General features: G+C 42.7%; 4 protein-coding genes and 1 long non-coding RNA gene across 9 annotated transcripts; 2 read left to right on the top strand and 3 right to left on the bottom strand.

Annotated features, from left to right (window-relative positions):
* Positions 1–2,101: 2,101 nt before the first annotated feature.
* Positions 2,102–35,936, top strand: LOC309327083 (butyrophilin subfamily 1 member A1-like). 4 transcript variants are annotated; one of them, XM_081836148.1, is made up of 12 exons: positions 2,102–2,223; positions 21,413–21,517; positions 23,179–23,235; positions 25,161–25,262; positions 26,329–26,376; positions 27,874–27,942; positions 29,355–29,408; positions 30,419–30,463; positions 31,388–31,408; positions 31,638–31,658; positions 32,799–32,825; positions 34,770–35,936. In XM_081836148.1, exons 2-12 carry the CDS (start codon positions 21,415–21,417, stop codon positions 35,363–35,365), a joined length of 1,143 nt encoding a protein of 380 aa, XP_081692274.1. In that variant the 5' UTR covers positions 2,102–2,223; positions 21,413–21,414; the 3' UTR covers positions 35,366–35,936. The 4 variants fall into 4 exon arrangements, with proteins under 4 accessions (XP_081692274.1, XP_081692273.1, XP_081692275.1 ...); XM_081836147.1 differs by lacking the exon at positions 2,102–2,223 and adding an exon at positions 20,558–20,658; XM_081836149.1 differs by lacking the exons at positions 2,102–2,223; positions 29,355–29,408 and adding an exon at positions 20,558–20,658.
* On the bottom strand, positions 35,507–36,270 carry LOC309327086. Its single transcript, XR_014150404.1, has 2 exons — positions 36,054–36,270; positions 35,507–35,937 (listed from the first exon to the last, which is right to left on the bottom strand). It is a non-coding gene; the product is annotated as an uncharacterized lncRNA (long non-coding RNA).
* Positions 36,271–54,059: 17,789 nt separating this feature from the next.
* Positions 54,060–61,849, bottom strand: LOC309326931 (vomeronasal type-2 receptor 26-like; the record flags this gene model as incomplete). The annotated part of the gene is made up of 6 exons (XM_081835960.1): positions 54,060–54,970; positions 56,732–56,858; positions 57,892–58,119; positions 58,475–59,338; positions 60,902–61,079; positions 61,704–61,849. The coding sequence occupies 6 exons, from the start codon at positions 61,847–61,849 to the stop codon at positions 54,060–54,062; spliced, it is 2,454 nt and encodes an 817-aa protein (XP_081692086.1).
* Positions 61,850–71,614: 9,765 nt separating this feature from the next.
* LOC309326932 (vomeronasal type-2 receptor 26-like) lies at positions 71,615–76,035 on the bottom strand (the record flags this gene model as incomplete). Its single annotated transcript, XM_081835961.1, has 2 exons — positions 71,615–72,519; positions 75,447–76,035. The coding sequence occupies 2 exons, from the start codon at positions 76,033–76,035 to the stop codon at positions 71,615–71,617; spliced, it is 1,494 nt and encodes a 497-aa protein (XP_081692087.1).
* Positions 76,036–92,209: 16,174 nt separating this feature from the next.
* SSC5D (scavenger receptor cysteine rich family member with 5 domains) lies at positions 92,210–118,733 on the top strand. Of its 2 annotated transcripts, none has more exons than XM_081836708.1 (13): positions 92,210–92,417; positions 102,426–102,776; positions 103,999–104,304; positions 105,646–105,960; positions 106,252–106,557; positions 108,509–108,823; positions 110,583–110,888; positions 112,338–112,652; positions 113,597–113,911; positions 115,317–115,646; positions 116,782–117,105; positions 117,197–117,328; positions 117,810–118,733. In XM_081836708.1, exons 1-13 carry the CDS (start codon positions 92,324–92,326, stop codon positions 117,971–117,973), a joined length of 3,573 nt encoding a protein of 1,190 aa, XP_081692834.1. In that variant the 5' UTR covers positions 92,210–92,323; the 3' UTR covers positions 117,974–118,733. The 2 variants fall into 2 exon arrangements, with proteins under 2 accessions (XP_081692834.1, XP_081692835.1); XM_081836709.1 differs by lacking the exon at positions 92,210–92,417 and adding an exon at positions 100,371–100,389.
* The last annotated feature ends 3,979 nt before the right edge of the window (positions 118,734–122,712 follow it).

The following is a 122,712-nucleotide window of genomic DNA, read 5'->3' on the forward strand; positions in this document are numbered from 1 at the left end:
GCAGAGGCTCCACTAAGGCTTCAATGAGGGAATCATGACATAAGTGCCCTGTCCAGATAGGTGGCAGGGGTGTAATCAATTCATTGGGTCTAAACATTGTATTTGGCCAATATTATATTTCATCCTGGTGGTTGTGGTTCATTGATTCAAGTTAATTTTTCTGTACATTGATATTTTTGCTTGATTGTCTAGGTCTACCTGGGTGTTCAATAGGCATAGTAAATCCATTGTGAATGTGTTTCCTACCTCATTGTTTCAAAGTCCTTCTATAGAAGGCATTGGTAGAGTGTGGGAGCTTTCTCTGGGGACTAGGTATCTTATCTCTGCTCAGCAAATATGCCACGTGCTAATCAGCCTGAGCCCGTATCCCCACGGCGTACAAGGAAGGGCACATCCCACATGCCACTAACAGCAGCAGCACATGGGCAGGCAGCAGGGACCAGCCGACAGGGGCCTACTGCAGGCAGTGAGTATGCAGGTGGTGCCAACAATAGGAATAACAGCCGCAGTCGAGCCCAAGCAACTGCTGGTCTGGTTGCACCCCCGAACGTGAATGCAAGAAATCAATGAAACTCTACTCTCAGGAGACCTAATATGGGCTATAATTAAGGACTTGCAGACGCTGCACAGCATGTACCCCACCATATGCCTTGTATGGTAAGATATGCTTGAGAGAGGACAATGGCGCAAGTGGGAATCAACCATGCTTGGAAAGAGACTAACTGTGCAGTTAGGTGCCACATATTGCAATGGGGTGGCTGTGTGATTCAGCACTCCAACATTACATTCTTGGAAGAGACTCTGTTCAGGTCTGATGGCACGCACTTTTCCAGGAAATGATATTTGGTTGGCAGACATTGTATGAGGTTTCAGGTTTTGGACGCAGATGTGAGTAGTTTGGTGGTGAGTGTTTTGCTTGATTGGCAGTTGGGGCATTGGAACAATCCTTTGTCTTGGGTGGAGGGGAGGTGGCAGTCTCCTCCTGCCCCTCTAAACACTGGGGTATCCCATTAAGGGATCTGGGGGGAGTGATAATTTCTGCGTGCCCAGGCAGAGCCAGGACCGATGGCACTCCCCTAGATGGCGGTCCCTTTGGGGGGGTCACCTTGTTTGATGTAAGTCTTAGAAACCCCCGTCTGGATTAATCTACATGTCACTTCTGGTGGGCAGGCCAGAAGTATTTTGATTGTGAAAGTATTGTGGAACGCCCTCCCATCAGATGTCAAAGAGATAAACAACTACCTGACATTCAGAAGACATCTGAAGGCAGCCCTGTTCAGGGAAGTTTTTAATATTTAATGCTGTATTGTTTTTAATACTTGATTGGGAGCCGCCCAGAGTGGCTGGGGAAACTCAGCCAGATGGGCGGGATATAAATAAATTATGATTATGATTATGATTATGATTATGATTATGATTATGATTATGATTATGATTATGATTGCCCCATGCCCAAGCCAAACCTTGTTCATACCACTCCCCACAGGATGAGATAAAAGGTCTTCAAGAGGTTATTAAGCAACTCACTCAAGAAGGTGACGCTACACCAAATTCAGTCACTCCTCGGCCAACTGAACTTTGCATGCAGAGTAACTGCCATGAGCAGAGCTTTCTGTGCACACCTGGTGCAGCTAACAGAGAACTTTCAGTCTCCACATCACAGGGTTCGCCTGGGTAATGCAGTAAAAGCTGATCTGCTCATATGGCTTAAATTCCTTGATAATGGCATATCTCATTGGCAGGACATTCTGGCCACTCAGCGTGATTTCCAGATACCCTCTGACGCTGCATGTTCCCTAGGTTTTGGGGGTTATTTTACAAGTAGGTGGCCACCCCACTAGAAGGGTTCTCCTATCACCTGTGATCTTACATTCCTTGAATTCTTTCCTATTGTGGTTGCCATTCACCTGTGGGTTGATGTTTTTAAAAATCAGATTATTATTTTTAACACAATACCTGGCTGAAAAAGCCTGTCAAGTTTCATTTTGAATCCATTTTCTCTTATCATCGATATGGAATTTGTCCTCTCACTACAAATAAACCGACAGATGACTTTCCCTGGGTGGTTAGTATGTGGCATTCCCCACCCGCCTCCAGTCAAAGTTCATACTCTTGTGTGATTTGTTGTTACTTGCAAAACCGCAAATCTCACTTGAAATCATTCTTTGCCCTTCAGTCAGGGAGTGATTATTTTCAACACCATTGTGGTTGCTTCAGGAAAAGGTATGTATAAAGAGTATTTTTCTGCCATAAAAGTGGGGTAAACATTTCATAATTCTGAATCATATTGCCAGTTCAGTAGACAATCTTTAATACAAACTGTAGACCTTTCACTTTTATTTTGGTGATTTGACCTTTGTTATTATTTTAACTTGTTGATTTTTCTGGTTTTGGTTGTGAGACACCTTTTGTGGGCTTTGCCTAAAATGTAATAAAAATGGTGTAAATAAATAAATAAATGCATTGAGGTAAAATTCACTATTACTGGTAATTTTTTTCATATTATTGGTCAAATTTCACATCTCTCTGTAGTTTCTATAAATCCCTGGGGCATGCCATTAGCATGATATACATAGAGTAGCTGCTTACATAAAGTGGATTAGAGTGGCCTGCCAAGGATTCTGCTTCACAAAATGCACTCAATATTTTTCTTAGTGTGCATTTTTGAACCATGTAAAGGGAGACCTCAGCCAAAATTAACTACATTGTTTACAATGGAAGTGTTGAGTAAATGCTTAAAGTTCTCCCTTTGAAATTATTTGTAGCTAAAATGCTTGAAATTACACCCTGAAGTATGAATTACCTACATTCAAATTGGTTAATAACCTTTCAGGGTATTTAAATTTTTAAATGTGAAAACAATTTGTGACAAGTTAGTAGACCCATTTACAAGCAAGTTGTGTTGCAGAAAAACCAAACAAAAACCATGGAGATTTAGCTCAGACGTATCTCATTCTTTTTAATTTCTGCCTTTCAGGCATGAAATTGTTATACGTTCTGTCAGGGAACTGCCATCGGAGAAAGAGGTGGTGGATAAGTTCCATGAGAATAGGAGAGAATCTGCGGCAGAAGGAACCAGCAGGGGGAGTGCAGGAGTCACAGCGGAGGGGAGGCTCTGGGATACTTCCAGTGACGACAGCGAAGAGGTAACAAGACCCCCGTTAGGAACTCCCACCCTGCGCCGGAAACTGTCACGCAGAGAGTCACGAAAGCGCATGTCTGTCAAACAGCTTTTATGTTGGCGTAGGTTCCGTAGACGCCCACTGTCAGATTCTACCAGCGACTAACGGAGTCATGCTTTGGGGAGCTCCGTTAGTGCCTAGGTTGGGATGACCAGCCAAACCCCAGAGGGATCAAGCTTTACGCACAAGCAGCTCATTATCCCATCACAGCAATCTGACAGTCTCTGAAAGCAGCTTGTGCAAGCAGAGGGCATCATGAGCGAACCAGCTGGAACCGGAGGTGCAGGAGCTGGGGCTGGAGGAGGTCCAAGCCTGGAAGACAGGTACAGGGCGTTGGAGGTCCAGCTCGCGCTGCAAACGGCGAGGCTCGAGGAGAGGAGGGCTCAAGATGCGGATAAAGGGAAACCCACCCCACTTGCCAGAAAGGTGCCTGGATTGGTGCAGAAATTTGGGGGGGATCCCAGGAACTATCAAGCCTTTAGGACAGAGATGCAATATGCTCTTAACCTACTGTTTGATGACTTCCCTGATGAGAACTCTAGAGTGGCGTACGTGATCGGCCATCTAGAGGGAGGGGCGAGGGACTGGGTGCGGCCCCTGATGGCAGCCAATAATGAAATCTTAAAGGACACTATGAAGTTTTTTCGCGCCATGGACTTGATGTTTTCCAGTGAGATTGAGCAAGGGGTGGTGCGGAGGCAGTTAATGGCGTGTAAACAGGGGAGCCGATCTGTACGTGAGTACTGGACTGAGTTCAGCATGCTGATTCATAGACTGGGGTGGGACCTTGCGAGTGAACCTATTCAAATGCTGTTTGAAGAAGGGCTCTCTCCGGCAGTGAAAGATGAACTTTCCCGGGCGCCCAGGGCGGAGTCTATGGATCATCTGACTAAATCAGCGCTGTCCATAGGAGCGCGCCAGGAGGCAAGGGCTTTGGAAAAGCGGGAAGGAAAAGGGGAACGTTGGAAGGATTTCCGCATTCCAGAGATTCCGGAGCAGCCTTTCCCGCCAGCAGAGCCGATGGAAATTGGAACAGCGCGCGCGCGCGCAGTTTCAAACACCAGTGAAGGGCGGAAGAAGGAGGGGAAGGGCGCCAAGAGATGTTATCTCTGCCAACAGCCAGGTCATTTTGCCAGAGTCTGTCCGCAAAGGAAGGAATGGCAAGGAATGGCGGGAACTGTTGGGGGGAAGGAGGAAGGAGAAACAAGCAGCGAGCAAGTAAAAGCCAACGCCTGGCTGCCAGCATCAGGGCACCGCAGTCAGGCAGAGGAGAAGTGAATGTGCCCACGCCGGAACCTCCAAGACCAGCGCTTGTGATAGAGGTGTTGCTGGAACTGTCCAATGGACACCCACTAAAGATAAAAGCGCTATTGGATTCAGGCAGCTCCTGTAATTTCATGAGTAAGGAGTTTGCAGCTGAACACCAGATACAGACTATCCCATTAAGTAAGCCTTTGCAGGTTACCACGATTGATGGGAGGGAACTGTTGGGAGGAGAAGTGAGCCAGCAGACTGTTCCAATGGTAATGAGGGTGGCAAGACACACAGAACTGATAGCGTTTAACGTAGCCACTTTGGGAGGAGCTCCCATTATTTTGGGAATGAGCTGGCTAGCACTACACGATCCTCTAGTAGGCTGGCATCAGAGAGTGGTTTCCTTTGGATCAGCACATTGCCTAGAACACTGCAAAGAGGGAGAGGTTCAGGCAGGGGCCAGGGCCACTCTAGCAGGGGTGGAAGTGATGGGCAAGGGCAAGGTGCCACCACAATATGCTGACTTGATTGACGTCTTTAGCGAAAAGGAAGCAGATAGACTGCCCCCGCACAGACCCTTTGACTGTCAAATTAACTTACTCCCAGGAGCACAATTGCCAGTGGGCAAGCTGTATGCAATGTCAGACAGTGAAATGCAGGAGTTAAGGGAGTTCATTGACAAGAATCTCAAGCGAGGTTTCATCAGAGAGTCACGAGCGGTGGGGGGCAGCCCAGTGTTCTTTGTGGACAAAAAACACACGGGCAAACCGAGGCTTGTATGTGACTTCAGAAGCCTAAATGCAGTGTCAGAACCAGTGACTTTCCCTATGCCTAGAATTGATGACATTCTGACACAGGTGAGAAAAGGGAAAATTTTTACCAAGCTGGACCTTAGGGGGGCATATAACTTGATACGTGTGAGAAAGGGGGATGAGTGGAAGACCACTATGTTCACCCCCTTGGGGGCTTTTGAGTATTTAGTTATGCCTTTCGGATTACAAGCGGGCTCCGCCTGCTTTCAATCATTCATGAATCACGTCCTGGGGCCACTGCTCTACAAGAACTGCGTAGCGTTCTTAGATGACGTCCTGGTGTACTCAGCGAATGAGGAGCAGCATGTGCGAGATGTAAGAGAGGTACTGAGCAAGTTGCGAGAAAATCGGCTGTGGGTGAAACTGGAGAAGTGTCAGTTTCATACCAGGGAGGTGGAATTCCTGGGGTACCGGTTGTCTGACAAGGGGTTGGCCATGGATCCCAGCAAGGTTCAAGCGGTACTGGAATGGAAAACACCAAAGACCAAGAAGGACGTGCAAAGGTTCCTGGGCTTCGGAAACTTCTATAGGAAGTTCATCAAGAACTTTGCCCATTTGACAGCGCCTATCACGGATTGTCTTAGTAGCAAAAAGAAATTTGTTTGGACGGAAGAAGCGCAGCGGGCGTTCGAACGCTTAAAGCAGGCGTTTGCGTCGGAAGAGCAACTGTTGCATGTGGATCTACAACAACCAATGAGAGTGGAGACTGACGCGTCAGACCGAGCGGTGGGGGCCGTTCTTCTCCAGCCGGGAAAAGATACGTCTGAATGGAGACCGTGTGCATTCTTCTCGCGGAAGTTGAACAAATCCGAGAGGAACTACACAGTATACGACCGAGAACTGCTCGCCATTCATGAAGCCTTCCGGAAATGGCGGCACTTGCTGATTGGGGCGCAGCACAAGGTTCAAGTCCGAACTGACCACAAAAATCTGGAATATTGGAGAACAGCCCGAGTGCTGAACCAGAGACAAGTACGATGGGCCCAGGAGTTCTCCAAATTCCACTTTGAGATTCGTTACGTGCCCGGATCCGAGAACGTGAGGGCGGACGCTCTTTCCAGGAAACCTGAGTACTTAGAGGGGGAGGGAGCGCCCGAGGCAAGGCATGTAATCCCTGAAGACCGCTGGGTGTGTGGGGCGGCATTGGTGGGGCAGAGGGAACTGATGGAGGGTACTGAGAACGATGAATACGCCCAAGGGAAACTCAGAGAGCTCCGGAGGGCAGAGGAGAACACAGGGGGGTTTGAAGAAAAGAACGGGGCGTTGTATTACAAAGGGGCACTGTACATACCCGACGGGGAACTGAGGGGCAGAGTACTCAAGCAGTTGCATGACAGCCCCACCGCGGGACATTTTGGACAGCACAAAACCATGTGGTTGGTTACCAGGGAGTTTTGGTGGCCCAAGGTGAGGGAGGACGTACGGGAATATGTCAGGGGTTGCGTCAGGTGCCAGCGAGCAAAAGGAGAGAGGGTGGCGCCAGCGGGGCTATTACAACCCTTACCCACGCCTGAAAGGCCATGGGAGGCAGTATCCATAGATTTTATGACGGACCTGCCAAAATCCAGAGGCAAAACAGCTGTCATGGTGGTGGTAGATCTATTAACCAAGATGTGTCATTTTATAGCTTGTTCACATGCAGTCACAGCGGAGGAAACCGCCAAGTTGTTTGTAGAACATATTTTTAGGTTGCATGGCGCCCCCTTGAGGGTTTTGAGCGACAGAGGGAAACAATTTACTTCCAGGTTCTGGAGGAAACTGATGAGCTTATTACACGTAGAACTCAATTTCTCAACTGCTCGGCACCCAGAAACCAATGGGCAAGCGGAAAGGGCAAATGGGATTTTACAACAATACCTGAGGTGTTATGTAAAAGACAGAGAAAATGATTGGGTGGATAAGTTACCTCTAGCAGAATTTGCCTACAACAACGCGGAGAACGTGTCCACAGGGATGAGTCCCTTTCTGGCAAATTATGGGTGTCACCCCCGGGCATTCCCAGGAGAGGGAGGGGAGAGGTGGAGCGTGCCGGCGGCGGAATATTTTTTTGAAGAGATGGAAGCGATCCACCGTCAGCTTCAACTTAACTTAGAGAAAGCCAAGGAAGAATATAAGAAGCAAGCAGACAAAAATAGGAGGGAAGGTGAAACCATAAGGGTGGGGGACCGGGTGTGGTTATCCACCCAAGGACTACCGTTCAAAGGAGGGTGTAAGAAATTGAGACCCAAAAGATTGGGACCCTTTGAGGTCATACAGCAGGTCAACCCAGTAGCATTCAAACTCAGGCTGCCCAGTCACATGAAGTTACACCCAGTATTTCACAGGTCATTACTGTCGCCGTACCGAGAGGGACGTGAGTGGGGGGAGCATGAGAGAGAGGCCACCCAAACGCCCGTGATAGAAGAGAGAGAGCGCGACATGAACGTGGCAGGAATCATTGATTCCAGGTGGAAGGGGAATCAGGTGGAATATCTGGTAGAATGGGAGGGGGAAGTAGAGTCGGAAAACACTTGGGTACCAGCAGAGGTAGTCAATGACGAGGTTTTAATAGAAACATTTCATCAGCGTTTCCCAAGAAAACCGCAACCCGTGGCACGATTTAGAAGGGAACACTTTGGTACCACCGATGAGGAAGGAGAGTTTGAAGGGTTCCCTGAGTCAGGGGTGGGTGAGGAAGCCGACTCAGACGAAGAAGAGGAAGACGGGGAGAGAGACGGTACGCCGTGGCTAGAAGTGTTTGAATCCTCGGACGACGAGGAGAGTTCCTTCAGGGGCTTTCCGTCCTCACCGCCAGTGGGAGAGGAGGCGGGAGGGGGTGAAGGGGGCCCTGGGGGGGAGGTGGATGTCAGGGAACTGCCATCGGAGAAAGAGGTGGTGGATAAGTTCCATGAGAATAGGAGAGAATCTGCGGCAGAAGGAACCAGCAGGGGGAGTGCAGGAGTCACAGCGGAGGGGAGGCTCTGGGATACTTCCAGTGACGACAGCGAAGAGGTAACAAGACCCCCGTTAGGAACTCCCACCCTGCGCCGGAAACTGTCACGCAGAGAGTCACGAAAGCGCATGTCTGTCAAACAGCTTTTATGTTGGCGTAGGTTCCGTAGACGCCCACTGTCAGATTCTACCAGCGACTAACGGAGTCATGCTTTGGGGAGCTCCGTTAGTGCCTAGGTTGGGATGACCAGCCAAACCCCAGAGGGATCAAGCTTTACGCACAAGCAGCTCATTATCCCATCACACGTTCTTTTCTGGATTGCTGATATTGTGAAGCTGATGGTGGGAAAATGGCTACCCCTTGGAAGTGTGATGCAGTCTTTAAAATCTAAAGGTAACTTAGATTAAAATCAAGTCAAACTTTCTCAGAAAACTTTTTCTTTTTCTTTTTTTAAAAATATTTTTTATTAGTTTTCTTTCCTCATAACAAATGTCCATAATCATTACTAAACATTCATTTTCCAATTTCCCCCCTCCCTGTTGACTTCCCTCAACTTCCATTTCTTGTTTGTTACATCAAATGATACATTCTGCTGTTTGTATGTAATACTATGTTATCACATTGCTGTACTTCTTCTCTGTAAATAAAGTTGTAAATGTTTATTTAAATCCTGCCAAAGAGTCCATGCATAGTTCATCAACTTTTCTTGCCATTGTTCTTTTGCTGGTACAGTGGTACCTCGAGTTACAGACACTTCGGGTTACAGACGCTTCAGGTTACAGACTCTGCTAACCCAGAAATAGTACCTCGGGTTAAGAACTTTACTTCAGGATGAGAACCGAAATTGCGTGCCAGCGGTGCAGCGGCAGAGGGAAGCCCCATTAGCTAAAGTGGTACCTCAAGTTAAGAACAGTTTGAGGTTAAGAATGGACCTCCAGAACGAATTAAGTTCTTAACGCAAGGTACCACTGTACTTCTCTGGTCTTCCAATTTTGTGTTATTAAAATTCTTGCTGCTGTTGTAGCATACATAAATAATGTCCATTTTTCTTTCGGCAACTCTTGTCCTAAAATAACTAACCATCCTTGTCTGGTTCCTTTTTGTATTTTAAATTGATTTGTTATCACCTGATTAATAATTAATTTTGCATTCTGTTCTGAATATATGGCTTGGATTCCCGTCTTAATTTTTTCTCCAAATTCCATTTCTTCAAGAATATTTTTCATAAAGTCCCAAGAAACATTATCAAATGCTTTTTCTGCATCTATAAACATAAATGCAGCTTGCTTTTCATTTTGAACTTCCAGGTATTCTGTTATGTTTAAAACATTCCTAATATTATCTTTCTTTTGTCTACTTGGGAGAAATCCTGCTTGATCCTGATGTATATATTCTTCCAAAAAAATTTCATTCTGTTGGCTAAAATATATGCAAACAGTTTGTAATCATTATTTAATAATGAAATGGGCCTATAATTTTTAACTAACGTTATGTCTGAATCTTGTTTTGGGATTAATGTTATATATGCCTCTTTCCATGTTTCTGGGACTTCTCCTGTTTTTAAAATCTCATTCATCGTGTCTCAGAAAACTTTTTCGAGTGAGCAGGGAGATCTTTCTTTCTCACATTTCTAGAATAAAAACAACTTTGGAGAGTTTTCTACAAATGCGGTAGAACAACTGCTGCTGTAATAGAGTTCCCTGTGAGAATCAGTGGTGGAAAATGATATTTTCAGGTCCCCTATATCTATATCAATGTGTGCCCTCCAGATCTTGTTGGAATACAACTCTCAACACTCCCAGCCAGCAGTCCTCACTTATAGTCATAATACCAATAACTTTTAAGTCCAATTCACCCATAAGCAATATTTGAGTAGCTATATTCTCACAGAAAAGCATAGGAAAAAAATGTTTATGGGTAAGTTAATGTAGTACAAACCATGGAGAGGAACACTGAATAATGATTTGGTTTTGGAGTGGCTTTAATCATTTAATGTAGTTATAGAGTCCATCTAACCCTGAAGCTTGCATTAAACATTTTTCTTCCTATCACAGAGAAGCAGGAAGATTCCCAGCCGAAATGCCCTGAAAAAAGGGAAGGAATGAATCTAGGTAAATATTACTTCCCATACTGAGGGACGACAAGGTAATATGAATAATTATTTTGCCTCTGGAAATGCTTTAATAATTTGAATTATGGGTTATTAAACTGTTGGGTCAATGGTTTAGCCCACCTTTTGAATTTGTTACACTGAAATCTTAATGAAAATATAGTTAAAATAAAATACTTTTGAATAACGTGTCTGAAAATTACAATGTTTTTATTTATCTTGTTTTTGACAATTATGGTGAACTTCATAAATGTATGAAAATACTTGTTGCAGATGTAGCTTCCACATTCAAGATCGTTCCTGTCTTTGACCCACAAATGAACTGTGAAAATTTCCCTTGCTAATAAGGCTGCTCAGTGTCAATTTAGCTTCCTTGCACCCCCTGAGAAAACAAAATATCTCCTAGATAAACCCAACCTTACTTTGGAGAGTCTTGGCTTATCCCAGATTTATTCCAGAGGTCAAAGATTTCACTATGGTCAGTCATCAAGCAAATCAATCTGCCTTCTAGCTCCATAGCATTTCCTCTTCCCAGTAAACAAATCTTGTAATGATCCATAGTTTGTCCGCCTTTGGTCTCCAGCCTCCACCTGTGGTTCAGCCTCCACCTGTGGCTCATTGAAGCTGTCAGCATGAGACAGTGGTCACACCACAGGAATGGATTCAACTGGCTGGCTTAACCAGGTGGGGGTAGCTGATGGGTTTCAAATCCTGAGTGAGTTAGGGACTTAACTTCCACACAAAGACATGCTTCAGCAGATTGCGTGGATCAATAGTGGTTCCAACAGTCAATAAGGCAGTTTCTGCACGTGCTGTAGAGGGAAATGAGGGGCAGATAGGGCTCATCAACCTGGGAGAGTGGTCCATCTAGGAGAATGAAAACTCTGATCCCAAACCTCTGCTGCCTTATGGGACATCTTCATGAGAAGAAAAGGCTACACAAATCTGGAGAGGAGCTTGTAAGATGGTTGGATGGCATCTGGTACACCTGCTTTCAGCAACTCCTGCAGCTAACCTGGTGCCAAATGTATTGCTGTGCTTTCCTTTAGACCACATAAGTGAGGTTGAGAGTTTGGTCTTGTCACTTGGGCAGCCCAGGACGTCCATATACACTGCCCAGGCTTGTGCCTCAGAGAGGTCACTTCAGTGCTGTTAACACAGCAAAAAACAATGCAGTTTGACTTCATCCCTGGAGGCACACTCCATTGTCTCTTGCGAGAGATGGATGCCAAGAACTGCTGATAACACAGACTCCCAGCTTTCCATCTCCTCTGTCTCCCCCTGCTTGACTCTTCCTCATTGTTTATAAAGTACCTGCTGTGGCTTTGACATTTCATAGAATCATAGAGTTGGAAGAGACGACAAGGGCCATCTAGTCCAACCGCCTGCCAAGCAGGAAACACCATCAGAGCACTCCTGACATATGGTTGTCAAGCCTCTGCTTAAAGACCTCCAAAGAAGGAGACTCCACCACACTCCTTGGCAGCAAATTCCACTGTCGAACAGCTCTTACTGTCAGGAAGTTCTTCTTAATGTTTAGGTGGAATCTTCTTTCTTGTAGTTTGGAACCATTGCTCTTGTTCCTGACATCTCCCCAACATCCTTTAAATGTAGGTATGCATGTATATGACAAATCCTTCTATATATTAATTGTTCCCCCTGATAAGAGCTGGAAGGATTTTATTGTCATGTTCTGATTCATTATCAAAGCAATTACAAGTGATATAGGAAATAGCAGAATGCTCTGATTGGAGTTAATTGCACAGGTACTTCCCATAAATGTCCCCATTTTTAGCCAGCAGGATGGAACTGCAATATCTTTGGTTACATCCTATTTTTAATGCAATACTGTCTATCCATGAATACTTCACCCCGTCTTTAACCGGTTTTATATTCATTTGTGGGTTTTGTTTTGTTTTTGTTTTTCAGATATCATTCTGGCCTATATTTTTCAGTTTCCTGACTTCATAAAAGCAAAAGCAAAAAATCTTCAAGAATATGCACACAACCTGTGGCCTGTCAAATCTATAGGTACTTTAAATATATACGTAACTCACACAGTAAAAGTATAGGCAACCCATTAACTATGAAATGCATGTTTATGCATAACATTTTTTCCCATCAGTTTAAAGAATTGATGATTTTGGTCCTGGCTCTAAACATATAATACCTAACCTGAGGCAGAAAGGGAGAAAGCATTCTAGAGGGAAGAACTGGACTTAGAGGACATATACCTTCTGTTTTGCCAAATAAATAAAAACACATTATTTTAGATTCAGCGGCAATAACACTTGTGGGGGAAAATTCATTGCTTGAATACAGAATAATATGCACATCAAAACGGTCTTTAAAGAGAATAACATGGCATAAACAAGATAAAATAATTACCCATTCAGTTATCAGCAGCTTCATGAAACAATAACAAAAAAGGATGCAGCTAAGCAGTACACTGAACCCTTCTGAGCAGGGCCTACATATATCAAAGCTCCAATGTCAGACCCCATCAGGGAGATTTATGCACCTTAGGCCCTTAGTGGTTACATGCTGGCTGGCCTGATATTCAGATGCCTCACACCTGTTCCAGAAGCTATTATTGGGATGATGCAAGGGATGTTATATCACCTGCCAGGTGAGGTAGGCAAATAGGCAGGGCCCAGCATAGTTATTAATCCTGCAGCTCTACTGCTTCTGGCAGTCACTCAACCTTCAACTGGCCCACAAGAGCACCCTTGCACTTCTTGCTGGCACTTATCCCTGAAGCACAAACAGAAATCAAGACAATAAAGTCAACCAAAAACCCTTGGGAGTCCTAAAGGGCTTGATCCTTTAGGATGTGCCAAACAGCAAGGAGGAATAATAATTGTACAAACCAGTTGACCTACCTCTTTGAAATAAAAAACAAAAATCATCCACAATAGGTTTTCTACACCCTCTCTTATATTTAGGCTCCAGGTTGTACATGTGTTGCACCTCCACTTTGTCAACTGGAAGACTGACAAGTGCCATCTCCCGGTCCTAGAGTCATAATTACAATGCTGATTTTAAAGCTGATTTCATCCACATGTATGTCTTAAATGTTACTCTTGTTCTGTGACAGAATGTTTCCTGAGAAAATGCTATGAAAAGGTGCAAAATACATTTAAAGGTAGGTTACCTTAAGTAATTCCAACTATTGTATTGCAGAAGAATAAGAAATTATGTATAGATCTATAACTGCAATTGACTGAAAGCAGAAGCTTCCAAGCTCCTTCTCCTAGATGAATTGGAGAAGGCAAGGCAAGTGTGCAGCATATGAGACCAGGAGGAGGCTAGGAAAAGCAGAAGGAACAAAGCTGGAAGGAATTCCAAACCTTTTGCTTCCACTTTCAGTCAGCTGTAATTTGTCATGACACCAGGACATACTAACTGCCTCTACAGTTTTTCAAGCACCATTCCCTTCTTTATTTGTGCACCGGTCCCTGACTTGAGGTCATAGGCAGAAAGCTGAGATTTTGAAAACACAAGGTGACCTTTCAAATTTATAGGTACTTTAAGTATAAGGTTGACATTTTTAAAGACCAGCTAACACATATAGTAAATATAAGGAAATATCTGTGTCATTCACACTTTTCTACAGACATTTTAGTCCTATTTGGAAAAAGAATATCAGTGACTGCAGATACCTGCATCCTATAGAGAGGAATAGGGCTTAGAAGACATGTGTTCTTTCCCATATTTAGGCTTCTAGGTTGTCTATATGTGGCACACCAATTTTGCTAACAGTTGACATGATCATTGCCACTACCCAGTCATGTAGCCATAGAATTGTAGAGTTGGGAGGGACCTTGAGGGTCATTTAGTTCAACCCCCCTGCAATGCAGGAATCCATCCAAGGTACGATAGCTTCACTAATTCCAAATATTGCATTACTGAAGAATCAGAAGCGCTGTGTAATTGATTGAGCAATTCTTGAATATGAAAGGGAATGCTTCAACTACACATGCACCTTCTAATAGCTCTCCTGTAATGTGTTTGACATTTGTTAAAAATCTCTCTAGCCTTAGTCCCATCACCTTCCTTTTAAAAACAGTCAAGACTTGTCTTCCTCATAAAACAAAAATAAACAGTGCTTATGTATCATTGATAAAACATTTGCTACTGTTTTCTTACATTAATTCCTCCCAAATGATCTTCACTACTGGCATTATTTTCCCAAATGAATTTATTCCCCAAATGAATTTTGCAGTCACTCCTGCTCTGAGATGGTGGAAGCACTACCATAGATTAGAGGAGAGCTTTCAACCTATTCTTGTTTAGATAAAGAGATTTTCATCACCAAGGACTTGGGTGATGTTTCTTGTTTGCCACCTCCTGTTTCATTATCAAAACAATATCCAGCAGAGCAAAAAAGTCACAAGGGAACAGCAATCACATCGGAAAATACACAAACTCGCCCTATGGCTTCAGGATAACATAATTGGGGGGGGGGGGGTTTGATTATGTAACAAGTGAAAGCCTCCTAAAGAGCAAGACTGATTTAAAAACCCCATAGGGGTCTAGCTCAGCAGAGGCAGAGCTAACTGCTCCGGCACAACCTGCAACAATGTCACACACACACACACACACACACACACACACACACGCCTCTGTAGCTCAGGCCTTATTTACCTTTCCCCTTTTTGTTTTTCAGGCATTTCCTTCTATATTCATGAATTTGTGAGATTGATAACAGAATGTCTACAGCTTTTGAAATCCAAAGGTACTTTAAGTATACGACTGACATGTTAAAAGTACAGATCATCTATTGCAGGAGTGCAGTGGCCCTAGCCTGGGGGCTGAATGCAGCTCTCCAGGCCTTTCTAACCATCCTTCAGGGTTCTTCCCAAGTTATGCCCCCTCTTCAGGACTCAGTCCTCACCAGCTTTGCTCTGCACCCTCCTTGAGTGTTTTTGTCTGGCTGGAATGTATGCTTGAACTATGATAAAGGCTCATGCTTGCCAAAACTAAGAGCTACAGGTGTGAGTGTACTAGAAACCCCTGGTTTTTGTATAAATGGAATGAAACTTGCATTTTTACAATATGAGTAATGTCTCTTGCAGTTCTTACTACCATCTCTGGCCTGGGCCACCACTGGCACAAAAACCCCCAGGTTGTGCACAAGCATGGCCCATCTATGAAGCAGAGGGAAGCAATTTGCCTTGGGTGGCAGATCCAGTCCCCTAACTGACCGCAGTGCTGCACTGACAGCAGCCCTGCTGTGGCTTTGCCCAGGCCACTGCTGCCACAGTGCCCTTGTCTCCACTGCTGTGCCCTCGCTGCTGCCCCACTGCATCATGGTTGGCAGTGCACGCATGACCACAAGTAGGGGTGCAGTTGTGGCAGGACCAATGGCAGCACAGATGCAACAGTGGGGGGAAGGAAGGGGAGATGAGGGTGTCTGAATCTGTGGGGGAGGGCATTTTGCCTACAGTGGCCATATGTCCAAGGCTACCCCCGGCTGCCCAAGAATATATCCCTTAGTTGGAAAAGGGCTCCACAACCGTTATCTGTTAGGTGGAAAAACTGAGCATCCATTCTATTCTATCCTCACTTTGAACAAAATGATTAACTGTTGTGGTAGGGGAATAGAAACCAACTGGGTGGGGAATTAAATGGACTGTGTTGGAATATAGCATGACTGGGTAGTTGGAACTCTGAACAGGACTATCCCACCATGCAACATTCCCTTGCAGGTCCCTTCCTAGTCTCATCATTTCTACAACCTTACCTGGCTGGACAATCAGATTCTGAGCAACACTGAGGGCAGATGTCTTCTCTTGGTTCTTTGCATCCTTTTGCTGGTAGCCACAGGCCAGCATTCTTCGACGATGCATAGACTAGGTATCGAACATATTGAGATGTTGCTTTCTTGAATGAAACAGGAGCCCCATCTTTACAGAGAAAGAATCTGGTCACCACAACCTCTAATGGAGCCGTACAGAGTACTGCGATAATTTCCCCTTCAGGAACCAAAGTTGAATTCAAGAATAAACCAGGAGCAGGAAGTTCACCTAGAGAACGAACAGATGAAATAAATGAAGAGCATAAGTGAATGCAGAGAGTAAGTGAAAACGTTTTTGCAATGGACCGAATTAGATTGCTTTATCAACATTATTTTTGTCTTACTGTATTGCTTTTTAGCACTGTCCCCCCCTCCAGTAATTACTTGTTGTATATTGCCTTTAATTATTTCTTTTTGTGGAAAGTGGCATGCAAGTGTCCTACTCTGTTTTATTTATTTAAAGTTGTAAACTCTTAATTTAATTTTGAAAATTTAAATAATAATAATAATACCTTTATTGTCATTGTACAACCTGTGTACAATGAATTTAAACGAGCCTCCCCCCCTCAACACTCAATCTCTTATCGAACAACACACCACCTCGCAAGTCAATTTCTATGTTATTTTCCGTTCAACAGCCTAACAGCCCACGGATAGCAGCTATTTTTTAGCCTGTTGGTATGGCTGATTATACTTCTATATCTCCTGGCTGAGGGTAGAAGATTAAAGAGGTGATAGCCAGGGTGTGAGTCATCCCTGAGAATTTTTCTTGCTCTCCTAAGGCAACGATCCCTTACAATGATCGTATGAAATATATAGAAGTTAGGTGAGCAAAAATATCTTACGAGGCAATCCTATGTCAAGCTTCCAATAGGATGAGTATTTTAGGATGCCGCAACTCTGAATATTGGCCAGAATTCTTTGACAATGCATAGACTATGTATCAGCATTTTGGGATTTGCTTTCTGGGATGATATAAGAGATCCATCTTCACAGAAAATAAATTTGGTCAGCACAACCTCTAATGGACAAACACATAGTATGAAGATAATTTTCACTTCAGGAAGAAAAATTGCATTCAATAAGAAAAGAGGACCAGGAGGTTCACCTAGAAAATGAAGAAAGAAAGAAAGAAAGAAAGAAAGAAAGAAAGAAAGAAAGAAAGAAAGAAAGGCATAAGTGAATTCAGAGAGCAAGCGAAAACTTAATTGCAATGGAAAATGAATATTCAAGCAGTCCTGTGAAAGTTCGTAGATTGATTTATGAGTATTATTTTCTTTCCTAGCATTCCTTTTTGTGCTCTTTTATATTGAATCTTAACATGTTCATTAGTTATACATTGATTTTAGGAATGTGGCAGTACACACACACACACACACACACACAGTCCTGCAGTTCTTTACATACTTACTGGTGTGCACAGGCTTCACAGGCTCAAACTCACCTGTTGAAGTACAAAGCTCTGAATCTTTGTCACCCAAACACCAGTGATTTGCAAACAGAGCACCTGCAATGACATTCATGCAATATGTTAACACTATGTTTTAACAGGAAATAACAAGGGCAGAGCAATGATTTAAGAATTCTCCTAACCTACTATTTTTACTTCAGCTTTTTTGGACTTGCTTAAGCATTTTCTATCAGTCCCTGGTAGTTTCTAATAACCATATTTGTGAATTCACTACCCAGTTTCCCAAACTTACAGAGAATCCAGAAGAGATTCATCAGGGCGGAGAAGGAGTTGGCTTGTCAATCTCACGTTGCCACTCTTCTGACTCTCAGGTCCTTCTAATTCTCTCACAGACGAGATGAAAATGATCAGGCCTTTGCAGCATGCATGTTTCTGTCCCTTCCCCCAGGGGACACCCTCAGATGTGGCTGCAGCTACAAGTCAAGGATGTATAATTTTTACACCATTCCTTCTGATTCAATGTATCTCTGACCCTCAGGCACGTTTACTTAAAGATAATATTTGATGGTCAGAAAGGCAGCTTTTCATCCGTTATCCCATTTAATCCTCATTCAGAAACCACTCTGAAAATTAGTAGCTTAGTTCACATGAAAGGGAGAAGATTCAGAGATTAACTGTAGTGGAAAATTCCTTCTTAGGATATTAATAGGAAACATTTTTCAGGATAAAATGAGTGGGGCTGCACCCCAGCAGCTAATGCCCAAGATGGAGCTAAAGCATGTACACTCCTATGCACACAAACCACCCCCATGTAGCATGACCACCCCCATGGCCTATCAAGACTGCATTGAGAGACCTCGTGGGCCAGGTGTATGCCACAGGGCCTCAATCCCTATTCTAGCAGTTTCCACTGAGAAACTGGGTAGAGCATGTCTGCTCACCCTTTTGGTGTGGCGGCATTGCGGGACAGCAGAGGCTCCACTAAGGCTTCAATGAGGGAATCATGACATAAGTGCCCTGTCCAGATAGGTAGCAGGGGTGTAATCAATTCATTGGGTCTAAACATTGTATTTGGCCAATATTATATTTCATCCTGGTGGTTGTGGTTCATTGATTCAAGTTAATTTTTCTGTACATTGATATTTTTGCTTGATTGTCTAGGTCTACCTGGGTGTTCAGTAGGCATAGTAAATCCATTGTGAATGTATTTCCTACCTCATTATTTCAAAGTCCTTCTATAGAAGGCATTGGTAGAGTGTGGGAGCTTTCTTTGGGGACTAGGTATCTTATCTCTGCTCAGCAAATATGCCACGTGCTAATCAGCCTGAGCCCGTATCCCCACGGCGTACAAGGAAGGGCACATCCCACATGCCACTAACAGCAGCAGCACATGGGCAGGCAGCAGGGACCAGCCGACAGGGGCCTACTGCAGGCAGTGAGTATGCAGGTGGTGCCAACAATAGGAATAACAGCCGCAGTCGAGCCCAAGCAACTGCTGGTCTGGTTGCACCCCCGAACGTGAATGCAAGAAATCAATGAAACTCTACTCTCAGGAGACCTAATATGGGCGATAATTAAGGACTTGCAGACGCTGCACAGCATGTACCCCACCATATGCCTTGTATGGTAAGATATGCTTGAGAGAGGACAATGGCGCAAGTGGGAATCAACCATGCTTGGAAAGAGGCTAACTGTGCAGTTAGGTGCCACATATTGCAATGGGGTGGCTGTGTGATTCAGCACCCCAACATTACATTCTTGGAAGAGACTCTGTTCAGGTCTGATGGCACGCACTTTTCCAGGAAATGATATTTGGTTGGCAGACATTGTATGAGGTTTCAGGTTTTGGACGCAGATGTGAGTAGTTTGGTGGTGAGTGTTTTGCTTGATTGGCAGTTGGGGCATTGGAACAATCCTTTGTCTTGGGTGGAGGGGAGGTGGCAGTCTCCTCCTGCCCCTCTAAACACTGGGGTATCCCATTAAGGGATCTGGGGGGAGTGATAATTTCTGCGTGCCCAGGCAGAGCCAGGACCGATGGCACTCCCCTAGATGGCGGTCCCTTTGGGGGGGGTCACCTTGTTTGATGTAAGTCTTAGAAACCCCCGTCTGGATTAATCTACATGTCACTTCTGGTGGGCAGGCCAGAAGTATTTTGATTGTGAAAGTATTGTGGAACGCCCTCCCATCAGATGTCAAAGAGATAAACAACTACCTGACATTCAGAAGACATCTGAAGGCAGCCCTGTTCAGGGAAGTTTTTAATATTTAACGCTGTATTGTTTTTAATACTTGATTGGGAGCCGCCCAGAGTGGCTGGGGAAACTCAGCCAGATGGGCGGGGTATAAATAAATTATGATGATGATGATGATTATGATTGCCCCATGCCCAAGCCAAACCTTGTTCATACCACTCCCCACAGGATGAGATAAAAGGTCTTCAAGAGGTTATTAAGCAACTCACTCAAGAAGGTGACGCTACACCAAATTCAGTCACTCCTCGGCCAACTGAACTTTGCATGCAGAGTAACTGCCATGAGCAGAGCTTTCTGTGCACACCTGGTGCAGCTAACAGAGAACTTTCAGTCTCCACATCACAGGGTTCGCCTGGGTAATGCAGTAAAAGCTGATCTGCTCATATGGCTTAAATTCCTTGATAATGGCATATCTCATTGGCAGGACATTCTGGCCACTCAGCGTGATTTCCAGATACCCTCTGACGCTGCATGTTCCCTAGGTTTTGGGGGTTATTTTACAAGTAGGTGGCCACCCCACTAGAAGGGTTCTCCTATCACCTGTGATCTTACATTCCTTGAATTCTTTCCTATTGTGGTTGCCATTCACCTGTGGGTTGATGTTTTTAAAAATCAGATTATTATTTTTAACACAATACCTGGCTGAAAAATCCTGTCAAGTTTCATTTTGAATCCATTTTCTCTTGTCATCGATATGGAATTTGTCCTCTCACTACAAATAAACCGACAGATGACTTTCCCTGGGTGGTTAGTATGTGGCATTCCCCACCCGCCTCCAGTCAAAGTTCATACTCTTGTGTGATTTGTTGTTACTTGCAAAACCGCAAATCTCACTTGAAATCATTCTTTGCCCTTCAGTCAGGGAGTGATTATCTTCAACACCATTGTGGTTGCTTCAGGAAAAGGTATGTATAAAGAGTATTTTTCTGCCATAAAAGTGGGGTAAACATTTCATAATTCTGAATCATGTTGCCAGTTCAGTAGACAATCTTTAATACAAACTGTAGACCTTTCACTTTTATTTTGGTGATTTGACCTTTGTTATTATTTTAACTTGTTGATTTTTCTGGTTTTGGTTGTGAGACACCTTTTGTGGGCTTTGCCTAAAATGTAATAAAAATGGTGTAAATAAATAAATAAATGCATTGAGGTAAAATTCACTATTACTGGTAATTTTTTTCATATTATTGGTCAAATTTCACATCTCTCTGTAGTTTCTATAAATCCCTGGGGCATGCCATTAGCATGATATACATAGAGTAGCTGCTTACATAAAGTGGATTAGAGTGGCCTGCCAAGGATTCTGCTTCACAAAATGCACTCAATATTTTTCTTAGTGTGCATTTTTGAACCATTTAAAGGGAGACCTCAGCCAAAATTAACTACATTGTTTACAATGGAAGTGTTGAGTAAATGCTTAAAGTTCTCCCTTTGAAATTATTTGTAGCTAAAATGCTTGAAATTACACCCTGAAGTATGAATTACCTACATTCAAATTGGTTAATAACCTTTCAGGGTTTTTAAATTTTTAAATGTGAAAACAATTTGTGACAAGTTAGTAGACCCATTTAAAAGCAAGTTGTGTTGCAGAAAAACCAAACAAAAACCATGGAGATTTAGCTCAGACGTATCTCATTCTTTTTAATTTCTGCCTTTCACGCATGAAATTGTTATACGTTCTTTTCTGGATTGCTGATATTGTGAAGCTGATGGTGGGAAAATGGCTACCCCTTGGAAGTGTGATGCAGTCTTTAAAATCTAAAGGTAACTTAGATTAAAATCAAGTCAAACTTTCTCAGAAAACTTTTTCTTTTTCTTTTTTTAAAATAATTTTTATTAGTTTTCTTTCCTCATAACAAATATCCATTATCATTACTAAACATTCATTTTCCAATTTCCCCCCTCCCTGTTGACTTCCCTCAACTTCCATTTCTTGTTTGTTACATCAAATGATACATTCTGCTGTTTGTATGTAATACTATGTTATCACATTGCTGTACTTCTTCTCTGTAAATAAAGTTGTAAATGTTTATTTAAATCCTGCCAAAGAGTCCATGCATAGTTCATCAACTTTTCTTGCCATTGTTCTTTTGCTGGTACAGTGGTACCTCGGGTTACAGACACTTCGGGTTACAGACGCTTCAGGTTACAGACTCTGCTAACCCAGAAATAGTACCTCGGGTTAAGAACTTTACTTCAGGATGAGAACCGAAATTGCGTGCCAGCGGTGCAGCGGCAGAGGGAAGCCCCATTAGCTAAAGTGGTACCTCAAGTTAAGAACAGTTTGAGGTTAAGAATGGACCTCCAGAACAAATTAAGTTCTTAACGCAAGGTACCACTGTACTTCTCTGGTCTTCCAATTTTGTGTTATTAAAATTCTTGCTGCTGTTGTAGCATACATAAATAATGTCCATTTTTCTTTCGGCAACTCTTGTCCTAAAATAACTAACCATCCTTGTCTGGTTCCTTTTTGTATTTTAAATTGATTTGTTATCACCTGATTAATAATTAATTTTGCATTCTGTTCTGAATATATGGCTTGGATTCCCGTCTTAATTTTTTCTCCAAATTCCATTTCTTCAAGAATATTTTTCATAAAGTCCCAAGAAACATTATCAAATGCTTTTTCTGCATCTATAAACATAAATGCAGCTTGCTTTTCATTTTGAACTTCCAGGTATTCTGTTATGTTTAAAACATTCCTAATATTATCTTTCTTTTGTCTACTTGGGAGAAATCCTGCTTGATCCTGAGGTATATATTCTTCCAAAAAAAATTTCATTCTGTTGGCTACAATATATGCAAACAGTTTGTAATCATTATTTAATAATGAAATGGGCCTATAATTTTTAACTAACGTTATGTCTGAATCTTGTTTTGGGATTAATGTTATATATGCCTCTTTCCATGTTTCTGGGACTTCTCCTGTTTTTAAAATCTCATTCATCGTGTCTCAGAAAACTTTTTCGAGTGAGCAGGGAGATCTTTCTTTCTCACATTTCTAGAATAAAAACAACTTTGGAGAGTTTTCTACAAATGCGGTAGAACAACTGCTGCTGTAATAGAGTTCCCTGTGAGAATCAGTGGTGGAAAATGATATTTTCTGGTCCCCTATATCTATATCAATGTGTGCCCTCCAGATCTTGTTGGAATACAACTCTCAACACTCCCAGCCAGCAGTCCTCACTTATAGTCATAATACCAATAACTTTTAAGTCCAATTCACCCATAAGCAATATTTGAGTAGCTATATCCTCACAGAAAAGCATAGGAAAAAAATGTTTATGGGTAAGTTAATGTAGTACAAACCATGGAGAGGAATACTGAATAATGATTTGGTTTTGGAGTGGCTTTAATCATTTAATGTAGTTATAGAGTCCATCTAACCCTGAAGCTTGCATTAAACATTTTTCTTCCTATCACAGAGAAGCAGGAAGATTCCCAGCCGAAATGCCCTGAAAAAAGGGAAGGAATGAATCTAGGTAAATATTACTTCCCATACTGAGGGACGACAAGGTAGTATGAATAATTTTTTTGCCTCTGGAAATGCTTTAATAATTTGAATTATGGGTTATTAAACTGTTGGGTCAATGGTTTAGCCCACCTTTTGAATTTGTTACACTGAAATCTTAATGAAAATATAGTTAAAATAAAATACTTTTGAATGTGTCTGAAAATTACAATGTTTTTATTTATCTTGTTTTTGACAATTATGGTGAACGTCATAAATGTATGAAAATACTTGTTGCAGATGTAGCTTCCACATTCAAGATCGTTCCTGTCTTTGACCCACAAATGAACTGTGAAAATTTCCCTTGCTAATAAGGCTGCTCAGTGTCAATTTAGCTTCCTTGCACCCCCTGAGAAAACAAAATATCTCCTAGATAAACCCAACCTTACTTTGGAGAGTCTTGGCTTATCCCAGATTTATTCCAGAGGTCAAAGATTTCACTATGGTCAGTCATCAAGCAAATCAATCTGCCTTCTAGCTCCATAGCATTTCCTCTTCCCAGTAAACAAATCTTGTAATGATCCATAGTTTGTCCGCCTTTGGTCTCCAGCCTCCACCTGCGGTTCAGCCTCCACCTGTGGCTCATTGAAGCTGTCAGCATGAGACAGTGGTCACACCACAGGAATGGATTCAACTGGCTGGCTTAACCAGGTGGGGGTAGCTGATGGGTTTCAAATCCTGAGTGAGTTAGGGACTTAACTTCCACACAAAGACATGCTTCAGCAGATTGCGTGGACCAATAGTGGTTCCAACAGTCAATAAGGCAGTTTCTGCACGTGCTGTAGAGGGAAATGAAGGGCAGATAGGGCTCATCAACCTGGGAGAGTGGTCCGTCTAGGAGAATGAAAACTCTGATCCCAAACCTCTGCTGCCTTATGGGACATCTTCATGAGAAGAAAAGGCTACACAAATCTGGAGAGGAGCTTGTAAGATGGTTGGATGGCATCTGGTACACCTGCTTTCAGCAACTCCTACAGCTAACCTGGTGCCAAATGTATCACTGTGCTTTCCTTTAGACCACATAAGTGAGGTTGAGAGTTTGGTCTTGTCACTTGGGCAGCCCAGGACGTCCATATACACTGCCCAGGCTTGTGCCTCAGAGAGGTCACTTCAGTGCTGTTAACACAGCAAAAAACAATGCAGTTTGACTTCATCCCTGGAGGCACACTCCATTGTCTCTTGCGAGAGATGGATGCCAAGAACTGCTGATAACACAGACTCCCAGCTTTCCATCTCCTCTGTCTCCCCCTGCTTGACTCTTCCTCATTGTTTATAAAGTACCTGCTGTGGCTTTGACATTTCATAGAATCATAGAGTTGGAAAAGACCACAAGGGCCATCTAGTCCAACCCCCTGCCAAGCAGGAAACACCATCAGAGCACTCCTGACATATGGTTGTCAAGCCTCTGCTTAAAGACCTCCAAAGAAGGAGACTCCACCACACTCCTTGGCAGCAAATTCCACTGTCGAACAGCTCTTACTGTCAGGAAGTTCTTCCTAATGTTTAGGTGGAATCTTCTTTCTTGTAGTTTGGAACCATTGCTCTTGTTCCTGACATCTCCCCAACATCCTTTACATGTAGGTATGCATGTATATGACAAATCCTTCTATATATTAATTGTTCCCCCTGATAAGAGCTGGAAGGATTTTATTGTCATGTTCTGATTCATTATCAAAGCAATTACAAGTGATATAGGAAATAGCAGAATGCTCTGATTGGAGTTAATTGCACAGGTACTTCCCATAAATGTCCCCATTTTTAGCCAGCAGGATGGAACTGCAATATCTTTGGTTACATCCTATTTTTAATGCAATACTGTCTATCCATGAATACTTCACCCCGTCTTTAACCGGTTTTATATTCATTTGTGGGTTTTGTTTTGTTTTTGTTTTTCAGATATCATTCTGGCCTATATTTTTCAGTTTCCTGACTTCATAAAAGCAAAAGCAAAAAATCTTCAAGAATATGCACACAACCTGTGGCCTGTCAAATCTATAGGTACTTTAAATATATACGTAACTCACACAGTAAAAGTATAGGCAACCCATTAACTATGAAATTCATGTTTATGCATAACATTTTTTCCCATCAGTTTAAAGAATTGATGATTTTGGTCCTGGCTCTAAACATATAATACCTAACCTGAGGCAGAAAGGGAGAAAGCATTCTAGAGGGAAGAACTGGACTTAGAGGACATATACCTTCTGTTTTGCCAAATAAATAAAAACACATTATTTTAGATTCAGCGGCAATAACACTTGTGGGGGAAAATTCATTGCTTGAATACAGAATAATATGCACATCAAAACGGTCTTTAAAGAGAATAACATGGCATAAACAAGATAAAATAATTACCCATTCAGTTATCAGCAGCTTCATGAAACAATAACAAAAAAGGATGCAGCTAAGCAGTACACTGAACCCTTCTGAGCAGGGCCTACATATATCAAAGCTCCAATGTCAGACCCCATCAGGGAGATTTATGCACCTTAGGCCCTTAGTGGTTACATGCTGGCTGGCCTGATATTCAGATGCCTCACACCTGTTCCAGAAGCTATTATTGGGATGATGCAAGGGATGTTATATCACCTGCCAGGTGAGGTAGGCAAATAGGCAGGGCCCAGCATAGTTATTAATCCTGCAGCTCTACTGCTTCTGGCAGTCACTCAGCCTTCAACTGGCCCACAAGAGCACCCTTGCACTTCTTGCTGGCACTTATCCCTGAAGCACAAACAGAAATCAAGACAATAAAGTCAACCAAAAACCCTTGGGAGTCCTAAAGGGCTTGATCCTTTAGGATGTGCCAAACAGCAAGGAGGAATAATAATTGTACAAACCAGTTGACCTACCTCTTTGAAATAAAAAACAAAAATCATCCACAATAGGTTTTCTACACCCTCTCTTATATTTAGGCTCCAGGTTGTACATGTGTTGCACCTCCACTTTGTCAACTGGAAGACTGACAAGTGCCATCTCCCGGTCCTAGAGTCATAATTACAATGCTGATTTTAAAGCTGATTTCATCCACATGTATGTCTTAAATGTTACTCTTGTTCTGTGACAGAATGTTTCCTGAGAAAATGCTATGAAAAGGTGCAAAATACATTTAAAGGTAGGTTACCTTAAGTAATTCCAACTATTGTATTGCAGAAGAATAAGAAATTATGTATAGATCTATAACTGCAATTAACTGAAAGCAGAAGCTTCCAAGCTCCTTCTCCTAGATGAATTGGAGAAGGCAAGGCAAGTGTGCAGCATATGAGACCAGGAGGAGGCTAGGAAAAGCAGAAGGAACAAAGCTGGAAGGAATTCCAAACCTTTTGCTTCCACTTTCAGTCAGCTGTAATTTGTCATGACACCAGGACATACTAACTGCCTCTGCACTTTTTCAAGCACCATTCCCTTCTTTATTTGTGCACCGGTCCCTGACTTGAGGTCATAGGCAGAAAGCTGAGATTTTGAAAACAAAATCTTTCAAATTTATAGGTACTTTAAGTATAAGGTTGACATTTTTAAAGACCAGCTAACACATATAGTAAATATAAGGACATATCTTTGTCATTCACACTTTTCTACAGACATTTTAGTCCTATTTGGAAAAAAAAATATCAGTGATTGCAGATACCTGCATCCTATAGAATAGGGCTTAGAAGATATGTGTTCTTTCCCATATTTAGGCTTCTAGGTTGTCTATATTTGGCACACCAATTTTGCTAACAGTTGACATGATCATTGCCACTACCCAGTCATGTAGCCATAGAATTGTAGAGTTGGGAGGGACCCTGAGGATCATCTAGTTCAACCCCCCTGCAGTGCAGGAATCCATCCAAGGTACGATAGCTTCACTAATTCCAAATATTGCATTACTGAAGAATCAGAAGCGCTGTGTAATTGATTGGGCAATTCTTGAATGTGAAAGTGAATGCTTCAACTACACATGCACCTTCTAATAGCTCTCCTGTAATGCGTTTGACATTTGTTAAAAATCTCTCTAGCCTTAGTCCCATCACCTTCCTTTTAAAAACAGTCAAGACTTGTCTTCCTCATAAAACAAAGATAAACAGTGCTTATGTATCATTGATAAAACATTTGCTACTGTTTTCTTACAATAATTCCTCCCAAATGATCTTCACTACTGGCATTATTTTCCCAAATGAATTTATTCCCCAAATGAATTTTGCAGTCACTCCTGCTCTGAGATGGTGGAAGCACTACCATAGATTAGAGGAGAGCTTTCAACCTATTCTTGTTTAGATAAAGAGATTTTCATCACCAAGGACTTGGGTGATGTTTCTTGTTTGCCACCTCCTGTTTCATTATCAAAACAATATCCAGCAGAGCAAGAAAGTCACAAGGGAACAGCAATCACATCGGAAAATACACAAACTCGCACTATGGCTTCAGGATAACATAAATGGGGGGGGTTGATTATGTAACAAGTAAAAGCCTCCTAAAGAGCAAGAGTGATTAAAAAACCCCATAGGGGTCTAGCTCAGCAGAGGCAGAGCTAGCTGCTCCGGCACAACCTGCAACAATGTCACACACACACACAAACACACCCGCCTCTGTAGCTCAGGCCTTATTTACCTTTCCCCTTTTTGTTTTTCAGGCATTTCCTTCTATATTCATGAATTTGTGAGATTGATAACAGAATGTCTACAGCTTTTGAAATCCAAAGGTACTTTAAGTATACGACTGACATGTTAAAAGTACAGATCATCTATTGCAGGAGTGCAGTGGCCCTAGCCTGGGGGCTGAATGCAGCTCTCCAAGCCTTTCTAACCATCCTTCAGGGTTCTTCCCAAGTTATGCCCCCTCTTCAGGACTCAGTCCTCACCAGCTTTGCTCTGCACCCTCCTTGAGTGTTTTTGTCTGGCTGGAATGTATGCTTGAACTATGATAAAGGCTCATGCTTGCCAAAACTAAGAGCTACGGGTGTGAGTGTACTAGAAACCCCTGGTTTTTGTATAAATGGAATGAAACTTGCATGTTTACAATATGAGTAATATCTCTTGCAGTTCTTACTACCATCTCTGGCCTGGGCCACCACTGGCACAAAACCCCCCAGGTTGTGCACAAGCATGGCCCGTCTATGAAGCAGAGGGAAGCAATTTGCCTTGGGTGGCAGATCCAGCCCCCTACCTGACCGCACTGCTGCACTGACAGCAGCCCTGCTACGGCTTTGCCCAGGCCACTGCCACTGCTGCCACAGTGCCCTTGTCTCCACTGCTGTGCCCTCGCTGCTGCCCCACTGCATCATGGTTGGCAGTGCACGCACGACCACAAGTAGGGGTGCAGTTGTGGCAGGACCAATGGCAGGACAGATGCAACAGTGGGGGGAAGGAAGGGGAGATGAGGGTGTCTGAATCTGTGGGGGAGGGCATTTTGCCTACAGTGGCCATATGTCCAAGGCTACCCCTGGCTGCCCAAGAATATATCCCTTAGTTGGAAAAGGGCTCCACAACCGTTATCTGTTAGGTGGAAAAACTGAGCATCCATTCTATTCTATCCTCACTTTGAAAAAATTGTGATATTGGTCTGGACATCTAAAACAAATCAGTGATTCCATACCCTCCAACATTTCTCCAATAAAAATAGGGACATCCCATTCCATAATAATAATTTTACTATTTTTGCCCTACACATCTTACCGGGTTGCCCCAGCCACTCTGGGCAGCTTCCAACATATGTAAAAACATAATAAAACATTAAACATTAGAAAAAAAATACTTCCCTATGCAGAATTGCCTTTAGATGGCTCAGGGGTTGGATAACTCCATACCCTCTAGCATTTCTCCAATGAAAATAGGGGCATTCTAAGGAAAAGTAGGACATTCTGGGATCAAATCAGAAACTGGGACGGCTTCTCTAAATCAGCGACACCCCTGGAAAATAGGGACACTTGGAGGGTCTGTGATTCTAGACAGAGGGTGTTGTCTTCAAAGCTACACCAACTCCTCCCATAGCTTCAGGACAACTGCATGGGGGTGGGAAGTGATTGCCTGAGATGTGAAAGCCTCCTAAAAAATGGGGGGAGGGACTGTGGAAGTTTAGCTCAGGCCTTTCTCACCCCCCCTTTCTGTTTTTCAGGCATTTTTTCATGCATTCGTGACTCTGTGAAATGGACAGTGAAAAGACTCGTGGGTACTTTAAATATATGATTGTGTAGCATTTTCATCTAACTCTCCTTGAGTGTTTTTGTCTGGCTGCAATGTATGCTTGAAGTGCAGAAAAGGCTCTTGCTTGCCTGGGCAAAGAGATATGGGTGTTGGGCATACTTGGAGTGTCAAACTTGAATAAAATATGGGGGGCACAGGTAAGCCCCGACCCACATAATCAATCACATGGCATGCCACGCACACACCATTTGAATGACAATGCCCATCAACACTCTCAAATATTTTATTGGGGCCCTCAGCCTCTAGGAGTTGGCTCCTGTGGGTGTACTAGAAACCTCTGATTTTTGTGTAGATGGGATGTAGCTTGGTGCACAAATGTAAGATTGAAATCTCTTGCTGTGCCTATTATCACCTCTGGCCCTGGCCACCAGTGGCCAAGGATTCACTTGCCAGGGATTGCAGCTCTTGGGTTCAAAAAGGTTCCCCAAACCTGATCTGTTAGGTAGAAAAAACCGGAAATATATGCACACCATCAATTCTTAGTGTTGTCATATCTTGAAGAACAGATAAGAGGACAGCCCAAGTCACCTGAGCCCAAATACCCCAGACATTTCCTTTAAAATGTAAAAATCTGCCCAGACGGGCATGTTGACCCCCCAAAAGAGGAGATGTCCAGGTTTTCCTGGACGTATGGGGACTCTTCCTTCTCTTTGAAAAAATGATGATATTGGGATGGAATTCTTCACATTAAAGGGCCTACTGAAGTAAGTAGTGAAATAGCAGGGCAAGTTAATACACAATATTTATTGCATAAAATGGGATTGCTGGTTTCCCTCAAGCTGTATTTCAAAAGAAGCTGCAGCGATCTTCTCTGATGCTATATTGCACACAAATAGACCCCTGTCAGCAGACTACTTGTGAGCAGAGTGATTTGTGTCACTTGTAATCGGAGCCTGGTGAGATTCACAGTAGGAATCATCCTTGCTTTCATTTTCATGCTGTTTACTGTTTTAATCTGAAACTTTTCATTTGCAGGTATAATCTATTTTTCATTGTTTCCTGATTTAAAGTCAGAAAATGGTATGTGTTGGAAAAGACTCTGAATTAAAAGCAGAGGCACTGTATGTACTTTTCTTTGTTTCTTTGTTATGCAAGAAAATCTTGAATAAAAACTAATTTTTAGAAAGCTGAAAGATTTAAAACAATACATCCAATAAAAAATATTAATTCCCTTATTCTAAGTTGGTACTGTAGTAAAATACTTCACCACTTAAACAGCTACTTGATCCCAACTTTCTGATAGAAAATATATCACAAACTTTTAGTTTTCTTGTGGTTATATTTATTATATTATTACATTTACACTGGGAAGTGTTGTTGAGCGTATGTTTATTTCCTTGAATAAAAAGTTAGCTTCACTGACAATTGGCCCTCCTTCTTCATGCTGACCTGCATCTGTTCCTATATGCATGCTGGGGTTAAAAGTGGGTCCTGGGTCTGTAAAGGTTGATGATACCCCAGTTGAGAATATTAAGTTCAGCTGAAGTATGTTGCACATATATAGGTATATATATAGGTATTTGCTAATAAAATACCTGCTTAAAATTACAACACTGAATCTAGAACTTCATGTTGAAAACACCACATAGTACCAGGAATGAAATACATTGTGTGGCATTATTATATTTGAGGGCTCTGCATCCTTCATGTCTTTCACAGAAGACAGGTAAGAAAAGGGAGAGGGAGGAGTTTGAGTACAGCAGGAATGGAAGAACAGCGGATGGCAGAACTTTGAGTAGAGGAAGCAGGGATGGAGGAACACTGACAGAAAAATGGTTATTCTTAACAACAGCATAGGTCTGAGTAGAGCAAGCAGGATGAAACAGTGAGAGGGCAGTAGTGATTTTAAATAATGTCAGAGTAGGAATTTGAGCCACACACTGATTCTAGTTTTATTTTGAAATGTTTACTACATGTAAAATCCATATATTTTTTCCTTTGCAGATGAATTAAAGAGAGAAATAGGTCAGTATTCTAACATCACCCAGCTTAAACTATCAGTTGATTCTATATTGCAACACTTCTTATCCTCTGAGTCCATTGTGTCCAGTAGGTTTTTGTGCTAACAGAAAGCACTTCCTTTACACAAGGAAGTTTTTCAGTGTTCCACCACCAAATTTCTGATTTTGGAAGGGGAGGTGAATAATACTTCATTTTAAAGTGTCATCTTTATATTATATCTTTTCTTTTTCAGAACAACTGAAGGCAAAAATAGGTAATTCATATGTAACATTTCACACTAACGGGGGGAAATGCATGTTCTTGAAAAAATAGTATATGACAGGTTATCAAACAGAAAATGGAAGAGAAGAGGATAGAGAGGTAGTTATAGCAGAGCACAAACTTCCTTAGGTGAAGGAATGATTCTTTATCAAGATCTACTAGGATGAGTAGGGTTAGGATCCAGTGGATCTCTGGCTGACCTGATAGGTTCCTGGCACAACTGGGCTATACTGGCATAACTCCCCATTCTTGGCTCAGCTGGATATATGCTGGCATCCCCCCCCCCTCCATCCCAACTCAGCCAGGACCCAGCTGGCTGTCAAGTAACATGAGTGAAATGTGATATACTATGGTAAAGTGTGCATAGAATATGCATATTTGTATGGAAATAACATATAAGATTGCTTGTGGAAATGTGTACATCAGGAAAAATTGCATTGATGTGTGTGTCAGGAGAAATGCACTAACAATGCTAATGAATTTTCACGAGGACTTTTCATTTGGGGATGTGGAGAACTGAACCTTAAGATTGGGAAAATAAGAAATCAAAGTAGACAGATTAGCCGATCCCTGTCTGTTGCTATCTTTCCTTCTGGCAGTTGCCCCTAGGTGTTGATATTCAAATTATGATCGTATCTTGGCAATTAGCTATTTTCCCTTACTGCCAGGAAATCCAACATATTCCTTGTTGAAAACAAAATCATGCCTGGAACACAGGTCTGAATTGGATGTAATCTTATTCATGCCTTTGGGTCTTTTGTTAAGGGAGAGAACCAGTTTGGGAGCAGGGTATAGGGATCCTTTCTCATGAAGAATTCTGGATACATGTGACTTCAGTGGCGGGGAGTGAATGTGAGGACTCCTTCTATTGAATATTACCTTGCTTTGTTCCCTTACGATACTGGTGCCAGAATGAGAATGGATCCATTCATGTTTCCACAATTGTGGAAGCAGCCTCTCATTAGAGAACTCCTAACTTGCTCTGCATTGCCCATGTGCACAGTGCACAGAACTGACACGGCTTGAATATTTGTGTGGACTTCTTGTGCCGGCATTCCCGATGGTTGTGTGACTAGAGCTGCCTGTATCATTATTGCCCATGAAACTTCTTTGTCCATTCCTTTGTTCACAGAATTTGCAGATGTGCATCTCTACAGAGGTGAGAATAACAAATGCTTGGAAATACTAATTAGCAAAATAATAAGCAAAATGATAAATCAATCCTGGGGTTTGCAGTGAGAGTGGAGCAACCACTTCAATATAATTAAAACCCCAGTTGTTTCATAGGGCTTATGTAGACCATCCTGCAAACCACACCCCACATCTCTCTCTCTCTCTCTCTCTCTCTCTCTCTCATTCATCCTAGATTTTATTGAAACTTTTCAACATACACTGCAGTAAAAAAACAACAACACACTCTGTGTAGCAAGCAGACTGTGCTTGATACTCTGTTTCCCAGAAACAACTGATACAATGGAACCCCAATATCATAAAGGGTTTTGTGCTGGTCTGGGTGAATTAAAGTGGCACTTACAGTGTCAGAATGTGTGTTTTGTATATAGAACGTTTCAAGTTCAATCCCTATCATTCATCAAAAGGATTTTTAGACCCTTCTAGATTAATTTATTTTTGCCAAGATATGGGATTGTCAGTTTCTCTACTTTCTGATTCAGCTCCAGATGCAGCTTTTAGCTGTATAAAAATGCTATGTGTGATTTGCATCTGACCTTGCATCACTCAGGGATGTCCCTGGTCCCAGCTAGCACAGTCAGTGGTCAGGGATAAATGGAAGTGTCCAAAGAGATGCTTCTTCCAAACTTTGCCTTGAATGAAACAAAGCTGCCTTTGATCAAAGGCAGCTCCCTTGCCAAATCCCCTCAAACTAGATAGCAATGAAAGGTAAGAAACCCTTCACCTTTAGAGTGTTCATATTTGTCTGTCCTTCTATCCCTCCTGACCTTTTCTCAGCTTTTCACATTCATGTTTAAGAGGAGTGCACCATTACTTGTTTACAGATTAGCATAATTTATTTAAAAATCAACACAAAGCCTGCTGCCCCAAGTGCAAAGAATGTGCCAATCATCCTGAAAGAAAGAGGTCCACCTGTGCTGTGAATAATGCACAATAAATGACAACCCATTGAACATGCTGGAACTTTGGTTGTCAAACACTTCAGAAGTTGAACGTTTGTCAGGGAGTTATGTTTCTCTCTTCACAGTAATTGCCACTTCACACCATTGACCTTTTTATGGTCTTTATTTACAAGTATTTACAGAAGTCATCATGAGCTAATCACCATTAGTCTGACTCTGTTGAATCAGATACTACCAGTGACCTCTTCCTCCATTTCCAGCATCTAAAGTGTGGGAACTTTATGACTCTCCTTTGACCCTGTCTTTTGTCCTGTATCTGGCTCCAGCTATTATAAATCTACCTCCTCCTTCCGATTCAGAGCTTAACCCTTGTGGTGCCTGTGAGGCTGCCTGCTCCCTTTCCACCTCTTCCTGATTCCCTGGGTCTACAGGAGCTGACGTTTCCCTGCTGGGCTCTCCTACCCTCTCCTCTTCTGCCTCCTCCATTCCTAACCAAATGCTCTCTTCCATGTCAGAGGATTCTGAGCATAATGATTCTGCCCTGACGTTTCGGCTTTCAAACACTGACATCCCAGAAGTGAATGCTTCCGTTTTCAAACATGGCTCAGAAGTTGAATGCCTTCTGAGGCGTGTTTCTCGGTTTTTTCCAATGGATTTTTCCGACTGGCAATTGTGCCTCGGTTGCTGAAAGTTTCAGAAGTCAAACAGTCTTCCGGAATGGATTATAATTGACAACCGAGGTTCCACTGTACTATGGACTGAAATAGAATTGCACGGGGGTGGGCATGGGTTTGATACTCTTTGAAGCACACTCCATTACTTCTTTTACTTAGAAATTCAGAGTGCCCATCATTATATATATATATATAGAGAGAGAGGGGGGGGGTGCCATTTGTAGTTATCTATTTTCAGGCCTGAGTGTGATCTACAAGGGGGTGTCACTGTCCTTAAAGAGTAACACATAGCTCAAGTCTGTGCCTTTGTGTTAAGTCCTTTTTCCTTCTTTGCAGCTCATGTGGTTTTGGACCCCAAGACAGCTCACCCAAGACTGAACATTTCAGATGGAAAATGTTTTTGGGACACAGGAATCATATCTAAGGTTCCTAACTGTGAGGAGAGGTTTGACTCCCATACATTTGTTCTGGCAAAAGAATGTTTTTCCAAAGGAAGACATTACTGGGAAGTGGAAGTTGGCGAGAAAAGAAAGTGGGATTTAGGGGTTGCCTCTGAATTTGCTCATAGAAAAGGGGAGATCACTCTGTCTCCTCAGAATGGCTACTGGGTTATAGGACTCGAAGGTAGAAAAAATTATTGGGCTCGGACAGAACAATGGACCTATCTTAAAGTGAGTGGGAAGCCAACGAAAATAGGGATATTCCTAAACATGCCAGCTGGAAGCCTATGTTTTTATGATGTCCACAATAATAGGAAGTTATACACATTTTCTATTTGTTGTTCTGGGAAGCTGTATCCCTTCTTCTCTACAGGCTCTGTAGCTTCAGAGCTAGACAGCCAGCCACTGAAGATTTCCCCATGGCTTAAAGAAGATGATATTGTCGAGGAAGATGGGAAGAAACCAAACATCTCAGAGATGGCTCAGGATTAGTGTAAATCTTTCGTTTAATGAAAACAGCAGGAGAGAAGTAGAAGCGGTTTTAAAAAACCTAGACTAAAAGCATCCTTGTTTAAAGGGTTATATTATCACAACTACAGGGAAAAATTCTAACCAAAAGGATGCAACTTTTAAAACATAAAATTTAGAATTTTTTGGTGGGAAAATTCATTATGTAATTACAGAAACAGAATGGATTTTCTGTGTACTTTTCTTGTGACCAATGTAAACATCTGTCAACCTCTTTACATAATAGTTTGTGTTGTAGCAAATATGAATTGAACATAATTGAACTTAGCACTCAACTATTTGTGCATTAACTGGCTTGAACTTCCCTACAAAAAGAATAAAGGAGTATGCAAAAGCTAGTTTTAATGCTTTTTGTTTTGTTTTAAAAGATGTGACCAGTGTAACACTTTTGCAACCTGAAGAATGTGTTTGTAACTTAGATAAGTGTTTTCTCTAAAAATATATTTTTAAGCCCATCTGAGGCAATATACATAAAAAAAAAAAAAAATTACAGGCAAACCAGGCAGACACTGAGGGTAATCTATAATTTACATTATCTTGTAATCTATAATTTACATTATCTGGTAATCTATAATTTACATTTTCTGGTAATCTATAATTTACATTATCTGGTCTCTAAAGCAAAATGTGAATCTAACTGTTTTACAAAAACCAAAAACAAAACCCTGTTCTAGTATTGAACGTAAGTTATGTTGCAAGGACAAAAAGATTGGTTTTCTGCTGAATAATAAGTTCCTAAATAAAATGACTAAGAAATGATAGTTTGTAATATGTTTAGCGTGCAGAGAATGAGAGGTATGTATCAAGAAAATTTTGGTGAGGATTGTAACAGAATCCCATTGGCACAGGAACTGGATGAATTACTCTTTTGAAAACCTCTAATGGGTTTCCAAAAATATTTGCAGCAGTTTTTGAAACAAGCTTAGTTTAATCCCTTTAGATAGAAATTTGTATGGTTCATCATACACTACACTAGCATGTAACTACAAATGTGTGGGTGATCCACAAGGGGGCAATGGTGTCCTAAAAAGTAACACAAAGCTACCCTCAAGAGTGTGCGTTTTGAATTAAGCCCTTTTTGTTGCTTTGCAGTGGATGTGATCTTGGCTCCCAAGACAGCTCACCCCAAACTGAAAGTGACTAAAGATGGGGAAAGTGTTCAGAACACAGGATTTTTTTCTAATGTTGCTGACTGGGAAAAGAGGTTTGACTCCCGCACATTCATTCTGGCAAAACATGGATTTTTATAAGGGAAACATTACTGGGAGGTAGAGATTGGTCAGAAAAAAACTTGGGAGTTGCCTCTGTAAACATTTTGAGAAAAGGGAGGATCACCCTGTCTCCTGAGAATGGCTACTGGGTCATAGGATGCGATGATGGGGAAAATCACTGGGCTCCAACAGAGCCATGGACCCGCCTGAAAGTGAAAGGAAAGCTTACAAAATTAGGAATATTCCTAGATATGCATGATCAAGTCTTGTCCTTTTATGATGTTTCCAGTGAAAGGAAATTGAACGTTTACAAAGGACTTGGTGATGGGAAGCTTTATCCCTCCTCTACAGGCTCTATAACTACAAAGCAAGATGAACAGCCACTGAAAATTGCAGTACAGTTGTACCTTGGATCCCCAACACCTTGCGAGTTGAACGTTTTGACTCCTGAATGCCGCAAATTGAGTGTTCTGGTTTGCAAACATTCTTTGGAATTTGAACATCCAATGTGGCTTCTGTGCAGGAGCTTCCTGCAGCCAGTCGGAAGCCGCACCTTGGTTTCTGAATGTTTCGGAAGTCTAGCGGACTTCTGTAATGGATTCCGTTTGACTTCTGAGGTGCAACTGTATTTGAAACAAAAGGAGATACTGGTGGGGAAATGAAAAACAAAACAAAACAACCCTTGGCTGTCGTAGAATCAATTAAGGGCATGTCTTTAATTTAACCAGGTTGTTTTTTCTGCTCTTTAGATATTAACACCTTTTAGACTACTTAGATATTTGACTCTATTCCAGGGGTTGCCAGTGTGGTGCCTATGGGCACATATATGCCTGCAGAGTCTTTCCCTGGAATATGCAGAGTTTGCTTCTCTGTTCCTCTGCCCCCCATTGAAATTAGGCTTGGGGAAAACTATTTTATTTGCGGGCAATAGAAGAGGATACAGAGTGTGCTTGGTTGCAATTTGTGTGGGGTGCCCACAACATTTCTCGAGTTTGCAAATGTACCCCAAAATGATTTGAGGATGCCTACAATCTATTCCATTTAATGTTGAGCCACCCTGATACCCTCACTTATAGAAATATTGATAATAAAGAAATATACTAAATAAGGGTTTTATCTTTTACAAAGTATGATCCCTAACTAACTGTGCTAAACATTTGTGATAAACAAATATCCTTAATTTGAACCCAAACACACCAAATAAAACATCGATATTCCTACATCTAATTTCCAGAACTATGTATTTGTATGAGTTTGTTGATTTTTCATAGTTGTTATTCCATTCCATTTTATTTATTTCTTCAAATGTTCTAAGAAAGAATAACGCAAACATTGTTCTTAAAGATTCATTTTGATTTGATTTGTTCTCAGTATGCTCTTTTCCCATAGTATTTTATGCAATGAGGCCTCCAATATGTTCCCAACCTCAGCTGAGCCAGGATGACCAAGTTACACCATCTGAGCCCATGCTGGGGGGCTGATTGTGGGCTGAGTCAGGATTTAGCTGTGCATCCTGGAAGATCTTGTCATAGGATTGTCCTCTTAGCTGGATGCAACAATCTTTTTATGGATGCTTGTTTACACTTTAATTACAAAGGCAAACAATATTGCAAAGAAGGATTACAATTTGAGCTGCTAGAATGAAGTAGGAACTCCATTTTGAAAAGGAAAAAATATAATAAGAACTCCTGGGCAGGAGCATTGTGGAGGGGAGCCAGGGAGCCAGAGCGCAGACGCACAATTTTGAAGGGCTGCAAGCCAGGAGCCCCCATGCAGCGATCCCTGTCCTCCCCTGTGCAGGCAGGGCACAGAGGTTCACAGAGCCTGCCACGCCAGCCCAGCCTTTCCCACTAGCCATGTTGCTGGTCCCCTTGATTAATGGCCACCCCTTGATGAATGGCTCAGGTGGGGAGGGCTGTGCTGACACAATGGTCTCTGTGAATCCTCTGTAGCCTGCTCTCTCCTGTGTGCACATATTTGAAAGCATTGCCTTCAAGAGCAGAAGAAGGGGAAAAACAGAGGTTGTCCAATTGTTCCAGAAACACTTCTGGAACCCTTTGGAACTAGAATAATCTATGTCAGCTAATTTAAAAAGCAGGTGCATTTGTCATCTCCTACTGCAAATATATAAAAGCCTGAGAGTGGAAGTTGTGTTGGAAAGTTACTCTGCAAATTTGGTCCACTCTAAGGGTTGCAGAATGTCCACAAGCATCAGTGAACATTTCTCTTTATTATGTGATCTCTTTTGTTCAGTTCTGGCCTCAGCAAAATAATGTAACATTTAGGGAAAAAGATGCAACCCAGCAGCCCAGCACTAGAGGCTAAGATGGAGAAGATCTCCACAGCGACCATGTATTTCCCTTTGGTGCTCAGATAGGTGGGAAAAAAGGATAACCAAACACTGCAAAACACAAGCATGCTAAAAGTGATTAGTTTGGCTTCGTTGAAACTGTCAGGTAGTTTTCTAGCCTGGAAAGCTACAGTGAAGCTCACAATAGCCAGGAAGCCCATGTAACCCAGGAGACAGTAGAACATAGTCACAGACCCCTCATTACATTCAAGTACAATTTCTTCAGTCACTGAATTCATGTCCATATCTGGAAATGGAGGATTAATTGCCAGCCATACGGTACAAATAATTCCTTGAACAAGAGAGCAGAGAAGAACAATGGAGTTGGCCACCTTTTTCCCTACCCATTTCCTCATGCTACTTCCTGGCTTGGTGGCCATGAAAGCCAGAACCACTGTAATGGTTTTTGCTAACACGGAAGAGACAGCCACTGAGAAGACCATGCCAAATGCAACTTGGCGGAGGAGACACATCACCTTCACAGGATGGCCAATAAACAACAAAGCACAAGGGAAGCAGAGCAGGAGGGACATTAGGAGAGTATAGGTGAGGCTCCGGTTGTTGGCTTTGACAATAGGAGTGTCACGGTGGATTATAAAGGCTCCTAGCACTAGAGCAGTGATCAAGGAAAATAAAAGTGCAAAAATAGCTAAACTCATCCCCAAAGGGTCCTTATAAGACAAGAAGGTTATCAGCTTTGGAATGCACTGATTTTTTTCTTTGTTTGGATAATGATCTTTTGGGCACATTGTGCAAGAATCTGCATCTGAAAAAAAGATGAAAAACTTTTTCAGAAGTTGCTTTTTGCAGTTGAAGCTATTCCTTCTATTTCTACAATCAGGTTTAGGAATAGCACACCCCTTTAAAAAAATTAAATCATTCTGTAGTCTTCCCTTTAAGAAGACAAAAGTGTGTGTATGTTGATGTGCAACTTTCAAGATAAGTGAATAAAACTACTAACATATCACTTGGCACCAATTGTATTCTAAGGCAAGCTTTCCCTTACTACTTACTAATGTTCCAGCTAGGCTGAATTTAACAGGTAACAGAGAGAGATTGAAACATTTGCACTAACTTCCAGGATGAGATATCTCTGCCACATAATTCAGTGGAAGTAATAGTACCACTCTAACTTGCCTTGGTCAGATGTGGAGTGCTGTGTCCAATTGTGGGCACCACAATTTAAGAAACATATTGACAAGCTGCGATGTGTGCAGATGAGGTGATCAATGGGCTGGAAGCCAAGCCTTATGAGGAATGGTTGAGGAAGTTGGGTTTGTTTAGCCTGGAGAAGGGGAGACTGAGAGCAGATACGACAGCCATCTTCAAATATCTAAAGGGCTGTCACATGGAAGATGTGGCAAGCTTGTTTTCTCCTGCTCTGTAGGGTGGGACACAAACCACAGAGTTTCAAGTTACAAGAAAGGATTTTCTGACTCAACATCAGAACTTTCTGGTGGCAAGAGCTGTTTGATAGGGTAACAGACTCCCTCAGAAGATGATGAACTCTCCTTCCTCGGAAGTTTTTAGGCAGAGGCTGGATGGCCGTCTGTCATGGGTGCTTTACTTGAGATTCCCCCACTGTAGATGGAAGGGGAACCAGCTCCTGGGGACTGTGCCCTTTTTGGCCCCAGGCTGGGCTCCCCCCAAAGTCCAATAAGTGTGGAGGTGAAATACGGAACCAAGCATGGCATGGCTCCAATGGCCAGCCCCTTCTCCACTTCCTCCTGCTGTGAGTGGAAGGAGGGCCAGTTGTGGTGCCAGGAGGAAGCAGAGGCAGCAATGACTACTATCACCAACTACAAGGTGCTTTAACAAAGAGGCCCTTTGTGCCATCATTGCCATACTCTTGACACAATGGTGCAGAATGCTAGATTACTCTAGGTGCTGCATATTCTACCTTCTTCATGAGAAATCTTCCCTTTTGGACATTGAATACAATCATAGCAGCAAAATGGCTCCCCCTCCTTTTTCTTCTTCTGGTAACCAGGTTGACAGTTGCCGTTACAGAGTGAAAGGGGCATCACCTATTCAGGAAATGTGAATAATTCACATTGAGAATATATATTTATCAAATAGCATGATAACATCACTATCCTCATAGAATTATCCTTGGATTCTGTCATATTAATGCAGGTGCTCATGAGGTGTTGAGCAGTGTCAGTTGGGATGGTCAGTCGGTCTCTGTACCTTCTGTGCTGGTAGCATTCTCAGTTTCATTAACATACAGTGGTACCTCGGGATACAGACACTTCAGGTTACAGACGCTTCAGGTTACAGACTCCGCTAACCCAGAAATAGTACCTTGGGTTAAGAACGTTGCTTCAGAATGAGAACAGAAATTGCACAGCGGCGGCACAGCGGCAGCAGGAGGCCCCATTAGCTAAAGTGGTACCTCAGGTTAAGAACAGTTTTAGGTTAAGAACGGACCTCCAGAACGAATTAAGTTCTTAACCCGAGGTACCACTGTATAATAATAATAAAAAAACTGGGATAAAGACTATAGAAACATCCCATTAAGGATGCTACAAACAATTGTTTCTCCTCTCCCTCCCTCCTTTTATTTTATGGAAGCTAAAAACTATCATGATGTCCCACCTGGTTAAAACTTCTAGGCCACACAATGGCGTCTTCATCAATGCTCAAATGTTTGCCATGAGGAGCCCAAGGATTCATTCTTCCAACTTTCATTCTAAGAAATGACTTATTGGGGAAAGTAATCAGATTTGTAATATCGAACCCCATTGTCAATTCTCCATTCTCATTCAAGTGCACCGTTTCTCCTGCACTGTTGTTAAACGAGATGCTCCTCAGAATATGATGCAGCTAGGTGGAATGGAAAAATAAATCAGTGTTAGAATTGTATTAGTATCCAATAAATTTCCTCTAAACTTGCATCCCATCCCATTCACTTAGATTTGTGGATGAATATTTGTTGATAGGGTCAAATACACCCCATGTGAAAGCATGCTGTGAACCACACATGCCTGGCCCAACTTCTCCTTTCTTTGGATTTTCCTCTCTACAGCATCTTCACTTCTTGCCCTTATGCAAAAATAATAGCTGAAGCTATTTCCATGTTGTCCCTTGTTAAACTGCATTCAAAGTGTTTAACTTATTATATATACTTGCAGTGTCTGTATGTTAAAGTGTATATTCTTGGGAAAGTATTAACTTGAAGTTAAACTTTAATTATGTTTTTAATTGCATATTAATTGTGTTCTGCTTTTAAATTATAGTTTTAACTGTTTCATTTTGGTTTGGGAGACAGCCAGAGAATGCCTGCTTCAGGAGGTGATTTTACTGCGGTTAATAAATTAACCCACTTATCCATCTGTAAGCCCCACTGAATTTAATAGGACCCGTGGGTTAAACCACAGAGCCTAGGACTTGCTGATCAGAAGGTCGGCGGTTCGAATCCCTGCGAGCTCCGGTTGCTTAGTCTCTGCTCCTGCCAACCTAGCAGTTCGAAAGGACATCAAAGTGCAAGTAGATAAATAGGTACCACTCTGGTGGGAAGGTAAACGGCGTTTCCGTGTGCTGCTCTGGTCACATGCTGGCCACATGACCCGGAAGCTGTATGCCGTCTCCCTCGGCCAATAAAGCGAGATGAGCGTCGCAACCCCAGAGTCAGTCACAACTGAACCTAATGGTCAGGGGTCCCTTTACCTTTACTATTTCAGAGTAGGCATGATTAGAAATGCAGCCTAGGGTAGCCACCAGACCCAATAGAACTGGCTTGTTTATGTTGCTACCTTCCCATGACCAGCTATTCTGTGTTGAGTCAAGTAATACAACTGAGTCTGGTTTCCTTTAAAGACATCCATGATTCTGCTCTTCCACGTGTGATTTTCATAACCCTAAGACATACGGTGTCCATGAATAGTCAAAGATCACCCAAAGTGCTGATTTTAGACTCCTATACCCTAGTCCATTTCATATCCCTCTACATTCTGGAAAGAAGCTGTAGAAGTGAATAAGTTGGAGGGGGGGATAATCTCTTTCCATAGGGATGAAAGTTTTGGAGGGAACTTGTTAACAGTTTTGTATGACACCCTTGACACTAAACAGTTCACAGGAGCCAGTCCTATCTGGTTGACATCTCCATGAAATTTAGTGATGCTTACTTCTGAGTAATTTATGGTTATTGTGACATCAATCCACACTAGAAAATGTGACAGTAGGGATCCCTTCTAAAACAAAATTAGACACTTTGCAGTTTAGTTGGCACTAAGTACTTATATAACAGCAAAGCTTTGATGTCCACAACTTTGCAGTGGAGGATGTGACAAAAACAGAACAACTTGGCCTTGCCCATGTGACCTATTTGTTCCCACTCATTTGACCTTATTGACTCCGTCTTCATTACCTCCTTGGCCATACCAAGTCCAGGTACTAACAGCTGCCACTCATTATATATAAATATTATTATATCTATACTTATAAAGGCCAATTAATACAGGATGGTACTTTTAGTTATATTTGCAATCAGGTACTCTGGGCGGACCAATATTTCTGTGACCAAGAGCTACCTTGTAAATTTCAGAGTAAACAATATATGGAAATGGTATAGATATCTCTTTCATTTCCACAGAGAAAACTGTAAAACCGAAAAATGTTGTATTGCAGTATTCAGGAAAGGGTCATAAATGTCCATATGTCAAATTATACAATTAAATTCAATATCTTTGAGGTGTTATGTGAAAAACCTTCAGAGCACATGATCTTGACACATACAGGCTTCACCAACTGATGACCTCCAATTGTTTTAGAATACAATTCCCATAATTTCTCACCATCAGCCTTCCAGACTCAAAGTGATGGGAGTCATGGTATACACATCTGGAAGACATCAGATGGATGAAGGCTGCATTAAGATCTTGTGCTCTCATGGTGAAGGCAGAATGCTGAGAAAACTACTACCTTCCATGGCTGCAAATTTTTAAGCTGTAGCTTCCTTCTTTCCACCGTGACTTTAGATTTGAATATGGATGAATACATGGCATGTACCGAATTTGCCAGAGCCTGTACAGCATTGTAGATACTGTAGCTGTGGCCAGTCATGCTCATTTCAAAAAAAGGCCCAGGAAGATTCTGCAGCCCCTCTTCTCCAGTACAAGTGTCCACATCATCTCCATTAAAATGGGAATTTGGAAATGAACAGCCAAATGCTTGCTCCCAGAATGGTCGGATGAAGCCATCTCCCTTCATGAAATGAGGGTTTAGCTTTTGAAGAAAATTTTGGAATCCTGGCACCTCCTGTGAGTGGGCTGTGAAGGCTAAGGCACCATGGAAGGCTTCTATATCCCAGTCCTTGTGCATGGACACAGCCACAAAGTCCATCTGGGCTACCATAATCCACACTTTACCAAATGATTTCCCATACTCAGATTCTCCTTCATGCAGCAGTCCTCTCAATGTTATCATGGTCAAAGTTTCTCCATAGACAACAATAGTGTTGGCTTTACTTTTTGTAACATCTGCAAATATTTTGTTCCACTTTTCTTGCAAATTTAAGAAGTCACTGAAAAAGGCTTTTGTGGGAATTTTCTCAGTGAAGGCAGCACATATGTGGTTCTGAGAAAGTACTGGTAGTAGGTTGCTCAAAAATGTTTCTCCAGTTTCCTCATTCATGGTCATTAGACCCACCCAAATCCATTGGAAATGCAGAAGTAGCTGGACCATTCCCTTGTACTGGTGGATTTCATTTGGAGCCATCCGATACAAGGACAGTGAATGAGAGTGATCCTTCAGCATGGGGACAAAATCACCATAGGTGAACTAAAAGGGGGGGATTCAGGAAGTTGTTTTAGAAATTGATTTGGAAACCTGTAGGGCTGGGTTGGTGGTGTGCGTGCATGTGTGTATTTATAGATACTGAACATTTTGTTTAAAATGATGTGAGTTGCTTGTGAAGAGTACTCAGAAACTTCACCCAATATAAAATTCTCCTCTGCACCTTAAGTAGCAGATAGAGAGACATGAATATTTAATTAAAATTTACAATATTCTATACTGCTCAAAAGAAATATCTAATAATTTACAGAAGGAAGAATAAAATGCACACCAAGAACATTTAAAAGCAAAAACGTCTTAACTGATAAAAGCTAGCAAGGAGAGAACAGCTGGAGCTGGCTGGGCCAGAAAGGTGATTAATGTCTCCTTCCAAGAGGAGTTAGATCCTGCCTCCTCAAGAAAGACGAATAGTTTTGAGAACTCAGTGTTCCAAGAGTATGTTATACCTGTGGAAACTTATAGATGTCCAAGATGGCAGCCAAATAGTAAGAGGTTTCAGAACCCAGTCCTCCTATGACTCCTATGAGGTTGTTCTTGACATCACAGTTATAATTAGGGACAAATCTATACCGTGTGGAGAAAAACTCCATTGCAATGTGGTAGCTCCACTTCTGGCTGAAGTAGCTCTCAGGGATGTGGAATCCAAAGGAAGCATTCGGTAAAATCTTGGGATTTCTGTTAATCTCATTTACAGCAAATATCAAGGCCAGGACATGCTGGTAATTCTTTGTCACAACACTGGGGAAAAAAGTTAGATAATAAGGCACCAGGAAATGTAACAAAAATAAAGTTGTTTAGTAGCTGTCCCGCTTCATCAATAGCAGTTGATAGACTGCTGAGAGCATAGCAAACTTGCAGAACCACACAAAGCTGCAACATGTAGAAAGTGATAGTATGTATATATTATTACACCTTGATCCTGAGGCAATGTATCTGGCATTGTGGGATTAGAGGATTTCAAATGATGTAAAGGTCATTGTAGAATGATCAAACTATATGTGAGATTGAACGAATCATGTATAGTTGCATGGATTTTTTAAAAAACGATTAATAGCATCTTCTGAATACCCTATGAATATAAGCCCCTCCGGTGTTTATTGATAAACATTCACATGTGCGCTACTGATTCCATTAAGGCTGCAGTTGACAACCTTTGTCATAATACAGAAAAACAAAAGATACTTACATGGGAAAGCTAGTATCAGGAGTAGGGTATTCAGTGAAGGAAAATGAATCCAAAAACAGTAGCATCAGAGAGGCAGCCCCACCAATTATAAGATCGCCTGACTTATAATACTTATGAGGCGTATAGATGGGGTCATGAACAATGCATCTTGCAGTGTGCTCCTGGAACTCACTGTGAGGTATCTGCAACAGCATTAGAAACATTTCCAGTAACACTGTCCCAATTATGGTCATTCCCCTCTCAGTGCAGATGCCAGATTTTCCGCCTTCTGTCATAACAACAGGTATGTATAGCAGTCTGGCTTGAAAAGCAGCAGTCTCTGCTGAGGCAATATTTGGAGCCTGTATCCTCTATCTACATACATATACCAGAAAACTATATGGAACTGGAGTATGCTGGATCCTGGGTCCTTAGTTCCAGTTCTGAACAACAAGCAAGGTTTTTAAAAACATAGCTTGGCTTTTGTTGGTGTTTTGTTAGGATTCAGATTCTGGAAACCAGGAGGTGGCTGGTCAAAAGGAGAAAAATATGGCACATATCAGAGGCCTTAATGACAATCACAATGTATGCAATTGAGAATGGCGAAAACTGTAATTAGCCTCCCCCAAGGAATTAGGCTCTTGGTGACATTCTGTCTAACATATTTGCTGGAGAAGGAAGACGTTGGCCAAAACAAGCACAACTTTTTCTGTGTTCCTAAGGGTAGCTGAATTTCTGCTACTTTCCTGACATCATAGCAATGCCATGTGGCAACTTGAAAGGGTCTGCTGAAAACCACTGGCGGAAAAAGGGGGTGCAGTAGGTGCCAGCCACCCCGGGTGTCATCCTTGAGGTGAGGTAACATCGCCGCCGCCACCTCCCCTGAGATGCTCGTCGCAGGCGGCACCCCCTGGAATGCTCGCCCCACCCCCCGTGGGTGCCTAGCCCCACCCCGCAGGTGGCAAGCCCCGTCTCCAGGTGCACAGCATGCATGCTGCTCCAGGAGCCAGCGCAGCTAGCTCCACCTCTGCTGAAAACAGACCTTCACAGGAGCTGAAAAATGAGTGCTGACAAGCCACCTTGACTGCACTGATCCCCTCAACTAATGAATATTCTGGGGGGGGGTGTGTCTTTAAATGTTTTTATAGGCACAACTCTACTCATTTTAGGATCATCTGCATACACTTGCCAGACTACTTAGGCAGAATTCCTAACCCCACTTACCTGAGAGCCAGGTTCTGGATCCAGCTCTGTCATTGCAAGCTCAGGTAGCCTCAGTGACTAGAAGTGCTTTTTACCAACTGCAGTTGATTTGACAACTACAGTCATTCCTGGACCTGGAAAGCCTGGCCACAATAGTTCATGCTTTGGTTATTTCAAGACTAGATTACTCAGTGAACTCTGTGGAGCTTCCTTTCCACTTGATCAAGAGGTTGAAGTAACTGCAGAATGCTGCAGCACGATTTCTGACTGAATTTAGGTCTTCTCAGCATACAATTTCTGTGCTCAGAGATCTGCACCGCTTGCCAATTTGCTGCCACACCAAGTTCAAGATGTTATGATTAGTATATAAAGCCCTTAACAATTTGAGACCAGTTTACTTATGAGATATATATGCCCATTCAAGCACTTTGATTGGTCAAACTGTTACTGTTACAGGTAGCACATAATACCTATTCTGCATGTCTATGAAATGGTCTTTGAGTGTGGCAAGACTTTGGAATTCCCTGTGGCAAGCATCTTCATTGTATTCCTTTTGGTGCCTGAATATTTTTGTTTAGACAAGTTGTGACGGAAAAGTTTGTTTTTGCTGGACAGGTTGGTTCACCAAGTGTTTTCTTTTTCTTTTTTTCCTGCCAGCAAATGGATAATCAATGGCAGCTTCTGATTGGTCAGGGTTCCAGGAGGGAGGGTTGAAAAGGAGAGGATTTTGAGAGGCAGGTTTTTTTAGGTTGGGAGATAGGTTGGGAGAGGAGAGAGAGAGAGAGAGAGTTGGTTCTGAGTAGAAACATCCACTCTGAGGAATATATCAAAAGCTAGAGAAAGGAGACTCTGAGCTTAGTGTGAAGGACGGTGTGTGGTGTCCTGTGAGAGAATTAGGCCAGGAGTAAACTGGGAGATTGAGGCTGAGGCAGTGGCAGCAGAAGTAGAAACTGGAAAGATACAGTCTACTTTGGTCTCATTCCAGTCGGGAGGGGGGAGATTTTGCTACGAAAAGAGAAGACGCCCCAAACCACTTAAGAGGGGTGTGGTGATCCCTTGGCTCTGTTACTTGGAGTACCTCAGGAGTAGGGTTGTCAAAGGGGTGTGTAACTGAGAGGAAGTACCACCTTGTTTAAAAACCAAAGTATTAAGCAGCAACAGCTGTGCAACAACTGAGAAAGAACTGAAGTGAAATAGCATCATAATCTGAAGTATCCTGTGTTTTACCCACTTTGTGTCATAAACTTCCTTTGTTTAATAAAATCTTTATTGTTTATTTAATCAAATCCTGCCCAAGACTCCAAATTATTAAGTTTTCCCTCACACAAGTCACCCACTGGGGTAGTTTGTAGGAATTTGTGGAATTGGTGTTCTGTGAAGTGGGTGCACTATATTTAATAATAATAATAATAATAATAATAATAATAATAATAATAATAATAAAAACAAAACAAATTCCTTCCAGTAGCACCTTCTTTAAGGTGCTACTGGAAGGAATTTGTTTTGTTTTGACTATGGCAGACCAACACGGCTACCTATCTGTAATAATAATAATAATAATAATAATAAATTTTTTTTTATACCCCGCCCTCCCCAGCCAAGGCCGGGCTCAGAGCGGCTTACAAGCAATAATAAAAACAAGATGAATGATTACAAACTTAAAAACAATAATAAAATACAACATTAAAATAATGGAACATTAAAATATTAAAATGTAGCCTCATCGCAGGAGGAGAAGGAAAAAAAAGAAAAAGAAAAAAAAGAGAGAGGGAGGGAATCAAATTGGCTCCAAGCCAAAGGCCAGGCGAAGCAACTCTGTCTTACAGGCCCTGCGGAAAGAAATCAGATCCTGCAGGGCCCTGGTCTCATGAGGCAGAGCGTTCCACCAGGCCGGAGCCAGAGTTGAAAAGGCCCTGGCTCTGGTCGAAGCCAATCTAACTTCCTTAGGGCCCGGGACCACTAAGGTGTTGCTATTTATGGACCTTGAGGCTCTCCGTGGGGCATACCGGGAGAGGCGGTCCCGTAGGTACGAGGGTCCTAGGCTGTGAAGGGCTTTAAAGGTCAAAAGCAGCACCTTAAATCTGACCCTGTACTCCACTGGGAGCCAGTGCAGCTTGAAAAGCACTGGGTGAATATGCTCCCATGGCAGAGACCCCGTGAGGAGCCTCGCTGCAGCATTCTGTACCCGCTGGAGTTTCTGGGACAGCTTCAAGGGCAGCCCCGCATAGAGTGAATTACAGTAGTCAAGCCTGGAGATGACCGTCGCATGGATCACTGTGGCCAAGTCGGGGCGGGAAAGGTAAGGGACCAACTGCTTGATGCGGCGAAGGTGGAAAAATGTCGCCTTGGCTGTTGCTGTAACCTGCGCTTCCATGGAAAGGGAGGCGTCAAGGATTACACCCAAACTCTTAACGGAAGGCAATGGCACTAATTGGGCCCCCGCAAGAGAAGGGAGTTGGTCCCTCATCCCCACTGCATCCCGACCTAGCCATAGGACCTCTGTCTTCGAAGGATTTAGTTTCAATCGGCTCCCACGAAACCATCCAGCCACAGCTTCCAAGCTTCTGGTCAGTGTGTTCGGGGTCGAGTCGGTGTGGCCATCCATCAGCAGATAGAGCTGAGTGTCATCAGCATATTGGTGACAACCCAGCCCAAAGCTCCGGATAATCTGGGCAAGGGGGCGCATAAAGATGTTAAAAAGCATCGGGGAGAGAATTGCGCCCTGCGGCACTCCACACACCAAGGAGTGGCGCGATGACATTTCCCTCCCTAGTGCCACCCTCTGTCCCCGACCAGAGATAAAAGAGCACAACCAGTTACGGGCTATGCCCTGTATCCCCACGTCTGCGAGGCGTTGGTCCAGAAGATCATGATCGACCATGTCAAAGGCTGCTGACAAATCTAAAAGGATCAGCAGTCCTGACCTGCCTCGATCCAGTTGTCTACGGAGATCATCTGTTAGGGCAACCAGAGCCGTCTCCGTCCCAAAACCAGGACGGAAACCGGACTGAAATGGATCTAATGCCGATGTTTCCTCCAGAAACCTACCAAGCTGTTCAGCAACAGCTCTCTCAATTACCTTACCCAGGTATGGAAGATTTGAAACTGGGCGGTAATTGGATAGGTCTAAGGGATCTAATGAAGTTTTTTTTAAGAGTGGACACACCACTGCTTCCTTCAGTTCCCCTGGGAATGTCCCTGTGTCAAGGGACAAATTGATAATTTCAACCAGGGGGGTCCGCGCAACATCTGGATACTCCCTAATCAGCCAAGACTGGCACGGATCAAGGAGGCAGGTGGTGGGCCTACCAACTTGGAGGAGTCTATCCACATCAGTAGGGAGTATCCGATCGAAATGGTCTAACACTGGACCTGAAGTCAGTCGAGGGGCCTCCAGTTCAGTCACTGTATCTAAATTGGCAGGGAGGTCACGGCGGAGCAATAGGACTTTCTCTGCAAAAAAACTCGCGAATGCCTCACAGCTGTGGGTCGAATTTGTGCTTAAATTTGGTTGTCCTCCTAAGGACGTTATTGACCTAATTATTCTAAAAAGTTGTGCCGGGCGAGAGCTAGCGGATGCAATGGAAGCTGCAAAGTAAGATTTCTTAGCAGCTTTCATAGCCATCTCATAGGCTTTCATAAGCGTCCTATAAGATGTTTTTGAGGCTCCATCACGAGTCCGTCGCCATACTCGCTCTAGCCGTCTGAGATCCCACTTCATTTTCCGGAGCTCCTCAGTAAACCAAGGGGCCCGGTTTCGACGGGGTCGCAGAGGGCGCTTAGACGCGATCTCATCAATGGCTGCCAAGAGCCGGTTATTCCAGTCCTCAACAAGGTCATCTAATGAGTCGCCAGGAGGAGCAGGGTTCCGCAAGGCTTGTCGGAATCTATCAGGATCCATCAGTTTTCGCGGACAAGCCCAAATAGGTTCGCCACCCGAGCCGGGGAGGAGCGGGAAGTAAATCTTGGCTTTCAGAGCGTAGTGATCAGACCATGGCACTTCCACAGCAGGAAGCATGATCACATCTATGCCAGCCCCAAAGATCAGATCCAGCGTGTGGCCTGCTTGATGAGTGGGGCCCAAAACAACCTGGGAGAGCCCTAGTGTTGCCATGGAAGTCACTAGGTCCAGAGCCTGTGAGGAGGGAGCGGCATCGGCATGGACGTTGAAGTCTCCCAAAACCAGTAGGTTTGGGAACTCCAAGGCCCAGCCTGCCACCACCTCCAGCAGGTCTGACAGGGTGGCTGCAGGTGTGCTGGGTGGTCGGTACACCAGCCAGACAGCCAAGCTCTCCTTGGTGCCCCACACGAGACCAACACATTCAATGCCGGAGATCGCCGGTGATGGCAGAGCTCTGAAGGAGCAGTCCTCCCGGAATAGCAACGCTACTCCTCCCCCCCGACCCACAGTCCGCGATTGATGGAGGACAGAGAAACCTGGGGGTGTTATCTCATGTAGGGAGACTACTTCGCCTTCCCGTACCCAGGTCTCTGTCACACAAGCCAGGTCAATCCCCTGCGAGACAAAAAAGTCACGCATGGTGGCGGTTTTGTTGCCTATGGACCTGGCATTGCACAGCACCAATGACGGAGGTGTGTAATCCTTGCTCTTCCTACCCTCATCCCTTGGGATGGGGCGTAGATTAGAAGGGGTTCGAGGATCACTGCATCTCGAAACCCTTCGCCGATAGAGATATCTAGCCCCACCGCCATTCCTCCCTAGCCCTTCAATTGTGGAAATCCCAGATCCCATACTAGCCTCCCCAATAGATGGGTAACATCCCCTCAATAACAAGTCATCCTTGGGCCAGGACACATGGGTCAAAATGGTATGGGAAAGAGGTGGAGGTGTGATAGGGTAAGTATCCCTAGAAGATAAAACCCAACCAACCACACCCCAAGCGGGGGGGACAGTCCCATGGTGTTTCATTAACTGTCAGTCCCCCTCTCCCTCCTGGGTTAATTGAAGGATTGTTGATTCTATCTGTGGCTGTGGAAGTATTAATGAGGTATGTGTTATAAAATGTGGATCACTGGCCAACAAAGAGCCAGATTCGAATTCGGAAGATCTGTCAATCCTGTCTCGCCAGGAGTACAGTAGAGAAGACTGATCATTCTGATAATTTTTTGGAACATTAGGCAAAGGTCCAGATGTAGATTTGGTGCTGGATATCTCCAGATTGTCAGCAACATAGAGTTCTTTATGTGTTGTTGCCATAGAAATGTCGGAGGCGCCAAATTCCTCATCTAATTTGGTGTTGTTTGAAAAGGGAACAGGGAGTTGTACTGATGTCTTTCGATGGGATAAAGAGCTGTTGGATGTCTTTAAATATTGTGCTCTAGGCTCAACTGTCCTTATATTTTGGGTAGAAATCTCAGTTTTTATAATCATTAGCCTCTTCTTCAGGTCTTGTAATTCTAGGCTTACAGAGTTCTTTTCTTCCTTAGGGCAATTAGTATTTCTAGTGTTGAGCTTGGTTTCCTTTATCCGCATTAGCTTTGACTCTATGCAAGGGACCAATTGCCTCCTAGTTTCGTCCTTAAATACCCTCACTGGGCGGAGAGAATGGAACCACCATAGGGTATCCTTTATCTCCATGAGTCGAGATGGGAGGGTTGATGACCTAAAGGTCATAAATAGGCGCATGGTGTTTCTCAAGGTAGGCAGGAAGTGGAAATTTTCTAGATCTACATTTCGGTAATGGTAATTCAGGAGCTGAGACAAGGACATAGTAATTTGTCTGCGGTTCATCCACCTATGAGTGTATCGGTGAATCTCAAGCATTATCTGGTTCGTTTGCAAGACTTGACAGGACCTCACTTCATCCATAGTTTGAGTTGGTGAGTTGTTAACAGAGTCATTTCTTATTATCCTTTTATGCCCTTGGGCATTTAAAGGGGAGGAACTAGTATCCAATTGTTTCTCAATGTTAACTATTCTGGTGAGGATTTCATCTAGTCTTTGGAGAACCAGAACCATAGTTTCTGCAGACAACATGCAAATCTCTTGGTAGGGGTGTGTATCCTGAATTGGTTGAAAGCAGGCTCCTCTGATATCTTGTTCTAGAGGCATGGGTGGATCAGCGTTAGGAATGGGAGGAATTCCTCCTGCTCCTGCTCTTGCCCTCTTGGACGGATTAGCTTTTTCTAGGAGGAGGGGGGTCGGGTCATTGACATCCTCCTTAAGGGGGGGTGAGGTTCCCCCAACGTTGTTACTCACTGTTTGTTCTATTTGCTCTGTTTTCTCGGTTTTCTCAACCTGCTCTGTTTCTGAGCCAGGGCAGATGGCATTGGCTCTCTGTCGATTTTTTGTTTTAGAGGAATTGTGAGTCTCAATAATGGTCTTCTGGCTCTTTGCACCTCGTTTTCTCCTTCCGGCAGGCATTCTCAATAAGGAAGTGACAATTGGAGGAGTGTCACTCCTCCAATTTAAGTGAAGGCAGGCCCAACAGCACGGGGGGGGGGGAGTGCCATTGCACCATCACACAAGTCTACACAGATATTTAGAGGATTGGTGTGAATTTTATTGTTATTTTAACTTTCCAAAGGTTTTAAATTATTGTTATCAATTCTTGGTATTGATAATTTTATTGTTTTAACCACTTTGAGGGTTTTTTTACAATCAAATGGTGTATAAATCTTATGAAATAAAGAAATATAGCAAATCTGGATGTGTATTTTGTGTAGGGGATAATGCAAGAGTTGCACAACAAGCCCCATGATCTCTGAAGGGTAAAGACACAACTTCCTTTAGAATGGCTGCATGTTCAGTCAGTGGAAAAAGAACAGAATAGGCGTTAATGGCAAAATTGGGGTGAGATTCATCCAGCCCAACTCTAGTCACAGAAATCTAAGGGTGGTTGTTTGGTTATCATATCTCTACCATCAACATTTGCAAATAAATTTACATAATAGATGAATAACAATATGATCTTACTTACTTTCTCTATTTCTAATTATCAGTTGCTCCCTGTTGTTCAGCTCAGGCCTCAAAACAATAATATAACATTTGGGGAAAAAGATGCAACCCAGTAACCCAGCACTGGAAGCCAAGATGGAGAAAATCTCCACAGCCACCATGTATTTTCCTATGGTGCTCAAGTAGGTTGGAACAAAGGACAACCAAACACTGCAAAACACCAACATGCTGAAAGTGATGAACTTGGCTTCATTGAAACTGTCAGGTAGCTTCCTGGCTAGAAAAGCCACCATGAAACTGAGAATGGCCAGGGAACCCATATAGGCTAAGACACAATAAAACATGGCAGCTGATCCCTCCTTACATTCCAGTATGATTTCCACATTCAGTGAGTCCATGTTTCTATCTGGGAATGGTGGGGAAGTACTTAACCAAAAAATACAAATTGCAGCTTGGATAAAGGAGCAGGAAAAGACAATAGAATTTGCCAGGCCTTTCCCAACCCATTTTCTCATGCTAGATCCTGGTTTGGTTGCCATGAATGCCAGAACCACGGTGATGGTCTTTGCCAAGACAGAGGACAAAGCTACAGAGAAGATGATGCCAAAAGTCATTTGTCGGAGGAGGCAAATAATCTTTCCAGGCTGTCCAATGAAGAGAAAAGAGCAGAGGAAACAAAGGAGGAGGGAGATGAGGAGGATGTAGGTCAGAGTCTGATTGTTGGCTTTGACTATGGGAGTGTTATTGTGTTTCATAAATGTTCCAAGTACTAAAACTGTGATCAAAGAGAAAAAAATGGCCAAGACAACTAATATGATCCCTAAATTTTCTTTGTAAGAGAGGTAACTTAAAACCTTGGGAATACATTGAGTTTGGTAATTGTTGGGATACTTATCTTCGGGGCATTTGACACAGGCATCCATATCTGAAAAGTACAAAAAAGGACACAAGCAAATTGAATAATTTCCCAAAATAAAGATAAAGAAAATAACAGTAACAACAGCAACAACCCCCACAACAAAACAAAAACACTACACAATATCACAGCCCAGCCCAGGTGATGGGCCCTGCCCTCCCCCCATTTAAAAGTAGTCATGCTTCACTTAGCCATATAGCTTCTGGCAATGTACCTTTGAATGCTGACTTCTTTAACCAAAACATTGGCATTTCCCAAGCAAAGAGCCTGAATCTTTCAAGCAAGGGAGGGAAATAGGATAGTAGTCTAATCAACAGGGCTATGTTTTGTGGGGGTGAGAGGTCTGGGGTCTGACGCTATGCACAGAATCCACGGTTTGGATTTACCTCATCTTACTGACCTCTAACCATAGACAAATAAAAGGGGGGATGCTAATTTTATAGTTATTTTTAATCCTACATATTATAAAAGGTTAAAAGGTAAAGGACACCTAGACGGCTTTCAGGCCTAGGGAGCCGGCGTTTGTCCATAGACAGCTTTCCGGGTCATGTGGCCAGCATGACTAAGCCGCTTCTGGAGCAACGGAACACTGTGATGGAAACCAGAGCACATGGATAATCCTTGCGTGTAACAGCCACTGTTTCAATACAGCTTATTTCACATTATTTTCTCATGTGACCATATGTATAATGTGCTTTTGACTTGCCATTTATATTATTTGTGGATTATGTTTCCTTTTTCATCAACTAAAACTTATTCACTTGTGTTCTGTTGATATATTGCAAATAAGACATCCCCGTAACGAGTGATTGGTTGTTAAACCCCTCTGGGAATTGTAGCTCTGGAAGGGGAATAGGTGTCTCCTAATAAATCTCTGCACCCTTAAATTTCAGTCCCAGAATACTTTGGTGGAAGCTACAATAGTTTAAATGGGACGCGGGTGGCACTGTGGGTTAAACCACAGAGCCTAGGGCTTGCCGATCAGAAGGTCGGCGGTTCGAATCCCTGCAACGGGGTGAGCTCCTGTTGTTCGGTCCCAGCTCCTGCCAACCTAGCAGTTCGAAAGCACGTCAAAGTGCAAGTAGATAAATAGGTACTGCTCTGGCGGGGAGGTAAACAGCATTTCCCTGCGCTGCTCTGGTTTGCCAGAAGTGGCTTAGTCATGCTGGCCACATGACCCAGAAGCTGTACGCCGGCTCCCTCGGCCAATAAAGCGAGATGAGCGCCGCAACCCCAGAGTCAGCCACGACTGGACCTAATGGTCAGGTGTCCCTTTACCTTTACCTTTACAATAGTTTAAAAGGCTGTAAATGTGGTCATTGACTGTCTTACATTGTATCCTATCCGTCAGGTAGCAGATAAATGAAAGAGGACTTTGTCTGGATAGCATTTGAAATACAGGTTGGTCTGGTTGGAAAGAGGAAAGGTAGCCTCTAACCTAGCCATGTAGGATATATGTTGAAGAGGTACTATGGCTTCAGATAGGGCCTTCTCAGTGTTTATGGCACTCTCTGGCAAAGGAGGTCACCTTGCCACTTCTTATACAAACAGGCACCACTTCAGCTGTTGAATTCCAGATGCCACGATCCCTTAGTCCTATTTACTTACTTACTTTACTATTTCATTGATAGGCTCCCTTTCTCCCAAGGATCTGGAAAATTCTGTTTTGTGAACTGACCTCATAAATACTCAGGGGATATCCAGTACATTCTCCAAGCAAATATACTACATATGTATGCTATGGAAATTTATTGGTATCCTGCATCCTACCTTTCTGGCTAGAGATCATCCCTTCTGGACATGGAGCACAATCATAGCAGCAAAATTTCTCTCCTTCCCTCTTTTTCCTATTGTAGCCAGGATAGCAGTGGTCATTGCACACAGAAACAGGCAGCACCTTTATGGGATAAGCAATAAGAGTTTAAGTGCTCTTCACTTTCCACCTACTTCAAATATGTGAGTAGGTCCAGCTCCCTCCGCCCCACTCTTGCAAGCCATTTCCACCACCTCCATCTTGTTGGGGGGCTTAATGTATACAGCTAGTTATATCAGCCATGTTATATCAGCCATGTCAATGGATTTAGAAGCACACATGAATAGAGAAGGCTCCCTGCCACACCAAGCCACCAAAATATGTCATAGAAAGCCGTTGAGAGCACAATGGACAATTGCAGCCAATAGACTTATTTCCACTACACCCATCAAATGATTCCATTCATGGGATTAAAAACCCGAAAAGGGTCCAAGTATCTTGAAAACTACTGTTCTGAACATAGTGAGCTATTGAAATCGATGGTATTAGAGAGTCCAACCATGATTTTAAAAGGGGAGGTGAGATGAATTTGGAAGGGAACTTGAGAGGCTTGTCATAGCCTGCCTCAGAGATGAGACAAACTATACAAACTATCAAAAACAATATTTATATAGACATGAAAAAACACATCAAAGTCTTTTTCAGCCAGGGATGATCCATCTCATTCTCGCTCACAGAATCAGAAATGGGGAAAGTATATAATGTAGAGACGTTCTTTACCTATAGGATAGCTTTATATGCAGAAGCAGCAGGAAAGTTACAGAATAATTTTTGAGCTAAAATAGTGTCAACTGCCAACGGGATTTTTAAAAATCTGAATTATTTTGGGGGACTAAATTTGGGGGAACAAGTTGAGAGAGAGAACCTCTCCAAATGCCCTATTCCTTGATCACAACAAACAAAGTTCAGTTTTAAACAATCTTAAGGTTGGATAATATGCAGGTCTGAACACTTGATATATTTTAACCTACTCTTTGAGTGTCTTGTTATTTTTTAAGATTTCTATGGCAAGGGTCATTGGTAGCAAACAATAATAACTTTACATTCTGAACTTTGATCTTTTTATTGCATAGTTACAAAGAAAGAAAGGAGCTATGCATTTAACCAAATGTCTCACTTGGTTGAAGGTTGGGTGCCATGTAATTTCGTCTTCATTAATGGTTAACTCTTTGCCAGGAGGAGCCTGAGGTTCAAGTCTTCCAATTTTTACTCTTACCACTGAGCCATTAGAGAACATCACCCAGTTTGTAACGTCAAAACCAGCAACTAATTCTCCATTGTCATCAAAATGCACAGTGTCCCCTGCACTGTTGTTGAATAATAGGTTACTCAGAAAGTGATGGATCTAGTTTGGAAAAACATATGAGCAAAGGGACAACAAAGCCTTGAAATGATTTCAACAAGTGTCACAAAGGCTTATCTCACACTTTTAAATAAACATATTTCTGGTGACTTTATCTACCTGCAATTCTAATCTGTTTGTTTGTTTGTTTGTTTGTTTGTTTGTTTGTTTTTAAACCCACTGTTATATGAATTGCCTATTATATGAATGCCTATAATCCAAAATAAAATAAAAATACAGCTGCAAACATTTTTGTGTGGTAATGAATTATTCAAGTATACAGCTCCTTTCTCCCCTTAATCTAAAGTTATCTGGGTTTTATTATTCTTGTGTTTTTATAGTACTGGGTTGTAATTACCTGCCATGGTTGCACATTTTGAAATACCAGCCTCTCCCCTTCTGCTATTCTTCTCCTTATGGAGTTGGATTTGTATATGGCCTGCAAAGCATGTGCCACTGCATAGACAGCATTGTAGACATTGTAACTATGGCCAGTCATGTGCATTTCAAAGAGAATTCCGGGAAGGGTTTCCAGCTTCTCCTCTCCAGTGCAAGTTTTCATTTCATCTTCCTCCTCCCTCCCTTGAGAAATGTTTAATGAACAGCTGAATGCCGGCTCCCAGAAGTCTTGGATAAAACCATCTCCTTTGGCCCATGAAGGACTTAATATCTGAACAAACTTTTGGAATCCTAATGGCTGGTTTGAGTGAACTGTGAAGGATATGGAACCATGGAAAGTTTGCATATCCCAGTTCTTCTGTAGTGCGTGTGCCGCAAAATCCCAGTGGGATGTGACAATCCACACTTTACCCAGAGGTGGAAAGTCACTTAAGGGTGCTACAAAAAACAATGTTATTAATATCTGAAAGCATGGGTGTTCTCCATAAATAAAAAATACACTGGGGTTTCTCTCAAAGACAACTATATAATTTTTCCAGTTCTGGAAAACATAGTCTATCATCTCATCCACATAATTCCATTTTGGTATTCTTATGGTGAAGGCGTGGCAGATGCCATTCTGGGAAAGGATTGGCACAATTGTCTGTAAAAACCTGTCCCCTCTATCATCGTCCACAGCCACGAGCCCAATCCATGTCCATCCAAAATGGTGAAGTAACCTCACAACTCCCATTTGCTGGTGAGCTTCATTTGGGACCATCTGGTACAAAAATGGTAACAGCATATTAACACCTTGTAATGGCAAAAATGATCCATAAGTGAGCTGGGGGTGGAAATGTTTACGTTAATTTTAAATCCTAGAGTTGCAGGAAATCTTGTAGGCAATCTCTTCCAACAGCCCATGGAAATCCAGAGTTCAATGATCTGCCCAAGTCACTGCACACCCTCTGGTTGAAGAACTTCACTGAGAACACACACCCCTTAGTAATTTATTCCATTATGTATTGCAATGGGCCACTTGGCTCAGATGCCAGATTGAGAGGTTTGTTTTGATAACACACTGAGCTGCCACCAGCACATGTCTGCTCTCCTGCCACTGCTCTGCCTCAGCCCCAATTGCACTGTCAGGAGAAACACCTGCCACAAGGTGCGACTTCCTGAGGTGTGCCATGTGGACAGCTGACTAGGCTAGTGAGACCTAGAGCACCAACTAGGCACCAGCCACACAGAGATTTAATAACAGCTATGTTGATAGAGCCCTCCGTTCGTTCTATCTATCTAAGTGAAAAACAAACAAGCATTACAGCCCTTAATGAATCACAGTATATAAAATCTAATTGTGAGTTTGGCGACAATTCTGTCTACCAATAGCTTTGCTTACTTTGACTTACTTTGACCCATTGGCTCTGCCTGCCCCTGATTCGGCTTGCTCTTAGATGCCCCACTTGTACAAATGAGCACCACCATTATTGCACATCTGGAGTAACAATGTTTCTTGTTAGTTTCCTGTTCTAAACATGCACTGGTTCTTCAAATATTTCTTCTATAATTTATTTTGTGTGCTCTTGATCATCGCTGTCTGTAGCCTTCTTTTGCTACACCACAGAGAACTGCTCAAAGTACTCCACATGATGCTGACTAGTGCAGAGCAAAGTGGTATTATTGCATTTTATAACATACAATCTATGGTTCTATGAATGCAGTCTAAAATTGTAGTAAATCTTTTTGCAAGCATAATATGCTTCCTCATATATCCCCTTTGATCACCTGTTATTCTTGGGGGTTCTCCTTCATTTTCCTAAATGAAATATGTCTCATTTGTCTCTATTAGATTTACTTATGTTAGTTTCAGCCTAGTTTTACACTGCATCAACATAATTTTGAATTTTATTCAAGCCATCCAAAGTGCTAACTTTCCCTCTCGGGTTTAGTCATCCACAAATTATCAACTTTGTCTGGCTCATTGAACATTTTTTTGAAGATGAGCCCTGAAGCTGCCCAGTTTAAATCCCTCCCAACGTTGATGAGGAACCATCAATGCACACTCTTTGTGTACAGTTTTTTGATGTGGTCAGAATCCACCAGATTGTATGGTTAATTTACATGTAACCTATTTGATAACCAAAATAATATGGAAACTTAAATCAAATAGTTTGTTGAAACCCAGATAGTGTACAGGCAACAACCATTTTGTGCAGGGGTTATGTTTCTGACCCATAAGCCCACTCTGCCCCACTACTCCCCATTATGCCCTTGCACCCTTTCCACCCCATTTTCTGGTTGTGGCTATGCACACAGTTGCACATCAGTTGGATGTGTTGATTGGCCACACGTTTATTGGTTCTTGCCTGTACCACGGTTGTGAAATCTCATTCACACAGCTTACTTGTGGAGTCTTGTAGATTGCTGAAAGGATGGTCACACTGGCAGAGATTTCAGAGATACACCCTCCAATGAGTGCTATCAAATTGTTCTGTTTGTCACACTTGAAGTTGGGGATAAACCCATGTTGTGTGGAAAGCAGGTTCATTGTCGCCTTATAAGTCATCCTTGCAGCATAATAGCTATTGAGGATGTGGAACCCTAAAGAAATATTTGATAAAATGTTGGGATTCTCATTGATCTCCTTGACAGCAAATGCTAAGGCCAGGATGTGCTGATAATTCTTTGGGACTGAACTGTAATGAGAGTTAAAGCTGTTTAATAAAGCTATAATAAGAATCACAGCAAAAGCATATATGCACCCTACCTCAGCACTCAACTGCAAACAACCAAGTTTTTGATTGCTCCGGATTATAGTTTTGGGCTAGCAAACCATTTCAAATTTTCCCCAGATTTTGGCACCACACAAGGCACTGATGAAATTTGAGACCCTGAGGTCTGCCACTGGGGAAAAGAAACATGTTGTTATCTCTATAATATGGCACTAAGAAATTGAAAACTAAAAAGATGTAGGGTTTTGTGGTAAAATAAAGGTTTAATCCACCAAGTTTTCTTTTCTATAGGAGTAAAATAGAAAAAGTACAGAAGCCATTCATTTTTACTACAAGTTTAGGGGGTCCAACAATATATTGTAGAAAATGATAAATAACAATTCCAGTCACACTTTTGTCACACTACAAATAAAGCACATCATTCCTCGATGACTTGCTCCAATCATGACCAAGTGAGAGATAGAGATGTCTTACAAAGGCTCATCGATCATCGTCTGTGAAGGCTGTTCCATGAACGAGAGGGTATTATAGTGGAAGAAGACTTGAGAAACTATTTCACCGATGAGAAGGTCTCCGGACTGATAAAATCCATGAGGAGTAGGGAGCGGATCATCAAACATGCTGAGATTAATACAATGTGTGTTGCATACAGTATGACACAGCCAGACAAGAAGGAAGGCCACCACTAGCACGATCCTGTTCATAAAACTTCCCCTCCAATGATAAATTCCCATATTTCGAGAGTTATCAGTTTTGTTACAGTCTCGATTGAATGTGGAGGATTTTGTTGCTACATAAATTTACAGCATGACTGGTTAGGTAAGCTGTGAACTGGTATCCTACTTGTTTACTTAATAATAGCTCCTTGTTCATCAGTGTTTCAAACAGTGCTTTTTCATCCTGAGAGAGAGTATGAATTACAAAGTTATTGCTGTTTTCTTTCTTTGAAAAATACCACGTGAATCTCTTTTGGTAACTCATTCCCTTGATGGGCAAAGAAGCAAAATGATAACCATGTGAATTCTCTGTCGGTTTGCCCAAATCTGTGAGGTGGAAATCAGCAAGGAAGAGGAAGTATGAGGAACAAATATTCTCACAGGATCACTTTTTCTGGTTAAAAATCATGGTGGAATCAGTTGTTGAAAGCATAACCTAACATATAAAAGGGTATGGTAATGTCTGAGCCCTACATAGTCCTAGATCCAATTCTAAAAAGCACAAGGGTTTTATTGCTCTTTTCAGGTGTTTATTTTTGACCTTGCTTACTGGCTCTGGGTGTCCATTGCGTCAGAGAAAAGCAGCAATTTTGATAATGATATGCATGGTTATCATTTCTCCAGTGTGTTTGGAGTTGCAACTAGCATGACAAAATTGCTAATGGTTATTTTCCTGGATTCTGCAGCTATTATTATCTTCCTTAAGAGATAATTAGTTGCCAGTGAGATTTTGTTCAGTTTGTATTGCCTTTGCCAAGAATCAGCTAAGTTCACACAAAAGTAATTCATATTTGGCATAAATCTCACTCTGGGCATCACTGGTGGTTTAGGGCTTTGAAAGTGGGTGTCAGGGACTGGGTGGACAAGGAAGAGTGGTGGCAGCCAGTGGTCAAGGAGGCACCTGTGGGGGGAGGGGACTTTGAACCAGGTTCAGACGGATGGGACAGCCTGAGGATGAAGGCTTTTGGATTTGGATTTGATATCCCGCTTTATCACTACCCGAAGGAGTCTCAAAGCGGCTAACATTCTCCTTTCCCTTCCTCCCCTACAACAAACACTCTGTGAGGTGAGTGGGGCTGAGACACTTCAAAGAAGTGTGACTGGCCCAAGGTCACCCAGCAGCTGCATGTGGAGGAGCGGAGAAGCGAACCCAGTCCCCCAGATTACGAGTCTATCGCTCTTAACCGCTACACCACACTGGCTCTGGTTGGCTCATGGTTGGCTTGAGCCAACCATGGACACGGATAAAGAAGAAACAGGGGCTGTGTCTCCTACTCTGCAATACAGTCCTGATTAAGCACCTTCCCCTCCCCCATTTTCAGCACAGGGATGAAGAGTCGAGAAAAGACTAAAACAATTAAGAAAAGCTGAGTCACAGTGAAAAAATGCAATGATGGAGGTATAAATAAGGGGAAAGAGGGGCCGGAATTTTAGTTTCTGCAACTCACTTGCTTATCTGATGGATGTGCCTTGATTACTGAGCAATAAAATTAATTACTGCAAGCACTGTGTCTGGTTCTGCTTACAGCATTGGACCACAGACAGAAGCCCTTTTCTGGCAGCCTGACAGTGGGATCTCAGAAGCCTTCTATTGTCTGAGATCTTGGGGGCAACATTACACTGTGGCATGTTGCAAGAGGGAGGAGGTGAGGCCTAAAAAGGTCTTGCTCACATTGCCCCTAGCAAGCTTCAGACCCACCCTCAGTGTTACTGCCTCACTAGAACATTTCAGTTGCTGGTTGACAGGGTCAGAACTGATCCCCCCCCCCACCTTAATAGGTTCCTTGGTTGGTGTTTTTTCACATTTCCCTCTGTGACTTAAGGCTTACTGTTGTTAAATCATGAGTGGACCTCTGTATATTGGTGGAACTTGCATTGGGCAGGATCAACATAGAAAAGGGTGCCTGCAGCATAGATTGGCCGTGGCTGGGCTGTCACATAGTCAGATCCTGGACACCTGACTTACACCACACCAGGGCTCAATGCTGGATGATTCCCAGAGAGGGCATTTAGGCCATTCCCAACTCTGATAGAGGGCCATTCCATCAGGAAGGGCAGGTGCAATGGGAAATGGGATTCTTGCCTTGCTGCCATGCCAATCCCACTTTCTGCTGCACTCAGTAAATATTTGGCTGGATTGTGGACCTGCACAACCCATGGGGAAAGACTGAAGTATTAACAGGATAACAAATTAACACAACTACTTTATGGGATTAAAATTTTATTTGATTACAGATGTAGATAGGCTTTGATTCAGGAATTGTGCATGTATCCTGAATTAGCCTTTGGGTTGAAGGTGGAAATTTGCTTAAGGTTGTGCCTGGGTTAAGGACCACCTCAAGACAGGTCAACTAAGCTGCCTACTCACCAGGCTGCTTTTAGAAGTTCTATAGCCCATCTGCCCTCCACTTGGCTTCAGGACAGAAACTTTCACCCAGACCCCTGTGATATCATGCCTGCATGGGGTCAGGGTGATGCACCAAATTACCACCGCATCTAAAATTGGACAAGGATTCCACCCAATGACTTATCTGCCAAAGAACTGGGAGGTGGCTTTGTAAAGAGTCTTCACTATGGCTGACCATCACTTGCCAACCAGAGATTATGGGAAATTAATGATTTTGCTTTTACTTCCTATGGTACCATGTCAGGCCTGCCACACCTTTACAATACTTGGAATAGCAGTAATTCCCCTCCCAAAGGATTTTCATCCCCATCATTGGAATGGGCATTATGCACTCACTAGCAGATAATCTGTACCAATTTTCAGAAATTTCTAATCAGCCCCTTCAGCAGATGACTTGCCAACACCATAGTGCATCTAAAGAGAGACGTAGGCTGTCTACTGCAAATTCACATGGAGGAAGAGTTGGAGGAGGAGTAGGCTTCTAAAGCCAAGTCCCCCACCCATACTTCCCTATTGGCTGTGCGGTGTTCACATCATTACCCTTAAACACTTCCCTTCAGAAGCAACTAGTGCTCCTGAGTCATGTTTATTAAGAGAAGGTGAGGGGGAAGCTCCCTTATATGCAGGACAAACATTATAATGTGCTATGGAAATGACAAATCCAAGGGACAACTTCCGGGTTGGCGCCTCCGGACAATGGCGGAATTCCTCTGATCGGGAGGAATTCGCTGCGTGGACATTAGGGTCTGGCCACCACGGCGAAGGCGGGGACCCATAAAAATCACAGGCGGGAGAAGCCTGTGAACATGGGATTCGGCTGGCACCTTTTGCGCCTCCCCTACTCGCGGGGAAACCCGGTTTCGGGGATCCGGAGCGACGTGGGGTGAGTGGCGCGGTGCTTTGAATTGATTGCTTTTTTCACGGAGTGAAGACGCATTGCTGTTGCCGGAGACCGCTGACTTTTTCCTGTGGACAATTTGATCTTGAAACAACTACAGCGGAAAATTGGATTTTAAAACATCTTAATTTGGCACCGAAACGGGGAGGTTTTAAACAGGAAGTCCGCCTCCCCCTTTTGTAGATAGACTAAAGCAAAGAGGTTACAAGCTAAAGTCTTGGAAAGTCTTCTGTAAAGAATTAAACTTCAATCGGCTAAAATCATTAAACCCCCCTTGGAAGCAGGAGAAGAGGGGGGAAATTTTAGATCGCCTAAGCCTGCAGGAGAGAGAGTGAAGAAAGATAAATTATCACCATTTTGAACCTGGAAACGGGTTGCCAATAAGATTGACGTTTTGAGAAAGTTCATTGACTGTGAATAAAACGTATGTTGTGTGATAGTTCAGAACTTAACTGGTTAAGTGTTCTGAGCTGTGCGTCACTTTCTGACGTCAGCTGTAGAAGCTGGGAGGAGTCTGTATTCTTGTTGTTCTCTCTGTGTGTCTTGAGAGAGATGGACATGTTTTAACATGGCTGAAAGGAGCCCTGGTCTTTTATGGGCTGAAATGTTCCAATAAAGTGCTGTAAATAGACGAATCTGTCTGTGTATGCTTGCATGGAGCAAAGGGAGAAAAAGACTGTTTTACAACGCTGCGTGTTTCACTCTGCTTAAAGCCGTGACTGAAGAGACAGCAGAAGAAGCGTGCCGGACCGCTGTAAGTGATTGATTGGGATCGTAAAGCTGTCTGAGATCGCGGCTCCATCGATCAAGCTCAGAGATCGATTTCCGCATAGGTTATGGAAGGTCAGACAACGCTCGTAAAGCAGTCGGTGTGAGCTCCAGGAACGCTTTGAAGTCAGCGTGGATGCCGGTGAGCAAGAATGATTAATTGCCTGCTTCCGAGAGACAGTGAGAGCTTCTGATACAGAGAGCTGGCTGGAGCTGGAAGCTGAGACGCAGCTGCTGTCGTTTCTCCACGGAAGGGTGAGGCAGAGAAGCTGTACCTGATCGTAAGTAAGCTTGGGCCCCCTTGGGAGAACGGGAAGACATGGCAGACAGCCACGAATCGTGGTCGGTTCCCTTTGAAAAATTGGACGGGAAGAACTGGCAGGAATGGAGCAGGAGGCTGAAGGCTTGGCTGGTGGCGAAGGGGCTGTGGGAGGCTGTCCAGGGACCCCCCCTACCCACACCAGCGGCAGGAGCTTCAGCGGCAGATATAGCAAACGCCCATGCCTCTCAGAGACGTAACCACAAAGCTCTAGGAGCTATTGTGCTGAGCTTGGATGGCTCACAGCTGCCTTTAGTAGAGGGGCTGGAAAATGCTTGTGAAGCCTATCAAGCGTTGGAAAGGGTGCACCACAGAACCACTGCTGGGGCAAAGATACACACCACCAGACGCTTGTTTGAGATGAAGTTACGTCCTGGGGATAGCGTCAGAAAGCATGTAACTGATATGATAGCTGTTTTTAATCAGCTGAGACTGTTACAAGTCAACTTTTCAGAGGAGCTGAAAGTGTACATTCTGCTCAGCTCTCTGGACAAGAGTTATGACAATCTGTGTCTAACTCTGGAATCGATGGATCCCCAGAATTTGACTCTGAATTACGTAGCAGGACGTTTGCAGGATGAGGAATTACGACGACAGAAAGAGTGCAAAGTTGGCACCGGGAGCTCTGGCAGTAAGGGCGGAGCCAGGCCAGCGGAATGCACGGTTCAGGCCTTGTCTGTTCGCCGTTGCTACATCTGCAACTCACCAGATCATCTGCGTCGCAACTGCCCCCACCGGAGCAGAGAGCCGATGCAGGATGTTTGCAAGGACACTTCCCATGGGAATCAAGCGGGTTTCCATGGCAACAGGCCTGGGAAGACAGGCAGGCGTGGAACTGAGCCAGGTGGTCGTGGTAAACAACAGGAAGAGGCTTATCAAGTCTCCGCGAGTATGGCATTGTTCGAAGACGGCCGAATGGAAAATTTCGAAATGGCTTTTGTAATCGACTCTGCAGCTAACCGCAACATGGTTCCAGAGACCCCTGCAGGCGGGATGTGGAATTGCACGGCAGTTCCGAAGGGACAGACTATTACATTCGCAAATGGACAGAGAACTAAAATTTCCAAGAGCACTAATGTATTTCTTTCTGTTTTACAGGAGTCAGTGGATTTTTGTATTGTTCCGGAGGTTCATCACTGTTTATTATCTGTGCCTTATTTGTTAAATAAGGGGTTCAAAGTTTGTTTTGAAAATGATGTCTGCACAATCTCCAGAGGAGGGAGGTTACTGGCCAAAGTACGGAAGGGACAGAATGATCTTTTCATTCTTAAGACGTCTCTTGGGGGTGAGGGGAAGGTTGAGAAAGCACAAGCGTTGCGTGCTACAGTTCCCAACCAGCGTGCTACAGTTCCCGCTCATGTGTCATGTGCTTGTGTTTGGCATGGGAGAACCATTCATGGTTCTGTAGAAGACTTGCAGGTTCTACCCGAGGTTTCCACAGGTTGTAAGATTCGAGATTGCAGAAGTGCCATTAACTGTGACACTTGCAAGCAAGCAAAGGTGAGAGGGTGCAGTTACCCAAAGGTGGAACGGGTTGCCACTAAACCTTTTGAGCTGGTTCACATAGATTTGGCCGGTCCTGTCAAGGAACCAAGTCTGGGAGGGGCCAGGTTTCTGCTAACTTTTTTGGATGATTTCTCACAGAATTCCTGGACTCTTGGTCTCAAATCCAGGGAGGATGCAGCACAGCTGATCAAGAGCTGGATTGAGGGGGTGGAACAGAGATTCTCCACCAGGGTTCAAGCGATCATCAGTGACAGAAATGCTAAGTACACTGGTTCTGCTTTGCAAAAGTTCTTTCGACAGAAAGGGATACTTCACACAGTTACTTCTCCCCAGCAAGGGGGGGTGGCAGAGCTGCGAAGTGGAGCTCTGGTTAAAGCTGCACAGGTGATGCTGAAAGAAGCTAGGTTACCTCCTGAGTTTTGGCTGGAGGCTACTAGGGCTGTGTCATTCACCTGGAATCGTGTCTACAACTCACTGGTAGGTGACACGCCGTATTCTTTGTTAAATGGCCGCAAACCCCAGGTTCACTTTCTGCGCACGTTTGGGACTCCTGCGTATGTTACTGTGCCCAAAGCTTTGCAAGGGCCAGATGGAGCCAAAGTCCAGAAAATGATCTTCTGTGGGTATGAGCCAGAAGCCCGTGCATGGCGATTTGCGTACCCGTCAGGTGATCAGAGTAAGGTGCTGATCAGTAAACACGCTGAGTTCTGTGAGGAGGATGTAAAGTCAAAGACTCCTGTCAGGCGTGATGTTCTCTCAGAATGTCTCTCTGATCCAGAAGACAGTTCTGATGAGGCAGAGGAAGAAGAGGCTGAGTCTGCTGATGACGACCAGGTCACTGACCAGGGTCAGGAGCAGGATAGGGAATCTCCAAAAGCTGTTAAGAGATTGCCCAAGAGTGAGCCTAGTTCTCCTGTGAGTGTAATGGAGAGGATTCGAAGACGCGTTAAGTCAGAGGGGGAGTCCTGGGATGCAGAGGACACACCTGCTGATCAGAGTGAGCCAGAGGAAACACCTGAGTTTGTGCCTAGGAGATCCAGTCGCACAACTAAGGGTATTCCACCTGAGAGGTACCAGGCCACAGGTACGTGGGTAAGTTTCGCACAGTGCGATTCTGAGAGTTGTGAGGTGATTCCACAGATGCCTAACAGGTACGCCAAGGTAGGGCGCAAGGCATTGGGGAAGGGATTGATCTCACAAGGTGTTGCTGAAGATGTTACACAGGTTTTGTCAGAAAGCAACGCAAGGGGGTGTGTGATAGTTCAGAACTTAACTGGTTAAGTGTTCTGAGCTGTGCGTCACTTTCTGACGTCAGCTGTAGAAGCTGGGAGGAGTCTGTATTCTTGTTGTTCTCTCTGTGTGTCTTGAGAGAGATGGACATGTTTTAACATGGCTGAAAGGAGCCCTGGTCTTTTATGGGCTGAAATGTTCCAATAAAGTGCTGTAAATAGACGAATCTGTCTGTGTATGCTTGCATGGAGCAAAGGGAGAAAAAGACTGTTTTACAACGCTGCGTGTTTCACTCTGCTTAAAGCCGTGACTGAAGAGACAGCAGAAGAAGCGTGCCGGACCGCTGTAAGTGATTGATTGGGATCGTAAAGCTGTCTGAGATCGCGGCTCCATCGATCAAGCTCAGAGATCGATTTCCGCATATGTTGACGGATAGTTAAACAAGAGAAATATATTGTTTCCATTGTTTCCTTCTGCGCTCAAAAAGGAGTAAAAGTAACTGAAAATTGAAACTAATTTTGTTGCTGGATCTGCGTTTAAAAGGACTGATATAAATAGAAATTGTTTCCTCTAGAGGGAGCCTTTGAAACTGTTACAGGAGTGGAGCTGGGGAATTTCACAGCTGCAGAGATAAAAGACATTGAGAATCAGGGATTGACCTTGAACGGGTAAGAATGTTGACAGAAGAAGCCTTAGTGATTGCATTTTGCAAGATAAGTGCTTCATTGGAACAGCTTCATAAGAAGACGGATGTTATGACTATTAAAATTGATAATCTGGGACAAAAAGTGACTGACTTGGGACAAAAAGTGAACATCTATACAGAAACTACTCAGGAATCAATTCAGGAATTTATTTTGACATGGCAAGTTGTGGAGAAGGCGAGGGAGAAAGTTGTTGTTGAACCTCAAGTAATACAAGTGGAGAGAGCCCCAGCCTTACAGAGGCAATCTGATGAATATAAATTGTTGCCTTCTATGACTGAATTTAGAGAAAGTCAGATTTTGAGGATTGGAGCCTCGCTTGGATTGGAGAAGGAAAGATGGACAGATCCCCTTATGCAGGGATGTTCTGGCTTTGGGGATCTGGATTTGTGTCAGGAGGAGATTGGAGTTGTGGGGGCCTTCAGTTTTGGAGGGATTTTGAAACACGTCTTGAAATATCTTTTGGACTTTAGTTTCGACTATGGAGAATGGGCTGACCTGTTGAGAAGGAATAAATACATTGTTAGGTTGGAGCTTCCCTGAGATCTACTCCTCAGCGCTAAAGGAAGGAAATTAAGAACAAGATCAGCAGAAGATAAAGTAAAGCGTATGTATAAATATGAAGAAGATCTGCAGAAGGGACATGGAAAAGAGTTAAGAGCCTTGGACAGAAGATCACCAGGTTGATGGACCATATGGAATTGATAGAAAGGACTGGCAGAATCCGAGACCAGGGAGAAGAGACGGTGGAAGAAGATTGGAAAAAAGTTTAAAAGTTATTTATAGAAATATTGTAAAATTAATCAGTGTTAGAAAAATGTTGGAATGAAATTACATGGCTTTAGTAGAAATGATATAAGGAGTTAAGTACAAATAAGTTTTATGGTATTAATGGTAAGATAAGGTTAAAATAAAATAAGATAATTATATGACAGAAAACAGAGAAAGATGGAATGGATTTGCTGAAATAATTAATAACTAGAATACAAGAAAGGGAGGTGTGAGGAGGTCGATGAAACAAGTAAATGAAAGACAAAGATATGGAAATATTGGATGTGTGTTCAATTGTTTTTGCTTTTGCTTTTGTTTTGATGTATTGTTTTTTGTTTTTTGTTTTTTTATGTATTGCAATGTATTGATTTGTTTTGTTTTGATCTTTCTTCTTTTTTCTTCTTTCTGTAATCTTTAAAATTTTAATAAATATTATTTTTTAAAAAAACAACTCCAAGGGACAAGAGCACCTCTGTTTAATAATTATAGCTTTAAACATGCTTTCCAGCTAGTGTAGACATTAGGCCTGTTGTTTCCCGGTGTCAACTACAATTTTTTAAAAAATTAGAGCGGCGTTAGCTACCATATCTTCAAAAACACTGGTTTTTAGTCATACTGTGTATGGCAATTGGAATGGTGATTTATTAAATCATCACATGTCAATAAGGATGTTATCTCTTATCAGATCCAGTTGACTTATTTCATCAGATACACTATTCCAAAGGAACACATGGGTAAAATTTTCCAAACCATGACAGACAAAGGGGAAAAAAGAATAAGTATTTTTTCCAATTCAGTTTCATCCCACGGCAATAAAGGCTGGTCTTGAATACAAAACAGAAATTGGCTTCAAGGACAGATGAAGGGAAAACAGAGGACGTCAAATTGTTCCAGAAACAGTTCTGGAACCCTGTGGAACTAGAATAATCTATGTCAGCTAATTTACAAAGCAGGTGCATTCATCATCTCCTACTGCAAATATATAAAAGCCTGAGAGTGGAAGTCATGTTGGAAAGTTACTCTGCAACTTTGGTCCACTCTAAGGGTTGCAGAATGTCCACAAGCATCAGTGAACATTTCTCTTTATTAGGAGATCTCTTTTGTTCAGTTCTGGCCTCAGCACAATAATGTAGCATTTAGGGAAGAAGATGCAGCCCAGAAGCCCAGCACTGGAGGCTAAGATGGAGAAGATCTCCACAGCGACCATGTATTTCCCTTTGGTGCTCAGATAGGTGGGAAGAAAGGATAACCAAACACTGCAAAACACAAGCATGCTAAAAGTGATTAGTTTGGCTTCGTTGAAACTGTCAGGTAATTTTCTAGCCTGGAAAGCTACAGTGAAGCTCACAATAGCCAGGAAGCCCATGTAACCCAGGACACAGTAGAACATAGTCACAGACCCCTCATTACATTCAAGTACAATTTCTTCAGTCACTGAATTCATGTCAATATCTGGAAATGGAGGATTAATTGCCAGCCATACGGTACAAATAATTCCTTGAACAAGAGAGCAGAGAAGAACAATGGAGTTGGCCACCTTTTTCCCTACCCATTTCCTCATGCTACTTCCTGGCTTGGTGGCCATGAACGCCAGAACCACTGTAATGGTTTTTGCTAGCACAGAAGACACAGCTACTGAGAAGACCATGCCAAATGCAACTTGACGGAGGAGACACATAACCTTCACAGGACGGCCAATAAACAGCAAAGCACAAGGGAAGCAGAGCAGGAGGGACATTAGGAGGGTGTAGGTGAGGCTCCGGTTGTTAGCTTTGACAATAGGAGTGTTGCGGTGGATTATAAAGGCTCCTAGCACTAGAGAAGTGATCAAGGAAAATAAAAGTGCAAAAATAGCTAAACTCATCCCCAAAGGGTCCTTATAAGACAAGAAGGTTATTAGCTTTGGAATGCAGTGATCTTTTTCCTTGTTTGGATAATGATCTTTTGGGCACATTGTACAAAATTCTGCATCTGAAAAAGGAAGATGAAAAACATTTTCAGATCTTGCTTTTTGCAGTTGTAGCCAAGAAGCTAAGAATTGCATTTAGGAATAGTATTTCCTATTTTTAAAATAGGATTTCCTATTTTTTATATTTCCCCTTTTTAAAATCAAATCATGATGTCTTCCTTTTAAGACAAAAGTGTGTGCTTGTGTTAATGCACAACATTCATGGTATGCTCTGCACCCAGCTCCCCCCCACCCATGTCCTGACATCACACACTCAACGTTTGCCCACACAATCATCCTCACAACCTGGCACCTCTGACTTACTCTAAAATATCCTCACAGCTTGAACTGCCTAGGAAAAGAAAAGGGCTGCAGAAAAAGACACTACTCATTTATCTGGTCAAATGCAGCACTCGAGCATCACCATGAATTCAAAAACTACTTCCCTTTAAGAAAGGTACCTAGTATTGTGCACCAATGCATTTCTTTCATTTCTTTGGTTCCAAGGTGAAAAGTGCCCATAACTACTATTTTGAGTTGGTTGATATCAGGATAGTTTCCAGGAATACTAGGTAAAGAACTTCTCGGCCAGTAATTACTACCATCACCACCTACAAAGCACTTGAACGAAGAGGACCTTTGTGCCATTGCTACCACACTCTTGACTAGATGTACCCAACAGTGCAGAATGTTAGACGACTCTGGGTGCTGCATATTCTACCTTTCTCATGAGACATCTTCCCTTTTGGACACGGAGCACAATCGTAGCAGCAAAATGGCTCCCCCTCTTTTTTCTTCTTCTGGTAGCCAGGTTGACAGTTGTCGTTACAGAGTGAAAGGGGCATTACCTACTCAGGAATGTGAATAATTAGCATTGAGAATATATATTTATCAAATAGCATGATAACATCACTATCCTCTCAGTATCATCCTTGGATTCTGTCATATTAGTGCAGGTGCTCATGAGGTGTTAAGCAGTGTCTTGAACTGGGATGGCCAGTCTTTTTACTTTCTTTGCTGGTAGCATTCCCTGTCTTCATTAACCTAGTCAGACTAGATTCCATTAAAAGGAAGTTGGAATAAAGTAGGGATGAAGAGAACTTAGAGGAACTTTGTTGTTTTAAACAATGGCGGAGGTTTGTTTGGGTATATTGAATGTATATGCACAACACACCCAAAGCTCATCCTTCTCTAACTGAACTAGCTAACTGAAAGGCTTGCTCTCCAGACTCTATTCATCTTAAAGATACAGTCATATGTATCAGCATGGGCTGCAGAATAGAAGAGAGGAGGAGTCAGGGAAATGTGTGGTGGTTTGTGTGCAAGGGAGAGTAGAGAAAAGAAAGGTGGAGGGTGGAGGTAAAAAGGAGTGAATGTGAAAATTGGGGGTTAAAGTGAGTTGCAAAAAGAAGAGAGAACAAGGAGTGTGAATGGGCTTGAATATGAAAGCTAGTGTATCAGGGTCTGAATAAAAGCTCCCAATAAGAGCAGTCTACTTGAAGAATGGAAACAAAAATGTAATGTCTTGTCTTTGTCTTTTTGTGTCACAAGTCACTGATAAAATAAACACAGCATTAGTTAAAAACACATATCATTGTTATAATATAATATCTTTAAAAAATGTACAGAGAAATGTTTATATTTGCAGCAGGAAAATTGGAATATCCTATACACACTCACACACTCCATTCATCACAGTGGGACTTCTTTGCAAGCAAAAAAAAAGAAGAAAAAAAAAGGCCAATATATTTTGCCAATATATACACTCTGAGAAAAAGACTATAGAAACATACTGAGGAACTGACAAACGATTGTTTCTCCTCTCCCTCCCTCCTTTTGTTTTATGGCAGCTAAAGGCAATAGTGTTGTCCCACCTGGTTAAAACTTCTAGGCCACACAATGGCGCCTTCATCAATGCTCAGATGTTTGCCATGAGGAGCCCAAGGATTCATTCTCCCAACTTTCATTCTAACAAATGACTTATTGGGGAAAGTAATCAGATTTGTAATATCAAACCCCATTGTCAATTCTCCATTCTCATTCAAGTGCACAGTTTCTCCTGCAGTGTTGTTAAATGAGATGCTCCTCAGAATAGGATGAAGCTAGGTGGGATGGAAAAATAAATTAGTGTTGGAATTGCATTAGTATCCAAGATATTTCCTCTACCCTTGTATCCCACTCCATTCACTTAGATTTGAGGGTGGATATTTGTCCATAGGGTTAAATACACTCTGTGAATCACAAATGCATTTTAAAATTTGTGTCAAAAGTTCCCCATAATTCTCTTCCCTTAGAAGGAAAGCAAGCCCTTCTAATGCATTTGACATTTGTTGAAAAAAATTCTCTTCTACCATGCCTTCCCAAGATTTCAGCACTTTATAATTCTTCATTTTAAAATGTTTTTATGATGTTTTCTTATCTTTATTATGTAGGGAAATGATGCTCCACTCATACTACTTTGTTGTTGTTCATATTTTGATGTTTTGAAATATTCAGGAAAGGGTCATATATGTTGAAATTTAAATGAGAGAAATTCCATTGGTTTCTGATGTCCAAATGTCAATTTCAAATTACACAATTAAATTCAACAGCATTGAGACTTCATGAGGAATGGCTACAGATCACATACTCTTGAGACTTACAGCCTTCTCCAACTGATGACCTCCAAATGTTTTAGAATACAGTTTCCATAATTTCTGACCATTGTCCCTGCAGACTGAAAGTGATGGGAGTCATGGTATACACATCTGGAAGACATCAGATGGGTGAAGGCTGCATTAAGATCTTGTGCTCTCATGATGAAGGCAGAATGCTGAGAAAACTACTACCTTCCATGGCTGCATAGTTTTAAGCTGTAGCTTCCTTCTTTCCACCGTGACTTTAGATTTGAATATGGATGAGTACATGGCATGTACTGAATTTGATAGAGCCTGTACAGCATTGTAGATACTGTAGCTGTGGCCAGTCATGCTCATTTCAACAAAAGGCCCAGGAAGATTCTGTAGCCTCTCTTCTCCAGTACAAGTGTCCACATCATCTCCATTAAAATGGGAATTTGGAAATGAACAGCCAAATGCTTGCTCCCAGAATGGTCGGATGAAGCCATCTCCCTTCATGAAATGAGGGTTTAGCTTTTGAAGAAAATTTTGGAATCCTGGAACCTCATGTGAGTGGGCTGTGAAGGCTAAGGCACCATGGAAGGCTTCTATATCCCAGTCCTTGTGCATGGACACGGCTACAAGGTCCATCTGGGCTACCATAATCCACACTTTACCAAATGATTTCCCATACTCAGATTCTCCTTCATGCAGCAGTCCTCTCAATGTTATCATGGTCAAAGTTTCTCCATAGACAATAATAGTGTTGGCTTTACTTTTTGTAACATCTGCAAATATTTTGTTCCACTTTTCTTGCAAATTTAAGAAGTCACCAAAAAAGGCATTTATAGGAGTTTTCTCGGTGAAGGCAGCACATATGTGGTTCTGAGAAAGTATTGGTAGTAGATAGCTCAAAAATAATTCTCCTGTTTCATCATTCATCGTCATTAGACCCACCCAAATCCATTTGAAATGAAGAAGTAGCTGGACAATTGCCTTGTACTGATGGGTTTCAGTTGGAGCCATCCGATACAAAGACAGTGAATGAAAGTGATCCTTCAGCATGGGGACAAAATCACCATAGGTGAACTAAAATGGGGAAACATTCAGGAAGTTGTTTTACAAATTAATTTGTAAACCTATAGATGTGTTTGTGTGATTTTATGGAAAACTGAACATTCTGTTTAAAATTAATATAAGATGTGAGTTGCTTGTGAAGACTGCTCAGATACTTCATTCAATGTAAAATGCTCCCCTATACTTTAAGGAGTGGATTTAAGGAGACGTGAATATTTTATTTATTTATTTATTTATTTATATTTAATAATATTCTATGCTGCTCAAAATAAGTATTAAATTGATTTACAGAAGGAAGAATAAAATGCACACCATGAAAATTTAAAAGCAAAAGCAGGGCTTCTTCTCAGCCAGAACTCAGTTCCAGCTCCTCTAAGGTAGGCACCATTGCCATTAACAGAGAGCAAGGGAAGTGTTCGTGGTGAGTTCTGGCACCTCTTTTTCTGGAAAAACAGCACTGGTTTCAGCCCTGAGAAACTTACACTTTATCCATTTACAGTTACATTATTACTTAAAAATGATTTATGAAACTTTTCTAACTGCCCACCTTTACTTTCCAGAATTCTTTGAATACTGGCTAAGATTTCAATGTTTGTGCTACATTTGTTTTAATTGAATATACATCTGCACAAGCAACCACACAACACCCTCCCAGAAAGGCAATGGAAAGACAGATAATTTGTCCCAGTTCTAAAAACCTGTGGAAATTTGTAGATGTCCAAGATGGCAGCCAAATGGTGGGTTGTTTCAGCGCCTAGTCCTCCTATGATTCCGATTAGGTTGTTCTGGACATCACAGGTATAATTGGGGACAAATCTGTACTGTGTAGAAAACAACTTCATTGCAACATAGTAGTTCCGCTTCTGACTGAAGTAGCTGTCAATGATGTGGAATCCCAAGGAAACATTAGGTAATATCTTGGGATTTTCATTAATCTCATTTACAGCAAATACCAAAGCCAGGACTTGCCGGTAATTCTTTGTCACAACACTGAAAAAAAGTTAGATATTTTGTCACCAGGAAATTTAATAAAAAGTAAAGTGGCTTGGTAACTGTCATGTTTCATCAATAACAGAGTCGTACCTTGGTTCTTGGATGGCTTAATTGTTGAACAAATCGGCAGCCAAACATTGCAAACCTGGAAGGAAGTGTTCCGGTTTCCCCGAATGTTTTTCCAAAGCCAAACATCCGACACAGCTTCTGCAACCAGTCGGAAGCTGTCCCTCGGTTTCCGAATGGTTTTGGGAGTCAAATGGAATCCCAGAATGGATTAAGTTTGAGAACCAAGGTACCACTGTATATGAATTAGTTGAAAGACTGCTGAGAGGATTGCAAACTTGCAGGACCACATAGAACTGCAATATATAGAAAGTCATAGTCTGTATACATTATTACACCCTAATCCTGAGGCATTATATTGGGCATTGTGGGATTAGAAGACATCAGTTTAAAAGTCATTTTAAAATGATCAGACTATATGTGAGATTCAGCAAATCATTTGTAGTTGAATGGATATTTTAAAAATGATTAATAGTGCCCTCTGAAATACACTATGTGCACCAGCCCCTCCAGTGTCTATTGATAAACATTCACATGTGCGCTATCAATTCCTTTAAGGCTGCAGATAGTTAGATAGTTTAGCCTCAGGTGACAACCTTTGGCATAATACAGAAAAACAAAAGATCCTTACATGGGAAAGCTAGTATCAAGAGTAGGGTATTCAGTGAAGGAAAATGAATCAAAAAACAGTATCATCTGAGAGACAGCCCCACCAATTATGAAATCGCCTGACTTATAATACTTATGAGGAGTATAGAAGGGGCCATGGATGGCACATCTAGCAGCATGCTCCTGGAACTCACTGTGAGGTATCTGCAACAGCATTAGAAACATCTCCAATAACACTGTCCCAATTATGGTCATTCCCCTCTCAGTGCAGATGCCAGATTTTCCGCCTTCTTTCATAACAACAGGTATGTATAGCAGTCTGGCTTGAAAAGCAGCAGCCTCTGCTGATGCAATATTTGGAGCCTGTATCCTCTATCTACATACATATACCAGAAAGCTATATAGAACTGGAGCATGCTGGAGCTTATGTCCTTAGCTCCAGTTTTGAACACCAAGCAGGGTTTTTGAAAACATAGCTTGGCCTTTGTTTGCGTGTTGTTATGATTCAGATTCTGGAAACCAGGTGGTGGCTGGTCAAAAGGAGAAAAATATGGCACATCTCCGAGACCTTAATGACAATCACAAGGTATGCAATTGAGAATGGCAAAACCTGTAATTAGCCTCCCCAGAGGAACCAGACACTTGGTGACATTATGTCTAACATACTTGCAGGAGGGGAAAAAAATGTTGGCCAAAACAACCACAACCTTCCCTGTGTTCCTAAAGGTAGCTAAATTTCTGCTATTTTCTTGTCATGGTTGGGCAGGGAGATTCCACAAACTGTTCAGAAGACTTAATGTACAGTAATGGTGGAAAACTGAATCCAGCCAGTGCACTAGACATTCGCCCTCACAGGCCAACTTTGACAGCGGCCACCCACATGTCCACCAGCTGACATCATAACAATAACGTGTGTCTGTTACGATATGGATGCAATGCAGCTGTAAACTGCTAGCTTGAAAACATCACATGATGGGAATGTTGGGACTGTCTGTGGGAAACAGAGGGACAGTCAGTTCACAGAGCAATGCACCGGAAATTGCTCAGAGTGTAACTTGAGACCTTCCTCTTGTGCTTGTACAGTAAGTCTTAGTCACTTGTTTGCTGGAGTCTGAAGTGAGCAGACACGTTTTATGTGATGCTGAAGAGTCAGAAATAAAACCATGTAAAAATGTTTCTGGCTATCTCTTTTCCCTGCTGGGGGAGCAGGAAAGAGTGGGTGTGCTCTTCACACGCTGGGAAGCGTCGCCTATTGAGACCTAGCCTGAGTTGCTGGGGAATGCAGCCAGGGAGGTCATCGGAACTCAAGCCGGGTGCCTGGGAGGGGTGCCAGCTTCTCCCGATAGAGGCTTGAATTCCAACAGTGTCATCTTCAAAGGGTCCACTGAAAACAGAGCTTCACAGGAACTAAAAAATTGGTACCTGACTGCACAGATTCCCCTACCTAATGAATGTTTTTTGGGGAGGTAGATCTTTAAATGTTTTTATTGGTGAAGCTCTACTTATTTTAAGAACATCTGTGTATAGTTGTCAGACTGCTTAGGCAGCAATTGTAACCCCATTTACCTGAGAGTAAGAATTCAGTAAGACTTCTCAATTCAATAAGACTTACTTCTAAGTGGACATTGTTTGGATTTCGCTCTGATTCTTTTAAGTGATGGTGCAATAAATAGAGAACCATGCAGAGAAAGGATGATGCTCCAGTGGCTGCTATTTATTATATTGACAATTTATATACCACTTAATTACAACTGACTCTAAGCAGTACAAAGGAGACTCTGCATAATGTACCCTCGTTGATTTGGCAGACCTTTTACCTTCATCCTTGCTGCTACTGGAAATAGTGTGTGATGGCAAGGCTGACTGCTGCCTTACTGCCCATTTCAATCTAAGCTTTGGTCATGTGACCATGTGACCATGTGACCATGTGATCAAAGGAAGTCAGCAGTTTGTATTAAAATTAAGGTCTAATTAAAACCCTCCCCAAGTGCTGGTATATTTTCCCAGGATTTCAAAGGTGGAATTGTCATTCAGAGAGAATTCATGAAAGGTGGCACTTAGTCCTGGATTTTAGGCAAGCCAATTGAAAAATTGCATTTTTGGGGTATTTTTGTTTTTTAAAAAAGGCTCAAGAACTTTCAGAGTGTCCTGGTTTTTACTTTTTGGAATATGGCAACCCTCCCCTCCCCCTTCTGACTAGGTCCAGCCTAAGGTGAACCACAAAATGGTGCTTCTCCTCCACCCTCAGGCCCCCTGGCCAGGTTAGTGGTGAAATTTTCCTTTATCTGAAAACGGTACAAAACCAGGCTTCTAAACACATCACTCTGTAGCCACCATAAAAGGAAGCACTGAATAATCAAGTTGTAGTGCTTTTGTGCTCTGTGGAAATTTCAAGAGATTACCTGCTTTTAGCATTCCAATTCAGACACCAAGGATCATTGTGTAAGTTCTGCGTTGCCACAAGTCCAACTGCCCAATGCGCAGAGTAACACACTCCGATATCAAATTCAAACCCCAGCTTCTCCTTAAAGCCCACATGGTCACCTTGAGCCAATTACAGCCTCTCGGCCCAACCTACGTACCTCACAGTATTGTTCTCACAGTGGCAAACCCAGTGCCTACAAGCAGGATCTGAGCACAGGACAGAACCTTTCAGTGCTCCTAGACTTGGATCTAGAGTAGTGAAAGTTGCACTCTGCATATGCTTTTCTGTCCCCTTCCACATTATAGTACTCTATGCCTTGAAAGCAGCACAGTGAAATGCAGTAGTAATAAGAGTTGGTAGAAACTGAATGAGGCACAGCCCATACAAGTTGACATGCCCAATTTTTTAACACATCCTAAGCAGTTGGAAGGAATCCCCCAAATGTACAGAGTAGCTTTTATGAGACACAAGGGACTGTTCTGGGGAGAAGACTGGCACTCCCATCTAGGACTTGGTTAGCTTTGTGACTATAGCAAATGCAACAATAACTGGTATCTCTTGCCATTATGTGAGTGTTTGCTGCTATTCTTTTGTTTCCCTCGCTGCCTGAGAAGAAATTATGGGTATAAGTGACTTCAAAAAAAGGCGAAAGATTTATACGATCTGAAGAGAAACCAGAGTATGAGTATAAGTCACTTCCAGATGTCTATTGAACATCCATCCCAGTGGCTGCTGCCTGGCACCAGCAGTGAATCGTGCAGTGCCACAACTGCCACCCACAAGAAGGTGAGCAGTGTTTCATTGAACCATGCCTCACACAGTAACCCATAATAAGACTTCCAGTAGCAGGAAATAACAAATCTGGCAGCCACTTGTAACATCAAGACGAAGTTCTTAGAACACTCCCAGACTGCTAGAATTAAAGGGGAGAGGGAGACTAAAAGTAAAGGGAAACAGATTTTGATCCTTGTCTACAACAGGGCTGCCAAATTAGGAAAGACACGCAAGCGAAATACATCGGGGCCAAACTAGACATGACATTACACACATAACTTTCCCTGTGTGATGTTATATATATAAGGGGGGGAGGGCTAGGGCCTGTGCTCTTGCTGCTTTCCAATACCACCTAACCCTCACTAACCCCCACACCCCATTGCCAACCCCAACCCCCTTCCTTTACACCTCACACAAACTTCCATATCCTCACAGCTCCTTCAAGTTCCCTCATATCTGCACAGCACTTCTGTGTGTCTCCAGATCCTGCCTTATTCCACCCTCTGCTCTCGTTTAAAACCTGCCTTCTCATTCCCTCCACTCGCCTCCCCTGACCTCATGCAAATCCAGGACTGTGGTTCAGCACTACAAATCCTCCAAGGCAGACTGTTTCATGACAGCTATACATTTTTATGTATATAGGAAGAAATGGCAGCTCTACAAAGACAACCCAGATAAGACAGGGATCGTTGCCAGACAAAGGGTTTTTAAAAAACAAAACAAAAAAATCTAGAGGAGCAGGGCTACCTAGGAACTATGTTAGGGACCCCAGACTTAAAAGTACAAACCCAGATCTTCCGGAGGAAGAGTTTTTCGGGGCCAGAAACAAATGTACACATGATTTCTAGTTTTGTGCTGCATGAGAAAGTGTCCTTTCTCCAGAAGTTATGAAAGCTGAGGCTTGCTCAATGTTTCAGAGAACCATCCATTCCGTTTAGGGGAAAACAATGCTGATAGTGCAAAGTAAATTGAGGACTTGTGTCAAAGATGGAACTTTCATTTATGAAAAGAGAAGTAAACGTGACATTCGTCATTGAATTTGCCTTTATTGAGATGTTACTGGGTTTCTTTGTCTTTCTTAAAAAACAGTCAAAGGAACACAAATGCAAGTAGGCAAGTAGGCAAGGATTCTTCCTGCTTTGAAATGGTATGGACACCTTTAGGGCAGTAATAATAATAATTGTTGTTGTTTAATCATTTAGTCATGTCCAACTCTTTGTGACCCGATGGACCAGAGCACGCCAGGCACTCCTGTCTTCCACTGCCTCCCGCAGTCCGGTCAGACTCATGTTTGTGGCTTCGAGAACACTGTCCAACCATCTCGTCCTCTGTCATCCCCTTCTTGTGCCCTCCGTCTTTCCCAACATCAGGGTCTTTTCCAGGGAGTCTTCTCTTCTCATGAGGTGGCCAAAGTACTGGAGCCTAAGCTTCACGATCTGTCCTTCCAGTGAGCACTCAGGGCTGATTTTCTTCAGAATGGATAGGTTTGATCTTCTTGCAGTCCATGGGACTCTCAAGAGTCTCCTCCAGCACCATAATTCAAAAGCAGCAATTCTTCGGCGATCAGCCTTCTTGATGGTCCAGCTCTCACTTCCATACATCACTACTGAGAAAACCATAGCTTTAACTATACAGGCCTTTGTCGGCAAGGTGATGTCTCTGCTTTTTAAGATGCTGTATAGGTTTGTCATTGCTTTTCTCCCAAGAAGCAGGGGTCTTTTAATTTCATGACTGCTGTCACCATCTGCAGTGATCATGGAGCCCAAGAAAGTAAAATCTCTCACTGCCTCCATTTCTTCCCCTTCTATTTGCAAGGAGGTGATGGGACCAGTGGCCATGATCTTAGTTTTTTGATGTTGAGCTTCAGATCATATTTTGCGCCCTCCTCTTTCACCCTCGTTAAAAGGTTCTTTAATTCCTCCTCACTTTCTGCCATCATGGTTGTGTCATCTGCATATCTGAGGTTGTTGATATTTCTTCCGGCAAGCTTAATTCCGGCTTGGGATTCATCCAGCCCAGCCTTTCGCATGATGAATTCTGCATATAAGTTAAATAAGCAGGGAGACAATATACAGCCTTGTCGTACTCCTTTCCCAGTTTTGAACCAATCAGTTGGTCCATATCCAGTTCTAACTGAATAATAATAATAGTAGTAGTAGTAGTAGTAGTAGTAGTAGTAGTAGTAGTAATTTATTTAAACCCCACCCACCCCGGCCAAGACCAGGCTCAGGGCAGCTAACACTGGATATAAATACAGTAAAAACAAAAACAAAAAAGTTGATTAAAATGTAAGTTAAAATACAGTTTAAAATGCAGCTTAAGGCAGTAGATTTTTAAACCAGTTTTGCTTACCACAGAAGAGGTTAGGGAATTCAATATACAGAGAGATTCATAAGAAACTGAGTTTATTTTTAAACCCTTGGAGTAGTTAATTTGATTATTCATTACTCTAATTTGATGTCCATCCATATGTTGCTATCTCATTTAGGGAGCTGTCCTATGTTCCCCTGGAGGATAGCTGAGGGGCCCTAGGACACTGTGGACTTGCCTTGCCATGGGTGAAGCTACTTGTTAATCACACAGGCATCTCCATGGCCCTGGTGGTACTTTTCATGATGTGTGGTGTACATTCTAGCTGAGCCTCTAATATACATATAATTAAGAATACCCAAGAATTTTTGAGAGACTTGGTTCTCTTGATTTGCTTTAATCCAATCACTTATTTGAGGTGAATTTCCCTTTTCTGGAGTGAATTACCCATTTGCCTATATATTGAATTAGATAGCACTTTTGTCTCCATTCCTAATTGCTTCAACAACACATCTTGCACCAGGTCCTGGGTATCACTTAAAACTAAGTCCAGTGTCATCACTGCTCAGTTTAACTGTTCTAGGGCATAGTTGTTTAGGGTATTTAGAAACTGTATGTCTTTGTTGTGACTGGAACACATGAGTAGCCAGTTTATGTGAGAGTAATTGCTGTCATTCTGTGGAATGCCCTCCCATCAGATGTCAAAGAAATAATCAACTATTGGACTTCTAGAAGACATCTGAAGGCAGCCCTGTTTAGGAAAGTTTTTAATCTTTGAAGCTTTGTTCTGTTTTTAGTGTTCTGTTGGAAGCTGCCTAGAGTGGCTGGGGAAACCCAGCCAGATGGGCAGGGTGTAAATAAATTACTATTACTACTACTACTACTACTATTACTATTACTATTACTATTACTATTACTATTACTATTACTATAGCATTTGCTTTCTTGGATGCCTCATTTATTTCCTTTGCCTTTGCCTTTTCCATTTCCATTTCAAACTGAGCATTTTGGTCATGGAGACGATAACACCTATCCGGTACTAAATTACTCTTGGGGCCCAGTACCACTACCAACCACAACAATTCCGTGCAGGAATCTGCCCTTTCAGGATTTTTAGCTCGCTGGACTCTGTCCTCTGTGACACGCAGAACAACATCACCTGCAATAAACCGTTCCCTGCCCTCCCTGTAGAGCTTGTGTCCAGAGATAAGCCTGTCCCAGTGGTTCCCTCCAGCTTTTTCTTCAAATTTCTTCAAACTTTTGTCAAAAGTGCCTGAACGCTGTTGCTATCAGAGCATGTTTGTGGTGATACAGAATTGGTAACAGCTATGTTGACTGCAACCCTAGATTTAGGGTTGCATGTTAAGATGTGGACAAATTTGGATTCACCAGGCTGAAAAACATTTTAAAAAACACAAGCTAACAAATCCCACTCAGCCTCAAATCTTGGGAAATAATCTGTCTACATGTCTTTCTGCCAGGGTAAACAAAAAGCAATTATTTGTTCAGAATTAGGAAATTTCTCGCTTCCTGTCCCATCCCGATACAAATCTTTTATTTTCCACTGAAAAAAAAGATACTTGTCTACATTGCAGCATTCTCAGCTGAAATTTGCACAATGTTCTGTGAACAGCTCAGGATATGTCTGCTCCTAGCTGATTTCCTGTTTTGTATAGAACTACTGAATGCCATACAGATCTTGAGTTGACCCAAACTTAAGTCACGATGAGGAAACACTATATTCCATAATTGCAGATTCATCATAATCCACTCTGAAGGGAACAATAATTGCAAACTCAGGAACATCTAGTGCATTAAAAAAAATACATGTCACTGGTTAGGCACGTTTATCAAATATATATATCAGTGAAATATACGTCAGTCTCATCAATTAAAATTTAAGCAATTAAAACAATTTAGATTGCTTTTCATATCACATGGAGATGTGCTGACAACCTCATCCTATGTGTACTGCAGAAAGTAATCTACTAGCAGGCATTATCTGACGTTTCTGAGTTTTGGTGTTTTGGTGCCTATTGATTTTACTTTACAGTGGTACCTCGGGTTAAGTACTTAATTTGTTCTGGAGGTCCATTCTTAACCTGAAACTGTTCTTAACCTGAAGCACCACTTTAGCTAATGGGGCCTGCTGCTGCTGCTGCGCCGCCGGAGCACGATTTCTGTACTCATCCCGAAGCAAAGTTCTTAACCTGAAGCACTATTTTAGGATTAGCGGAGTCTGTAACCTGAAGCGTATGTAACCTGAAGCGTATGTAACCCGAGGTACCACTGTATTCATTTTTTTCTGGAGTTTTAGCATTTCAACAGTGCAGGAATGAAGGGCTGCTTCCTGGTGTTGTTGGTGTGAATAGGAATGTGTTTCTCTCATTCTGTAAGAGATTGAACTGGATGTTTCCTAGCATACATCTTTGATAGAGTTGCAAGTTAGGTGGATAACTGAAATGCCATGGACAATAGTATACCGTGACTTCAGCAAAGCTGAACTATGTCCCCCATGAATCTTCTCCTTGAGCGTCTTTTTTTTTTTTTAAATGATATTTATTAAAGTTTTGAATAAACACATATAAACACAAACACAAACAACAATAAAAACATACATAAACCAACAAACAGATCAAAAACAAGTATAAATTCAAACCTTATTTTCTAAACCTAATTTCACCGACCTCCTCTTACCTCTCCCTTCTGTATTCTAATCTCATTTATCTTATCAGCAAATCCATTCCCATTTTCCCCATGGTTTTTGATAATTTTATTCATTTTCCTTGATCAACGCCCCTGCAAACCAGTAATTTTTAAACCCAAATCTTTTTAGCCTTCATTAATTTTATAATATTTATTAAAATAGTCTTTGAACTTCTTCCAATCTTCTTCCACTGTCTCTTTGTCCTGGTCTCGGATTCTGCCAGTCATCTCTGCCAGTCCCATATAGTCTGTCATCTTCATCTGCCATTCTTCCAGAGTGGGTAGATCTGGTGTCTTCCAATACTTTGCGATGAGTATCCTTGCTGCTGTTGTAGCATACATAAAAAAAGTTCTATCCTTCTTTAACACCACATTGCTAACCATACCCAGGAAAAAGGCCTCTGGTTTCTTCAAGAAGGTATATTTAAATACCTTTTTCATTTCATTATAGATCATTTCCCAGAAAGCCTTAATCCTTGGGCATGTCCACCACAGGTGAAAGAATGTACCTTCATTTTCTTTACATTTCCAACATTTATTGTCTGATAAGTGGTAAATTTTTGCAAGCTTGACTGGGGTCATGTACCACCTATAGATCATTTTCATAATATTCTCTCTCAAGGCATTACATGCCGTGAATTTCATACCGGTGGTCCACAACCTTTCCCAGTCAGCGAACATAATGTTATGACCAATATCTTGTGCCCACTTAATCATAGCTGATTTAACAGTTTCATCCTGTGTATTCCATTTCAACAGCAAGTTATACATTTTTGACAAGTTCTTAGTTTGGATTCTAACAACTCTGTTTCCAGTTTTGATTTTTCCACCTGAAAGCCAATTTTCCTGTCCAACTTATAGACCTCCAGTATTTGATAATAATGAAGCCAGTCTCGCACTTTATCTTTTAGGTTCTCAAAACTCTGCAATTTCCACTTATCACCCTCCTGTTCTAAAATTTCACAATACTTTGGCCATTTGGCCATATTTTTTTATATTCAATGCAGAATCATAACAAAAAATAAAAATATTGAATCCAAAATAATACTATACAAACAAAAAAGAACGGAACATACAAAAAAAAAGCAGAAAAGAAAAAGGAAAAAAAGCAAAGGAAACAAAACAAAACTAAACAAAAATGAAAAACTAAACAAAAATGAAAAAGCACACATCTACAGAAAAAAAATATATCATTACGTACATATACACATATTGACTTCCTTCCTTTGTTCTAAGACCTCAAAAAAATTACTCTTACTATATTGTTGTGTCTGGTTAGATTACATCCATCTTTGTATTTATTTATTTTTACACTATTCCCCCCCCCTTAAATATTCTTACTTCCTTGGATGGAAGGTAGAGAGGGGTGCGTGTGCAGAAACAAACCGCCTATATGAAGGTGAATTTTACATTCAAAGGATAAATGGACATAAATCTGACACCAGGAATCACAAGACGGAGAAACCAGTAGGAGAACACTTCAATCTCCCAGGACATTCTATACAAGATCTCAAAGTAGCTGTCTTATTACAAAAGAATTTCAGAAATAGACTGGAAAGAGAAGTTGCTGAATTGCAACTTATTACCAAACTTAAAACCATGGAGAGACCTGGTCTGAATAGAGATATTGGATTCTTATCTCATTATACATGATAAAGCTTTTTTTGGCCATCTCACCCCTTGTTTTTTCCTGTAAGACCAATTACAGTCGTTAACAGTCATCAACAGGTTTACCTATATCAGCCAATCACCCATTCCCACCACCCTTCTGAGTAATACCCCTCCCCACCCTCTCACTATATATAAGGGTCTGGGTGACTTCTGTTTCAGTGTATCTGAAGAAGTGTGCATGCACACGAAAGCTCATACCAATAACAAACTTAGTTGGTCTCTAAGGTGCTACTGGAATGAATTTTTTTATTTTGTTTTTGCATTCATTGATTAGCTGGCTTTTGCCTCCAGCAACCAAAAGGTTGCTCAGAAGGGAATGTGTCTTAGGGCTCAAAAAGGGTTGCCAATCGTACAAAAGGTGGCACTGATTTCATCACACACCGTATTGGCCTGAATATAAGACACACGTTTTTCCCCAAATTCTGACCATGAAAAGTTAAAGTGCAGCTTAAATTCGCAGCCTTACAAAAATGGCCTTTTACGATATCACTGCTAAAACAGACATATGGTAAAATGGAACCAAATGTTTTATTGCCAATTTGCGAGTCTGAGACTGTTGTGCAATTAATTCTTGTCATTCATCGCTTTCACTTGTGGGTCCTCTCTAGTACCCATAGGATTTTCTTCTACATTTGCCATTTACGAGTGTGAATGCCTGCACAATTTTAAGGGAGCGGCTTATATTTGGGTATTCTCCCCACCCCCTTGGATTTTAAAGGTGAGGGTGCGCCTTATATTTGGGGCAATGCGGTATTTTCATTGCCAGATTTATTGTTTCTCCTGTGTAGTTTGTTAAGGGTGTTGGCAACTGTTTCTCTGAAGCAGGGGAAACAATGGAACCAGCAGCAAATAGGCTACTAATGAGCAGCCTTGTTAAGAACACTGGTAAGCAGCAGCAGAGATCAATCCATTAAATGTCCTGCATATTTCCCTAGAAGCCCCAATTGAAATATGGTCACATTCACACAATACATTTAAAGCATTCTTATACCACTTTAACAGTCATGGCTCCCCCCCCCCAAGAATCCTGGGAACTATAGTTTGTTGGGGTGCTGATCTGACTGACCTACAGTTGCCAACACCCTTAACAAACTACACTTCCCAGGATTCTTCATGACTGCTAAAGTGGAATAAGGGTACTTTAAATCTGTGGATGTGAGCTTAATAGTAGCCCCAGAAATGCCCCAGGGCACTTGAGAAGCCCAGCGAATGTAAATAACCTCAGAAAAATGTAGAGGGTAAATCACCCAGAATTTTAGAAAGCCGCATAATGGTTCAGGGTCTCTGCAGTCCACTCAAAACCTTTTGGCAGGCCATATTTGGCCCGCTGGCAGTGGATTACCTATCCCTGCTTTAATTACCAAGAAGATGTGCTCTCTGTAATTTGAACCAATGACCAGTTTTGTTGCTGTGTCCTTAACCAAATGAAGCTTCTAGCCCTACATTGCAGTGGCATAGTTACCAGAATTTATACAACTGTAGCTGCTTCACAGATTTCAAGGAAGGGCAGCAGCTTGCCTAACAGCCCAAGCTGGTAAAATGTGCTACAAAGCACAGAAAACACTTGAGCAACCAACTCATCCCCAGAGGTGAGTCTAACAGCACACCCATACTGTGAGCCTGCTTCTTCAGTAGAAATGAGTTGCCAAGCTGCCTTTGGGCATTGCCGCCACAAGTACAAGCAGTAGATTTCTCTCTAAGAACATTTTAGTTGAAGAAAGTACCCCCAAGGATTTTAGCACTCTAGGGAGTTGCCTAGTCTGCCATTTTAAGTTAGGTTGATCCTACCAAGAGTTGAGTCCTTGTGCTCAAGACAGGTTCTGGGCTCAAGTTCTGTTTCCGTGAGCCCTTAGCACACCAGTTCATACTGTGAGAGAAGAAGGGGAAGCTGTTGACTAGGATTGGTCTTTGCCAAAGCATTTGCACACGTCCCATTCATGTGATAGGTGAGAGAATCAGCTTCCTCCTGTTGGGCAATTCCCTCTGCCATGTTTGTGCATGGTTTGAAAGTTAGAGTTGTTTTTTGACTTGCTTCTGCAAACAAATGCCTTGATCGCCAAGAGTTCTCTGTTTGATCACACCGCTTCAAAAAATGTCAACATGTTCGTGCTTAAGGCACTTTGGCTGAATGTGTGCATGAATGAGTAAGTGAATGAATTAACAGCTGCTTGTGTTTTGGTCCCCCTCAAGCAGATGAACTAATTTACCCTTTCATTCCTTATGCATCTACTTTTCTTTAATTTTATCTTTTTATTAAAATATAATGATGTGGATATATATCATCACACGTGCTGGTAGTGTTGATAAATGTATACTCTGCCTTTCTACAAGTACAGGAGGCAGCTTACACAAGATCAACACAGCACATGCAAAAAATAAAAATATACCCTAAAAACAAAGCAAACAAGTAAAACCAAAAAGTGTTAAAAACAAGCAATGAAAAGCAAGCATTTTAAAAGCAGACCACACAACTGAATATTAGAAATCATAGAACTGTACTGTCCTCCCCTCCTTTGGCTCATGTTTTCTCCTTCAAAATATGCGAGCAAATAGTTTGTTTCAATATCACAGCAATCTACCTTCATTTTTCATTGCACTACTTCCAATATTTAAAAAGTGGTGCTCACCCTCCAAAGAAGAAAAGGAAGATTACATCCTCTATCAACCTAATCTGTGTGGGAGAAGGAGTATGTTGTTCTTCAAGATACACACAAGTGTTTTATAACAGATACGCAAATGAAATGTAATCAGCTGGTGAACCTGCAAGAAATGGTTCAGGTTGCACTTTTCTTTGCCTAGCTCCCCCAGAAGAAAGTAATAAGGGATGGGGAGAAATTGATTTCAATTTTCATTCAAAGCTAGATCTATCAAATTTGCACTTTCTGAACAACATGAGAACCAAAAACTCAAACATCCTTCAAAATTCACCTATATCTGAATTTTGTGATGCAATTCTCCCATTAGATTTTACTCTTAGGAGAAAGTGTGCATACAAAGTGAAAATAACATTAAAAATGCATTATATGAGTTGAAATTACTTTACAAAAATGTGTGCATCAATCAGAACAGCATACAAATATGTGTTTATGAGAAGAAATTCACACAAAAAAGCTGAATAGTTTTCATGAGGCTTTAACAACAATAAAAATAGATTACAGGTTGCTGCAGAAATTTGGAGAGCTGAAATTAAGGTTGGAAAAACAAGAAACAGAGAGGTGAAAATAACAGATCCATCTATCCATGGACAGGAGGCATACTGGAGTTGGCAGTCAGCAGGACCAGAACCAAAAGCCAGTGGGGAGATCCCTTTTGTTGCTCTCCTTCCCTCTCTGTCTGTCTGCCACCACTTTACCTCTTTTCCCCATCCTCTCTCTTCCTAAGCAACCAGCACAGGGACAAGATTTATTATTATTATTATTATTATTATTATTATTCTGAGCAGGTTGCCAAGAAATGGACTTCACTTTCTCAGTGCCCCGCATGCAAATGTGGTTAGTTGGTGGTTCCCCACATTTCCCTAGAAAACCCCACTGGTTCTCCTAAGTTTCAAAGACAGCACAACTTGTAGTGGAGATGACTGGAAGTTCTTGAGTGAATGAATGGGTGGGTAAGAAACATAGGAAGCATCTTGGTCCATTCAGCTCAGTATTATCTACAGTAACTGGCAGAAGTTCTCCAGGGTTTCAGACACAGGCCTTTCCCACCCCAACCTGAAGATGCTACAGCTTGATCCTTGGATCTTCTGCATACAAAGCAAATGATCTTCCTCCTCTGAGCTGTAGTCTTAATATGGTGCAATACTAACTGAATAAGGACTAGTTACAGATAGGTAGCCGTGTTGGTCTGCCATAGTCAAAACAAAACAAATTCCTTCCAGTAGCACCTTAAAGACCAACTAAGTCAGTTCTTGGTATGAGCTTTCGTGTGCATGCACACTTCTTCAGATACCAGGTGAAGAAGTGTGCATGCACACGAAAGCTCATACCAAGAACTGACTTAGTTGGTCTTTAAGGTGCTACTGGAAGGAATTTGTTTTGTTTTGAATAAGGACTATTACAACTCCTCATACTATGGATATTGCTACATATTGATGTTGGGCAATGCTGGTGTTTAAGCTTTCTTCAAAGCTGCAAGCTTCCCTCATTCCTCAAAGTACTGTATGGCATGTGTTATTTCCTTGAGGGAGAAAGGGACCTTTCAGATGCTCAGACGCACTTGTGTTATTCCTTCACATATTCCATAAAGGATCCCTGACACTAGTAATGGGGCTGAGACTTGATTCAAACAAAGCCCCAACGATACACTCAGGATTCAGCTATAAAGACCCTTGGAGAAACACTGAAGCTTTGAGAAAAACTAGCCATTTGGGGGAACCGAAAGTTGTTTCACAATGTCAAAATGGTAAAAACAGCAGTGTCAGCTGTCAGCCAAGTTACACTGGATTATGCTCCTCCCTCTCAGTTTCCGAGCATTTTGCCTCCCAACCTTTGCCCGTGGCATTGACCTGTGTGCGTATCTCATCAGGACAAGCTGCAGCCCAAATGTTCAGGATCTGAGCACTCCATTCAAGTGAGAAACCTAGTTGAGTCCCTAGGACCTATGGCTGCCTGCACTCTCCCCTTTTCGGGGAACTCTCTAGGAAGATGGCTGGGACAGGTGGCGATGGTCCTTATTCTCTTGGTATCTCTTTGGGGTGAGTTGAGCCTTGTCATCTCTTTTAAGTTGCATATTAGCAAATGGGTGCCTGCAACTCTTTCTGTCACTGCTGTTGTTCCACCATCAGTGCCTACAAAATCCCACTGCTTGGCTGTTAAAGATCCCACTAGATCAGCAGTGGCCAGAAAATGGTTGCAAGGGGAATTATGACCCACTGGACTAATTCTGGTGGACCATATGGTGCCTGCTGGTTGCTGAAGCTCTTGGAAAGAAAGATGAAGTAGGTAGCTTTTTGTCTGATCCAGAAAACCTGATAGGGTGAGAAATTGGATTGTGGTCAACTTTTGGCTGGTCTGGTGTCTGATAGTTATAGGGGTTCTTGCAAAGAATGCTTGACTTGATGAATGAAACCTTTTTTTTTGTACTTAAGCACAAATCAATATTCTGGATTCAGGAGTGCTTAGTTATACCCTACTATTAATAGATCTTGAGTACTGTATATAATCTGGCTTTTTGCAATGTATTGGTAGACTGCAAAGGCTCAATCATCACAGTATATAAAAAAATCAACCATGAAAATCTAAAGTCAGCCCTCTCCAGGTTTAGTCTTGATCTTATTTCAGGATAAGTGAAAAACAAACTGATGGGTTTCTGAGCATGTGCAGTGTGTTCTCACCACTAATTAACTTTCTCTCCTGTAGGATTCAGATAGAGCCTTCGTTAAGTGCTGCTGCTAGAAACTGAAAACTAGGACATGTTCATTTTATCTCCAGTTGTTATAGAAAGGGAGACTGTAGATTAGTATGAGGAAAAGTAACTTGTGTGTTCCTTCTTAACTGGGGGAAGAGGGAGAGGTAGACCAAATACGCTAGCCATGTAAGTCGTTCATAAGGTGGCTACATGTCCTTACATGTCTTTTCCCCAGGCACATTATGAAAGCAGCAAAATAACCAGACTGTACAACGGTGATGGCATAAAATCAGGCCAATTCTTTATTGACAGCAGCAGTCAAGGCAAGGGTTGGCATGGCACTGGGTCCCAGGATCAGTTCATCATTCCACAAGCCCCATGTTGATGGAATGGATCTGCTGGTTTTGGATTGCTCCAAACCTGTACAATGGGAGTTGTCCAGTGTTGAACCTTGCCGTGGTGCAAGTCAAGCAAGCAAATTCTCACTGGGGGACTAGGGTGCAGATTCCAAAACTGAACCCATGCTTAGGTTTGCCATGGTCAATTCTCCCCTCAGGCCCCTTATGGGGGTCCCCCATTCAATGTTGATCCTGACCAATGCCATTTCTGCCCTCATACAAACAATGTTCTTCCACCTAACAAAGAAAAACCATAATTTCACTGAGGGAAAAGTGAAAAAAACAACCCCAACCAAGTGCTAATCAGCTTGAGAGAGAAAAGTTCCTTTCTGGCCCTGTCAACAAGTGCCTCAGAATTGCTCAGTGAAGGCTCTAACCTGAGGGTGGGCAGATGGGAAGCTCTCAAACTAAATGGCTGTGAGCTCCAGCGGAAGCAGCCTTATACATGCTTTTCCCTCCCCTCTTCAGCAAGGGCTCATGGGACAGCTTTTTCCCATGAGCCCATCACACAGAGAAGATACTGGGCAAAACCTTGCCCAATGGAGTATATAATGGGTGAGATTTTCTACCTCACTTACCCCACAAATGCAAAGTCTTAAATGGATTTAGCCTCTCCTCAGACCAACCATCTGTGTCTGATCAAGCATTCTGACAAAGCGATGTTCCAGACATTGGCGAACTATGTCTCACATGGTAAAGCATCAGAAGACTTTCAGAGCCAGTGTGGTGTAGTGGTTAAGAGCAGTGGACTCGTAATCTGGCGAACCGGGTTCGCTTCCCCACTCCTCCACATGCAGCTGCTGGGTGACCTTGGGCTAGCCACACTTTTCTGAAGTCTCTCAGCCCCACTCACCTCACAGAGTGTTTGTTATGGGGAGGAAGGGAAAGGAGATTGTTAGCCGCTTTGAGACTCCTTAGGGTAGTGATAAAGCGGGATATCAAATCCAAACTCTTCTCTTCTCTTCTTCTAATGGGCTATAACAAATCTGCTGGCTAGTAGTGACATTTAGACTGGGTTTCAGGGACACTTGCTGGGATAGAAATAAGGAACACCACACAATCAGAATGGAATCAGATCAGGCCAAAACTTTATTGACTACAGATGAAAAGGTTTAGCATAGGCAATGGGTAACCATTTACTTCTGGCCAGCCTGCCGGAAATGACATCAAGGGTCAACTCAGCAGTGGGGATTCCTATGACTTACATCAAATAGTGGGATCCCCACAGGGGGAGCACTGTGGCCCAAGCCCCCATCTGGACATATGGACAGAAGCAACTCCTTCCCAGATCCCTTTAACGGGGTAGCCTTGTTCAGTTGGGGGAGGCAGAAGCTACAACCTCCCCTCCATCCAAGACTAAGGTCGCCCAATGCCTAAACCACCAAAGTTGTGATGATTGCTATGAGATAGGCAAAACCCTTCAGACCAGTGCAAATTTGTCTGATGGGCGAGATGGTTGTCACCAATGGAAGCGAAGGCACAGAAAAATCTCAATATGGAGGCCAAATGGCCGAAATATTGGGAAATTTTGGAACAAGATGGAGACAGAATAAAATTGCAGAGTTTTGAGAAATTGAAAAATAAAGTGCGAGACTGGCTCCATTATTACCAAATAATGGAGGCATACAATTTGGACAAAAAAGTTGGCTTCCAGGTGGAAAAATCAAAATTGGAAACAGAATTGTTAGACTCAAATATCAAGAATTTGTCAAGAATATATAACTTGCTGTTGAAATGGAACACTCAGGATGAAATGGTGAAATCAGTTATTGTCAGGGGTTCAGAAGGAGAGACACAGGAGGGGGAGCAAATGGAGAGTGAGGAGGAGGAGTCCGAGGGGGGCGCAGGCAGTGACAGTGGAAAGAGTTATTCCACAAGCCTCTCCAGCGAATCGGAGGACTCACAGAAGGGAGCGCCGATGGCCAGAGCGAGGGGGGTTCCAGGGGGGAAGCCCCAGGAGGAAGGGGCCAGCGGGGAGTCCCTGAGCAGCAGTTGGAAATCAGGACCAGCTTCCCCACCAGAGCGCAGTGGGGAGGGGGAGTCCCAGGAATCGGGACCAGTGCTCTCACCACCAGCGGGAGGAGAGGAGTCTGGGATCTAGAGGCAGATCCCACCCTCTCCTGCTCATCTCTAAAGTCTTTATCCAGCAATTGCAGCGCAAACAGCACGTCTGCTCGGAAGTTAGGGTACTGCTGCAAATTTCCATCGAAATGAGACACAAGGCTGCCCCCTCTCTTCCCCAGCCCAATCCCCTCTGGCTTTGGGGGGGGTGCCCCTGCTTTGTAAGCGCTTCCAACCTGGCTTGTAGATCCTTGCAGGCAGCAGCTGCTTCGTCTTCCCTCCTCCTAGATGCGAGTATCTCCTCGTTGAGTCGCGTCACTGCATTTTGCAGGGCTACCATTTGCTGTTCGGTAGTCATCTTGCCTTGCTTTTGTGAGCTCGTTAAGCACCAATCTTCGCCCCTCGCTGCGTCCACTCACGTTGCAAGGTTCTTGGTGAAAGGGGAGAGGGGACTTACTGTCAGGTCTGCCTCTAGATCCCACCAGCGGGAGGAGAGGAGTCAGGTTTGGTCACGCCCACATCAGGAAGCGGGGAAACGGTCAGGAGGAAGGCTACCGGCTGGGTGCGCGCGCCAAGTTCAAATGTACAGGCGAGCGGCACAGCAGGGAGCCCGGGTAGGGAGCCAGGTCCTAAAGCCCGCCGGAAGGAAGGGGAAGACCAAGGGGGGTCAGCGTCAGAGGAGTCCAGGAAGGAGGAAACCCCAGAGGGCAGAAGGACCCAGCGAAGGAAAGAACAGCGTAGGAGGTGGAGCCGGGCTAGGATCTTAAACTGGTGTGGGAGGAGCAGTGAGTCAGAGGGGACTTAGCCGGTCTAGCGTCGAGACGTGGGTCTGCGCGCCCAGAGCTTTGAAATGGAAACTAAACTTCAATAAAGACTTTTGTATATTTTATCCACCGGCCGTTGGTCCTCTGTGAGCTGGGATCTAGAGGCAGACCTGACAGTTATGATTAAATGGGCACAAGATGTTGGACATAACATAATGATGGCTGACTGGGAACAGTTATGGACCACAGGTATGAAATTTACGGCATGCAATGCCTTAAGAGAAAACTTAGTGAAAATGATCTATAGGTGGTACATGACACCAGTCAAGCTTGCAAAAATTTACCATCTGCCCGATAATAAATGTTGGAAATGTAATGAGACTGAAGGTACATTCTTTCACCTTTGGTGGACATGCCCAAGGATTAAGACATTCTGGGAGATGATTTATAATGAAATGAAAAAGGTATTTAAATATACCTTCCTGAAGAAACCAGAGGCCTTTCTCCTGGGCATGGTCGGCCAATTGGTGCCAAAGAAGGATAGAACATTTTTTATGTATGCAACAACAGCAGCAAGAATACTCATCGTGAAGTATTGAAAGACACAAGATTTACCCACCCGGGAAGAATGGCAGATGAAGTTGATGGACTACATGGAACTGGCGGAAATGACTGGCAGAATCCGAGACCAGGGAGAAGAGTCAGTGGAAGAAGACTGGAAAAAGTTTAAAGATTATTTACAGAAACATTGTAAAATTAATGAATGTTAGGAAAATGTTGAAATGAAGCTATATGGCTTTAGTAGAAATGTTATAAGGAATTAAGTATAAATAGATTAATAGAGTATCAAAGGAAAAATAAGGTTAGAATGTGTTAAGATAATTATAGGATAGAAAACAGAGAAAGATGGAAAGGAATTGCTGAAACAGTTAACAGAAGTGGAATACAAAAAGGGAGGTGTGAGGAGGTCGCGGAAATAAGTGAATGAAAGATAAGATACTGAAATTATTTGATGTGTTTTAAATTGTTTGTTTTTTTGTTTTATTAGTTTAAATGTGTTGGTGTTGTGTAGTGTTTTTGTGTTGTATTGTATTGTTCTTATTTTTTGTAGTGTTTAAATTGTTAATAAATATTATTTTTTTTAAAAAAAACAAATTTGTCTGATGGGCGAATTCCTACCCAGCCCTGAATACAGCAACCAGCATTGCCATAGCAAGGCCAAAGCTGTTAGGAAAGTATTGTTGGGTTGGTTGATCCAACGAGGAGAACCAGGTGTCGGGACTGTCACAAGGTGCCTTAAATCTCCAGGGAGCAGACCTGAGGGAAACCTAACTGCTTTGTCAGGACATCCCCAAGGGCGGTCATATAGGGAGGACCCAGATAAGACTGGGATCATTGCCAGAAGGAGTGTTTTTAAAAAACAATACAATCTGGAGTAGCAGGGCTACCCAGGAACTATGTTGAGAAATCCAAACTTAAAGGTACAAATCCAGATCCTCCAGAGGAAGAGGTTCTCAGGGCCAGAAACAATTGTACACCTGCTTTCTAAAGGGAAGTGGAAGGCTCCAGGGAACAGCATTGGTGTAGAGAAGAGCAATCAACTCTTGTTGGAGCTCACCATTGCACTAAAGCTTTCAGGGTTTGCTACTAGTGTACTAATAATGTTAGCAGGGTTTCAGAGAAGGTCTCTCATAGATCAAATCAGCCAGTGAGCTATGCTCATCTTTTTCTAGTTTTGCACTGCATGAGAAAGTGTCCTTTGTCCAGAGGTTATGAAATCTAAGGCTTGCTCAATGTTTCAGAGAACCATCTATTTCGTTTGAAAAAGAACAATGCTGATAGTGCAAAGTTTTTTGAGATGTTGCTGGATTTGTTTGTCTTTTTTTAAAAAAAATAGTCATAGGAACACAAATGCAAGTTGGTAAGAATTATTTCTACTTTGGGCAGTAAGCTTATAAACCAATCTTGCTTACCACAAGGAAATTAGGAAATTCAATGTGCAGAGAGATTCCTAAGGAACTCAGTTTATTTCCAAACCTTTGGAATAATTAATTGGATTGTTCATTATTCTAATTTGATGTCTATCCATATGTTGCTGTCTCATTTAGAGAGCTGTCCTTTGTTCTGTTGAAGGATAACTGAGGGGCCATAGGACACTGTGGACTTGCCTTGCCACTTGCCTTGACAGAGGCCTTCTCAGGGTGGTGGAGGAAAGCTCTGTTGGTGCGTTTCTATGCATGTAGAACCAGAAATACACTTTTAGAAGTTGAATGTGTCACACGTCTTCCATATTGAGTTTTCCATTAAAAAATGCTTCCAGAAGTAAATGCTTTGGTTTTTGAACGTTTTGGAACTCGAACGGTCTTCTGGAATGGATAACGTTCGAAAACCAAGGTACCACTGCAAGCCAAGGCAGCCTGAGGGAAGCCTGCCATAACCACTGCTTGGAAGGCAAGCTGAGGAGAAGACAGAAAAATAAGAGGGAAGGTGGTTCCACCACCACACATGGAAGGAGGCTAGGCAGACAGGAATTCACCTGTGAGGGGTGAGAGCAAGTGAGCAGGTGGGTGAGCTGAGGCAGCCTCTGGGGAACTTGCTGTGGCTGTTGCTGCCTTGGGAGCTAAGATGAAGGTAGGGTCAGAAAGGCTGAAGGGGATGCCTGGTGTCCACAACAGGAAGGGGGCTAGGCAGGCAGGCAGCAATTCTCTTGGATAAAAATACCTCTGCTGCACAGAAACTGCTTCCCAAGATGGGCCTCACCTGTCCCCCCCCCCATAACACTTCAATTATATATCATCTTTTATATACACATGTGTGTGTGTGTGTGTGTGTGTGAGAGAGAGAGAGAGAGAGAGAGAGAGAGAGAGAGAGAGAAATGCAAATGTATGGATGTGTGCCTGAGGTGGGGGAATACACGTTCAGTGTGTATTTGTGAAGGAGAGAAAGGAAGGGGGTATGCATGCATGTTTGTCTGAGAAGGAGGAAGAGATGTGGTGTGTGTGTGTGTAAGAGAGCTAGAAAGTTAAGGGGAAGTAGTGTACTAAGAGAGAATTCCTTGAATACAGGAAGGAAAGTGTACCATGTTAGACTGGCACAATGTGGTCAAATGATTCATGATAGCAGGGAGCAGGGGGAAAGTGGGGTGTACCAAGGTTACAAAATCACAGTGGGAAGGGCTAGTGGGTCTGTACCAAATGGTAATTTCGGGGGTGGGGTCCCAAGTAGGGAAATACGAAGAAGTGGTATACTAATTGTGAATCACCCAGTAAGGGAGGAAGGGAAAGAGAGGGAGAGAGATGGGGGGGGGAGGAGGTGGAGGTGGAGGAGGAGGAAATGTAGTGTACAAAGGATATCAGGCATGGAGTAGTGGAAAAAACAGTGGGGCACGGGAAATCATGCTGCACTTGTTCAGAGGAGCCTCTTAAGCAAAATCACATACAAAATGTGTGTGTATTATGAGAAATTTGCACTGAAATGCTGGTGAAATTACACGACTTTTTGTTTTGTTTTTGTTGTTGTTTTTTAAAAAAATCAGTGTGAGGTGGAAAAGTGGAGGAGTCAATTTAAGATTAGAAAAATGAGAAAGAGGGAGTAACTGAAATTGACAATTTGCCTATCCCTACTGGAAAAGTAGATAATGGCATAGTGTGGACAAATGCCAAATGTTTATGTTCTGTGCTCTGGAAATGAATACTGTGACCTCTGCTGATGTCAGAGTGTAACTGTCAAAGTTCGGAGCCTTGTGCTGTTAATATGTTGCAAGCCTCTTTAGCAGCAGCTACTTGTTGACAGTTTATCAACTGGGGTGGGGGCAGAGCGAGAAACACAGGACAGTTAACAGTCAATTGTAAGAAATGGTCAGTTGATGAGGGACATGGGAAGTGAAAATAAGAGAAAACTAAGTTGGATATCTGAAGCCTGAGTATTAAGCTATTCCTCCCTGGTGCCAAAACTACTCCTACTCCTACTCCTCCTCCTCCTCCTCCTCCTCCTTCTTAAATTTCATTTATTAAAAGACTGAGAAAAGAAGAAAGGAAAAAAGCAAGTGAATGAAAAAAAAATATTGTTACAATACCATCCTTTAATATACAGATGTGTATGTTCTTATTATCCTAATATACATATAATTATCAACAAATCAGTATATTCTGTGTAAACTCATTCTAAATGTCAATGTATTTATCCAAAGAAAGTCTGCGTCCATAAGCTGTCAATATATGAATTGTGCAAAAACTTCACTTGGTTGGTGAAGGTCAGCTAAAGTCAGCTAAGTTAAGGGGCTGCATTCAGACCATTTCATTTTCCTGATGTTTACTTGCCTAATAATTTTCATGTAATGTGCAGTCTTCCACATATAAAAGCTGCTTCTGCAAACCCAGTGGAAGTTCTATGTGTTGGGAAATTTCTATTCCACCTTAAAGAGCAGACATGGAACTGTTACGTGTCACATGTCTGTTTACATTCCAGCACTGTTTTGGTGTCGTTAGCGGAACTTCCGCTGTGTTATTGCTTTTGGACTCTCTTGTGAGAAGACAAAGAGAGAGACGATGTGTTTCTTTGTCCTGATTTATGATTAATAAATATGTAGTTGTAGTATGCTTCCACAAGCCTCACGCCTATTCTGTGTGCGCAGTTTGCTCTGCTAATATAGTGTGCCCTGGCTTTGAAGCCTGGGTCGCTGATTTACTTCGGAGCAGAGGCTGATGGGACGGCTGGAAGGAGATGACCCAGCTGGGGCTAGCCAGCTGGCCTTGCGACCCTCTGCATGCCGACACTATGTTCATTGCTTCCAGGGAAAAAAATCCATTTGCAACCCTGTTAACCCCAAAAATTCATGGGATGAAAATTGGGGCCATATTCTGAGCACACAGTTCTTTCCCACCATTTTCAGGGGTGAATTGCAGAGAAACAGAAGCACACATGTGTCACACGCCACCCACTGGTGAGAATGAAATTTAGTGCAACATGGTATAGCGATCAAAAATACATTGTTCCACAATGCAACAGGAAATGCAGTGTAAAAGGAATGTTGTAGAATGGGACAGAAGCACTAGCATTATAACCTCAGGTCTGAATGCTGAGAGACAGACAGACAGAGAAGCTCAGCTGGCTTAAAAGAAAGAGATATAAACAATAAAATAAATAAAATAAAATCATTTCTATTCATCTCATTGCGTAGTAACACTCCTCCTGCCAGCCAACTGCTTGCTACTGCTACAACACCTTATTTATTTTGAAGCAGTGGGAAAGTTGTAACTAACTGAAGGAAAATATATTTTGGAGCACAATCTGGATCATTTGACTGAGAAATTAAAATTAAAGTAAAAGTTAAAATCAATTTAAAATTAATTAAAATGGCTAATCTGTTGGGATACTGCCAGGGAGACGGGGGCATCAGGCAGGCCCCCAGCTGGCTCCAGCCACCGGCCGGCAGCAGGACAGTTCCGGTCTCCCTTGGAAAGCATCAATCAGCGACACGAGCCTCAGATACGTTTAGAGACCCATGCACAGTCTGTCAGCAGAGTGTGTAAATCTTCTCACAGCAGAAGAGGAGGGCAGAGAAATGTGTAAGCATAAAGTACAGAATTTTTATTCAGCATAGTTCCAGTTACAGATAGGTAGCCGTGTTGGTCTGCCATAGTCAAAACAAAATAAAAAAATTCCTTCCAGTAGCACCTTAAAGACCAACTAAGTTAGTTCTAGGTATGAGCTTTCGTGTGCAAGCATGGTATCTGAAGAAGTGTGCTTGCACACGAAAGCTCATACCTAGAACTAACTTAGCTGGTCTTTAAGGTGCTACTGGAAGGAATTTTTTTATTTTGTTTATTCAGCATAGTTCAGGAACAGAGGAAAACATGTCTGCTTCCCTTCGTCTCCAGCAAAACAGCAGTAACACAAAAGCTATATACAAATGGAAGTTCCCAGCAAGTGCTGGAAGTAAATAGGCATGTGACACAAACATCATGCCTGTACCCTTTTAAGCAGTGGGAAAGGTGTAACTAACTGAAGGAAAATATATTTTGGAGCACAATCTGGATCATTTGACTGGGAAATTAAAATTAAAGTAAAAGTTAAAGTCAATTTAAAATTAATGAAAATGGCTAATCCACTTTCTGAAACTTGTGTACCTAGGTGGTGGAGCTTGGAGTTCACCTCCTGAAGAACCAGCCCAAGCTGAGATCAGGTTGGTGAATGGTTCGAGTCGTTGCAGTGGGAGAGTCGAGGTGCTCCATAATGGAGAGTGGGGCACTGTTTGTGATGACAGCTGGGGCATCGAGGAAGCCAGAGTAGTATGTCGGCAACTGGGCTGTGCAGCTGCAATATCAGCCCACCGTGAAGCATATTTTGGAAGAGGAGTTGGTCGCATCTGGCTAGATGAACTCAGATGCACAGGGACAGAATCAGGCCTCAATCAATGCCCAGCAAGGGCTTGGGGAGACAATGACTGCCATCACGGAGAAGATGCGGGCGTTCTTTGCTCAGGTAGGTTATTCAGCAAGATAAACACATGTCCTTGATCAGATGTGCATCCCTACATGCCCATGGAGGTGTGAATTTCAAAATTTGTGTTCTAGAGTCACAGCACATCATGGGGATGTTGCAGTGAAATGCAGGGTAGCAATCAAATGCAGAGTCCAATTTGGGTAAAAAAGTAGAATTGCATTTATTGTTACAAAATCAAAATGGGGTTAATGAGTGTGATTAAAATGAAAGCTGCCTGAGACCTTTCTCATCATGCAGCCATACGGATAGGATGCATGGTCTGTATGCCCCTGAGCATAGGCACCATCTTTGATTTAAACCATGTATTTTGTAATCTAGACATCTATTTTGCCTTGAATCAAGTCTGCAGCTTTATGTAAGTAAACAATAGTTTTATATTGTTACATTACAGACTTCTGTGTTGCTATTTTATTTATATAGGGATAAATAAAGGGGAAGCTCCAGTCTCCCAAAGGCATCCTGGATAATTTTAGAAAGCTGCACAGCTTTGTCCCAAGTTTCCATGTTAATGCTGCAAAGGGTGGTATATATTTTTTAACTCTGCTAAACCAGATGCTAATCTTACTCAAGTGAGTAAGAGGAAGAATAATAAATAAATCATATATCCTAACCTACCTTCCAAATCCATCCCAACACATGAAGCCATTGACTCCACCCCACCCCCTTAGTCATAAGGTGGTGAGGATGGTTACCTTTTTTGCCTTCAAAATGTAAATACAGCTGGAGGAGGAAGTCGAAAGTGTGACACACTTTCCCACTTCCTCTTTCAGCTCTATGTGCTTTTCAAAGCTCAGATTAATTCTAATGAGTCTCATTTTAACCCAGACTCCTTGGACAGTGAGGTGTGCATGCATCCTCTCTCTCTCTCTAACTCTTATGGGAGGGCTCTGATCTGGGGAGGGTGGAAAAAAGTGAGGGGGGAGTCGCACCCACAGCATTCATTCAATATAACAAATTTGCCATGGACCTAGAAAGGTTGATAACCCTTGCGTTACTTCATGGAGGGGATACGCCAGTCAGGGATTATTAAAAATGGCAGATAGAAACCAAACAGTGTCCACTGGTGATGCTATGTCTCTAGAACTCTGGGAACACATCAAAGAAAATGGATTCCATCAACACCCCATGTTCAACATGTACAAGGAATCTTCTTTTGCTGAGAAAGTGAATTATTATGTTTTTCCCTTTTCTCTCTAAACAGAGGTGAGACTGGCAGGTGGTTCGTCTCCATGTACTGGCAGGGTCGAGTTGCTTCATAACCAAAGATGGGGAACAGTGTGTGACAATGGATGGGACTTAGCTGATGCCCATGTTGTGTGCCGGGAAGTGGGCTGTGGAGCTGCTCTAAAAGCAACTCTTGCAGCTAAATTTGGACAGGGATCTGGCCCCATCTGGATGGATCAAGTGAATTGCACAGGGGATGAAGACAGTCTAAGGAAATGTCCACCAAAAACATTGACAGAACACAGCTGTGCCCATAGCAAGGATGCTGGTGTGGAGTGTGAAGGTAACAATCTATGGATTTGTACAACTAAGGAACTATGAAAATTTAAAATAATAATCACATACTCTGTCCCCGAGCCTGGAAGAATATATATTTCAGCTACTCATTTAACCATGGGAAAGTAGTGCCTAGTCTAAAACTAGCAGCCAAATGACATATAACCTTAACAGCATCAAGAACCCAAACTGGAGTGAGACCATAATATGGGTTGTGGTAGGAGAGCTTTAATACTCAGATGTTTGAGGCCTCTGTGCTATGAATTGCTTTGCAAAAAGAAGAAGGGGGAAAAAGAGGGAGAGGAAGTCTCATTCAATGTTGCCCATATATATATATATATATATATATATATATATATATATATTCCCGTATGCCATGAAGTTTCGGCCAAGTACTCTTTAGTGAAAGAACCCCAACAGAGATGTAACATGGCAAAACAGGTAGCAAAGTAAAGCATGGAAATATAGGCTGTAAAACCTTTAGAAATGTGCCCCTACAACTGAGCTCCAAAGGTAACCTGCTTGAAAGCTTCTTCCAAAGTTTCCTACTAATCCTATCATACAAAAAACAAACATGTTTTTAAAGCTATGAATTGGTTTACTTACAAACCTTTCTTAAGTCACACTCATGTGCTTTTCCATACAGCAGTCAGATGGGTTGTACAGGCAGTAAAATGTAGCTTGGTTACAAAATGGTAAAAGCTCCTAAACTATTGGCATAAGGAAATGCTAATTATGGACTCCATTCTGGTCTGAAACAAAAGAGGCTGGTGAATGCCATGCGGCTAAGCTGGAGCAATCAGCTCATATGTCCTCACACACCAAAAAGGTAGACTGAAGGAAACAAAGACTTAATTGTCCATTTTATCCCAAGGTGAGGGCAAGTGACATAGCTAAGTCTGGCTTTAACTTCTTTGTGCATTAATTAGACTTAAGCATTTGGTTAAATGAGGCTGGTTATTCCACACTCATTACAGGCTTGCTCCTCAAATCTAAATGGGTACCAGAATGAAGGGCAAAGGGTGGCTGGCCTGTCTTCATTAGCTTTTTACACTTGCTGATTCCAGGAAATTAGTTTCTAGTACACCACTTAATTCACACAGTTAATTAACACTCCAAGCATTGATTAAATGCCAACATATACTAGATCCAGGAATTTAGGGAAATACAGCACTCACAAACTCTGGCACCCACAGACTCATAACACTGTGCATATCTGTAGGCATCCCAGAGAATCAAAATAAGATTGTGGTAGTAGCAGAGGACAGGGAATTGGTGGAAACAGTTATGCATGAAACTAACTAAAAAAAAATTGTCCATTATTTCTCAATGTTTTCCTCATTCTCAGAACCCCCTGAGCTCAGATTAATAAATGGCCCCAATCACTGTTCTGGGAGAGTTGAGATCCTGCACGATAAACTCTGGGGGACCATATGTGATGACGATTGGGACCTTGATGACGCTGCAGTCGTGTGTAGTTATCTTGGCTGTGGAACTCCTATATCAGCCCCACGAGGTTCTCGTTTTGGAGCAGGAACTGGTCCCATTTGGCTGGATGGCGTTAACTGTACAGGGTCAGAGACTGCCATCAGCAAATGCCAAGCAAAAGACTGGGGAGTACATGATTGCACCCATACAGAAGATGCCGGTGTTGTGTGCGCAGGTAAGGCACACTTTCCCCCAATCAGAAATGAAGCAAAGAGCATGGGAGGATATTATTGTTCAACTATTTTGTATTAGTGGATAATCCTCGCCAATAAGAGTCCAACAAGTCTGTACTTCAAAGAATGGAATCATAGAGTGGGGAGGGGTCTCTTGTAAGTCATCTAATCCAAACCTATGCTCACTTCCCCCCGCCCCAAGGTGTTTCAGTGATATTATCCACCTATTCTTGCTCAAGGAATTCCCTGCAGGATTACTTTTTTGGTGTTTAAACTCTTTTTTGTCCCATCAGAGCTTCGCCTAGTGGACGGCACAAGTCGCTGCTCAGGGCGGGTCGAGGTGTATCACAACAAGCAGTGGGGAACAATTTGTGGTTCTGATTGGGATCTGAATGATGCCCACGTTGTGTGCAGGGAACTGGACTGTGGACAACCTGTAACAGTGTCAGGCAGCGCACGGTTTGGCCAAGGATCTGGTACTATCTGGCTAGACAGAGTTAACTGCACAGGAAAAGAAGCAGCTCTGAGTGAATGCCAAAAAAGACCCTGGGGAGAACATACCTGTGACCACAGCAGGGATGCAAGTGTGGAGTGCTCAGGTAATTTTGTACTATGTGATGTAGTTCAAATCTGTTCTTCATTACAGTCAGGTATTCTACCAAGGTAAATTATCTAGATGAAAGCTCTGAAGGAAGTAGGTTGTGGCCTAAAAAGATGGCAGAAGTGTTTGGCAATCACCCTGAAAGACAATGCAAGTATTTAAAATAGTGCCAGTTCCACCAAAAACAACTGCAATCTTCAGCTTCTTTCCTACCAGCCAGTGGCAAGGACTAGCTAGACTGAAACTTCCATAATTGTTTGTTCTAGTCTTTGTCCTAGAAGACGTGTCTGACAGAACAATAGTTCACAGCAGCAAGCCATTAAAAGCCATCTTGCATCTTCTAGACTTCAGTGTCCACTGCAGAAGTTTCTTTCCAGCCGCTAGCAAAATGAAAGCCTTAAAATGTAGCACTCTTTAAGTCAAGAGTGGGGAACCTTCAGCTCATGGGCTTAATTGGGCCAAATGGTAGGTTGAACCAACCATGCCCACCTGTTCTACACCTGATTTCATATATGACATCAGGTGCCAGGTTGGTTCAGTTCAACCTGGTTCAGTTGAAATAGTGTTTTCAGATGGCACCTGCAGAGCCCTATAGAAAGTGCTCTTCATGGGGTGTCACAATTATTATTACCAATTAAATTTGTTGGTCACTTTTTCTTGCCCAAGGCAACTCAAAGCAACTTACAACCAACAACACCGGCCCCACCCCCCATTCATTAAAGCCAAGGTGAGGAATACATTTAAAACATCCCACCCACTTCTAGGTTTGAAGCCAAAGGCCAAGAGATAGAGGAAAGTTTTTGGCTGTGATGATGATGATGACGACAACAACAACAACAATTTTGATTATTTATACACCACCTATCTGGCTGGGTTACCCATTCACTCTGGGTAGCTTCCAACACCTATAAAAACATAATAAAATATCAAACATTAAAAGCTTCCTGATGCAGGAGTGCCTTCAGATGTCTTCTATATGTTGTGTAGTTCTTTATCTCCTTAACATCTGATGGAGGGTGTTACACATGGTGGGTGCCACTACCGAGAAGGCCCTCTGCCTGATTCCCTGTAACTTCACTTATCGCAGTGAGGGAACTACCAGAAAGCCCTCGGAGCTGAATATCAGTGTCCAGGCTGAACGATGTGGGTGGAGATGCTCCTTCAGGTATACAAGGCCAAAGCCGCTTAGGGCTTTAAAGGTCAGCACCAACACTTTGAATTGTGCTCAGAAACGTACTGGGAGCCAGCGTAGCTATATAATGATGGTGCTAGGAAAGCCTTCCACAAGACTTTCAGGTCTTGTGGAGCATGTTGCAAACAGCTTTGCCAAGGTCTTCACAAGTCCAACAATCAGCTGATTGTCAGGTCTTGCAAAGGAAAGACCCTTGCAAAGCCCTCTGCAAGTCCCGGCGATTAGCTGATAGTTGGTGATTTTCCCATCTGTCAAACTTAGACTGCAGTGGATGGGGTAGATGATGAGCTGGGCAACCAACCAGATACTAGTCCTTTTTGCTAACAGCTGATAAAGCATCTGCAGTGAACAGAATGTTCCATATATTCACAACCCTTTAAGAAGTCACATAGAGAGAGGTCACGATGATGATATAACAGCTTGCCTAAGTCTGAGGAAAATCAGCCAATCTTTTCCAGTTGAGCCTAGACATCAGCTGTTTGAACCACTATTTGTCCTTTTGGAGACAATAGAGTTTCAGATTTCCAGAAGTCAACCTGCCAGGCCAAAGACACAGTTGTAAAGGAGAGAACCTCTTGTTCACAGTCATCAAGATGACCAGACCCATGTACTGCACCTGCATTGCTTTCACAATGATCAGTTACACACTTGAGTAACCTTAGAATTACTGGATGGATTGCCACAAATGGGAACAAAGGCAAGGGAGGCTGGAGAACTGGAAAGTGGAAAAAAATAACTATTCCTTTGACTGTTTCAGACCCCCATGAGATCAGACTGATGAATGGTACAAGTCGCTGTGTTGGGAGAGTTGAGGTGCTCCACAACCAGCAGTGGGGGACAGTGTGTGATGATGGCTGGGATCTGAACAGTGCTCAAGTCGTGTGCAGGGAACTTGACTGCGGAGTAGCCTTGGGGGCTCCCCGAGGAGCTCAGTTTGGAAGAGGTGAAGGCAACATCTGGCTGGATGATGTCAAATGTAAAGGGACAGAAGCTGCCCTCAGAGACTGCCGCCTCAAAGCCTGGGGAGAACATAATTGCAATCATGGAGAAGATGCTGGTGCTGTGTGCTCAGGTAATGGGAGACCACCAGGGAGTGCCATACTATGACCTTAGAAAGTGGCTAAAAGTTGAAGGAGCTGTTTTGTCAACAGTGGGTTTCTCCAGAGCTCTACTACTGATAATAATTATCGAAGAAGAACAATCTTCAAAGGATCTTTCTCCCTTTCTTCTTTCCTTCCTTCCTTTCCACATCCCTCATTAGATAGGCTCAACACAACACCTTGCTAATTTCATCCACCCCTTTAAACTTCATCTATTTGTTTTTGTTTTTATGGATACATACACAATTTGTTTTCTGAGCACATGTTCCACAGAAGAAGTTCACAACATAAGTAAACAAGCTTGCTATTTCAGCACTCCAGAAACCAGCTAACCTATTGTTCATGCTTCTTTGTTCCCTGTTTTATATTCAACAACTACACAGGAAGTTGTCCAGTTTCCAAACAAGGAAGAGGAGCACTCTGTCTGAGACATAACCAAATGATACATTAAAATTAGGGATGGATAATCCTTTTTTCTCTCAGGGCCATATTCCCATGGGAGTAACTTGCCAGCGTCTGCATGCAGCAGTGGGTAGAACCAAAATGGGCTGGGTTTTACAACATTGTAGGATTGCATAACTGTCCTTCTCTCCCTCCCCTCTCTCCCCTCTTCCCCACCGCCCGCCTGCAGACCAGGTCCAGGGACAGCGGGAAGACGCACTGCGCCTCCCAGCTGTCCCCGGAGCTTGCAGGGCAGGCAGTGGGGAGAAGCGCTCTTCTCCCCACCGCCCGCCTGCAGACCAGGTCCGGGGACAGCGGGAAGACGCACTGCGCCTCCCAGCTGTCCCCGGAGCTTGCGGGGCTGGCGGCGGGGAGAAGCACACGTCTCCCCGCCATCAGCCTCCAAACCACATCGGGAGACAGCGGGATGGCGGCGTTCCGCCTCCCCGCTGTCCCCCGACCTTGTGGGGCTAGCTCTGCGGCTCTCCTGAAGCCTGGAGAGCGTGAGGGGTCGTGCGCACCGACCCCTCTCGCTCTCCAGGCTTCAGTGAAAGCCTGTATTCGCCCCATAGGACACACACACATTTCCCCTCCATTTTTGGAGGGGAAAAAGTGTGTCCTATAGGACGAAAAATACGGTAGTTAAATATTTTAAGATAACTTACCGGTAAATAGAATTACTTGTGAGTATTAAATCGGCCTAGGATTTAAATATGTGATGATGTAGAATATTATGGATAAAAGTTAAAATGAAAAGAAAGAAAGATATTAATTGGACCAAGTAAATTTTATGTAAAATTAGTTTTGGAAAACTGCTACAATGATTTATATGGAAACTCAGCCAGGGGGAGTCGAAGAAGTCATCTAACAATGTTAACAAAAGTGACATTTCTACAGTTCGGAAATATGTTTGTTTGTTTGTTTGTTTGTTTGTTTGTTTGTTTGTTTGTTTGTTGATGTTTTCTTTTTATGTTTGATGATATGTTTGTTTTAAATCTGGAAAATTAATTTAAAAAATTGGAAAAAAGAAAATTCCCTCCCCACTCTCAATTTGATATTCACCTTGGGAGGATGTAAATGGCCATTTCTGAGGCAATCATCAGCATTCGTTGAGGGAAATGCTATGGGGAACAGCTTCTCCTCATGGGAAGAAAAATGACTTGATGTATTCATGCCCTTTGTGAGATGAGGCACAGCCTCCTTAGCTATTAGACATAAGATGTTCAAGAACCTTGCCAATAATGTCTTGGCTTAATGAGTGGCGTCCTTCAATGTCTTATTTCCCATCAGAACTCAGGCTGGTGAATGGCTCAAGTCGTTGCTCAGGAAGAGTGGAGATCTTCCACAATCATCAGTGGGGCACTGTGTGTGATGATCGCTGGGGCCTTAAGCAGGCTGAGGTCATCTGCAAAGAGTTGGGCTGTGGCGTTGCTTTGAAAGCTCGTACAAAAGCTGCATTTGGACGAGGAACAGGGCCCATCTGGTTGGATGATGTGAACTGTCAAGGAACAGAAACAGCCCTCAGTCAGTGCCCAGCAAGCGCTTGGGGGGTCAATAACTGCAATCATGGAGAAGATGCTGGTGTTGAGTGTGCAGGTAAATTGTATTCCATGCTTAATGGTTTGGAACATACATGTTCCTATTACATAAACCTGCATCCCTCTTGCATGAAACTTTGGAGACCTTGCACTGTAGGCCATTGTCTTCCAATCTCGGGTTGGCTGGGATGCAGGACCAAGTCTTCTTCTTTGCCTAGACTATGTATAGTGGAGAAGGAATAGCAGGGGAACATGGCTCTAGCACTTTAGAGCAGGAGCAATGAGCAGCAGGGAATCTGAAATACTTTCTTTGATCTGGCGACTGAATGATAACTAAGCTTTCAAGTTTTACAGTGGTTTGTACTGTATTTGCAAAGAGGAGGACTGAAAATGAGGTAAATAAGCAAAAGGTACTTTTTTCGCTTTGAAGGAATTTGTCCTTCATGCTGCCTGTTTAAATGGTAATCCTTCTTTCCAAGATTTTTTGCATTTCTAATTTAAAGCTAAAAGTTGGTAAAACTGAACTCATTTTACAAATTGAACCTATGTAATTAGAAGTGAGCATTACCGAGTTCAAGGGAGCCTATAAATCAGGGATGTGATTCCAAATTTCCCCAGCTGAATTCCAGCTTAACTGCTACACCATCCACTGCCAGCTTCCTATTTTATGACCATCTGCTGACTCTCATAAGCTGGGTATTGTGCTATGTACTGCTGATCTAGCTCCCTCTTAAGTTTGAGAAATTCCCTGAAAGGCATTTGCAGGAGATAATCAGCAGGGACAGGAAAGGAGAATACTGTGTACAACATCTGTGCTTAAATAACTCCACTGGTCACCAATATGTCACCAGGCCACATTTAAGGTCTTGCTGTTAGTATAGAAAGCCCAGAACCAACTGGGATCAGCTTACCTCTGGGAGCATCTTGCCTTGTATATCCCAGATACTTCAATCCTTAGAAGAGGTACTCATAGTAGTGTCTTAAGTTCTCAAGGTTCATCTTATGTCTACTAAGAGCAGGGTCTTTAGTGTGAAGGCACCAGTCCTTTGAAATGTGCTTCCAGTGAACATCAGGTAAGCTCCTATAGTTTTGGCATTTAGGAATCTGCTTAAAACCCATCTGTTCACCCAAGTTCTCCTTGAGGTGTGATAAGCCATGTTGATGCATCAGTTCTGATCTACTGATGGGTAATGTGTTTTGTGCTTATCTAAAATGTACTTTTATTGTTACTTAATGCTGTTTACCACCTTGGTGGTTTCCCTTCCCCCTAATGTGGGTGGCATAGAAATTTTGCAAATAAATAAAAAGAACTAAATGTATTTATTGGCAAACACAGTTTTGGCGAAATCTTTATTTGTCAGAGTAATGGATAGCACTGGCCTCAGTCCAGATGAGATTAGGTATAACCCATACTAGCATGAGTAAAAATGAAACATGATCTTTCTTGGGAGTCTTCTTGAAATATCTGTGGCTTTGTGTTTCCATGTTATAACTTTTACCATTCCAGATCCAGTGGAGCTAAGGCTGGTCAATGGGAGTCATCGGTGTTCTGGTAGGGTGGAAGTGTTTCATCTCAACCAATATGGAACTGTGTGCGATGACAGCTGGGACCTAAACGAAGCCGTCGTTGTATGTAGGTACCTTGATTGTGGATCAGCTATAGCTGCCCCCCGTGGAGCTCAATTTGGGCGAGGAGTCGATCCCATCTGGTTGGATGATGTCGAATGTACAGGAACAGAAGCTTCTCTCACTGCTTGCAAGGCCAAGCCTTTGGGAACCAATGACTGTAACCACGGAGAAGATGCTGGTGTTGTATGTTCAGGTAATCTGCTCTGGTGCAATAAAGGTAAAGGGACCCCTGACCCTTAGGTCCAGTAGTGACCGACTCTGGGGTTGCGGTGCTCATCTCGCTTTATTGGCCGAGGGAGCCGGCGTACAGCTTCTGGGTCATGTGGCCAGCATGACTAAGCCACTTCTGGTGAACCAGAGCGGCACACGGAAACACCATTTACCTTCCCGCCAGAGCGGTTCCTATTTATCTACTTGCACTTTTGATGTGCTTTCAAATTGCTAGGTTGGCAGGAGCAGGGTCCGAGCAATGGAAGCTCACCCCGTTGCGGGGATTCAAACTGCCAACCTTCTGATCGGCAAGTCCTAGGCCGTGTCCCTATGCTCTGGTGCAATATTCTACACAAAAAGGAGGCAGTAACAAGGCAAGCGGGTCATTCCTAGCCCCATAAATCCTCTCAAGGATTCCTGATCTTCACAGCAATCCCTGATTTGAGCCATTCCTTTAAAACACCAAACCGCTGTCCTACATCTTCCTTACAAAGTCTCCTCCTGGTGATGGTGGCTCCTTGCTTGAGACAGGGAGATTATATGACTCATCTACCATGAGCAGGACTTAATTTTTGCATGCCACCTTTCGTTTCACAAACAAGAGATATTTGATTGCATGTTTTAATTACACATACCAGCAGCAAAGTATTAAAACAGATCTGAGCTCATAGTGGCAGCAGAGTAATGCAGTTTGTCATCTACAAAGTGAAACAGGATCAACTGACAAGTTACCCCTACAATCTGAAGCTGACTGCATGTTCATGATGGGGAACCATCATCAGATCCTCCTGATTTCTGCCAGCTGTTTAGGACAGCCAGGATGAAAAGGGAAAGAATTCATCCAAGTCCTGACATTAGTTTTTTTAAGAGCCACTTGGAGTTGTTCTCTGTGGAGTTAATCATTTGACCCTTCCGTTTTATTCTTAGATGATCTCAGACTAGTAAATGGCACAAATCGCTGCAGTGGGAGAATCGAGTTCCGGCCGCCCCACAGTGAACAGTGGGGAACTGTTTGTGACCGTACGTGGGATTTGCAAGATGCTGAAGTCATCTGCAGGCAACTGGGCTGTGGAAAGGCTTCAGCAGCCCCAGGCGGAGCTCATTTCGGACGTGGATCAGGATCCATCTGGTTGGATAATGTGAACTGTAAAGGCACAGAAGATGCCATCCAAGAGTGCAGCGCAAATACCCAGGGGAACAATAACTGTAATCATGACCAAGATGCGGGAGTTGTTTGTTCAGGTAACCTGCTATGGCCACCTTGTTGTTTCCAGAATGGGAGTTGGGAATGACATGCCCAGGGATGGGGTGAAGTGATGGGGAAAAATTCTCTGTTGGATGTGATGGAGGAGCAGAGGGACTATTTGCACAAGGCACTTTGACTTCCTTCCCTACCCCCATTTCTGTTGTATTGAGGTTCTTAAAATTCTTGTCAGTGTCTCTCAAGGACACCAGTTGCTGGGGGCTGAGGTACTTTGCCCTCCCCCATCTTTTTTTTAGGGGGTGGCCCCCCTCAATATTCAGAGGACCCCACATGCAATGCCAGGACACACAACATTAGGACACCACATTACTTGGGAACATTTTTCAGCCTGAGAGGCACAATCCCTTCTACATAGATTAGTTTCTACACACACCTCACTATTCTTCCTCTATCTAGGCAAGCAAGAACTCAAAGACATGCTGCAGTCAGGCAAAAACAGTGAGGGGTGTGACCTGGTAGGGCTGTATTAAGACATCCTGAGGCCCTACTATAGTTTAAGAGACTGCATAGCATTATCAAAAATGTGTGTTAGTCTAACAGAAGGGACAACGGATATTTGCATATACTGGTACATAGATGAGGATGCAAGTAAAAACTAGCAATCAAACTAAAACATAGATCTTGCAGTAAGCCTGATGTAGTCTGCATTTGACCTGAACCAGAGATCACCTGCCACTGGTGCTGTTTGACAACTTATGGACAGATGGCCTAACGAAATTTCCATATAAATTAATAGTTGCTGCAACTGCTTTGCAGCACCTAAACCTGTGGACAGCGTGGATTTATAAACACAATATAGAAAATGACAAATAACTGAGTAGCCATTAAGTATATTTTTCTTATGTCAGTATAATGTCTGTTTCCGAGCCTGTTTTATTTTTTAACCAATTGTGTAAAAAATGAAATTCATGTTTGGAGGGATGAGCAGAGGCCCAAAATAATAACTTACTTAGTTTGTGCATAAATCTGGCACTGTGGCCTGGGGATAATTCTGAGGCCCAGATAGATTTGGAGACTTCTGGTCTTGCAGGGAGAATGTCACAAAGAGACATGTGCTAAGATGTGGAGTGAAAGGTGTACAATTTCAGCTTGCCTAAGGTCAGACAGCAGACTTGGGACAGCAGCCATGTTTCTCCACCTCCTGCTTTGAAATTGCTTTCATTGAGCTTCGTGCTTTCCTTGTTTTTTCCTTGGCCATGAGGTTCTTTGTGTTCCCAGTTGAAGCGATGGGCCTGCATTTCCTGTGTTTTAATTTTCAGAGCTTGGCAGTTGCTGCAGATAAACTCTTATGCCCACAGCCCCCCATCCCTTATGTGGATGGGGAACCTTCCAGTCACATCCTTACACCTGCACTGATTTTTGTTCATATTGGGTTCTCTATAGAGTCATCCACCATCAATGTGATTAACATCAGACTAGAAGATGGCCCAAACTCTTGTTCTGGGAGAGTTGAAGTCATGCACCAGCAGCAGTGGGGAACTGTGTGTGATGATGGATGGGGCCTTCCGGATGCTAGCGTTGTGTGTAAGCAGCTGGGATGCGGCATTGCTTTGGAAGCCCTACACGGGGCACACTTTGGACGAGGCCCTGGCCCCGTCTGGCTGGATGATGTGAACTGTACAGGCACGGAAACATCCCTGAGAGACTGCCGGGGACGTTCCGTAGGAGAACATGACTGTGATCACTCGGAGGATGCTAGCGTGGTGTGCTCAGGTAACTATTTCAGGGCATATAGCACATGTATAAATCCTTAAGTTGGAATGAATCTCCAACTTTTAAAAAACAAAATAAAAACAGCTTCAGAAAGCTGCAATTGTGAGAAAAATATTATCATTTAGTTTGTTGCATTATTTATAAAAGTATCTCCATACTGCCATATCATGAAATATCAGGGCGGTGTGCAAACGATTAAATATAAAACAGGAGGAGGAAATTCTGTAGTGACCAATGCAACATTCATAGCTGTCAATTTACAGATTTGAAAATAAGGGACCAGCAGCCAAAATAAGGGACCTGCAGCCTCACCTGTTCCAGGCACTCCAGTCTTCCTGTCCTCCTGCAGTCTGGTCAAACTCATGCTGGTAGCTTTGAGAACACTGTCCAACCAACTTTGTAACCAGAGGTTCAACTGAACAGAATCTGAATCACATGCGCCACAAGGCCTATGCAGCCTCAACTTAAGATGGCTCCCTGGCCTGGCTTTGCACTGCAAAGTTTGCAGCAGCACATGCAACAAAATGGCGTCCAGCATTCAAAACCCCCCTCAGCTTGCATTAACTAGCCACACACAAGGCATGCAAGCTCCACCCCCCAGTCGTTCTTAGACTTCTTATTGGGTGAGCAACACAGCCAAGCAACACAGTTGGAGCCTCCCTGGCCGGCAGGGAGGGAGGGAGAGGAGCTGCTTCCTTTGAAATTTAAGGGACATCATTTAAGGGACATCCATCAATAAGGGACAGCAGCGGGACATGGCCCTGGAATAAGGGACTCTCCCTTCAAATAAGGGACACTTGACAGCTATGGCAACATTTGTAAGCTTCTTTACATAATATCTCATATTTTGGCTAATATTATTCAAACCCCAATTAACACTAAACTTTTTCTGTTAACTGGACTGATCTTCCCTAAAGCATAATCAATAAGTTTAAATGTTTTTTCTAAAATTGTGTTTAAAAGAAGATATCACCAAAATAAGAGTTTCACAAACTCAAAAATTTATCTGTAACTTAGACAAATTTTCAAAGTGCTGAAATGGCACTGAAGTTGATACCAGGGAAGCCTTTCTGGGCAGACTGTGCATCACCTCAGTAGGGAACAACCTGTGACTTCCTCCTCTTTCTTCCTGCAGGTCCTATGCAAGTGCGATTGGCTAATGGCCCCCATTCCTGTGAAGGGCGAGTGGAACTGAATCAAAATGGCACTTGGGTCTCTGTTGGTGACTCTGGATGGGGTCTTAAAGAAGCCAAGGTGATATGCCGGCAACTGGGTTGTGGTGAAGCATTGTCGGCACCGACGGGAAACCAATATGGCAACAGTGTTGGCCCAGCCTTTCTGAATGAAGTGCAATGTACTGGAGAAGAAGCATCAGTCACCGAATGCTATGCTGCCCCCACAGGCCCCCATAAGTGCATCTGCAACTCCTATGCTGGAGCAGTGTGCAAGGGACATGCAGGTACTTCTGTGATCCAGCCTATTCTTAAGGAACACTTTAAGGGGTTTAGGGAAGCAAATCTGACAATTTTTACACTCTGACTCTTTCACAGCCTCTTCTACAGCAGCTGCAGTGATCATGAGTCTCTTAGCTGCTGCTGTGCTCATAGGTGCTGCTGCTGTGCTTTACATGAGGAAAAGGAGAGGAAAGTCAATTTGGGTTAACCCTTTAGCTGGAAGAGGAGGTAAGAATGTGCCAACCAATTTTCCAGTCTAGCTCACCTGATTGCCAATCCCAGGGCTAGTCTGCACTGATGTTTTTGCAGAAAGTAACCCGTGCAGTTCCCACCTGATAACCATCTCCTGCCCTGAATAATTCACCTCTTCCAGGTTTTGTTTCACTTTCAGTGCACAAGTTATAAAATAGTGTTCCAAATGCTACACACAAGAACAAGAATTCCGCATTATATACATATATTTAAATTCAGTACAGTTGTACCTTGGAAGCCAAATGCCTTGGCTCCCAAACAAATTGGCTCCTGAATGACTGAAACCCGGAAGTGAGTGTTCTGGTTTTCAAACGATTTTCGGAAGCCAAATGTCTGGCTGTAGTGGTTCCAATAAGAAGAGAGTGCAAGGATCTGTTGCTGGAATATAATGGGATTTTGTTGTCTTGAGATCACTAGTCTGGGAGCTCAATCAATTCACTTTATTGTTTTGTTGCAGAAGCATTTATGGAAAACATCACTGTTGGATCGGATATGGTCAACGGCATTCGAGAGATGTATACCAGGGGAAGAGAGCAAATTGTATCTGAAGGTGACTCTGATGGTGACACCATCCACCTGGTGAAAAATACTTCTGACTCAGCCACAGACGACGCCAACTGAGAGACAAAGAGCAGGCAATGGTTCAGACGCTTGTGAGAGATAAGTTTCATTCTGGAAGATTGGTTCTTCCTTCTGCCATCCCCTTGCAGAAGGACATATCCTTCCCACAAGCTCTTGTGCCATCACCACAAATGTTCAGAGACTTGCTGGGATTCCTAGGAATATTTAGATATCCCAAATTCTGGGAGTAAGGGACATTAGGAAGGGACAGAAGACAACAAACTAGAAGACCTTAGAAATATCAGTGGTGTCAAAGCTTGGGGGGTGGGGAGGTTGCAGAAAGTTTGTTTCAAAACTTTGCCTTTCTTGTCATTAACCTTGTGGTAACCATTATAGCACATACTGATCACATAGTAAATAGTAAGACCCAGGAACTGTGCCTCCTGCTGCTATTCTAACGCATTTGCAGGAATTGTTTCAGTACAATTTTCCTATTGGAAAAGGGGTCAGATTCCGACAAGTGTCTCTACAACATGAAAAGTGAGGCGATACAGTCCTTGCATGAGGACTGTACCACTTTGTTGATCATACGCCTTAATTGCCATTTCCTCCCACCATCCAAGTCCTAACCGGAACCAACCCTGCTTAGCTTCTGTGTTTTTATGGGGCAGCACAGCCTCAATTTCCTTGCTTTAAAATCTAACCCATAGTAAATTGGCCAGTTGTTCAATGAGGGAAATTGCTCAATTGCATGTGCTGTTCCAGATGAGTTAAATTTTTGGATTTGCCTGTTTATTAAACATTGATACTAGACTTAAAAGTTTGTCTTGTAGCATGACCCTAAGCACACCTACTCAGAAGTAAACTGCAATCAACACACGTAGGATTGCAGCCTTAACAGGGAAAAGCAAAAATGGGACAATCCCAATTCCCAAGAACCCAGGATGGTTTTGAACATAATCATTCTTCCAGCTATACCAAGAAGAGGAGCAACAATATTGTGCCCCTATATTGCAGTTAATGTTGACCACTGTAGACTGTGTTCAGACACTGTTTCAGCAGTGATCATCTAACCAGGAACCCAATTTAGCAGGATGCGGACATGATGAAGTAAGGTTGCCAAGCTGGCAACAAACCTCAGTGGAACCCATTACTAGAAATAGCCCAGTCATAGAAGTTTGTCTGAAACCTTTCTTTAAAAATGGGGGGGGGGGGAGATTCTGCTTCAACTCTTGCACAAAAAACATGATGCACCTATTTTTATTTCAGAACCTGCAAACTCTATAGGACATACTTATTCATTCATAATCAGTTTGCATAATCAGTTTACATAGTCATCCCCACTCCTGGTTTAATATACCTTGTCATAAACAAGAGGGGTGCTTGTGTGTTTCTTGTTTTCTCTCCAGCTGAACTTGCTGTCTCTCCCCATTCCAGATGCCACCACACAGAATCCCCAGCCTTCTTACTGGAATTCAGGTTGCCTCCATATATGTATTTATATTTCAATCCAAGAAAGTAGATTAGAGGAGAAGCAGCAGAAGCAGGAAAAGTGCCTGGGTAAACAGCAATTCCCCCTTTCCCCAGTTTACTGTGCCTCTCTAGGGGTCACCTTTACTTCTCCCTTGTTTTTTTTTAACCCTTGGAGATGCTTGGGGTGGGGCAGGGTCACCAAGAGCTGCTTGACCTAGCCAACTTTTTTTGACAGAGGCATGAAGCGGCAACAAGAGGCAGAAATGCAACTGGTGCAGCGCAACAAATGTAGGGTTGTGCAAGGGAGGCTAGTGTGGCTACTCTCCCCATACTTCCTAGGAATATTTATGAATCAAGTGAGTTCAAATCCACATTGGTGAATATTAGCACAGAACAGGGAGTGATTGTGGGTTAGCTGATGCAGAACATGCATATATAATGTAGCACACGGGTGAGGCTAACACATAATCAGAGACTTCCCATATAACACAACCTTTCTTTCTTTTTAATAACTACACAGAATTCGCTCTGGAATCATTGGTGCCGGGGGTAGATCATTCTGTATTCATAAAACCAGTGCTTTTTTCCCTAAAAAAATGTTTAGGGGTACTCTCATTTTGACTCAAGAAAATCACCATTTTATACTTCAAATTGGGAAAAATAAATACAGTAAATGGACAAAAGTAGAAAGATTCACAAAATGTTTAGGGGTAGGCGTACTCCTGCGTACCCCCAGAAAAAGCACTTTGTAATACAGTAATTAAACAGACCAAATCACTGTTTCACACATAAACATTATTAGACGAGAATGGGTGGTTTGGAGGGCAGGAGAATTTTTTCTACCTATTCTCAGATGATGAAGATTACATTTTTAAAAAACTTTAAAAAAAACTATTGAAACGCTAGAGCAGTAATAGCATGCAGGAACCAGCAGGTGGCAGTCGTCATTTTCAGTGCTAGATTCTCCTTAAATAAAATGGGTGCTGGGGTGAAATGCTATTTTAAGCAACCACATCTCCTTTCTATCTGTCTCAAGGCACAGCATCCTGCACAGGAAGTATTGACACCTCCCACTATCCCAGGGATTCAGTTATTCTCTCAGTGCCTGCAAGGAAGGATCATAAGAAAGGGAGGAGCAGAGGGGGCCTTACTTTGGGGGTGGCCACTGACTGCTCTGGGTCCATCGACCAACTCACCCTGCCTTCAAATTATTTGCCTGACTAGCACAAAGGGCTGCAGTGGCAGGTATTCAGTAGCAACAGGGTGCTGAGGACATTTCACATCTTCCTTCTACGAAATATATGGACAATTAACCTTGCCAGTAGAGTGGTACCTCTGGTTACGAACTTAATTCCTTCCGGAGGTCCGTTCTTAACCTGAAACCATTCTTTACCTGAGGTACCACTTTAGTTAATGGGTCCTCCTGCTGCCGCCGCACAATTTCTGTTCTCATCCTGAGGAAAAGTTCTTAACCCAAAGTACTACTTCCGGGTTAGAGGAGTCTGTAACCCGAAGTGTTTGTGACCCGAGGTACCACTGTATGTCTTTTTAAGTTACCGGTAATTTAACTAACTCAGGCTGGTTCTCTGCAACAGAGCCAGGTGGAAAAAGACAGCAGGGAACTTTACTTTTACACACACACACACGGTGAGAGCGTTATAGACTACAGTGGTACCTCGGGTTAAGTACTTAATTCGTTCCAGAGGTCCGTTCTTAACCTGAAACTGTTCTTAACCTGAAGCACCACTTTAGCTAATGGGGCCTCCCGCTGCCACCGCGCCACCGCAACGCGATTTCTGTTCTTAACCTGAAGCACTATTTCTGGGTTAGCGGAGTGTATAACCTGAAGCGTATGTAACCTGAAGCATATGTAACCCAAGGTACCACTGTACATTGTGTGCAACCATGAGTAAAGAACTTTACAGTGGGAGAGCAATTGGAAAGCGATCTTCAGCCTCTCTGCTTGGAGCTAGTGTGCTTTCAGGGTATCACGAAAGACATGCTGCATGAGATCTCCAAAGTACAACAGGGGAAATGCAGGCCGAGGTAAAAGTAGAGCAATGTTGAATCTTAAAATAAAGTGAGACACAATCTTTGTATGTTAAGTAGGCTCACTTATGCAAGCACGGACAATCTGAAGGTGAGGGAATGGACTGAGAAGCATCACTTTTTAAGGAGACTGCTAAAATATAAACAAACCGTGTTTTATATTGAAATGCAGTCAGCTATTGAACAGGCCGCAATCTGTAGGGATTTCACAAAATTTTGAAACTTGGTGACCTGTTAGCTTAATGAAACAAAATATGGGATTGGTGCTTACTTTATGCCCAAATTGTGAGGCACTCATTTGAAGCAAGTGTTGTATTTTAATTCTGGACCAAGCCAGGAGAAGAAAAATAAATAATAACAGAGACAGATTCCTGGACAATTTGAATCGGTGAGCTCCAAAACTAGCAAAACTCTTTACATATGTCAACTCTATAGGCAACCCTCATAGGGTCTGGGAGCAAAGTATTGTGGTCCCGATCTTTAAGAAAGGAGAGAAAATCTAACCTGGCCAATAATCACCCAGTTTATTGGACATTATATCCAAACTCTATGTTTGTTACTTATTGGAAAAGTCAGAGAATTGAGCAGAGCTGAACAATATCATTGGGAATCAACAAGAATGCTTTTGTCAGGGGAAGTCAACCATAGAACAATGCTTTGTCTTAAACTATTTGAGACAGAAATCTGCAGGTGCCCTCAAGAAATATCTATATGCTGTCTTTGTCGATCTGACCTCAGTCTTTGATAGAATCAACAGATGTTTAAAATAATGGAGGCTGGGGGTGAATAGGTGATCGTTGTCCTTAATTAAGATCCTGTACACTAGAAACACAATGCAAGATAGAGTAGGCAGAGATTACCTGGAGCGGAAGTTTGAAACCAATACAAACACTTCAACAATCCAATGATGTCTTCATTATGTGACCACTGTAGTCGGTGCTGCTTGGTACTTGTGGCATCGCCTGGGAACCACAAGGTAACAAACCTCTGTGTTTCAGGCTTCCGGTTTGCCTGCTCCTCTCAGCCATTCTGTGCCTCACGAAACAAGCAGTGTATTTATTTAAACTACTGTTATTCTACTCTTCAGGCAAAAGGGGCTCCCAAAGCGGCTTGTAATAATCAAGAATAAGATGGTCCCTGGTAAAAGGTGTGGCACAAAAGGAACAAGGATTTTGAGGGAGGAGGGAAAAAAGTAAACTTGAAGACTAGATCTTAGCTACAAAGGTCTTGTAAGCGTTCCTTCCGCCAAGGAGGGGCAAAGCAAGTTCCCTGCAGCT

This window comes from Podarcis erhardii (assembly GCF_964252035.2).
Source record: "Podarcis erhardii genome assembly, chromosome: 13".
Lineage (NCBI taxonomy): Eukaryota > Metazoa > Chordata > Lepidosauria > Squamata > Lacertidae > Podarcis > Podarcis erhardii.

Bases quoted from the DNA above. Each gene is read 5' to 3' on its own strand.
- LOC309327083 (XM_081836148.1), top strand. From the start codon at position 21,415: ATGAAATTGTTATACGTTCTTTTCTGGATTGCTGATATTGTGAAGCTG. The intron at 21,518-23,178 runs GTAACTTAGATT...TTCCTATCACAG, and splicing joins GCAGTCTTTAAAATCTAAAG to AGAAGCAGGAAGATTCCCAG. The intron at 27,943-29,354 runs GTACTTTAAGTA...TCTGTTTTTCAG, and splicing joins ACAGCTTTTGAAATCCAAAG to GCATTTTTTCATGCATTCGT.
- SSC5D (XM_081836708.1), top strand. From the start codon at position 92,324: ATGGCTGCCTGCACTCTCCCCTTTTCGGGGAACTCTCTAGGAAGATGG. The intron at 102,777-103,998 runs GTAGGTTATTCA...CTCTCTAAACAG, and splicing joins TGCGGGCGTTCTTTGCTCAG to AGGTGAGACTGGCAGGTGGT. The intron at 104,305-105,645 runs GTAACAATCTAT...CCTCATTCTCAG, and splicing joins TGCTGGTGTGGAGTGTGAAG to AACCCCCTGAGCTCAGATTA.